We start from the raw sequence: 144,179 nt of genomic DNA on the forward strand, positions 1-144,179 counted from the left end.
TATTTAAAAGGCAAATCCACGAACACAATTAAAGAAAAGTACCTAAAAAAGGAGGGGAAAAAGAAAAAAAAAGAAATCAAGCTGCCATTAAAATGAAATCCCAGAGAGTGATTTGTAAATAACATTCAAGGAGCTGAAGAAAGGACTAAAGTGAGCCGTTGGGAATGTAGCGTGGCAAAATAAATCCAATTAAACACCATTATCATATGTATTGCAAATGAAACGTGTGCTCGGATATGAAATTAAAGTTGCTGAGGCTGTTAGGGATGTAAGGATTTGAGGAGTTTTCCAATTTTGTGTCTTCTTTTTTAAGCAGAACTTTCGATTACAAATATTTTTGTCTGATGGAAAACCCTGGGCTCTTTCTTTTTATGCTTATTTTTATTATATGTCCTTAAATTCCACAGACAGGCACTGTTAATTCTTTTCATAGCCAGCCCTGTTTACTGCTGGGTTTGAATTAGTGGTCCATTAAGGTAAATGATAAAGCAAAAACTGCAAGTGATTTCCAACCAGATTTCCATACCAAATGCCCCTCCTAATCAAGCTGCCAACACCACCCTGCAGAGCTTTAGTCTGTCCTTTAACATACTTCCCCCTCTACCATTGAAGTTGTCATTTCATCCTCTCGCTGCTCCCTGTTCCCTGAGACCATCTTGAAGGACACCCCAGTGTGACATCACTTCTGTGAGGAGTCTTCAGGAGTTTGTGATGGCAAATGCTGCAATATCTCCAGTGACCCTGGACACACTAAGAGGATTTTGCACAGGAAGAAAGTAGAATTTAAATACTCATTTGGTTTCTGAAAGCTCGTACCAGCTTCTGTAATGTGAGCATTCAGCACAGATACTGGTACTTATCTCAACATTTGCTTTTACTTTGCTTTTCACCTTCAAAGAAACCTTAGGTGTAAAATTGCCTTTTTAGACCTTTTTCTCACGGTGAGTTTGTGTTCTGAGATGCTGTCCTCAGCTCTCAAACAAGCCTTCTCTTGGTGACCAAAATCACAGCCTCCTCCCTCTTCTCCCTTAATTTCCATTTCTCTTAAGCCTCAGTAACACTTCCCTGCCCTGCAGGGCTTTGAGTATTAATTTAAAAGGAAGGTGTTTGCAGATGAAGAGCACTGTACTCATTGTAAGCGTTGCTATCATTAGCTAGCTGCTGTGGAAACGTCTTGCTTTCAGGCTGGCTAGAGATGGAGAAGAAGCCCATTCAGCTAAACACTTTGAACTTGAATTTGATCAGGCATTATCTGGGAAAGCTGGGAAATCAGCCCAGCTGATTCAGCTCTCAACTCACTTGTCCCTGGAAAATAATCCAGCTTTCCTGGTTTTGCAGCAGGGCACTCAGAATGCCCTGAAAAGTCTGGTAGGGCGTGTTATCTAATCATATTCTCCTGTCCTCACTGTATCTTCACTTTGTGATGGGACCTTAGTGCATCCTCAAGTTGTTTTCAAAAGGGATTTTCTTTGGAAAAGGGAGAATTTTCTCATTCCTCGTCATACTTGACAAGGACAGGGCAAGTGGGACTGCTGAACCTCAGAAGAGTCTATCACTGTTACGATGTTAGCTCAGTCTCCATCCTCCATTGTCCCTTGCCCTCAGCCCTTTGTACATTGACTCACTCCCCTGTGATTAGCACTGAGACTCATCCTCACCATGGCTTATTCAGACTGGCAGGCTTCAAAACCTATGATTCTTCCTATTAGGAGATTCATGATGAAGACTGACCACAGAATAACCAGGAACTTTCTCAGCAGGATTAGCTTGAACCATGGGAGATCTGTGGGGCGATACTGTACTACCCAGAGACAAGCATCCCATCTTGGGCCCTGATCTGACACGAGTCCAGTCATGATCATCAAGAGAACAACAAAACATTTACAGCAACAGTGTTAGCAATTGGTGGAGGGGGGAGAAAAACAGAGAATGAGCAGTCCTGTGTTTCTGCCAAAATGTGCGCTGATTGGAGAATGACCCCTTATGACTGTAGCTTGTAGCTAGTCTCCATTTAGCTGTAGCCTGTGTAGCTTGTGCTGTCACTAATGCCTTCATTGGGTGGGTGGAAGATGGGAGAATGGAGAAAAGAGATGTTCATTTGGGTCTGATGACCAGAGTGAGAAACAGAGAGCATCTATATAAAAATTTCTCAGTCCTCTTCTTCCCCCATAGAAAAGCTGTGGAGAAGAGAGTTCATCTGTTGCAGTGGTCTCCTCCACCCATTGCTGCTTCCATTTTGCTTCCTCCAGTGCCTGGCCCTGCCAGTCCTGCTAAGCAGGCAGCTCTCACATGAGCTGTGTCTTTCTTTGGTCAAAAGGATAAACATCTGAATATTTTAAAGCTAAGGAGTGAAGCGTGGGGGAATATATCAGAGATTACAGACTGTAAAGAGTTAACACGTTATTTAGAGGGGGGTTTGCTAACTAGGCAGTGATATGAGAAGAGTCCAGAGAAACCAGTCCTCCCAGTACAGTGTGGCTGGTTAAGGAACCCATCTGTCTCGAGTCTTATTCATTGAAGTGAGAACTTGCTCTCTCGTTTCCAAGAAATGGTCATTGAAAACCCAAGCCTTGACAGTCTCTGAACCATATTAGTCTGTAGAGCTGGGAAAAACACAGTATAAACAAAGACCATAATAGCCAATCTTGTGCTATCATCATCATCCTGACACAGAAATTACCAGCAAGTAAAACTAATAGTTGTAGAGCCCAAACATAGGAAAGAATTGGCACCTGATAATGCCCACAACCTTGGATAGCCAGCACAACTCAGGGCTCACCTTGCTTTCTGCTGGTGGTACCCAGCCAGATTTTCCCAAAAGCCCATTCTCCATTGCAGAAGGGGGCAGCTCTGCAGGATGGATCATGCAAGCCAAGCTTCTCTCGTTGCTAAAGGTCAACATCCGTGCTTGCCAGGTCTGCAAGTACTGTAGTGGATGCCAAGCCTGCTGGGGCTTCATGCCAAGGGAACAGGAAAAACAAGACAGGGCAAAAGCTGAAGGCCATCACATTGGGTTTTTTGCTATTTCATAGGTATCATCCAAGCAGTGGCAGTGTGTCTTATTTGGACCATATGGTTAAAATAATATCAAAGTCAAAGGTGGTTACGGTGTCTTCCAAAAGTGCTCGTAGGAATGTAGGTGGAAGAAAAACAAACCCAAACATCTTAGAGAAAAGAGAAATACTGAGAACTATTTCTGTTACCACCGATACTAATGTTGCTTGGTGGGTATTTCTGGAGAGCAACAGGCAGTTTCTGATTGCTGAGATTGTTTAAAAAACCAACAGCAGTCTTCTGCCCAAAAAGTGCAAAGAAAAAAAGCCAGCTCTTGTAAAGAAGAAAGAGACATGGGGGGGAGAAAGAAAAATAGCTTTATTGCTTGATCTGTTTCTGCACTTTTTGTTCATTAATTTTAATTTAGATTGATTTATTCCACAGTGAGCCCAGGATTGCATATATTTGCATAACCCTCCCTGGTAGTAATGCTGTGGAGAATCCAGCATGTGAGGAAAAGTGAAAGCAGAGGGTAGGAACAGAGACTGCAAGTCCCAGAACGATATTCCTCAGGGCAGGGCCCTACACTGGGACAGCGAAGACATTTCAAGGTCTGCTTAGCCACAGGTATGGCTTTGCATGCATGCAGAACAGCCCTGCAAAGCGGAGGTCAGAGCTCAAAATGCAAGAGGGAGAGTGGAGGCTGGGTGAAATCAGTGGGGGAAGAAATCACACAACTGCACTGGAGAGATTAGAAACAAACCCACAGAAAAAAAAAAAGAAAAGAAAAGAAAAAAAAAGTGCCGTGGAATATCAGTTGTCCAGCAGGGACATTGATAGCATCAGAGCCATAGCATGGACAGATTACCCTGCAGAACAGAGCAAAGGCAGGCCATAACCCTCCTGAGGCAGATGTCCCCTGCCTGGAGGACACTCATAACCTGATACCATCTGTGTGTTAGATGAGTTTCTGAAGGTACCAGCTGGACGTTCCTCTGCAGGGATGATGAGACCGACTTCTACCCACTGCACAGATAGTGTACCTAAATCCCTGCTCTGTCTCCCTCTTGGTGAGATGCCGACCAAGCAGACTGGCACCAAAGCATGGAGGGCAGCAAGAAGGAGGAAGAACAGCCATTGTTGTCTTGATTTAATCCTCCAGCACACACAAAAATTCCTCCCACCCCCATTAGAATATGGCCAAAGAGTAACTCCCACCCTCATCATCCTCCTCTCTCCCTCACTTCCATTTCCTCTATAACCACTCAAGAATTTGCCTAACAAATTGGCCTCCCCTCTGGTTGTTGTCCCAAGTGAACAGTCTCTCCATTCACTAACCCATGACGGTAAGTCGGTTTGGGAAGCAGCAGGTTTATCTTCTCAGCTCAGGCACTGCACCGGGCCCGCTTGCGATCCAGTTGCCATTCAGTGTCTGCTCTGCTGTTGATAAAGTACATTACACATGGCTGGGCTTGCATGATTAATACAGCTGTCTAAGCGCTCTCTCTAAAAACAAAAACAACCGGGAGAAGGGAGGTGTGGGATTTGGGGGGAGGGGGTGCGCAGGGTAGAAAAGAAAATATTCCAAAGAAATCAGGCTTGCAGAAAAAGCAGAGTTCTCCTGGTAGGCCTGCCCTGCCATGGGCGAGCAGGTCTGTCAGCAGAGCATCCCAGAAGAAGGGAGAAGCCTAGCAGCAGGGCAAGCAAAAGAGGAATGCATTGGCCCTTCCCCAGCATCACCTGCATGTCCCTCTGCAATGTGGATGCATGGGCAGGAGCAAAGGGTCAGGCCATGGAGAAGGATGGGCTGTGACCAGCACAGCTGCAGTGAAACCCAGCCAGGCTGCCTCCACGGTAGGTGTGTTACAGAAGCGCATGCTTGCTGGTGGGCCAGTGTATTCCTGAACTCGCTCAAATGACAAGTGTCTCATGCTTGGTGGTGCATCCCACTTTCTTCTCCAGCATTACCCATGCTTTAAAGCCCTGCTTGCACTGTGAGGATGTTGAGGTGACCAGGAGTCACACGCCGTGATTGTACACAGACACTCATCCTTACTTTGATGCAAACTACAAACAGCATGAAGAAATATTTACTTAGATGTCTCCCATGCTTAGAGGTGTACCCCAGCCTATGGGCCTGCCTTAACTTTCATGACTCTGAGAGTTCTCATGTTCACTGAACACTGAAAAAGGCCTTCAGAAGATCTCAAGGGCAGGTCAGGGGCACCACGCTGCAGGCACTGGAGGAGAGGGTTAAGAGGGGCAGAGACAGTGGCACAGCTGAGATAGTGTTACAGCTGGATATCTCACACGCTGGTCACTCTCCAGCCCAACCCGGTCCTCTTTCTGCTCCAGTCTCTCATCCCTGTACCCCTCAGCATGTCCCCTCCCTTTTCATTTCTGTTCACAACCACTCCAATCTTTCCCACGCCAAGTGCCCAGCTAAGCTTGCTGCAAACGGTAGCAAGGATGAAGTGAGTAAACAGACACACAGAAATCTGATGAAAATATTAATTTTTCAAGAGGTTCCAGAGCTTCCCATTAGCAAGTCTGTGTGTGCTCTTGTTGAGGGTAGCTATGCTCTTTGTTCCCTAATGAGAAGCCAAACCATCATCGCTGCTGGTCTGCTGTGCCTTAACACAAGTGCTTGAGATGTGAGCAGGAAAATCTTTGCTCATATCTCAAGCACTTGGGTTAAGGCACAAAGCCAAACAGGTTTAGATGATCCCCCCAGAAGGCTACACTACACATTTTTAGGCTTTCTGCTTGTAGGATGGAAGTCCTCAGTGAATCAGACCAGTATTACTGTGAGCCAGCTCTAGGATAAGTGGTGTAAGCAGCCATCTCTTGAAAACCACAGCCTGCTCAGAAAGACACTGAGAAATACAACTTCAGACCTCAGAGAAGGATGGGTGAGCTGCATTACCGAATGAATCTTCACTATGACATGAGATATGATAGATGAGTACTTAGTGCACCATGAATGAGCTCCAAAACATGGGAAAGAACTGTTCGGTGCTTAAAAAACCATGAGCAAATTCTGACATACATTAAACAGTATGCTAAGATTGATAGACACCAGAGACATTTCCTTAATCATACTGGAGAGCCGCGGCAGGGCATCCTCTATCGTTTACAGAGTGGTACTTCTGCCCCTAGAAGAGAGAGCCTATTGCCAGTGCAGTTAGAGTCAAATCTTAATTACAGGAACAGAACCCCACAGATATTAACTGGTAGAGAGAAAGGGGTAAAGCAGGTAATGAGCAAAATAGTTTCAACATTAAGAGCAGGGAGTGAATAAGTATGTCTTCTTCTCAAAGTAGAGGGGGACAGACAGAAAACCGGGAAGAAGAAAGCCCCAAATGAAGCCAAGTAAGTAGAAGCTGCTAATCCCTAAAGCCTCAGAGTAGAGTGCAAAGCCTTGGAAGAAAGAAATTAATAACTTTCAAAGTATGACCTTGAAAATGGAATTAACAGTATTCCTCCCTTTTAAGCCTTCATGATAATAAAGATTTCATCTTCTGAAGCCCTGGCAAGAATCAACAGAGTAGAAAAATGAGTTCCTGCAGAGGAGCTGGCAAGTGTAAAACCTACGTCCCCTCCTGGTGCCACTATGGTGCCCATCCACTTTCCCTTCACCTTCTCCCTTAGTGCATTTTTCATTCCTCCCTCATTTTTGGTCCTCTTATTTGCTCACGAAGCCACTCTCCAGCCTTTGCTATAAATAGAGTTAACTTTTCAGCAGCAACAGAGCCTCTCAGGATGGAGAACAGCTTGAAAAACAGCTCATAGCTCTACTTGCTTTACCATCATTCCTTCTTTCCCATCACAGAGAAGTCCTTCTAGACTGTCCCATGCCTTCTTTTGGCCTCACCTTCAGTCAGAAACTCACGGGGTCTGCTTGGCATCTTGCACAGCATTTTAACTCATGTTCTTTGAGAAGATCCCAGGGGCAACCAAAGCCAGGAACAATCCTATGGCTCTCCGACACCCTTTGGTACTTGTCTGTGTGCTCTTCCTTATGAGCACTACAAACATACCAAGCCCAGGAGTCTTGCTAATGTAAATAAGATAAAAAGTGGGTACCAGCTGTTTCTTTTCCTGTTTTCATTTTGGTTTTGTTCAGGTGATGGGACCTGGGAGCCAGTGGGGAATTCCAGGTTGGTGAATGTGAGTGTGAAACATGGAGGCAGCTGGGTGATTTTGACCCTCTCTATTTGGACCGAGAACGTGCCTGTTCCCTGCTTGCATCTCAAAAATCCCTTTTTAAAGTCTGTGCTGGGAAATCTGAAAGTCATAGTCTGCATTTCTGGTGGTGGTGATGCTCACAGCCCTTGGAGGAGTGTTTCTGTGCAGCCGAGGAGCTCGTGGCTTTGCTTGCAGGTCTGGGGCAGTCTTTTTCAGCAAGGGTTATGTGGGATGGCACATCCTCCTCCACAGCTGCAGCTGTGTACATCTCCTTATACAGTGCCACCAGAGGTGCTGCCAGTCTTGCAAGAGGCAGCGAAGGTGCAAAAGTAGGCATTACCTACATGAGGTAGGAGTATTAATGCCAACCAGAGCTATTCCATTGCAGGTGGCATATAGCAGGGAAGGATGGTCATCAGCCAGTGGATGGAATGGTGCTGACTTAGGGGCTGGCTGCCAGCTGGGCTGGAAACAAGGGAGCATGGCCTCTGGCTGGCTAACCAGCCTGGCCAGCTCTGCATCCGACACAGGCGGTGGCACCCACTGCAGAGTCCCTGGCATTGCAGCGTCCCTTCTCCAGCACCCATGGGCTGGGCTGAGCTGCCAGCCCATTGCAAAGGGACTTAGCCGGGGCTCGGGTGAGCCCTGCGATGGTGTTTTCTTCGTAGTTACTTTATCGCTTGTTTTCCCTTTGTCTTTTTCTCTTCCTTCGGCTGCCACCTGGTGGGAAGAAACGCACATTGCTCAGGGCGCAGCCTCTGCGCCGGCCCTAGAGCGGCTTTTTCTAAGATGCAAACCAGTCCTTCCCACCTCAAGCACTTTGCTTGGCCTGGCCCTCCTGCATTGTGCTGGGGAGGCCGCAAGAAAGAGGGGTGAAGTTTTAGGTTGCGTGCAGTGTGTGCACCGTGCGGCACGCCAGCCTTTCTCTTAGTGCCAGCACTCTGAAGTCATGGTAAAAGGTGACACCCAGTGTAATGCAGAACCATGATATTGCTCCTGGCAGCCAACTGCCACTGCAGAGCCTAGAAACTGAGGGAGGCTGTGGATGCAGAGGTCTTCAAAGAGCCTAGAAGTGCCCCATCCCTGGAGGCGCTCAAGGCCAGGTTGGATGGGACTTTGGGCAGCCTGAGCTAGTGGGTGGCAGCCCTGCCCATGGCATAGGGTTGGGATTGGGTAGGCTTTGAGGTCCCTTCCAACCCAAGCTGTGCTATGGTGCTATGATAAATGGCTGGGCAAGGTCATGGAAGAAGCAGATTACACAACATGGAAACGTTCAGCTGCCATGTTAGTGCCTATTGGGCAATAAGCAAGTGAGACCCTGCTGTGGAAAGGGTCAGGCAGCCATAATGGCAGTGGGTGCATACAGGGCTGATGAGGCTGCCTCATGCCCTGGCATGGTGCAGATGGCTGAGGCTGGACGTGGTTATCCCATGGCAGCAGTCTGCCCTGCTGCACACATCACTGTCTGCAAGCACAGAAGGGAAATGCAGCGGTTTTACCCTCTGTTCCTTCCAGACCTATTGAATGTGGCTGATCATTCAGGTTATGGGGAGCCTTAGGGTCACACTTATGAAATACTGCCAGATAAGAGTATTATAATTCTCACAAACCCAATTTCCCTGGTTACGATGGAAGGAACCCCCTTGAGTGTTATTGCACGGCCATGCCCACTGCTATCAGCCCAGGAATTAGGCTGCCAGGCAGACTCTCGGAGCTCTGGCTTACCGGGATGTGGCAGGAAAGCACCGTAGCTCCTCTGTAGCCCCTTTGCCCGGTGGGCGCGGTTGCCCCATGCCAGGCGCTGGGCACAGGATGCTCGAACGTGCTGGGAGCACCAGGGGGCGACGGAGACCGCGCTGAGTGTCGGCTTGCAGCAACTCGTACCCGTGCATCCGCCCCCAGGGATCGGGAGGTTTTGTTTGGTGGTTGGGCTGGAGCCGGCCCGCATTTTTCACAGTGCCTGCGGTGGGAAATGCATCGCACCTGGCTGGTGCTGCGGTTAGGTCAGGGATCAGGTGCAGCCGCAGGTGCTGCGGTGGCACAGAGAGCTCAGCAGAGGAACACAAGGACGTGCAGATATGCAGCACGCATCATTGCCAGCCATGCAGATGGGATCTTTGGCTCATCAGGTACCCACAAACTTAGTGAAGCTCAGGGAGCAGAAGCTGCTGAGACTGTCATCACACTATGCCTTGCATGTCTTCCCTTATACCAGCGTACTGTGGAAGAGTATCTGTCTCATACCACACTGTACTATACCCTACTCCACCTTAATCTACCCTACCATGCCATACCAACACACACAGTCTCCAGAACCATGCAGCAATATTCATGCGAGGTCAAACACTGTCACTGCCGTGCCAGGTGCCTCCATAGATACACTCGAGTCCTATGTGCACCTTACAGAACAGTGGTGAGGAGGGGGCTGGTGGCTGCTGATGTGTGTGTTACAAATGGTGTTTCAGATAGAAAAATAGTATTTTAGCCACATAGTGTAAATGCGATGGCGAAAGGCAGTTTGTGGACAGCATGCCTTGCCTGGTGAGTTGTTGGTTATTTGGTGGGTCACATTTTGTGACTTATTCACTGCCAAAATGTGGTTCAAACAGCCCCAGAAAGTCATTCCTCCCAAGTTATTTGACCAAGAAAGATGCAGTCTCTGACACATAGGGTCAGGTAAGTGCAGCAGCTGAGCTTATTCCTGAGTTTAGGGGATAAATAAGATCCTATCATCTAAACAAGGGGGAAAAATAGTGTTGTAGGTTGTGAGAAAAAGCTGCACATGAACAGGGAATACCTGAAAAAAGAAGCCATAGATAGAACACAAATTTTCCACATAATTCAACACATTCCAACCTAGTGATAAAAGAACCAAGCTGGGGCACAGCTGATCTAGAATGTGGAAGGCTACCTTAGAAAGAAAAGCAACAATTGCAAATGCCACAGAATTTATGGGCTCTGGGTAACCCCCCTTGTGGAGGGGCTACCCAGTTGTCATCAGACAGACCTCAGCTGCTACCTGTGCTGCAGCATAGAGGTTTCATCAGACTGAAGATGGAGCTGAGATGGAGCAACTGCATATTTATTTATTTGTGTATTTATTTTGCAGCCCTCCATTAGAAACAGCTCTTCTTGCCAGTAAAGATATCTTCCTCCACATCAGGATCAGTCTTTACATAGACTCAGATCCACCTCTGCACTTCAGAATCTTACTGTGTAAAACACAGTGCATACATGTACACACACATACATGTACACACAAATGATGATGAGCACGCCTTTGTGAAAGCACAGCCGTACACACAGCGCTGCCTCGCTATAAAGAAGAGGCTGCTGAGGGTTGTCATTGCAGGGTGAAATTAAAACAGCATCACTGCCTTTTAAGTCATCCAGAAAAGGAAACCCGTCAAGGAGCGGATAGATGAGGAGATGTCAGGAGCGTTTGCACTTAATATTCCTGGAGCAAGCCTGTGTTATTTGTTGCTGCAGCAGAGCTCTCTTCCCTGCCCCTTCTGGCAAACCCATCTTTGTGCGCACACAAAGATTTGTTCTCTACCCTCGCCAAAAAATTCTGGTTTTACCCCATTGGTGCCATGCCCTCCTCCACCCTGAGTAAGGAATGGTATTGGGAAGTCCTTGGGCTGGGGGATTGACTGACTGGACCAGTATAATGCATCAGCCTGCAGAGGTGGTGTTTTGCTGCCAAAGAATCATAGAAAGATTATAAAAGCATAGAATAATTGAGGTGAAAGGGATCTTAATGTCCATCCCATTCCAGGCCCCTGCTATGGGCTGGGACACCTCCCACTGTATCAGGCTGCCCAGGGTCCCATCCAGTCTGGCTTTGAACACCAGTACTTTACCAGTATGCACAATTACACCCAAGGGCCACTGCAAGGATGGGGACACAACAGGGGATGCCATGGTTCAAGTGGTGCTGGTGGCCTTGGGTTAAAGCCTTCCACTCACCCCAAACCCCGTTCCTGCAAGGCTGGGTGTCACACAGGGAGAGAGTGTTGGGAGTTGTGCCATGCTGGAGCCCCGTGTCCTCAAGCCAGGTGTGACGTTGTGCTCTTTTTCTCTTCTCTCACCCTGCAGGACCCGGCACGGGGAGAGTAGACAATGGCTCCGTGAGCTTGGCCGTCCCACTGTGGCTGTTGGCAGCATCCCTGCTCTGCCTACTCAGCAAGTGTTAATACAAATCAAAATTAAAAATAATAATAATAATAATAATAATTAAAAAAAAAAACAACCAACACGACAACAACGACGACGACAACACACAAAACAAAACGCATTATACAGGAGACAGAGCGAAGAGAGAGGAGAGAGAAAAAAGAGGGGGAGAGAGAAGAAGCGAGAGGACCGTTTCTATCACAACAACTTCTGCCTGTTCAGGAGCAAAGAGGGGAGAGAGGAAAAACCACAGCAGGACCACTCAGCACCACTTACCTGATATCCAACTGCCGGCCGTCACAGCACTGACCTCACAAGGCAAGAGGCAAATGGGGCACCCGCAGGGCCCATGGAGCCAGAGGATGCTGCGCTGCAGCCACACCAACGACACCCGCTGAGCCAATTGAATTGAAGATCCCTTTTCTTTTCTCTCCTCCTTGCTGTTTTACATACTCCTCACCTGCCTTCCTCCCTCCCTCCTCTTTCTTTCTTTCGCGGAAAGAGGTCTTTGCTTCGGTGTCTATAAGCCACTTAACTTTTTGGATGCCCTTGGTCATTTTTGTGAGCCGATGCTCAGGCACTTCATACTTTTGGGAAATAAAAAGAAAAAAAAGGGGAAAAAAAAAAAAAGGAAAAAAAAAAGGAAAAAAAAATAATAATAATGAACAGAGCAAGTTATCAAAGCTCTCTGCGCACTGGTGTCCTATGAAGAACCCCTTCCTCTCTTTGCATCATCCCATGCTCCCGTGCACTTCGCTAAATGCCTTCTGTCCTTCACCCTCCCTCATGCAACATCCCACTTTGTCCTGAAGGAAAGCTGTGTCCCTCCAGCCCAGCTTGCTCTTTTATTTGCGTTTTTGATTCTTTCCCTCTCCCCCTCTGTTTGACCAAGTGTCTTTCTCCAGCGTGTGCCTGCGTGCGTGCGTGCATGCGTGTGTGTGTGCTCTGTCTTCTCTTTCTCTCTTTCTCCTGCTCTCCCTAAGCATGCCGAAGGAACAGTCCACGTGTACATATGCCCATCCCACTGTAGATAATGTCCTGCCTTGTCAGTGTGAGACCACATGCTGAGAGATCTCTCAGGCTGAGAAGAGGGCTGAGGAAAGAGGAGCAGGTGTAGCTCAGGGCCCCATGGTGGCCCCTCTCCAGAGTGCCTGGCCACCTCCAGCAGGAGCCATTTTGCATCCTTTCTTCACCTTCTTTTCCCTCCCACCCACACCCGTCTGGCTTTCATCCTTCACGTACTGGCAGAGCAGCTCATGTGGGTGTGAACCCCACAGTGTGGTCATTCCTAAATAGAGCCAGTACCCCCTTCTATTGTTGTCTTACTGTGTTTTACACCCCTGCCCGGATGAAGCTCACTTTGCAGCTTAAACGTGCAAAACAAACTGGATCAGAAAACGTCTAGGACCTGTGAATGTAAGAATAAAAACTGGTCCAAAATTCTAGGCATAGCTAGAAGGGGTTTCAAGTGGTACAGTGAAAAAGTAGGCTACACTCTGATGCTGATGCTGATGGCTGATGCTGCTCCCAAATCTGGGGCTGGGGAAACTCCATATGGCCAACATGTCTGGCTCCCCCTGGATCTGCTGTCACCAGGCTGCCCCTCGGGTCTGGGTTAAGTCCTTGTTGTTTAGGTTGAGGGTTCTCTTCCATGTCAGCATGTTGGTCGTTGTGAGGTCTGTCCTTTATCTTGTCCTGCACAGGTCAGAGCCCTGTTGGGGTGGTGCTTGTGTGCTATGTCCGCATGGCTTTGGGTGTTTTGAAGAGTTTTGAGGGGCTTCATATATTTTTGAAGAAAGCACAGAGGCTTTTGTTTTAAAGACAGATATGTAACAAAAAGCAGGACACCCAATTCCTGAAGCCATCTGCTTCTTCACTGTAGACAATGGCCACAACCTCAGTGCTGGCTTCTGGTCTTTGCTGCAGGGTGTGCACAGATCCGTGTGCTGGTTGAGTGGCTGTGAGGTAGGCTTACAGCAGATCTACCCCAGATGTGCCCCATGGGTGCTGCAGGCACCCCACTCCCCCTGAGATCTAGCAGGAATTACTCAGAGCATCTGCCAAGACAAGAGCTCAGATGAACACGGGAAACACAAGTTCAGCTGCTCTCCCTTCCTTGCCCTCTGGCCGTATCTCAGGCCCTTTCCTCTGGAGCTCTCTTTTCTCCTCATTCATTTTCCTGCCTCCCCATCCCCTGCAGGTTGCTGCGCTCTTTGCCTCCCACTGCCTCTTGTCTGCATCGGGACTGGAGAGGGGGGGTTTGGAATGGGTCACCAGTTCTTTGAGCTTGTCAGTGTCATTGTGTTTGATCGATGGAGATTTAACATTTAGTGTTATAAAAGGAAGCGAACAAAATGGAAAAAAAAAAAAAAATTAAAAAAAAAAAAAAGAAAGGTATTTCTTCTACCGGTTTGTAAATATTCCAAGAGTTACATGAAATGTCTGGTAATGTCCAAGCAGAGGAACAAAGACTTAGATTTAATATATGGCCCCGTACTTGCTAGCAGATTTCAAACCCTTTTGGATGGCCAAGCGGAGGGTAGAGGCAAGTCTTTCTGGAAGGAGCTGGGCAGTGGGAGTGCTAACCCAGCCCTACGACAGCATTGCTTGGCATGTCTGGTGGGTGGCAGGTGAAGCAGGCAGTATGGGACTCTGCGGCTGTCACCTGAACCATGGCACTTGTGCTCATTTTTGTTCATTTCCAGCCCCACAGCTGGCGGGTATGTTGCTCAGTGATGCACCCCCCCACCTCCCCTCCCTTCTTCTCTTCACCAGTGATGTTGTGTCGCCTCATGCTAGCACTGAGTGCATGTTAACGTGCCATTCATGAAGATTTCATTGGTGACATGCATTGTGTTGAGAGTTGGTCTTTGTCTGCACAACTTTCTTATACCACTGACTGTCGCTGCTTAGGCAGACCTCATGTACTGCTGCCTGCTCCCCTCTCAGTCAAAGAAAGCCTGAATCCCACCAGTGATCCTTAGCTCTGGGTGCATCCTGGCTGTGCCCCCAACTACCTTGCTGAGCAACCTCATTTGCAACACCCAAGCCCCCAGAACAGATCAAATTAGTCATGCCGTCATCTGAATGGGAGCTGCACATCTGGAAGGGTTCTTGGGGAAGCAACAGCAAGTTCTGAGGATTCAAGAGCATTTTGGGAAGAGGATTTGGGAAGCCAGAGGAGCTGCATTTGAGTCCTCCTCAGCCTGCCATTGTTCAGCTCCATCTTGCGCTACATCTTCTTCCTCCCCTAATGATGGAGATCATGGGCAAGGATAGCAACTCTTCTCCTCCCACACCTCTGATCCAAGCACACTGACTGGTCACCCACACCATCCTGGTGCTTGACATTATGTAGCAACAGTGACAGTCCTGTGGAGGAGGTGGTAGCGGGTGAGAAGCTCTCCCCCTCTCTCTACTCCTGCTGCATGATCTCACCACTTCTCTGGCTCCAGAACTGCTTGAGCTAGGAATGCTAGAAGCAAACTGTCCCATGGAAAGGGCAGAATGTCAGGCAAGGAAGCAGAGGTGAAACTGGATGGTAATTTCCAAGGTGTGATAGCAGTGGGAATGGATAAGGATGAGTGCTGCCCATCACCCACGCACAGAGCTCCCAGGCACACCAGTGAGTAGACTGCCTCTCAGCACTGGTCATAGAGTGGCTTCATTTCCAGTGGGATACCCAGAAGATATTTTATTTTAAACTGCATGACTCCTGCTACAAAGGGCTGTGTCCCACCATTAAAGCCTCTTTTCCTTCTTGCAACTTGCTAGAATGGTGCTCAGGTAGCTCCTGCATCCCCCAGAGTTTCTGCTTGGCTCCCATCAGGCCAGCCTAAGATATTTACCTGTGGGAAAGCAGAAGTCAGCTTGGGGAGGATATGTATGTGAGGCCCTCTGTGTCTCTGCAACGTAGGGAGACGTGGTGGCAATGAGATCAGCCAAAACAGGGCTTGGGAAAAACAAGCATCTCTCCAGGTTAGCCCAGAGGATGGCAAGTGAAGAGTCCTTCCTTTATTGCAGACTCAGGTCACTTCTATGCTGCAGTGCCTCAGCCTGCCTTGGTAAGCCCTACAGAGGCACACAGGCAACGGAGAGGAAGGGGCAATGCATGTCAGGTCACAGGACCGTACCCCAGGTACAGTTCCCAGGTAGGGCAGGACCTTCTTCCTTCCCTTCCCTTCCCTTCCCTTCCCTTCCCTTCCCTTCCCTTCCCTTCCTTCCCTTCCCTTCCCTTCCCCTTCCCTTCCTCCCTTCATTCCTTTCTTCCCTCACTCCCTTCCTTTACTTCTTTTCCCACCCTCCTCCGTCCGTATATACCAGCTGGCCCACTTGCCCCGGACCGATAGTGCGCGAGTACGGAAACGTCCCTCCGTGATCCGGTTGAGTAGGACACACCGTGTCGCCTGTCGACCGACTGCACATTGTTACGTTCCCACTTGAGAGACAATAACCCGACCCTTAGCTGGCGACGCCGGGCGTGCGAAGCAACGGTCACACCGGCGCCACCGCACACCGGACAAAGATATCTCTGTGTAGTCCATGGATGGATGCAGGGATCAGGGCCGCCTGGGAGTCACTAGGTGAGCACAGCACCTCCCAGCCAGGACTGCTCTCCAGTTCATCACGCACAGGCACACACACACACCATGTGTCCTCTGCTGTCCTCCACCACACACAGCCCAACATGTGCATGCTCCTGGTGATGGCTCCGTCTGCCTGGCACATGGTGACCTTCCTGTGCACATGTGGGAGCACACACGTGTCCAGGGACAGGGAGGAGGGGGGAAGAGGGCAAATGCCTGCCTTGCAGGGTCACCGTCACCCACAAACCTTTCAGCTCTCCCAGCTGGAGCCAAGTTTCATCCTCTAGACCTTGTGAACAAAGGCCAGTCCCTTCTTGCTGCACGGCGGGGTGGTTAGAACTCTCCTCATTAACAGTGTTATATACATATAAATATATATATATATCTATATCTTTATATATATTTTTCCCCAGCACTGTAGACATGAGCTGAACTTCTCTTTAACAAAATGAGAAAAGGGCCATTTTATTTTTTGCCATTGGTTTGTTTTTGGAACTAGCTCTGTGAAAGGCAACTCTAAAAGCGCAAGTGTGTGTGTAATGGAACCGATCAGAAATGAAACCACCCAACCAAGGAATGAGCCAAACCCAGTGATGAAAACAAACGAACAACAACAACAAAAAAAAGCTTTTTATTTTTTCTTTTCTCAATGTATTTAACTTCTGTTATCTTGTTTCTGTTTCTTTACATGTATGAATGCTCTGCTCTTCTGTGATCTTAAAAAAAAAAAATACAAAAAAAATTACAAAAAAATACAAAAATGAAATAAACGTGAAAAGGAGGTGATGTTCCTTCGTTTCCCCTCCCTTCCTTGCGTACCCTGTCTTGCCTCTTCTCCATGTCTATCTGGTGGTGGCTTCCCTGCTGGACAGGGTCTTGGCAGAGCTGAGGTCCTGGTCCATGCACACTGAAGCTCAGACTGAAGGTAAGGTAGCAAAACCCTGACACACACAACCTCTGTTTTCATTAACATTTAAAATGGTTATTTTTAATGGTACATTTAACTAACACTAACTTATCCATGGGAAGAGAATTTGGCTGTTAACACTGGCATCTGCTTAACAAACTGAAGCTTTGCATTTGGTGAGGCGTGAGCATAACACCAATAGTATTACTTGCGAAGAGTAGGCTCATTAGCATTAATTGCTGCATTTAGTACCACAAAGAACTGCCAGTATCATTTACAGCAGTTATTATATGTACCCCATTCTCTACTGGAAAAGGTATGTAGGAAATTATTAGCAGTGATGCAGACATACCAGCAAATGAGGATCCAAACACTTGGCACTTAAAAAAACTCAAAAAAAATCCCAAAAAACCAACCATCCATAAAAGTAATAAAGGGGATGAGGTGTTCTTCAGCCTTTCTTGCTGGAGGACTGTGTTCAAACACAGCTGAATTGCAATTGGAAATGGATTCACAGGCAATCAAATCATCAAAGGTGGGATGCACAATGAAAGGTATGTCCCTAAAAATGTCTTGCCAAAAGTAGCAATGTTCAGGTTGGATGTTAGGAAATATTTTTTCTCTGAGAGAACGATCAGGTGCTGGAATGGCTGCGCAGGAAGGTGGTGGCATCACTGAGCATGGAGGTGTTAAAGAAACATTTAGCTGTTGTCCTGAGGGACATGGTTCAGTGGGAAATATTGGTGGTAGGTGGATGGTTGGACTGGATGATCTTAGAGGTTTTTTCCAGCCTTGGTGATTCTATGATTCTATTATTTTGCTGTCCAAAGCACTCATTGCCAGAATGGGCAAAAGGACTGGATACAAGGAGATACTTTGCAGTGGATGAAACACAAAATTTACCACAGCTGTGCACCAGTTGGCACTATTAAGGTTGACAGGACTTGTCTCACGTGCCCATCAGCTGCTGGGGTCCCAAGGCAGTGTATTTGATTCAGAGACACCATATTTTGGTGCTTTGGACATGAAACAGAACTTTTTACATGAAGTTTCTCCAAATGTGACATCCCAGGCTGGGTTACGAGTCAAGCTGCAAATATCTCAGCTTACCAAAAAGTCCATACCCAGGCAGCCCAAAAGCTCATCTCTGAGTTGCAGTGAGTTGGGGTACCCAGGAAAGGAATGCTTTACTTCCAAAGAGCACCTCACACTTCACTATTACTCTGTTGTCTGTGCTGCTAGCACTGCCCAAACATGGCTGGTGGGCTATCTGTCCAATCTTGGAAACATGATGGAGAAAAACAGCTCTACACAGTGCCTTCTGGCTGCTGATTTTCTGGTTTGCACAGAGCAGAGTCAAGATGGTCCCCTTGCCAGTGTTTGTGCGCTGGTTGTCTTTCTTGTCAGAGAAGGTCTGAGCTCACCATGTCTTTCCATGACCACTTCTTGACTCAGCCTGAAGTCTTCCTTCCACCACAGAGCCCTGCACACCTTCAGCACAACATCCATCCATGGAGTAAAGGTATGGACAGCATGGACACCAAAATATCCAGAGGACATCCATCACTGAGGACACTCACCCTCTGCCCTGTGGATACTCCCAACATGGCCTCTCTTAGTGCAGCTGGGGGTCTCCTCCAGCTCTGTAGAGAAGAGGTGGGATGGTTTGTGCTGCTGGGAAGGGTTTGCTCCACAAAGAGGCTGTAGTGCTTGTGGAAATTTTGCAGCTGCTCTAAGGCAGCTCTTCTTTCCCCAGCTGGGGCACCCCAAAGGTGCCACATCTGCCAGGAGGACATCTGAAGGCAGGGGAACAAAGGCAATGCAGGAGCTTTGTGCCTCTAATGATGGCTGTGATGAGGGGGGAAATTAACGCCAGACAGACAAATGGGGACTCATTTAAAGAGGCAGCGAATGAGACAAAATTGTAATTAAAAGCTCAGGAGATTAACTCTGTGGCAATAAAACTTTATCTCCCAAGGAATTCAGTGCTTTCTCATTCTCCCACTCTCGTGGGCTGCACCCTTGGAATGCTTCCTCCCCATCCTCTGGTGCTCTTTCTCTTAGATAATTGCTGGAGCTGAGGAAACATTTATTCAGAGCAGGAGAGTGAATCTGCTTTGGTGCTGTCCTTCTCTCCCTCCTTTTTCAGTTCATATCTGTAACAAACCTTTCCTGTCTGCAAGGAAGGCGAAGGGGAGTAGGAAGTCATCCCATCTCCAGTATTCGAAATTGGATATGCTGCTCTTCATAAAGCCATCTGACAATCTGGCATGTCCTAATAACAGGGCATGGGATGTTTTGTATGGGATGCAAGGACAGAGAATCTGTGTGCTAGTGTTTGACTGCATGCCAGTGGAAATAGGCTTGTCCTTGGCCAGCCAGGCAGTTTGGCTCAATGAATCCTTGTCCATGTCTAAAGCACATGTATTTCTGCTCCCTCTCTATGGCACAGGGGTGATTTTAGCCCCATGTCCTACAGGAGGGATCCTTGTGAAGGATGGGAAAAAGTATGCCTTATGGGGAAGGGACTCATACTCCATCCTGTGGGACCTGTACCTGCAGGGTGGTGACAGAGGATCAAGGCATAGCAGTTAGGCCTAGGTGGTAATTTAGGGATGCCTGGCTGCATAGGATTTGTCTGATGGGTGCTCGACTCCATCATCCTTTACTCTTACTCTTTTGCATTCCCATTAGCTGATGCACCTCTCTGCCTTTGCTGGCAATTGACAGTTAATAGCCACAAGAGCCTTGCTGGCTTAGCGCTTCTCTCTCCCATTTCTGCTTCTAGTGCTTGGTTTTGTTGAGAAAGCATGAGCCATTTGGCCCTCATGGATTATTAATGAAGATGGAAACCTTTTCCCTTAGCAGCTTAGCAGTGGGTGGGTTGGCATGGCAGGGTCTGCAAGGGTGGGAGTGGAAGAAGGGGCACACATCAGGCTGGACACACTGCTGGGATGATGCATCTGTTATGCCAGTGGAAGATCAGGGTATAATGATCCCCTTGGGATTTGACAGTGCAGAGGTGCTAAGGAAATACCAGCAAAGGATGAAGCACTTTTCCAGTAAAAGGGGACACATTTTCACGCAGGAGTGGGCAGAGAAGGTCGCACCCCACACGTGGTGTGCTGGGAGAAGAACTGCATCCTGCTCAGGGAGCAGGGGCAGAGCCAGAGAACAAAGGATGTGCTTAGTTCTATCCAGGCACAAGGGGGGAGAGGCTGCAGCCCTCCAGTGAGACCACATGCTGCGGTTTCTGCAAAACCAGGCATGTCACGCACTTATGATGGGTCACTGGGACCTGCTCAGGTGGAAACGCAAAATGAGTTTCCCTCCCCAGCACTCAGCCTTTCCTAACCAGCCCTCCTTTTGTGTGTTCCTTCTTTTCATTGCATCTCTGCTCAGGCTGCCTGCTGGTAGTCCAGAAAATGGAAGAAGAAACACAGATTAATAAGTGTTCATGAAGAGGGGTGTCCATATGAAATAACTGGTGAGGGGAACTTTTGACAGCAGCGTTCCTCTCCTTCAATTGCATGTGATCATGGTGTGCAGTGATGTTCCCAGGTGGCATGAAAGCAGGACAAGAGCATAGGGTATCTGTAGGGTTTCTGCAGTCAGTCAAGAAAGTACATGCATGCACAATGGGTTTTCAGTCCAGCCTAGAAAAGGATGGATCCCAATGCATCACTTGACATGTGGCTTTCTCCATGACAAGTGGGGCAGCACTGAGAGCTGCCAAGGAGAATGAGATCCCAGTGGCAGGGATGCAGCACCTTTACCACAGCACAGGTGTCAGATCATGCAGGCTGTACAGAAGGGGTAGCTTTTGGGGTCTCTCATGGCTGAGCACATGAGCCAGGAGCAGGTGCTTCCTTTCAACCAGCTGCAGAGCTGAGCTTGCCACGAGGCTTGCCGAACAAAAGGCAAATCTTATTTTCCCCTTCAGCAGTCTCAGCAGCAGAAAAAGGCAGAGCTGGTGTGTCTGCACAGCACAGAGCTCCTTCCATCTGTGCATGGCTGTCTGGCTGCCCTCTCTCCAAACACTGCAGCACCCTGCGGGCTGCTGCCCCAACCCCTTTTTCCCCAGCACGGTGAGGGGAGGAGCCCCCCATTGCCCATTCACATGTTAAATTCAGATAATAATAAAAGGGTAACCAGAGAGGGTGGTGGTTTGCCCATCAACCCCATGTGCAACGGGCATGGAGAGACTATGGATAAGGAGCTGAGTGAGCTGTAAAGGTGTGTGGATGCTCCCCTGGGGCACCACCCTTAGTAAAGTGCTCTCTGCAGAGATGCTCCCCAGGGGCCTTTTCCCCACTGAGTGCTTTATCAGCAGGGGCATTCTCCAGAGATCATCCCAGGAGACACTTTTACCCCCAGAAGGCAGCTTGTCTTTGTGGTGTGTATTTTTAACAAAGCTTAAGGGGATGTTTTATTCCCGTCCTCACCCCCGCAGAATAAATACTCTGGAGCAGAGAAATTATTGATCTGATCTGTACGAGCTCCTGAGGGATGAGCTCACTGCAATTTTCCTGTAAGAACAGAGAGGATAAGTCACATCTTACGTGTCTCGTGGGCAAGACGTGAGGTTGTGTTTCTTGGCTTCCTCCTGGCTTCAGACCACAATGTTATTTTGGTAGTTCAGGGCACATCTAAGACCTGAGTTTGTGTTTTAAATGAAAGGGGACTTTCTGCCCTGTGATGGTGGGGCAAAAGGGGTTCCTGATTCTGGGCTCTGCAGTCCCCAGGCTCCCTGGGAAATCCAACATCCAGAGAAGAATGGTCTTAATCATAGAGTCATAGAATGGCTTCAATTGGAAGGAACATCTAAGATTATCCACTTCCAAACCCCTGCTGTGAGCATGGCTGCCACATGGCTAGGTTCAGGCTACACAGGGCCCTATCCTGACCTTGAATTCTTTCAGAGATGGGGCATCCACAGCCTCTCTGGGCATCCTGTTCCAGCACCTTACCACCCTTTCAGTGAAAAAATCTCCCCTGAAATCTAATCTAATTCTTCCCTCTTTTAGTTTTCTGTGAATAGTCTCAAATTCTTCCAGTCTGTGCAATATTACAATAGGCTTGTCAAGCGAGTTTTGCTAGTGCAGCGCCACCAGGAAGAAAATAAAGATGGCCACTGTTGCATGAAGCATCCAGACCCTGTCAGGCCAACAGAGCAATGAAAGGAAGCCTGAATCCTTCTTCCACCTGTCCTTGGTATCTCAGTGAAATCACCTGAGAAGGTACAGGTGGATTCTGCAACACACAACCGGACTCCCCTCCCTCTTGGGTGCGTGGTTGGGAGCATCGTTTTGCAGTAGGGTAAAAACATGCAGACTCATTCATAGCAATGCTGCTTCGCAGGGCTCTGTGGCAGAGCCTGTGGGCGTGTGATGAATACCTAGTAATTAAGCTGATTCCGGGCACGCTGATTATCACTTCAGGAAGATGTGGAACATCCTGCAAGCACTTACACAAACAGCTGATTCCCGGGGCATATGCACGTGTGTGATGGGGAGGGAGAGAAGGGGAAGCAGCCTGAAGAGAGCTTTGAAAGTGAGGTAAATAGGTGCTGGTGGGACTGCAGCTGTGTTGGTTTTTAACTGCCAGACAGAATTGGGAGCCCAGTGGTTGAGTATCGATTCTGTGATTTTCATTTGGGAAACATCGAACCAGAGAGGGAGAAGACAAGAAAGAGGAAGTGAGAACACCTGCAAAGGATCTAATTGATAACATGGCAGGTTGTGCCATGAAGTCTGACTGCTCTTGCTCTGTGCAAGGGCTGGATGCACAGACCCCACCTGGCCCTGATCTTCTGAGGCATTTCCTCCAACAGAGTGCAGTGACACTGTTTATCACACCCTTTTTTTCCAGCAGGACCTTTGCTGTGTCTGGAACCGAGCATCTGAAATCCAGAACACTTCTGCACTCTCTCCCCGAAGTTCTGGGCTTTCCCTGTATCCCAGCACAGCCTCAGTACTGAGGCAAGGAGGGAGCTAATTGCCTCCAGGCATTTTCCATCAGCCTGTGCAATTCCTGTAGAGCTCCTGGCCTCGCAGATGAGGAAGACAGGCAGGGAGACAGACATGGGCTGTACGTCTGTGACAGGGTCGGGGCAGCAGCTCCGGGGAGTGCTCTGCCTAATTGGTTTCCTTCCTTTCCTGCTGTATTAATCACCTTCCTGCGCATGCTGCCCTGGGCTCATTTTGAGGGCCCAGCAAAAGAGACAGGAGCAGCTTTGGTCAGAGGCTCAAGTCCTTTCCTCTGCCTCCCTGGCTCCATGGCAGCCTACTTTTTACTCAGTCCCTCTTCGATGCTCTCTAATGGAGGAGGAGGTGAGCATGAAATGGACTGCTAAAACCCATGAATATTTCAGAGGGAAAAGTCAAGGGACTCCATTAAATCCTCTTCAGTCTTTGCAAATGGAGCGGGGGAGGGTGCACTGGTTAATGAGAGATTTCAGCGGCATCCAGGCAATGTCAGGAATGCACCCAGTAGTTTCCAGGCTGATGTGATCATATAGTTTTCACCCCGTATCCCACACCTTGCTGTCCACACATCCATCCAGCACTACTGTCATCTCCTCCTTCCCCAGACAGGCCTGAATAATGCCACCATCCATTGTATCTAATGCTGCTGCAGCCTAGTCCAAGGTACCTACCCAATGATCATTACCTGACCATCCTCTGCCCTGCCGCCCTTCCCACTCTCATACTGGTTTGGTCCCAGCTGCCCTTTCACATCCTTTTGGCTGGCTTTGAACCCTGTGTTCTCCTCCAGCAGCCCACTCTCTCTCCCTGTCACCTTGTCACCTTCCCTCAGCCCCATCCCCATTACCACGGGCTTTGGGCAGTTTCTCTTGCAGTCAGCAAACGGTGAGCATGGAGGCAGCTTGCAAAGCAACAGCCAGACGCAGCCTGACAGCCCCATATGTTTCAGCAGAGACAGTTCCCCCCTCCAATGGGCCCAAAGGAGCACAGCTTTCAAAGGATTCAGTGTGGAAGTGACAAGCTGGAAAGCCTTATTAATGGGATCTCAGCTGGAAAAGGGAAGGCGGGTGGGGAGTGTGGATTTGCCCAGCAGTGGCTGGAGATGGTGAGAGAGAGAGCTCCTGTCTCCAGGCCACCACCACCACCCTGCCATGCACAGCATCATGCCACATGCCCCACCATCTTTCCCTACCTGCCTTTGCCTCACTCATCCTCCTCCTCAGGCATAAAACATAGCAGCTGTATCTCTGTGGTCAGTGGGTTTATCCTAGGGCCTAGTGAGCCTACAGGGTCATTTAAGACTACTTTTTACCATCTAGCATTGAGCTGGCACTGGTGACCAGATGGTGGTCCCCAGAGGAACCCCAACCTGACCCATTCTCAGTCCTGTTGCTGCTCCATGGCTTCCAGAAGGAGTAGCTTTCCACAACCCAAACCACTAATGTCTGCCCTGTTAGACCCCAGCACCCTCTCAGGCCATGATTGCACTTATCACTTTTTGGCCTAAGGATGGCCACCAAATCCTTCAGAAGATGACCATCTCAAGAGGAAAAAAAGAAGAGAATCATAAACTCAGTAGAGACTTCAGCAGCAGTTTGTACCTCAGCCCAGACAACCTCCCTCTGCTACCCAAACAGCAATGGCCTGCACCACCCCTCCTCTCTCCCTCAAAAGATAATGACTCTTATCTCTCTCCTGGCTTAGCATCCACCCATGGTTCCCAAAAGCCTAATTACATTTTACTCATAACTTGTTTCATCAATTATCATAATTAAATTAAGCTCGAAGCAGTGCCTTTCTACCTGTACTCAGCTTGTAATTTGGGTTGTAGGCTGGTTCATTTATAGACTAAAGCACTCTGAAACCCGCCTGTTTCTGCAGCTACTGCAGCTTGTCTGGTACAAGCTGCCACCTCTGCAAACCCTGTCACTGCACTGCAGATTCAGTGCTACTCCTTGGAGAGAACCAGGCTTTCACTGCCTTGACTTTCTATTATTCATGCTCACCACTCTGTGCCAAACGGAATTAAAATTATTTCCTCTTTAATGAACAAAAACAGTCCTATGAACAGAAAAAATAATTTCATTTTTGATAAACAAAAGTGATCTGAGGTACAGAAGTGCGCAATTTCCTTTGTCTGGCATTTCCTGCTCTTCTTCAGAGGGCAGCAGCTTCTGTCAGTCTGGATGCCAGCCTTGTATATGACAGTAAAACAGGGCAAAGTGTAACTGATCAGGAGACAGTAAATGTCTGTCATGTGGTGCTTGGTGCTGCCTGCAACACAAAAGAAAGCAGACTTAGAAATGAGAGTGAAAACAACTCATCTTCTGCCCTGAGACGCTTCTGAAGCTCTGGGTGTGCTTTCTCCAAGGAGAGGACATCTCCCAGCAAGGTGTGGGATAAGTGTGGGCAATGCCATGGGAACCAGAAACATATCCATCTGCCCACACCTCACAGCAGTCACGGGGAGACTGCTGATACAGATCATGTGCATAAAAAAACCTCCCAGAGGAGGCTGTGCACCTGGACAGGGAGGCGATGGGGATCCACATCCAAGGTGAGCCTCATTTTGTACAGTTCGGGCAGAATATCAATTCCACCACATAGTGGCAAGAGCGTGACACTGGAAAGGATGCCCAAGGAGCTTTGTGTGCCTGGTTGGAAAGGCTCTGGTGAGGACTGATATGCAGCTGAGAGTCTCTGCGGACACATGTGCCAAGGGCTAACTGTTCAGTCTCCTGCCCCCACACTGCCCTGCAGAGCGCAAGGCAGCCCTGCCACCCCCAGGGAGCCATTCACTTGGAGGGAGGCCTTCACCTGCCCCTGCCAGTGCTTCATCCCACCAAAGCAAATCCAGTCTGCCAGGGCTGAGCCCTGCAATCCAGCTCTGTGGCTAATTGAAACCACTTGATTTTGAATGCTAAATATTTGTTTGCACACAAGCTGGAGTCCACGCCTTTTTTGGAGAAGCCATGGGGCAACTGATGATTACATGCAAGAACACAGACATCTAATTGTGTCATTTTCATTTGCAAATTGGCACATTGTCCAGAGCCCATGTGAGATGCTGAGGTCTGCTCTGTTTCCCAGGCAGCTCCTTGGAGCCCCATCAGGAATTTTCCTGGGCCCTTGCTAAGCCAGCTGCTGTATTTCAGAGAGGAGATGCAAACGGTTTCTTAATTGTGCTTGCAAAGCTTCCTGGGATGAACAGATGAGATAAAAAATGTCTGATTTCAGCTCTGCTCTTGAGCTGCTGACATATACAGCACAGTATTAAAGGCAGCAGCCTTGCACAGCTTCAGGAATCACTGTTCTGTTCATATTTTATTGCACTTGGCACAAAACTGATGCTAAAGGAAAGAACTTGGTGGGATTCCTAAGGTGCTGAAATATGTATTCTTATCTGAAAAGCTCCTGGTATTTCCCAGTGGGTTACCGAAGCTTCAGTTCCTATGGGGGATTTGGTACCTTTAGGTATAGTTGCATAGAAAACACCATCAAATAACAAAATAAAATAAAAACAACCAACAGATTGTTTGATCATTTAAAAAATATGATACTTGCTTTTCCTTAAACATGCTGGGTGCCTTCCTTAATGGTGAGTCACATCACCACTCGAATTCCTCTACCCAGAACATCCCAGGCCCAGCACTTTGCTGCAGACGTGATACAGATCCGCGGTGCTGAAAGCACACGGCCACATCTTGGGGAGCACCCAGTTGGCCACAAATCTTTCCTGGGTCAAGAGAATCTGTGGTTAGATGTGTTTCTTATTATATAAATATCTGGTACTTCTGCATGGGAAGACCACATCTTGCTTTGGTACTATGTCTTCTACCTCAACGGATATTTATCAACAGTAAAACCATAGCAGGCCTTTTACTTCTCACTTTCATTTTAACATAATTGTTTTGGCCAGAGAGAATAAGTAGAAAGTATTTCTTTCCACTGTAACAGGACTTAACTGGGAAGGGCGAGGGAAAATGGAATGAGATTTGTCAGACGAGCACTGAGAATCTACAAGAGGGAGAAACTGCTATTCCAGGAGCAAATAACTGCACACCAGAGCACGTATCTATAAGTGAGAGACTTTATTGGAACCAATTTTTCAAATACAGACATCTGTATTATTCTCACTTCTCGGGAATGTTTTCTGCTCAGTTTTGAAGCTTGCAACCTTAGGACAATATTCAGGACATATGTGTACATTAGATCTCTGCAGATGGACACATTCATAATGCACAAGTACAATGAGTGAGAGACTCTTTCCAGATCCTCACACAAGAGCATCGGAAATGGGCCGCTCTATTCGTCAAGTTCTGCTCTTATTAGCTTCCAGACACGTCACAGTTCTTTACACTCTCTAGGCTGTAGCCTTCTTCTTCGGGCCCTGATTTACCACTGTGTTACTTCAGCTGTATGCCAGTGTAACTCCTCAAAATAGGGCTTAGGTGATGCATAGGGATGTGTTTTGTTCATTGGGAACAGGCATGAGCAGAAAAACCAAGCTATTGGATGAACGGCTATCCTAGGATTTTCCTTTATGAGAGCAGTCAGGATCTCGGGCTGGGATTTTTTGAAGTGACCAGTGGTTATGGGTGTGTAATACATCAATCTTGATGCTCAGAATACATTGAGGACCTATAGTTTGTGCCCCAGTTGTAAACCACTCGGTCACTATCCAGTTCTGCAAATCTCAGCCTTCACCTTTTCTTCCGAGTATTGCTCAACAGAGGAATGTGGTAATAAAGCATCGTAGGTAAGAATGCAGGCTCGCACATGACCTGAGATCAACACCCTGAACAATGGATAGAGGGTAGTGTTTTCAGGGTCACCTAAATGACTTGGGGATCTTTAGCTCCTTTTTTTCCAAAACGACTCTAGAATTTTAGCCCTGACATGTGCTGTAGATAGAAGCTTGGACGTCCTTCAGAATCTGGGCCTTAGGAGCATTAAGTTTATTTGAAAGCCAGTGAAACATACACTCTCAAACACCCATGTCACTTGGGTTATTCTGAAAATGATACCCTATATACATATGGGTAGGTAAGGGGCAGACTTTCACAGGCACAAGTGGCAGTTAGACATGTAACTCCCATTGATATTTGTTTTTCCCCCTCGGGGACCTGGAAAACTCCCCCCGAGGAGTTGAATCCTCCTCTTGCATTATTTTCACACCAGATTAACACCACTGCTTCCAGTGGAGCGACTCCTGAGTTACCCCAGTGTGAGCGAGAGGAGAACCAGTCCTGAGGTGCTCTAAATATCCAGTGAAAGTGCTAATGTGGCAATGCGGAAAAGTGGGGAATCTAGCACAGGCCTGGAAGAGGACCCTGCCACCGCCACCCCAAGTCATTGAGCTCAGGTGGTCACCAAATGGACTCTTGGCCAAGACGGTTCACAAGAGCCTTCCCTCCACCTCTGCAAACCACAGCCTCAGTGCTTCCTCCAAAGACTCCTATGACAAACACCAGACCTTTGGTACGAAAAGCCTCATGCGCTACAATGTGCCATTCGGAGAGCACCGAAAAAAAACACCAAACTACCTCATTTTATGCTTTTCTTCCTTCCTTTCTTCCTAAATTATGGTCATTTCTTTCATCTACAGCAACACGCTCCCCTAGAGACAGTGCTCATGTAGTCATTGTAGACGATTTCCTTCCAGCTAAGGCCTCTCCTGGGGCTGTGTTAGGGTTTGGTGCTGGAAAACACAGGGTCTGGAGGGGTCCCAGCAGGATGCACTTCCCTCCCTTTGGAGAGTGGCTCACAGAGGATCTTCTTGGCTGATGCAATGCTTCCAGGTGTTGTGGATTTTTTACATTCTATCAGTGCATCAAGTCCGTGGATGCCACAAGCATTGAAAAGCAGACCAAATTCAAGCAAATGGTTCATTGCACTGAAGGGGGGCAGGGGGGCTGTTAGCTTTGGATTTTTTATGGTTTTCCAAGGCTTAATCTAGATGAGGTGAAATGTCAAGAGCCGGCCTACAGCTGTTAGGAACATTCAGTACAGGTATGGATCACTATTACATCTCACTACAGAGTCACAAGAAGTCCCTCCTGGACTCATCTCTGTGCATGAGGCCAGGCACCATCTTCCCTGTAGGAGTCACCTTGTCATCCCCTTCCCTTTCCATATACAAAGCAACAACCACAGGCACCTTCAAGCAGGATATGTACTCTTCAGGGAAAGAGGAACAGATACACATCTGTTGCTGCAGTAGAAGCAGTAGAAAAGCTCCAGCTACTCTGCTGGATACTCCCCGCTCCCCTCTTCATTTCTGTGACCTCCTGCCTTTTGTGCTGCTCTCAGCTCACTTGATACCCTGCTAGAAAACTCATTCCCCAAATACCCCTGTTTTCCTTCCAGTTTCCATCCTGTGCTACATCCTTTGAACTGCTTCCTTTCAGCTGTTAAAATCTGGCTGAAGAGGCAACGCAAGGAAATCCAAATGCTTTTCTCTGCTCTCTCTTCCTGTACCCTGCAGACAGCCCAACTTCCTATACAAATCTTGTGTACTGCACATGAAACCACCTCGTGCTCAAGGCAGGGTTTGTCTGTTGCGCTCTCTCTCACGCTCCCTTTGCCCTGACTCTCTGGCAGGATCAGGACACGGTACAATAAGAAGGATTGGGGGGTGCTTGGTTACAGCCAGTAAATTTTAAACTGGAACCAAGGGAGAGGAATTAGTATTCAATTTTTTTTTTAGGTTTGCAGTTGGTAACCACATACCCCATTCTCTTCATGGGGGGGAAAAGAAAACACAAAACCCAACCCTTTGTTCTCTAAGCAACATGGCAAAGTATGTTCTTACAAACGGTGGCAAAACACACGCAATGCCCCAGCCATCAGCCAAAGGGGAAGCAACATGCAAAATGCAAAGTTAAAACATCCCCGAGGGAGAGAAAATGTTTCTGTTTATCAAGGAGGGAGGAAGGTCTATGTCCAGGAAGACATAAGAGGTTGTTTTCTTTTCCTGATAAAGTGAAAAATAGTAATAATAAAATGGAGGGAAGATGGAAGGTTTGGGGTCTGAAGTCAGAAGAGCAGGGATACCAAGAGGTCTTTGCAGACACGCAACCCTTAAGTAAACCCTTCCGAATGGTCATGACAGGAGATGAGGTCAAATAAAAGCCATGCTTTCTCCTTCCTGCCTCCTCCTGAACATCTCTCCCGCACTCCTGAGAGCTGAACCTCGCTCCTCTCCATGCGGTGCTAGAGTCACAGAGCGTCCGCAGCATCCTGGCCGGGCACACAGCGTGCTATGAACAGCAAACATACTCTGCCCCTCTCCTGGTGTGCCCCGTGCCCATCAGAGCGCTCTCCCTCCCATACCCCATCCGCAGGCTTGTGAGACCTGGCATACGGTCCAAGCAGTGCTTGATGTCCGCGCTACATTTGCTGAGTTGAGGTCAGGCTGGAAGGTGTCTCAGGGTTTACTACCCATCATGACATGGGAATATTAGCATATATATCGTTTATGAAGTATGACACAATACCTATCTGTCAGTCAGCCCATCTTTCTACCTATTGAGTCTGTCTAATCTACTTCAGCTAGCTACATTTCACTATCGCTATCAATCACCTATTGCTCCATGTTACCTAATTTCTTCCTGTCTCTCTCTCACCTTTTTCACTCTAACCTTTCTTACTCTAGCTATACTCCCCTCTCTCTCCCTATCATCCATCTATCCACTCTAAAGTCTTTTTTTTTCCCTTCCTCTCTCTAATCCCTGTTTTAAAAAATCTCTGTCCAATCTCTCTCCCACTCTCTCTTTCCCTCTCTTTTTTCAGTCCTCCCGCTCTCTCTCTCTCTTATTTCCACACAAGGCCAGGAAGCGTATGGAAATGAATCCCTACACATTTTGATGGCGCATCCAGTCAGCAGTTCAAAGGGATTCACTCTGAGGAGACACAGTTCATCTTTTCTCCCTGTTTCCAACAAAGAGATGGAGCAGAACAAAGGAAGCAGGAATTAGCCAGACTTTGGGGCTGTCAGCAGACCCATTTTTTGGTGCTACTGCTTCTAGGCCACTTTAATCCTTGTCCTGCCAACAGCATTTTTTGGCAATCCCAGCAGCCATTTGGCCTTAGGCTGCCCATCCTTCACCATGAAAGGCCAGGTCTGGTGGGCACTGGGCTGGGGACAATCCCGCCTCCTGTAGGCAGCGGGCAGGAGGTACATGCAACGGTGCTCAGCTGAAAAGCCCAGCATCAGCTGTGCTTAGAGCAGGCTGCAGAAGGTGGCCAAGTCAGCTGAAGCCCAGGCTGGGTGATTAAACCTAGGTTTTGCCAGGCAGCAAGGGACAAAAATTCCTCCAAGTGCTGTTGGCTGGCTCTGACCACCAGACCTCACCCTGACCACGTGCCTATGCACTTATTGCACTGTCCCGATACATTTTGCCAAACAGAATATCTTTGGAGAACAATGCCACATCAGTCAACAACAACTTAATTTCCATCCCAGTGAGGAAAGCACCGGGGGGGCACCTGGCCCTTCCTGGCCCTCAGTGCATTCCTTGGCAGGGCTCAGAGCTTCAGTGTGGACCAAAGCTGGTCCCTCAGATGGCACCCATGTGGCTGCCTGGGATCACTCCTCTGAGGTCACCGTGCTCCCCTAAAACAGGACTCAGAGGACTCCTGGAGGCACACTTCTTTTGATCTTTCCCAAGATCAATTTTCCTTCTTTTCTTAAGCTAATGCCTCACTCATTGCTAATGGCATCTCAAAATCAAAGCCTGCTCCCCTCGAAAATCCCCTGAGTGATGCCAAGGAGAGTGCTCAGCCTCTGACCAATGGTAGAGCAGTGGCTGAAGAGCAGAGTGGGGCCACGAAGCAAGCAGGCCACCAAAGAGTGGTCTGCATGCAGAGGCCAGCAGGACATACAGCAGCATAGAAATGCGACACGGCGATGTTAATGATCATTATTCTCATTTATTATAATTATTGTTCAGTTTGAAAAAGGAGCCTGGAGCCAAGCATTATGCTAATTGGCACATTTTTTGTTGTTGTTGTTGTTCTAGTTCTGAAAAGAAAACGGGATTTAGTACTATTGTTTGTTCATTTGTTTTGTTAAGCTTGCTTTTTTTTCTTTCGTTCATTCCATCACATTGAAAAAGGAAGAAAAGGATTACTATTCTTTTTCTCTTTTCCTGCTTTGCTTTTGTTTTAACTCACTCGGTAAGTCTGGACTCCTCGGATGAACGGAACATTGCACACACACACACTTGGAGAAGAGAGAGAGGAGAGAGAGAGAGAGAGCGCTCGCGGTGGGCAGACAGACACACGCACGCGCCAGGTCAAAGAACTCTGATACAGTGCAAGAATTTTCCCAAAATGATTGGATCATCATTACCAAAAAACTCGCCATAACAACACCAAGAAACAAAGAAATGTTTAAGCCACACTGTTTGACTGGGATTTTTCCTGCTTTTTTTTTTTTCTTTTTTTCTTTTTTTTTTTTTTTTTTAAATGTTTGCCACACAGAGAGAAAAAGGGTTTAAGTGGGAATGGGAGGGGAACGGACAGGCTCACAGACGTGAGCAGGAAGGGGGGGAGATCAAGATTGGGGCGGGAAGGAAGGATAGAGGATAGGGGGAGGGAGGGAGGGGTAACGGGGAGTCATTTCTTAATGTTCAGGCATTTTCTTGGTCCGCCTTGCTCTCTTCTTCTTTCACCTCTTCCTGCTGGGCACTTTCAGTAGGTTTGGTTTCTTCTACAGCATCTAGTGGGGAAAGAGATGGTTCAGTGTTAGTCAGCCACAATCTAGAGCATCCTGCGCACGCACACAGCCATCACACAACAAAACTGCATGGCTTTGGGCTTCTCTCTCCCAAAGGAGACTCAGGCCTCAAGGTTTCTGGCATTTCTGTGGCATGGGAAGAAGATGCCCAGGTTCAGCCTAGCAGATGAGTGCATGGCTCTCACATGGAATCTCCATCCCTACCAGAAACCAGGTGCAACTGGGAGGAGATGCCTAGAGCTCTAAGTCCAGCCTCCTGCTGATGTGTCAGCCAGCTCTCATTCATTTCGCCACATGCACTGATGAAGCTCTTGGCTTGTAGGGTGAAACCAGCTCGATCCAGTGTCTGAATTACCCTTTTATCACACCTGCTGGCTGTACCAATCACCATTGAATTTCTCAGCTCTAATTACTGCTACTGAACTTCTCAGAAGCTTGAAAGAGGGAAAAAAAGTTGTAACCTGTAATTCATACACCAAACAGAAACAATGAATGGGAGCCTTTGGACAGGAGGCTGTCCTCTCCAGTTTTCTGGGCTCTTCTGTCAAAGGCAGAGTGCCTGGCAGAAAGAAGTGAATGCAAATGGAGGTTGGGTCTGCAATACCACAATAACAACAGGGAAATAGCATTGAGGGGAAGACAGAGGCAGTAAGGAGGAACAAGGCAGTGGTTCAGCAGAGGGCTGCAGGATAATGCAAAGGGTCTTAGTGCACTGCAGTTGTTGGTCTGTTCTACCTCCAGTTCTTTCCATTCTATGCTAACTATTCCTCAATCCACCCAAATATATGTACTAACACTGTGGAAAGATAAAGCAAGGAGTATCACTCCAGGTTTAGGATAAACAGTGGAGAAAATAAGTGCCAAATGGTTGGGTGGTGCAGGATGAGGCACAGAAGTGATATGTCACATACTGCAGTGCTGGTGCTTGATATACCTCTACATCATCAATGTACTTTTGTTGGACTCAGGGATCCCCTTGAACAAACCACTTCCTGGCTTCTGTGATGGAGTATCGTGTTGTGTTACATTAACAAATAAAATGGACCAGGGTTTGCTCTTTTGCCCTGGAGCTACCTGGCACCGCTCAACTCATGTCCATATGGCTAAATCCTTGCTCTCCAGAACAAGAAAGGATGTGTCTGAGAGCTGTCTGGAGCAAAGCTAATTGGAATATTCAAAAACCACACTACTACCCACACTGTCAGCCTAACGTTACAGATGTTCACTTGACATGGTTTAGTTTGTGAAGGTAAGCATCCTCACATCCATGTTTATCACTAGTCAGAATACTATATGGGATGTGAACCACTCCTGACTGAGACTGATTATGCATTTTTGCCTGGTCCATTCGATGCCATCAGATGGCAGACTTGTATTTGCTTCCAGCACTGGCAGCAGGTGCAGCAGCTCTCATACCCCTCTCTCCCTCAGCTCCTTAGCCTCTCTTTTATATGCCTTTCTATGCACCACTTCCACGTGCATCACTTTTAAGGTGTAACATCCCACTCTGAATCAACTTCATCAACCTCTCTGCTTTTGGAACTTAAAACACCTTTTGTCTTAATGAACTTCAGACATTGATTTTCTAGTAAGAAAAATTCTTTGAGAACATCCCCATCACTCAGTACCATGGCCTGAGATTCTGACTTCCAGCAAAAGCTTCTAAGCACTTGCTTTTCCCTGATACCGAGCAGCAAAACAGAGTGCTTCTTAAAGACCTTTCTATATATGGTACAGCTACAAGCATGAACTGAAGACAAAATAGACTACTGATAAAAATGGGATGTAAAAACAGACAGGATTGCAAAGCAGACTGTCTTGCCTTAGTTTGGTTAATATTTCTGAATGATTCAATCACACTCCCCATAGAGGGCAGGGAATCCCTTTAATCCTACTTTTCTCCAAGGCATTCATAGCAGGGCACATGTTGAATTATGGAGCTGAGAGCATTCATGGCCATCTAAAACTCAGTGTGGGCCAAAAGAATATCATTAGCCAGCAGCTTTGCTAGTCTAGATCCCAGTAAGACAAAAGCTCTGCTTTCCCATACATAAATGCAAGATAAATGGAAGATCAGCAAAGGATGGACAACACAGCTTAAGGAACACAAGTCCCAGCCACAACATTTCATGTTTTAAATATGTTTGCACTTTCTTACTGAAAATGATGGAATGATGTGGGATAGCTCATGATACTGTCCCTGCTGGCTCACTACATAAGCAAATCTGATTTTCAGGGAGTATCTGTGGCACCTAGAGGACCTTGGCTGGCAGATGTATTTCTTGGCTGCACAGGAGCCCTGCTGACCCCCGTGTTCTTCTCTGGGGGCAGTTGGCAGTAGGCAGACATAGCATTTATTTATGTCATGCTGAAATAGCCTGGACTGACTCTGAGGTCAGGGAGCAGCAGAAAGGCTATGAAGTCACTTCACTACATATTCAAGTCTTGAACAGAAAGGAATCAGAAAAAAAAAAAATCTAAACATATGCTGAGCACAACCTTGAGTCACTTTTAAACTTTCATTAATGGCCCAAATATAAATAAGAGCCAAATATTGAGCCAAATTCATCTAGCCATTCTCCTTTTAATTTTATATGGTTTTGAATCAATGAGGGGAAATACCATACTCACACGTGCACCCTGCTGCCGCTAAGCTATGCCTCACTTCCTAGCAGCTTTAGCACAATTCCATTGATCTTCAAGACAAGGGAAAAGAAGCAACCTGGTGTTATTATTCAGTAATGAGCTTCAGCAAGAGGTAACATCACAAAGGATAAACAACTCAGCATAAAAAATGAAGTTCAAGCTGTGGCACTGCTAAATCACAGCAGTGAAAAGAAGAGGGTTCTCCCGAAGCAATGGGAGCATTGCAGCACAGACCTACTGACATCAGGGCCAGTTAATAGCAGTTTATGATTCACAAGGAGAGACGAGACAGTTTTGCCTGACTCATCCTTCACCAGTTTGTTTGATGCAGGCTATTTCTGTAGTATGTTCTCGGGGGTTTTCTCCAACCTAGTTTTCAGCGTCCCAGTAAAGTCTGCTAGGTGTCCCTGGGGAGATTATTAGAGACTTATCCTGGGGGATCTCATAGATCAGAGAGAAGCTCTCTTCCACTGCTTCTTACCAGATACCAGGCTTGATTTCCCACTGCCTTGAACTCTGGGCTGCTGCACATGTTGGCTTGTAGTGGACAGGTACAATTATGCAGCCAGACCTGTACAACCTTGACATTTCACATTCACTTTGCACTTTGTTGAACTAGGTGGAAAAGGTAACAAAGGTGAGAATTCAGGGCATTGAGGTAAAATGTTCTGCACCTTGCTTGAGGTACAACAGCATGTCATCTCAAGTGGTCAAATTTCCATCTGTCTAAAGCTGCCCCTTCTGGACATACAAGCTTTGTGAGGTCTCAACCTGCAAGATCAGAGTGCCCATGCCCACCCTCAATGGAGAGAACAAGCAAGAGGCACAGACTTATCCCTTAAGATGGACCTAGAACAGGGCAAAACAAGGATGCACTGGGAGACATCACAGAATAGGAATGTAGAAGTAAGAGAGGATAGAGAGGATAAGGACCCTATTCATCGCTATTCATCGATATGCACAGACATCATCATCTGGTCTTCTCACCCTGCTCCCCCTTTCCAGTCAGTGGAGATAAACAAGCTGTTTTTAAGGCTATTAACCAAACCTATGGGGGCTGTTTCAAAAGTAATGGCTCACATTTTATTATGTTGGCCCATGACATCAGAGGCAGATGTTGGTTGTTTGACATGAGCCTGCACGCCACACTCATCAAGATCTGCACCAACAGAGGTGCTCCAATGCTGATTTTGCCACTGCTGAAACACACCATCCACTGCCTCACTGTGCTCACATCCATTGTTCGGACTTCAGAAATGTTCAGGCAGTGTCAGCGAATGTCAGTGTGTGCAGAAATCTTTTGGATAGTCTTGGATAAACCTCAGGCTATGACCATGCAAGTGCTTAAGGGACAGGGCTACTCGGTGGGAAGGGGTTGAAGTGTGCTTGCTTTCCAGCTTAAGGGCTCTGTCTTCACAGTTGCCTCTTACCTAGAGCTCAAACTGGTACCTGACAGGGAATTTTAAGTGCTTTGTCCGTGGGAGAGAAATGATACAGAAATAAACTACAGGTCCTTGCTTTAATAAGGTCTTAGGGAGCTTCTGCCCCTCAGCACTCTATTTATTTCCTGGAGAATCATATCCATGGACTCTGTTGGTGAGCAAACGTCTTGAACATATGCAGCTCTGGCTGCTGTGGAGCCGCAGCAGGCATGCAGGCAACAGCATGGCTGGATGGTGGCACCTCCAGCTGCCTTTGCCTGTGCTGCACTCTAATGGCTGAGCATGCAGGCTCCTCTCCAAGTCTCCCCACTGCCCTACATTAGTGAAATTAGGTTGAGTAGATTTCCGGGTAAAATACTGTCTCTTGGGACCTGCCCAGCTCCCATCTGAGTTGCCAAGATTAATTAAATCAGAGCAGACATCAGTTTATGACCAGAGAAGCAGTAACCTCTCTGCTGATCATTTCTTTTGTGCCTGGTGGCTTGGGTTTTGTTTCCCTTTTCCTTTCTGCTCCATTGTAGATCTTCAAATTACTGCAGCTGATGCCAAAATGAAAGAAATTGCATAAACACTGTGGGACTCTACTACAGATGCAGGAATTTTGCTTCTGCTGCTTTCCCACTGTTTGCATAATTATTGCTGATATTGATTGTGTGGCTTGAACATGTCTGCGTGGTAATGCATTGCCCATCCCTCCTCAACAGCTGTTCTTTCTCAAGCATTGGCCACAGTGTGGGTCCATTTGCCATACTCACTCCTTTTTCTCTCTGCCCTCTGCCAGACACAGCTTGGCCAGAAATGGGAGTGAAAGCCTGCACCTTGTCTGGTCTCCTCTTCGCTTCCAAATATTAATCTGGGTTTTGCTGCCCCGTGATAAGCAGCCCTCGTTTACCCCTGAGAGAGGCATTTTTTGGAAGGTAAGGAATACCTTGAAATCTGTGACCTACGCATCTCCTAGTTTTAATGACATTTGGGTCCAGATTTGGATCCAGGCTTCACAGCTTGATTCATCTGTCCCAATCCATCTGTCCTTCTTGCCAGCCAGAAGCTGCTTCCAGGCAGACTATGGTAGGTCTGAAATTACTGAAATAAGATGCAGCTTGGGTTCAGAGCTGTTGCTTATACAGCTCCCTTCCTGATCCAAGTTAGCCCATTGCAGTCAGCCCTGCTATGCACCATACACAGTGCTAAAATCCTACGCCCTGCCCGCTCACTGCTTCTGTAGATTGACAGATTTATGCTGGGAAGCAAAGAGAAGGGGAACTCGGAGGAGTGACTGTTCCTGCTCCAGGGAGATGGGTTGAGAGATTTTTCCCAGAACCTTAGGGAATCCCTTGTTCACTTATAGGCAGACCCAAGGAGCAGGCGAAGCAGTAGGCAAAGCAGCAGGGAAATGGGAGTGGTTAAGTGTTGTGTTCATAGATCCTGCTGGTAAAGGAGGCATATGGCATGCTGGTGAGGGGGTGACTGTTAGAACAAAAAGGTGACTATGGCCACAACACATGGCATTTTTGGCCTCCCACTCCTGTACCACATTACCTCTGTTTCAGCCCCATGTATGCCAACCCCAGTTGTACCAGCAAAAAGAGGAAAACCCACTTCTGCCAGTGCCACAGCTGATGACTGTGGGTCCAGCCTGGGCAGCCTTCTGCTCCAGCTCAATCCTCAAAGAACAGCCAGCCCCAGATCTGTCATCCCAGCCGCCTTTGCACTTTGTCAGGCTGCCCAGCTCCTGGCTTAGGGATTTCCCCTCCCTCCATTTTTTCCCCAGCAGCACCAAAATCCCACCCTGCATCGGCATCTGTGTGTGCAGGAGGTGGGAAGGGAGGAGTGGGCGATGGGCTCAGGGAGGGGCTGCAAAAGGCCTGCAGCTCCATGGCCCAGCATCTCTCTCAGTGTCTAGACACCAGCTGCCGGGTTGCCATGGAAATGCTCAACTTGGGCGGATGGGCAGAAGCTGCAGGGTCTCCAGAGAGATGGGAGTGGTGCAGCATGAGGGTGGGGAGAGAAAAAGGGAGATGCTCTCTGTGAATGGGAGGTGTTAACCCTGTTATAGCTACGTTTGCAAATACTTCTGCTTCCTGGAGAATTGGGAAAGGAGCGGCCGTCCTTTCTTCTGCTGCTGTTTCCTTCCCACACACGGAGGCAGCCAAAGCTGAAGGCTGAGACAAATGATATGCCAGCTGCTGGCAGGTGTGTGGTTGCTGCCACACACAGCATTTTTGGTCCAGTTTTCCCACCTATGACTGGGCCGTTGCAGTCAGCTACAATGGAAAGGAGCCTACAGCCTACCAAAGTGGTTTGGTTTTTCAATCATAGTTCCTCTCAGCTGCTATCACAGCTACAGCAAATGCAGCCCAGGAGCAGCACAGTAGTTGAAGGGGAGGAGATGTGTCTAAAGGACCCTTTCCTATTACTTTTCACATCTTGCCACGTTTGATTCCATTTGCACATCAGCCTTCCTGATCCCATCTCTGCATGTCTGAATGGCATCCCTGTATTCTTTCCAGGCCACCCATCCCTGCTTCCACTGCCTGTACATTTCTGTCTTTTCCCTCAGTTTGGTCAGAAGGTCCTTGCTCAGTCATGCCAGTTTTCTGCCTCCTTTGCTTGATTTCTTATGCTGGGGGATGGAGAGCTCTTGTGCTCTCAGAAAGGTGTCCTTAAAGAGCTGCCAGCTCTGTTCCATTCCTTTGTCCCTAAGGACAGTTTCCCAGGAGTTCTCATCCAGTGACTCCTGAAACAGCCAGAATTTCACTCCTGACTCTGCTCTTTGCCAGGCCCACAGCACTCAAGATCACACACTTAACCACGCCGTGGTCACTACAGCCCAGACTGCTTCCAATCTTAACATCTTTAATGATATCTACTGCACTGGTGAGCACCAAGTCCAGTTATGTTTTACTTCTGGCTGGTCTGTCCAATACCTGGACCGGAACATTATCCTTAACAGAACCCAGGAGTATCCTGGATTGCTTGCAGCTTGCTATGTTGGCAGAAGAACAGCATTTACCTCTCTGAAATAGGAATACCTGAGAAGAAATAACACAGCAGTTGTTCTTTGCTTTTCACATTTGCTACTCCAGTGGATTTCACAAAGGTCCTGCACACCATACAGGCAACTCTTTTAAATCAATTAAATACCTTGTGATTTAAACAGCTTGAATACAGAGGTTTTTACTGGCTTCCAGCTGTGGAATGTAACACTTGGCAGCTGCTCTCAGCATATGCATTGAAAAGCAAGATGTCCCCATCTAATCATACATGAGTACTCTTTTGTGTCACCCATCTTTTCCTCCTAAGTTGGATAAAATGCTGGAGAATGGTTCGGAAACAGGGAGTGGGAAGGGAAAGAGTACCAAGGTCTTCACAAGATGCATCCATTTATTCTTTAGCCTCTCTACTGTTGTTGCCCTGTGAGATCATAGAGGAGAAATCAGACGAAAGATAAGAGGGAATGGAAATACTCAGAGCTGATCATGGGCAAGTGAGCCCTAAGTAGCCTGACTGAAGTGATTGCTAGTGATTCCTGTACAACCAGGACAATCCCAGAAAAAATAATTAATTCAGGGAATGAAGCTTACAGCACTTTGGAGATGGAGGTGCACATTTGGAGAGTCCTGGCAGATGCACAGAGAGTGACAGCTCTGCTGATCAGCCTGGCAATTGTGGTAGGATCAGTGGGGGGAAAAAAAGAACCCAAAACACTGGCAGCCTGCTGGCATTCATGCACTGCTGATCCTGAAATAAAGAGGGTTTGGGAGAGGAAGAAAACATGCAGTGCTGGAGCCTTTGGGTCTCAGTCTTCAGCTCCCACCCACCTTGTCACATGGGACAGGCTTTGAGGTTGCTCTCCTCCCCTGCTCTGGTAATATTGGCAAGGGAAAAGAGGCCAGAAGAGGAAATGTTCTGTAATTGCAGCAAAAAGGTCTAGAAATTCCTTTGGTGCATCCAGAATTAATGTGCTGCTCCTCCCCTTGTTCTCCTCCCCTTTCAGCTGTCACTGACAGGAAAACAAATTGCTGCAGCCTTTTACTACAAGCCACGCTCCCGCCTCCCTTCCCCCAGCCCAAAAGACATGTGCCATTCATAAGCTGTCTGACTGCTAGTCTCCATTATTAAATCCTGGAAGGCTGATAAATTGGGGATTCATGGAGCCTGCAAGCCTCCAACAACTCAGATTGCCATGGAAACCAGAGGCAGCCTCCATCTCCAGCAGAAATGATATCGATCTAGCTGAAGGCAGGGAATTACAATCTAGGAGAGGAAATAAAATGTCTCTTTTTCTTCCCTTTGCCATCCTCCAATTTTCTGCTGAAGCAAAAGGGAAATTTCATTTTGAGATCATTACTTTGTTTCAAGGCTCTGCAGATTTGATGCTAAAATGAATTAAATACTTGTTGTCAGGCCTTCCACGGCCATTTTGTTGATAACTGCCCCCAGCACTTGCAACGTCACCAACATGAGCTCTTTGCATCAAAAATGTTAATATTTCCCATATGCTGACCTGTAGGATCCCAATCAATCTAACCCTGCAAAGGCCTGATCCTCCCATAGTTGGGGACCTCTTCCCTTGGGTGCCTATGACAATGTCTTAGGGTTGTGATGTGAAAGAAACCAGCTTATCTTACAGCAGAAGGAAAGGCAGCATATTTGCCTCTTCTGCCCTAAGAAATCTCTTGCTGTGAAAGGGGCAGCAGCTAGCATCACTAATTCCAGTTTTAGTCTAAATATGGCAGCTTTAAAGAAAAAAACAAATGCAAAAACAACAACAACAAAAAACACAGCAAAGCAATCTTTTCCCACAAAGGAGAGGGAGAGCCCCTCTCACAGGAAGGACTTTCTGTCCTCCAATGTGAGCCCTGCACCAAGTGCATCAAAGTGGCTGCCCCATGATAGCCATTTCAGTTTAATTGGCTTTTCACAGTAACAGTTCAATTAGGAAAGTAATGAATTTTGGTCTCTTTGAGCAGTGTGGCTGCAAATGCTACATATGACACCTTGCATGGGCACAGCCAGGTTACATCACCCAGAATGGTGGAGCAGCAGGTTCACCTTGGTTGTTACTGGCAAAGTTGAAGCTTGTTTGTATGGTTCATGTACTCTTATCTGAGGCATAAACTTGACCAGGCCTCAGCCACTCAGAAATTGCACTGAAGCAGAGAAAATGGCACCCCACTGCTTTGTGCTCATGTTGTCTCCCTTGGTCCTTTGGCTGATGCTTTTCCCTGCAAAGGTTCTTGGCTCAGGTCCTGCATGCTGGTCACAGAGTGGTGTTGTGGGATATCCATGTGGATGAACATGTCTCTCTCACTCTTCCTCTCCTACCGGAGCTGTTCCACTTCCATAAATCATTAAATATTCATTAGGCCAGAGAAGAAGATTGATTCTGTAGTCTGGTAGTGAGGACATTCATCTGGAAGGGGGGAGATCAAGCTCCACATCTTGGTCCCAATAAATAATAAATAATTCATATGAAATGGAACAACCACAGCAAGAGGCATCAAGGGAAACATCCAGCACAGCCAACAGCCCAATGTCTTCCTTGCTAAGCTTACTGCATTTCATTTTCCTAATGTGAGCACAGACACACAATGTCTTCTGTCACTTCAGGGAGTACCTGATCTTCACTCGGTTATTATAAAGGCAGACAAAGGTTTCTCTTACTACTTTTATCCAGAAATCCCACAGTTCCTGATTCCGGTATGTTATGTTTCATTTTGACAAATTCATAGAATCATAGGTTAGCCTGGGTTAAAAAGGACCACAATGATCATCCAGTTCCAACCCCCTGCTATGTGCAGGGTCACCAAACACCAGACCAGGCTGCCCAGAGCCACATCCAGCCTGGCCTTGAATGCCTCCAGGGATGGGGCATCCACAGCCTCCTTGGGCAACCTGTTCCAGTGCATCATCACCTTCTGAGTGAAAAACGTCCTCCTCATATCTAACCTAAACCTCCCATCTCAGTTTAAAACCATTCCTCCTTGTCCTATCACTATCCATCCTTATAAACAGCAGTCCCTCCTCCTGTTTATACACTCCCTCCAAATTTTGGAAGACCGCAGTGAGGTTTCCCTGGAGCTTTCTCTTCTCCAGGCTGAACAAGTCCAGCTCCCTCAACCTTTCTTCACAGCAGAGGTGCCCACTTCTCCAGCCTGTTGAGGTCCCTACTGTGTTGACTGCACTGCCCAGCTTGGTGTCATCTGCAAACCTGCTGAAGGTGCACTTGATGCCATCATCTATGTTATTGAAGAAGATGTTGAAATTAAAGGGATCTTTAATGAAAACAAGTTTCACAGATAAAATTAGAGCCTGGCAGGACTCAAAAGCTCTGTGTGCAGACAGTCTGAACTGCAGTAAGGCTCAAGTCCTCTGTTTGTCAGAAACATGTGTACTTGTTTTGCAAGAAATGAGGACTAGAACTATGCTACATCATTCAGGAATGACTGGAATTTTCTCCTTGTTCCCTCAGGTAGAAATCAGTGACTTCATCCATCTTTCTCAGTCATTTGGTTTCAGTCGTGAAGGTTTCTAGCCTGAGGCAGAAAGAAACATTTTATTTCTCATTCTGTGTGTCTTTATTGAGTGTAGTGAACAGTACTGGGTTAGTATCTCTTGAGACCAAATCTAGCCATTCACTCACAGCACTGGCGCTGTAAAGTGCAAGTGCTGTATGTTTCTCCCCAGTGTCTTGCTGCTGGGCTGTAGGTGTGTTAGGAGAGGCTGTGTTACGGACAGGAGGTGAAGTTTAGTCCCTTTATTTGGCCATGCTGTTAGGTCTCCAAACAAAGAACTGGCAGGTTCGAGGTTTATATTTCAGCCCTTTAGCTGCAGCTGCCATTGGTGAGCGTTGCTTCCAAACAGGCTGTAAAGGATGGAGGCAAGGAGGGAGGAAGAACAGGAGCTTGAAGAGAAATTTTGGGATAGGCAACATGGATTGTCAGGGCTAGAATATGTTTTATGCCCAAAGCCAGACTGAATATGGGGATAAAGTATTAAAATTCTAAATACTAAGCAGTTATGGACTTCATCCACACAAGCCTGCATTCAAACTTTCCTCCTCCTTCTTAGAGGTTTGCAATATTTCCAAATCAACAGGTGCTCAAATCCCTTCAGAACCACAAAGGCCATTCTAAAAGTACTTTGCACCACCTCAGTTCTAATGACTTTTATCCTGTTTTCCATCTCTTCCATCAGTTATCTAATAAGGTCTTTTAAACATTTTTTCACAGCTGCTCAGACAGTTCTGCCAAAGTCAGCAGCACTGGGGAATGCTACTGCACACTGGCCACTGCTCTCACTCCTGCCCTCCCATCCCTTTCTCTGTACATGAAATGCATTGTCAGTTATGGTTCTGCAGCACTGCACAACTTTAACACAGGGATTGGGATGCTCTTCCAAACGCTAGAGAAATATTCTTCTTCATTAAGCCCTGTAGGTTACAGGTAACGTCCAGTCATTATTAATAGCATTCCCAATAACTGTGTCTTGCCGGAAGAAAATGAAGAGATTGAATAGTGTCTGTTTTCTTTCGTAATGAAAAGAAGACTCATTTGCTATTGCCTGAAGGTACAGCTGGAAAGTGTGTGGTCATTTGAACACTGGCTAATTGGGACCTTATGACCCCTATCTAAGGCTTATTTACATGAAGCCTTGAGTCTCACTGTTCCTATCATTAGGATAATAACATTTTCCTTTGCATCCCTTGTCCTTGTCCAGGTCTTTAGTTCTTTCCCTGAATACTCTGCAGCCCAGCAAAGGGCCAGTGACCTGCATGGGCACCAGGCTGTCAGGACATCAGCCAAGATTTTAAGCCCTTGGCCAGTGTTGCATGCTGACAGTTACATTACAAAGGCCACAGAAAGGAGGAAGCAGCATTTCCACATATTCATGGCTGGAGATGACAAAGCCAGGGTTCTTTATACAGGTTATGCAAAGAGATCCTCTAGTTGGGAAGAAAACCACAGTTCTACTAGCCTGCAAAATCAAATTCCCCTTCAGAAAAAAAAAAAACTAGCAGCACTCTCTATTACTTAATTTTTTCCAATACATTATCATTAACCATCTCCTCTATTTTCTGCCTGAAAAACGTTCAGTGCCGACAGAGAGGAAAGCTGAGGGAATGAGGAAGTAAGTTCTCCTTTATGTCTGCCTGCAGCATTGATGTAGCCTTGAGAAATACACTCTGCTTAGAGATGTGCTCAAACTGAACTTGCATGAACTGGGGTTTCTGATGGTCTACTGGAAGTTCAGAACAGAAGGTGGAACCTACCCGCAAAGCCAACTCTAGTAGCTGTCTTCATGTCAACCACTGACTCGCAGGCCTCTATTTCCATTTCTTTGGTTCTCTCTGCCACTGCCCAGACTCACAGATAACTATGTGGCTGGATATATTTGTGCTGTGCTTTTACAAAAAGGACATCTTTCAAGTGTAAAATGGACCTGCGTGTCATTGTTGTCACCCATGATCACTGAGTGGCTGTATTCAAAAAACAAAGATGTTAGTGTGTAGAAGAGCTGGAATGAAGAGTAACACAGTAAAAATACTGCCTTTCCGGAAATACATAACAAGTACAGCCTTTTCTGGACTAATGATATAGTGTTTGTCACCCTGTTTCACAAAGAATATTTGTATATTTAAGAAGAGATCACAGAAAACAACAAAGCCTGGGAATTCTTTCATACAAAAAACAATTGAAAACATGGTTTGTGTTTTTGTCAGGAAAGAGTGAAATAGCATGGTCTGTAGTACTGTGCCATCTGTGCATATGCATATAGAATACACTGTATACCATAAACAACAGAATAATGTAGGGCTATCAGAAGCTTTTGTTCTCTCTGTGATGAACACAAGTAAAGAAAGATATTTCAGGCAATGATGTCCAATTCGTTGGTAATCTTTCCAGACATGGTACAGTTGTTTGGAGTTGGGAAAGCTGTTGATACTTAGTTAATCAGATATTGTGTATTTATATATAAATGCCACATAAAGCCCTAGTTACAATTAGTATTGAAAGAGATTATACATCATGCTTTAGCTGTTAAATCAAATTCTAAGTGGCAGAGGACAGGAATGGATCCTATCTGTACACAGGCAGTTTATGCCACATCTGCCTACAGCAGCATTTGGTGCTGGCCACAGCTAGAGAAGTACAGAAAATGAATGTTAGGTCCAACTTGTCTAGGCAGCCCTTATGTCCCTCTGCAGTTATCCTACAGCTTCACCCTGCTAGACTCCATGGGGCTGCTGCAGAGATGGGAAGCGATCACTGAACTGCCACTTGGTAATCCAGTATTAATGCACCTATTATGCAGCACTCAAGGAATGTTTAACTAATCTGATCCCTCTGACCGGCTGAACCTTCCCAGTCCCATTTCTTTCTGCAGTCATCTATACCACTGAGTCAGTACAGCTACATCTAGAGTGACGCTCCTCGGAGCTGTAAATCCCAGCTGATACTCTGCAAACTTATATCTGTCTGCAAACTTCAGCCTACTTGATCCCAGTGTAAAGAGATGACACTGGTGGTGCTGCAGAGCACAGCTGGGAGCTACAGCAAACAGCTGCCATTTAAATTTCATTGTCTGTCTGCTCTGTCCAAGAGTCTGCTATTTGAAACTTCCTAAGCTAAAAAATAAGTTATAATTTATGGCAGAGAGGCTTCCTCCCATGTGGGGATTTTGGAGCATTTTCTGAGGATGGTTTGTAGCAGGTCACTGCAGAAGACAATCTAACAAGGAGACTGTGATTGAAAGCATGACCTAGGCAAAGTTTAACCATGGGCTCTGGCTGTAGAGACCCGTGTTAGTGTGAGAGACCACCACACAATACAAGCACATACAACTACAACAATATGTGTTGCCTTCAACTCCATCTGCATGTACTGCTTGCAAGAACACTTTCCTATAGAGGTCTGTAAGAGTATAATGCTCTCAGCAAACCTCACAGTGAGACTGTTGTTTACAACCTCCCCATGGAGAGGAAATCCATCCAGCATGCCACAATCAGTAAGGAGTAGCTCATCTGATCCTGCAACACCTGTGGTTCTCAGCATTAAAAGGTGTTGTCTTTCCTCTAATTTCCACCCTTCACAAAATTAACCAGTTAACCACTCGTTCTAACTGAGGCCTCCTTGGACTAAACCTAAATTAATCTGCTTTCCTTGGGAGGCAATTTCCACAGTCATTCCTCATGGTGTTATCAGTAAATAAGCTCAGTGCCACCTAGAATTTCATTAAAAGCAGTCAGGTCTTGCTTTACCATCAGCACTGCCTACACGTATACTGGGCAAGCAGCGTCCCATTTAAAAATGGCAAATGTGACACATACATGGGACCAGAGGCAATATTTCACTCTGCAACAGAAGGGGAAATCTGCATCTATTACAGGTATAAGTTTTCTATTGTCTGGAAAACTCTGCTCCTCACAGAACTGTTATGCAATCCACATATCCATCTAGACACAATGCAAAGATAAAAATTTTCAGAGCAGCTGAGGACTAGGCACATACTTTGTCACCCTGGAGCATGTTGCAGGTAACCTAAATAGCATTTACATTCTTACTTTTTTGCTTGAGTGATACTACAGACAGGAAAATGCTGGTACGCTTGCTTCGAGTAGTTCCCTCTGGGGCACTCACTGGAGGACTACTGTATTTGCATTGCTTTCCTCAGCTGCCAGGTGTAGCAGCAGAGATAAGCTCCAGTGAAACAGGAATGTCAGTGAGGTTGTTCTGTCTCCTGCCAGCTACCCACAAGCCGGGACTAAAATTCCAGTAATACAACTGCAATCTTCTTCCATAGCGCAGGCTGTACTCTCTAGCTCCTATGTGACAATGGACAGTCTTCCCTTCCAAACCTTTATATAGCCAGTGCTCTCTAGATGCAGCAAGTATTGTCCTTCAATCAATACACTGATTGAGCTAAAAACAAAGAACTTATTCAGCTATAAACTGTGAAAAAGGATCCATAGGGACTTGCTGCCTCTAAAGAAGTGAAGATGGTGCCTCCCTGTGTTCCTTGTTCCAGGACCCCAGGGGAAACTGTGGGCTTGCATGCATGCAAGACAATTGACATCTGGCCGATTTTTCATTTCAGCTGTGAAACTCCTCCATTGTAAAGTTATTTCATCAAACAGGAGAAAGCATTCTTCATTTCTCAACAAAAGAAGACCAATTTGTTTCCTCAGGCACAATTTACTCTTTCACATTTCTGGGCTTTGTTGTATCCTTACCTGACAACTTGAGAGTGCTTTTGAAGTGAGGGCTAGCCAAGTTTGGAGACAAGCCTTGAAAACCTGGTGAATTACAAAGAGAATCTAACATTGTGTGACATTCACCTCTTCTCATAAGGTTCGCAGTATCCCTTCTTCTATAATTTGCTGTTGCTGGATGCTGATCTCGCTTCAAAGCTGTGTTAATGTGGATTCTTTCCAATGAGTCTGATGAACACTCTCCACATCTAAGTTAGTGCAACTTAGATTTAATGTCTCACCTCTCCATCCGTATGTAAGGTATAAATTCCTTCCAGTCACTTTTGAATTTTGACCCGTTGAGTAGATTGTCATTTAAAGCAATCTCTCTAAGCATAATTCCAACACCAAAGGGGCAAAAGTTGGATCATAACAAGAAAGTCAACATAAACAAGCCTTGGCAAAGAAGCTCAAATAAGAGAACAGCTTCTGACATGCAAGTCATCCACCAGTCATAAAGAGAACAGAAAGATGTCTTTCTTACATCAGCCTCCATAGCCACTGAACAAAGCCCACTGACTCATTTCATGGTTTCCTCAGACTGGAATCTATCTACTTTTCTCAGAGATGATTCACTGAGGATTGCTTAGAAACTGCCTGCGATATGAAAACAACTAATACTAGATGGAGGACAGTTGGTTGAAGTAATTTCCTAAGCCACTATCAATAGATACAGGTCGAGTATGAGGAACTGAATAACAAAGAGGGTTGAGGTCTGTCAGGGGAATTAGAGGATTGTATGAAGAATCACCCAGCCTCCCTCCCACTCCAGAAACATTAAATATTAAGCATTTAAAAATCATGCCGTTCTCTTCATCCATTAATTAACCTTTTCCTCTCTTTGTTCTGCCTTCTAATGAAGACAAAAAAAATCTCCTTGACTGTTTCTTGTGTTTGCCCATGGAACATACCCACAGATGACACAATATAGCCTGTATCTACAGCCTGTAGTAAAATTCAAGGCAGATGAACATGACTGCACAAAAGTAGCGTGGTCGGCACGCCTCACGGTAGTAGCAGCCAAACATGCTATGGCAACCAGCCAACCAATGACACTGGCGAGGAGCCAATTTGATTTATTTTTGGCAGCCTGACACTGCATTCTACTACTGTGCCAGTCTTCGATCACAGAGATGACCTTTGAAAGCCAAGGGGACAACTTCTGGGAGAAGGGAACTGATGAAGCTGAAACAGGGTCTGTCCCCAGGCTGGCGGAGTATCGGAGTGGCAGATGTTTGGTAGCCCTCCCTCTTTCAAAAACAATCAACTAGTTCAGCCATGCCAGCAACAACCAGTGAATGATTTGTTTACTGGGTGAAGACTGGGAGAAAGATCAAGACACAGTACGCGTGGTGAAGACTATGAAAGGTGTAAGTACCAAGAGAGGGAAACGGAGAGGTTTAAAGAGATGAGAGGGAATAATAGAATGAATATAAACAAAAGAGAATTTAGACATCCTAACAGGAAATATTTTCTGTCTGTGGGATCTTTGATACTGTTCTGATGCTCTTCTGTGGAAGATGCTTTGAAGAGAGAGCTGCTTCTCACTATTCTGAACATTGTGCTATAGAGCATATTGCAGAACACAACCCAGCACCCTCAAAGAGACAGACAAGAAGGCCTATTTAATCTGGTGGGTTTTTTTCATTCCCTTCTTGCATTGCTCTGGGGGCATATACACAGCTGTTTGACTTTGTGACTAGAAGGCTGATACCATCCTTTAATAGGAATTTAGAAAAGAAAAAAAAAATCTATATTCATTAACATTTTAAAGAGAATATCAGTTTAACCATGGCCACACACCTTCCATGTTTGCTTTCAGCAAACATTTATAAGCTTGAGTATTACTGCATGCATATTAAGTGAGTCTAGATAGATGCACATACTGGCCTTGAACAATCAAATAATCACCAAAAGCTCATTTTTAAATACATATTTGATTGTAGATTTCATAACTTACTCTGTTGGCTAGTTATTTACATAAGCAGCAGTATCATGTGCAAATGTGTATTAAATTGTAATGTTTCCATTCCAAATGATGTTAAGAGCAACAAGACCATGGGGAAGATGTCTGCAAATGACTCAGAATACTGACTAGAAAAAAAAAACATTATTTGATTACTGATCATTGAAAACAGGTAAAATTAAGCAAGTGAAATATCTTAATGCTATTAATTGCCTATCTCTATCCATTACAGAATATTATACTGAACAAAAATAGGATGTTAATTCAAAGCAGAATAAATTCTTGTTTAAGAATAAGGCACTCCAAATCTTAACCAAGAGTTAATTTGCACTCATTATTCTGTGTACACAGGACTCCAAAACACTGATTTACTCTATTCTGTTTTTACCAGTGATGTTTATACCTTTGCTCATGTGTAAATACAATGCAAGTGCAGCATGCAACATACCAAATTAGATTTCTCAAATCATATACCATTTATTTTGCCACTCATATTGTCATCATATAAAGCAAAAGACAGAAGGGACAGAGACCACAAAGAGACAACATGGTGAATGCAAATTCAAGGTTTATCTCTAGAAATGCTTAAATAAAAGGAGGTAAAACAAGCATCCCTTTGCTGTTGTGTACTTTCAGCTTAGAGTCACACTCCTCAAAGCAGTTCCGCACATTAATTCAGAATTATTTTTGCACAAGCTCTTCTCTGAGTACTTATCTGTTCTTTTGGATAAGTACTTCCTTATCTTTCCACTGTGCTGAGTGGGTGCAGTCACCCGAGGCCCTGAGTTAACTATGAAGCTTGGAAGCCTAAATGTAGAATTGGAATTCTCATTTTGGAAGAGAAGTCATTCACACAAATGAAATGAGGAAAAAACATCAATGAGTGCAAGTCTGGATGGAGAAGCTCTCTATCTATTTACATAAGGCTGTTTACGAAAATCAAGGTGATACACTACATTTTTTCCTCAACAAGCTATTGATCCCAGAGTGCATTTTACAACTGAGTATCTCATGAATGTGGAGGCCAGTTATGCTTTGCACCACCTTTTGATCAAGTTTCATGTGGTGCCTGCCTCTGTTGTACTGTTTCTTTTATTTGTTTTTCTTCAATAATTTTTAGAAGGTAAAGAAGAGGTATTTGATGTGTTTTCTACCTATCTCAGTATCGTAATTCAGTAACAGCTCTTCGTTATGGTTTGCAAACAATATGCTACTGTAAAAAATGCTCACTTTTGCCTCTCCAAACTTTTTACTTCTTCCCAGGGGAACCAGTTAAACAGACCTGCAGCTTGGTTAGGAAAAAGAACTGGAAAACACCTCCTGGACCGACTGTTTGCATTTAGCTCTCTCTAGTCCTCATTCACTGAGCTGCCAGGGCCTTTAATCTTCCCTTTCCTACCTAATCCTATTATCATGTGGGTATAACCTAGCTGAGATATGTCTGAAAGCTTCATGCAATTGATATGCATGGCTGTAGCAGGCTACTCCAAGCAAAGAGACTAGAAGTACTACTTGTGTGAATTAAAACTATTAATGATGCTGATAATAGGATGAGGTTGTACCAATATCTCAGCCATTCTTAGGCAGATGGAAAAAAGATTCTGCTCCTTCTTCACCATCCCACCAGCAAGGCTAGGTCAGGGGTCTCAGAGGCATTTGCAGGAGAACATGGCAGATACCCATTTCTGGAGAGGCCCACTCCCTACCGAGGCGCTCACTCACCTGTCTTCTCTTCGGTTTGGCTGCTCTCCACTGTCTCCATTTGGGGTTGCGCTGTTGCCTTGGCAGTAGCATCCTCTGCGGCAGGGGTGGTGGTGGCAGTGGTGTCAGCAGCAGGCACGTCGGCTTGTTTAGGCTCCTCTTTGTCTTGGGCTTCGTCAGCCTTCAAGGATGGCGAGTTATCAGTGGAAGCTTTAGTGGCACTTTCCGTCTCGGCAGCGGCAGCGGGTTTTTCCTCTGAGGAGGCGGCAGGAGTGGCAGCCTGTGGGGCTGGCTGCTCTGAGCCTGTGTCAGCGGCTCCATCCCCTTTTTTCTCCTCTGCTGGAGCGCTGCTGTCTTTGCTGCCCTCATCCACCTGGGCACTGTCGGCGGCGCTGGCCTCTGTGGCAGCGGAAGCCTCACTCTCTTTGTTCTCAGCAGCTCCACCAGCAGGGCCTTCGTCCTTCTTGTCGGCGGCCTCAGACTCGGATGCGGGGGCATCTGCCTTCTTCTCTCCCTTGAGCTTTTTCCTTGTTATGTGTCCACGGAAGCTGGCCTGGATTTTGGTGGCTGCCTTATGAGCTTTATCTTCTGGTTTGATGCCATCTTGCTCAATCTTTTGGTCCCCGTCCTCATTTTTTTCAACCTTAGAAGAAGAAGGAAGGAGGACAGAGAAGAAAACAGGGTTGTATGGTTAAGTTGCAGTTGGACCTGATGATCTTTAAGGTCTTTTCCAATCTATTGCAATTCTATGATTCTATGATTAGGTAAGTTAAGACTACTCCAGGTGCAGCCCAGGCTCTTATTCAATTGGGAAAGTCCCACCTTCCCCTCCTGCTAACAGGTGATGAGCTTGGAAGCAGCCATTCCATTTGGTATGGTTTTGAGGCCAGTGGCTCTGATTTCATCCTACAGCTGGGCAGACACGGGTGATTGGTAAAAGGAATTTAAATCACCCCATCATCTCTGCTAGCCATATGCAGAGCAACTTGCCTGTGTGGAAAGGCTTGCACTAGCTGGGCTGTCACTATTGCCATGATTAATTTTCCCATCCATTTTGAAACTTTCCAGTTTTTTAGCCCCAGTCATTTTCAAAATACTCTCCCAAAGGGGTGTTCCACAGTCTTTCCAGATCCTCTTTTGCCTTCAAATCCTTATTCCTTTTTAATGAAATCACACACACATATGTGATTCTAACCACAGCAAGTGTTTCGTGCTTTATAGCTTTTTGGCTCAGATTTGCCTGCAGAGACCATTATCACCACTCGCCCTGCCATAGATGCATGCTGTCACACAAACACACACATCCTTCTCACAAATGGCCTGCCTGCAAGCACTCCGAGCCCTCTTTCTCTGCTCTCCACTCTTGGTTTCATTGTAGAAATAATGGGCAGATAGATATCAGCCTTTCCAATTTCAGCAGATTATGATTATTTCTCTGACCGTTGTGTAGAATACAGCTTTACAACAAAGAACAAGCATTTCTCCTGTTTTTTAGACTTAAGCCATGCATTAAAGACTTAAATGGGACCAAAACAGAGCCCATACTTCATGCTGGTCTGCTGCAGACAGATAATGCTTGGTTTGTAAAATCCCTCTGAATTTACAGGTCATACCATGCTTCACCCCAATAACTTTAGCAGCTCTTGGGCAAGTAACAGTTCAGCTGCATACTGATGAAAGGACACCGTTCTATTAATATTCCCATTGGGAAGCATTCAAAAGAGCTACTCAGAAGCACTTTTACTGTCTGCACCCAGTTTCCAACACTGGCTCAGGTCACAAGAGAAAGAAAATGAGCTGGCTGAGAAAGATAGCAAGTGTTTGTTTCTGCAAGGGAAGAAGAAACCACTCCACAGACCACTGCAACTGAGAGATGCTACCTGGGGAAAGAACCAGAAGTCCATAAATACACCCAAAAAGACCGGAGGAGACGCTGCTGTATCAACACATGGTGCTGGAAACATGGTGCGAATGCAGAGGGTGACAGTGGACTGGTCACAGGCAGCAGTCACTGAGAAACAGACTGTAAAGGATTGCTCCCATGCAGAATGAAAACACTGATGTGAGACAGATGGGCATGAACACGTGAACAAAGCAGTGCCAGCAAGCCCAACACTTGGCCACCAGCAGGCAAGAAATGCTACCCATCACATCCTTCTGGAGTCACCAAAGAGGACAAGGCCCCCTGCCCTGATGTCCAAAGCAGGATTGTTTCCCAGGTAAACAGGGGTGAACTTCAGTGGCTATGGTGGCTAAGGAGCCAGCAGTCCCAAATCATCGTGGAAAAGAGCTGCTCCACACAGCTATGCAGGGTTGAGGATGGGTCTGAATGCACCAGCACAGCTAATGTTTCACTGTGACCCAGACGAGTTGAGCAGAGTTCTGCACAGGTTCACCTACCCTGTTCTTTAGGCAAGCTTTGCAGTTTGCGCTAAGCCCTGTGTTGCTGTAGCAACATTACTACTAATGTGTAGACAAGTTGGTTTAAGGAGAACTTGAATATATCTGTGTTATACTGAAGCCAGAGCAGTACATAGACACAGGTACGTGGACATAGGCATTCCTTTCTAGAACCAAGTAACACATGCCGTAGGTTTGCCCCTCACAAAGGTCTCTGATCAGTTTCAAACAGCAGCATGATTGGGAAACTGGAAAAATGACTACAAGATCCTAAAGATCCATTATAATATGTCTGATTCCTGTCAGACCCCTAATGAACATGACAAAATTTCAGTCCTTGGACAAAAGATGAGAACTATCGCTTGAACTGAAGAGAGAGATCTCTTGTCACTAGGACAGCTGAGATGAAATGTGGCCTTGCTGCATACCTTGATCACTGGCCAGTCACTCCTTACCTGGCCAGGAGCAGGAGAGTGCTTTTCCTCTTCTGGGATATCAGACTGAAACCTTGCGCCTTTGACTACCATATTACAGAGCTAAAAGCCTCATTGCTATTCCAATGACTTCACTGTCCCCTTATCCCAGTTGGGATGACATCAGTTTGAGTCCCTGGCAGACTGCAAGGTTCACAATTGCAGAATGTATTTCCAACAGGGCACTTGCAACAACAATTCAGATATAAAAGACAAGGAACATGAGGCTGGGTCAGAGATGGGCTTTAAGGTCATGAATTAAAACAGTGTTCTAATAGTTGGACTGTGTGAATTCAGATGGCTCTTAGTGGCCCTCATGAATTCCACTTGTATTCAGTTTCTCCCCACTGCAGCATCCTAAGCATTTGAAATGACTTATTTTGAGGTTACTGGCCTGAAGCTACTTCTGGGGTAGGACACAGTATCCATCTAGTATGTATGTCATGTTGTGTAACAAGGGGTTGGGTGAGAAGCAGATTGTTTGGAGGTAAACTTCTGTTCCCACACACAAAAAAGATGAGGGCTCTTCTTCTGTAGATTACGCACACAACAGATAAGGTTTAATTAAGGAAGCTGCTCAGAAATAACCTGTACACAATGAAGCTCCTGGAAAGCAATTTGTCTTCCTTCGAAAGGTAAAAGGGTGAGTCAGCCTTGCCAGGATGTATTCAAAAGCACTGCAGTCGAAAACAAGAAATCTGTCTGTCTTATCTATCCACCATGCATGTATGACATCTTGGTCGTAATATTGTGGCTTCTGGTATAAAAGTGACAATTATTATTAGTGTTTGTACAGGATCAAGAGCCCCTAGACAAAAAAAAAAAACAAACAAAAACAGGTCTGGTAAGGAGAGTTTTCATATATTATTATTCAGTCACGCACCCCCTTCACCTATAAATTTATGTATAAACTCAAACTAAATATTGAAATATTTGTGATATTGTAAGCATGCATGGAACTTGAAAATACTAAGGCTGGTTCACATATGAGCATCATAAGGAACATACAGAGACAAACACATCCTTCATTTAGACCATCCCCACATACCCTCTGAAGCCAATGTGCAAAGCTTTGCCTTCATGAAATGTACTGGTAGGATTTATGTCTCTATCTGTACAGCCCACATCATCTTTCCAATCCTGGAAGGATGATCCTCTCACCATCTCAATCTGCTTGTCTGCCACACCTCCAGCTTTCTAGGACATTCCTTCCCAGGCAGACAGTTCTTGCAAGTGAGACTTTCCTCACTGTCAAATAGCTCAGAGTAGTAGATGAGAAATGAATGCTCAGGACATAGATAGGGCTGAGGTTAGTTTGTAGGTAGTAAGAATGTGAAAATTTCACTGACCCAAGACCCCAAGATTTCTTATCTCTGACTACCTTTCTACCTTCCATCTCCAATGCTTACAGAGGCATCAAAACATATCAAATAATGAAGAAGGCTCTGTTTTAAGCTCCAGCACCATCTGAATGGAAAGGGGAAACATGTTACTCTCACCTTAAAAAAACAAGCAAACTAAAAGAAAAAAAAACCTTGTACTCAGTGAAAAGATATATGGACCTTAAGTAATTCCATTTTCATTACATCTGCATTAAGGTATGTGTGGAAATCTTTCCTTCTGTTGACTGAGTGAAATAGTGCTGAATCAGCTAATCATCAATGGTGTTTGTGGGGTGAATTACAGAATGGTTTGGGTTGGAAGGGACCTCAAAGCCCATCCAGCTCCAAGCCCCTCCTGTGGGCAGGAGTTCCACCCACCAGCTCAGGCTGCCCAAGCCCCCATTCAACCTGGCATTGAACACCTGCAGGGATCAGAAATCCACAACCTTTTCCACGCAGCCTTTTTCAGCACCTCGCCATCCTCTGAGTGAAAAAAAATGCTCCCTGACATCTGAAGTAATCTGCCCTCTTTTAGTTTAAAACCACTCATCCTTGCCTTAGCACTATTTGCCTGTGTAAAAGTCAATCTCCCTTTTGTTTAAGTTCTCTTTAAATACTGGAAGGCTGCAATGATGTCTCTCCAGTCTTCTCCAAGCTGAATCTGTCCAGCTCCCACAGCCTTTCTTCACCAGTCCTCTGAGGAAGATACACATCAAACCATGACGTTCCAGTCTTAACTACTATACAACATATATTCAACTGACATCATTCAAAGCTAGTTGGACATAAACTCACAAAGAGATTTAGGCACCTGACTCTCACTGATTTCACAGCATTGAGTCACCTCAAAGCTTTTGTGGGCCTGGCTTTGCATGACCTGATTTATCTCAGATACAGCATTTAAGGAGCAGAGTGCATTAAAAAAAAAAATAAAAGGACCAGATGTCTCCCCAGAAGGAGTGAAACGTGGACATGTAAAAGAGAGACTTTCACATCTTGTGAAGTGAGGAAGCAATTTAGCACTGCAAACAGCTTTTTTTTTTCTTCTTAACCCAGTTAAATAGTGTGAAGACACCTGGATAGAGGATGGCACGTCTTAGCACAACCTGTCTGCAAGGCAAGGAAACAAAGAGAGTTTCTTTTATTCCCAGGCTGGCAATGTTGATGGTGACAAAACACCCCTGGAAGAGAAAAGGTTAGTTTGTGTCTCCAGAGGCTATGCAAGATGGTTCCCCAGTGTTTAACCAGCAGGGCATCAGCTCTCTAGCTTTAATACTTCAGCAATTATTTGGTTTCCATTATTTTCCCTACGAGATCCTCTCACACATGTGAAATTTCCCTTCTATTTTATGATACCTGAAATGGAGCAGGCTTATGACGGTAGGCAGTAGATGGATGTTATACACTTGGGTATTGTGACTGAGAGGTAGAAAATAGCCTAAACTAGACCCATGTAAGTATTTTCAGTGTGCCTTTCTCAATTAATACACTTTCCTTTGGTCTGCTGCTGTGGCCACAGAGCACAGGATGCATTCACTCATCTTTCATCTCTAAATGCCCAAATGCAAGAGGACTGGGTTACAGTCCACCACTAAAATAATGCTTTTACAGTGTAATATCAAGGATGAATGTTTACCCTGAGGACTTGAGCATGCAAGCCACCTGAGAACCCAAGGTCTGTGTGGACCGTGTAGAAGGTTTTGAGTGCTTGCCATTATCAGCATCTATGCTCTTGCTCTAGGTTCCTGGCATATGCTGTGCTACCAGCTGTGCCTAGTCTTCTTTTTGGAAGGAAATAGCTGCGTTGTTTCAGAAGGAGCCAGCCAACAGGTGTTCAAGTCAAGGAACCAAAACCTTTTAAAGTAAAACCTTCACACGAAGCAATAGCTTGTGTCCTGCAGCTCTTACTCATCACCTCTAGGAGAACATGTCTGCACCCAGCTCTGATGAAATGAAGTGTCCCTGCTTCTCCCCAACACAAGCAAAATGTCAGTACAGATACCTCAAGTCCTTCCACTGCTGGTCTCTGGGGTTCACTTGACTTTTACTAGATTGCACCAAGGAATTACAAGGCACTTTGTGCTGGCACCCTCAGAGCATGAACAACTAGGATGAGGCCCTGTCACCAGCTTCACACACATTGGTGCTCCCTGCTGGTTTGCCCAGGGTTTTTGTAACCATCAGAATGACAGTGAAAGGCTCAAGCCCCAAGACCATCAAATCCCTAACATTCCTTTTAGCCTGCTTGTTAGCCTTAGACTTCTTCTGGTACCTATAACAATAACTCTTAAAACTAATTACTCAACCTTGCGAAGAGAGAGAGTGGAGCATCAAGTAGCTCCCTCCCTGTTTGATGATAAGCTCGGGGCTGTATTTATTATTTTTACTATTATTATTTTAATTTGCATTATTGAAAATGGGGGTAATTACCTTCTGAGAAAGCACCCATGGATTTGTTAAAGTCAAACAAACATCTCAAGCAATTAGGGAAAGCAAAGAGCATATTAATTCCCAGTGACTTGGGAATCTGAAGAGGGAGGGCTCCACCAACACAGCAGTGAGCTCCTCTCCCAGAACAGCCCCAGGTCTTGCAACTGTCTGGTTGAACAGGGAAGTTGTGGAGATGGGACCCACAGTGAAAAAATGGGGCTCTTCAAAGGGCTGACCTGGTAAGAGAGAGGGCTAGAGCAGTGAGATGTCAGAGCCTGAGGGAGAGAAAAAAGGAAATGAGAATGGAGGACTGTGACGAACAAAAGAATTAAACTGGGAGGAGAAAAGGAAAGGAGGAGGAGAAGTAAAAACTTGCCAGAAACAAGCCACTTTATTCAGAGCAGACCACCCCATCAGCCATGCTCACCTCATGATCATGCTCACATCAACCAAGGCTTCAGTGAGGAAAACTCTTTGGCTATGTAGTAACCTCCCTTGCCTTCCCCCACACTGCTCTACATTAAACTGCTCTACAAAATGATGCTTCTATAAGACACTACAACCCCCACTGCTTTATAGCAAGGCTCTGCCCAAAGAAAAAAAGGTCTCTCTCCTCCTCAGCTTCAGCTACTGATAGGGTGATAGTCTACACCTGCTTCCTGTGCCCACAGCCATGATGTGTGGCACAGGGGTGCTGCATCCCACTGAAATTACTGGCAGACCCAAAGAAGTCACAGCCAAGATTCTTGATCAGGATCTAGCAAGGACAGTCAATATTGCCCTGCTTAACTTTCATTATCCTCCCAGTCATACCTTTGTCTTTTGTTTTTCTAAACTCCCAAAAGTGAGCCTAAGCCATGGGACCACCTTCAGCCAACAACTTCCTGCTCCCCAGGGAGCAGAGAACAGCCTCTTTAATCATCAGAGCCACTTTCAGCAAAGCCCAAGACTTGCAGGTCTCCTACTTAACCTGAAAAATGTTCTAAAACAGATAATTCCAAAGTATCTCATAATTTTTTCAGCTTCTGTTCCAGACAGACCAATGCTACTGCCTCCCTGCACAGCTGAACAGTGTGTGTGTTGTGACCTTGTATCCCCAAAGAGGAGGAATTCATACAAAGGCTGCAATCTACTGATACAGACTCCATCTCCTTCCAGAGGCAGCATGTTTTCTCAGCTTCAAGTTCTGAAGGGTTCAATAGCTCTTGGTGGCCCTGACTCTCCTAACCAGCCAGGATTAGCTCTGCTGGTTCAGCTTACTGCTCTACAGTGTTCCCTGACCCTGCTAACACCAGCCCTAGCTCCACTAAGAACACAGTCAGCATTGCAGCTGGATGGCAGTGTTGAGTGCTGGCTCTGATTTTCATGGCACCTCCATTTATTGATTTGTGTTGTAGCTCTTCGTGGTCATTTAGGATTTCCTTCATGCATACAGATAATTTTTTGTTGTTGTTTCTGGCTTGCCCTGGCCTTTCTCTCCACCCTCCTTTACTTCAGTATTCCCACTGGTGCTCACAGTTGCTCCACATACTTTCTGAGAGGAAGCAAATAGGGCTCTTGCTACAGTACATACATGGACTCACTACCAGTAATGGATAAGACATGGCCACCTCTTATGGATCTGCATTTTTCCAACCAACAGCACATCTTGGATACCAGAGACCTTAAAGGAAGCCTGTGAAATTATTCTTGGCCTACTTTTTTATTTTTCCTTTTCATTTCTTTCATGTGTTTAAAGTACAAACAGAGAAAGGAGGGAGATCTGTATCTCCTTCCTATTTATCCTCATCTTAGTTGAAGTGGAGATGGAAAGAAGAAAACTTACTCTTGAAATATCATAGAGGAGAATGGGTCCTTAGGCCCACTAGAAGCTCTTAGATATTGCGGACGCAGAAAAGTGAGAAGACCTGGACCTTATCTCTCCATTCCTCCCAGCCCAAAGTTTATACAGCTCATTAACAGTTGCACTGAGATCTTACTGTAATTTCAAAGCCAAATGCAATGTTGGGTGGCTAAAGTGGGGTTTGATTCCATTGCCTTCAATGTACTTTTCATCTGAGATAATATTTACAAGACCTTTGTGGTCTGCTACTCCAAACTGCTTGGGAAAGATGACACTGCTATGTTCCAAAAGGACTCTGATCCTAATTGAGTTAGCATTTGTAGTGCTGTTAGAGTCTCAAATGCATGGTGCTGTAGCATTGTGAAATATTTAAGCTTTGCTCTTATCTATTCCCTTCTGTCAGCATAGGATAAGAACATCCTGAAAGGAGGGATGAGAGTCTGTCAGAACCTGAAAAGGCCTCCAGAGGGGACCTGTATGACACAGCTTCTTTCACTTGAGTACTTGGGCTTGACTGACTGAGACCATGCACCGTTTGTGTTACTTTAATGCTTTGTAGGGTGCATAAAGCTGAAGAATCAAACCCACGATTGCAGTTGTCACTCCTGGTGGCAGAGTGCCCACGGCTTAATGCTGTCCTTACCCCTCTCCTGTCCTTCAGGCAGGGTTGTTACCAGAGCACAGAGAGGGCTTTGATGGGAACTTTCCTTTGGGGCCAGAGGCAGAAAACGTGACATTGAGCAGCCTCAGGGCTTAATCACTTATTCTAGAGACTGGCACTGAGCTATGGGAAATGCACATGTGGCTTCAAGCCATTTTGTTTCCTACTTTGCTCCTCTACTGTACACAACTCTATTGAAAAAGGAGAAGGGGGAGGCAAGCCTGCAGTGCATGCTGAGATAGACTCTTTGTGGACACTGTTGAGTTAATGTTGTAAAGACCTCCAGCCAAAAGGAACATGTTGAATAGACGTTGGGAAAAAAAGCCTAAGTGTTTGGATCATAAGGGTATGCCACAGACACATGTAAAAAGTCTCTCAGAGCTTCCCCTAAGCTTCCTTCTGTAGATGAGCTCTTCTGTCTTCAAATGGCTTTAAATATCTTGGTCCTAATGTCTTCTGTTTGCTTTTTTTCCCCCCATTCTTCACTCAGGAAGCATGGCAGTAGTCTCAACGCAAATGTGTGTTGCAATGTGTTGTCTCCAGGTGTGCAGTCACTCTGTATCTGGTGATGCAGCCCAATGCACAGGCATATTGTCATCCAGACACCACTGGAGCCCTCCCTCTGAAGGGTTTTACTCGACAGCCTGCCTGGAAGACTGCTAATGGACAAGAAGGTCCTTGGAAAGAATGAGGTGATGGCTGGACAGGCAGAGTGCACAAAGCTTCTCCTGCATCTTTGTGTTCTGCTGTGGATGTGATACGAGAAGTGAGTCTTCATCATGAGCAGAACTTGTGAGGCTTCTTCTTTCGCGGGCCAGTGCAAAGACAGACTGAAAGCACTGGCATGCCCACGCAGACTGTCTAACATCAGGAAAGTGAGCTATATTCCATCTTCCAGGAAGAGCCGGCACATACAGAGTGCCCAGCTTTGTCACAGAATGAAGAACAAATTGTTAGAAAGCCCTGAAGGCCAGTTAGATGCTCTCCAGGGTCCTCTCAGCCCTCTCTGTGCACTGCAGCAGGACCGATTTTATTTATATTTAACCAGCTCTTTAAGAGCAGCACTTCTTACCAGTATCCATTCACTTTCCAAAAGATGATTTTCTGGGTTTCTCTGACAGCTTTTTTTCCTTTGGTAAAGAGTTCCTTCCCAAAGTTTCAGTCAGCCCCTTGCTTCTTGTTCACATTGAGAACAGCTTGTTTCTGCTCTCTTAGTAACATTCCTTTGTAAATCAATAGCTCTCACCTCTCATACCACTCTTTCTTACCAGACCATTCTTCCTAACAGTCTTAACCCTGACTCAGAGATCCTGCTTTACTTACTTACTGAATTCACACTAGTTCTGCTGAGAAATGACTGAAACATCACCCCAGCTTTAATGAATAATGAAACACTACGCTCACGAAAATAATAATTAGCCAAGTAGCTAAAAATACATCAGTGTGTGGATCAGACTCCCAAAGGCAGTAAGAAAAGCTGCAGCCACTAACATAGATGGTGATGAAAATAGCTCAGCACTTCAGGGGAAAAAAAAGAAAAAAAAAAAAGAATTGAGGGGAACTTAGGAATGGCTGAGTATCCTATAGATAGACAGCAATCCATGCAGACTGTTCAACGCAGTCCTAAGTCTGACTGCTCCGTTTCCTGTCAGCCTCTCCCAAATGCCATTCAGCACATTTAGGAGTTTTCTGAGGATGTCAAGAGGTTGGATAGCTGAAGCTGGCTAGGACAAATAAGACGGAGTGGAAGGAAGCCAGCCACGTTTCAGAGTTTCTCAGAGTTTTCATCTGGGCTCCTATTATACTAACAGTGAGCTCCAGATGAAGGGAGAGGTGCCTGCTGTGAGAAGAGCCAAATGCAGGAGGATTTATGACGATGACGATGGTTATTATTTCTACATCCTTGGGATATATCTCCCTTGTGGTGCTGGGAAAGGAAGCAAAGAAGCAACAGAAGTCAAGACAATGGGATTGTGCTGAATACAAGAAAGTGGATAGGCAGCACAATGGTTTGAGGAGGAAAGAGAATTGAGATACTGTAGGGACCAGCTTGATTTCTTACTGCGCCATCTAAAATACAGAGCCACTTTTTTTTTTGCAGACCTAATTTCTGCTCCTTTGGGAAATCACAGGACAAAGCTAATTCTTGCCAGTCCAGTTTGTTGATTCATCAACAGTAACAACTTATAGTCCTTCACAAGACATGCAACTGGAGTTAGGCAAATTGTAGGTCTGCTCAAATGAAGCAAAGATTATGGTATGCAATGATTAAGGTCTATGTTAAGTGGAGGTTACATCAGCAATTATTTTCCACTTTTCAGATGAACTGTTGGCTTAGCCATGAAAATAGTCACAAATCCCACATATTCTATTACAGTAAATGATCACAGTGTCTGTATTTTAGCCTTGGAATCTGCGTTTTTTTGTTATTTGTGGGTTGCTGTTTGGTTTTTGTTCATTTGAACCTTTTATTTTCCTCCTCTTCAGTCAGAAAGAGGAAACTATCACAGGAGTACCGCAAACTGTGTGTCACAAACACATACATATATATAAATAGAGGAGTACATCAATGATATGGGAGCAATCTACTATCTGAAGTCAGTTTGCATAACCTATTCACTAAATCCTGCTGAAATAAAACAAGAAATGAAGCACAGACACAAAATATTTCCAAACAGATCAAATTCCACAAGGGTTTTTTGAGCCCTTCAAGAAACCATGAGTTCCAAAGGCATGAATGCTTTCTGTACTCTTCCAAACTAGTCTCTAACTCAGGGTTTCACTATCTGACTGATCACTAGTAATACCTAACAGCATTCAATGTAGATGTGAAGAACCTACTGGGGCTTTCAGATACTTTTCATTTTGATTTCAGCGTAATGCAAAGGACAACAGTTTCCACCTGTTTCTTGCTTTGGTTGCAGACACTTTTACTTCAAAGCCTCAAGAAAATACAATACATCCTCCTCTCTCCTCATCAAGAGGCTCATTTTCCAGATTGCACTTTACAGACATTAATAAATTGCTGACATTTATTGTGCATTTATATGCTCTAGATCTAGTGGGTCAGTATAAACTTGATTCAGTGAAGAATTAAAGGGTCAGGTCTTAAGGAACCAGTGACGGGCTATTCACAAATGCCTCCTTGCCTTAATCCTGCTAAAACCAGTGAGAATTAAGCCCCAAGGCTATCTGAAAAACCTCCTAGGCTCCTGCCTATATAAATCTAATTTGTCAGGACAGTTCTGTAAATTACCCAATACCACCTTGCTACTGTTGGAAAGCAGCACAGTAAATATCTGCTGAAAGACTGCAAAGTAAAACAAAGGAGCTTAAAGAAGACTTAGCGCTTGTGAGGGAATTCTGGATATTTGAAGCTCAGGAAACTCAGGGGTATAAAGGGATTACAGGAAAGTCTTGGTCCTGTTTTTCGCAGTAAGAAGGTGGAAAGTGGAAATGCAGGAGGCACAGGCTTGCTAAAGAAGAACAGATTAGGACAGCCGGCAAACTCCTACAGGACTGCTCTACCTTTGCAGAAGCCATCGGTTGGCCTGGCTCAGGATTTTCACAGGGCAACTCCTAGTTGCATGTCCCTCACCTCTAATTAGCTGGCTTTAGATGCTTTGAGTCTGATTCAGAGCAGTGCTGAGCACTCAGAGCTGCAGCTGAGATCAAAAGGGAATGTTTTCAGATATGTGCAACAGTAAATAAAAGCCAGTAGTAAAAGTCACATCTTTTCTCAGAACTGGCACCTGAAATTAGGGAATCCTGTTGACCAAACTCTCTCTTTGTGCCTCAGTTGTCCATCTGCAAAAACAGAATAAAATATTCAGTTATACCACATAAGTGTTGCAAAGGTTAACTAAGTAATGTCAGGGAAGTTCTCAGAATCACAAGGCAGTCAAAGAGAAAATTAGTATTTCTGAATCCAGAGCAGAATCTGAAGAGAATTTATTGAATACAGCTGTGGGGTCGCACGCTGACTTACAGCGAACAAAATATTGAATAACTGCTCATTAAGTGAGTGCTGTCCATTCTGTTACCTGAATGTGGCAGGAATCCCTGTATAGAGAAATAAGATGTACTACTGCTATTAGATGCGTATTACAGTATGTACACAAGAGGAGACCGTACTGAGTTTGCACAGTCAACGGCACTTCCAGTACTGGCTAACTTTTGAGTACTTAACTTAGCTGCCTTACTAACAGTCTTTTAATACAGTTTCTCTGTGGTCTTTTTCATATGTACACTAGCTCACATTGCATCTAAAATCTAAATATATTTCCACTCCTAATAATGCTGGAAAATTCCATTTCTACCCTGATTTCACCTTCTAAAATGCAGTGTACTGCATCATGGAAGTTCAAACCTCCTGGCCTACAAAAACACCTGCTGACGTTTTCCAAAGTTCTAGGCTCTATCAGTTCAGAGGATTGAAGGTACTAGTGAAACATGACTTCAGCCTTCCAGTATTTGAGGTAAGCTTATAAGCAAGAGCGGGAACAATTTTCTACATGACCTGATAGTGATAGGACAAGGGTGAATGGCTTTACACTAAAAGATGAGAGATTCAGATTAGATATTGGAAGAAATTCTTTACCAGTGGGTGGTGAGGCCCTGGTACAGGTCACCTGGAGAAGGTGTGGGTGCCCCATCCTTGTCAATACTCAAGGCCAGGATGGATGGGGCCTTGGGCAGCCTGAGCTGGTGGGTTGCAGCCCTGCCCACAGCAGGAGCTCAATGATCTTCTATGTCACTTCCAATTCAAGGTGTTCTATAATTCTGTTATTCAATTATTCTATGTTCAAGAGGTGCTAAAACCATAGCAGGTACCATGAATGGGGTGAGGGATTTTCAACAAGTAGCTTAGGAGGAAGTTTTTGACTCAGAGGTTGGTGACGCACTGGAACAGGTTGCCCAAGGAGGCTGCCTCCCCATCCCTGGAGGCATTCAAGGCCAGGCTGGATGTGGCTCTGGGCAGCCTGGTCTGGTGGCTGGCAAACCTGCACATAGCAGGGGGGTTGAAACTATATGATCATTGTGGTTCTTTTCAGCCCAGGCCATTCTGTGATTCTATAAGACCTCCTATATGGGAATGCCTATTGAAAAGTAGCCCTAAGACTGGCAAAGTGTGCTGTCAGTAATCTTACTTATCTCCATTGCAGGAGTCACACATCAGTTCCTCAGTATCTGTCTGTGGCTTAGAAGCCAGAGGTTGGACATCGTTGGATTAGGAAAGGCAGAATTATCAGTGGAAAACAAAACATTTTTCTAAGCAAAATAAAAATTAATGGAAAGTAAGTCTTATCTGACAATTTAATGAATGCACAATTACTGCATCAGGGAAAAGCCCCCTGAAGATTTCATCATTTAATATGTACAAAAAGCTACTGAACACAGAATTACTTTGTTCAAAGGATCAGTTACATCCTTGCCTACTTTCCAGCAACTCAGTGGCTATCCTGCAGTATCAGAACTGGAACAGCAAAGGTGCTGCAGGGCAAGAGCACAGGATGCTGATAAAAGCGGAACAATGGAATGGCAGAAATCCTGCTCAGCATTTTCCTCTGCTCTGTATAACTGAGTGCTATTTCACTGCCACTGGCAGCAAACTGACCTCCTGTTCACACCACAGCACTTGAAAATTGTGTTTTTTAGAAACGGTGCCCATCTCCAATTGTGATTCATTTCTCCGGGCATTTCTGCACTGCTCAGAGTTCTCACAAATAGATTCCCAAACAGCAGAGTCGCTCTGTACTCCAAAGAGGTACTCAGCATACTCTGTTGTTTGCTGCACCTGACAGCAGGAAAAGCTTAGAGGCAAGTACCCAAAAGAGAAGTTGAAATATTACAGGTTGAACATATCAGCACTGATGCTACCATACTGTGTGAAGCTGAGGTGCAATGAATCGTATGTGAAAGGTGAAGTTGGAGGGGGCTGGATATGAGGAGGCAGAGCAATGAGAAACATATTTTCCCTTCTGCAGGACCAGGTCAGAACCACAAAAGAAAAAGAGAAAAAGCCTGACCTGTCATTGGGACCAATTACAGTACTTGGCAAGGCAGGAAGGCTAACCTCAGTGTGGGAAGGCTCATTCAGTTGTAGAGCATTTCTGTGCTGTGGCAGTGGATATGCTTTGGTGACCAAAAAAGGAGCCAGGGTTGCTCCAGGATGAAATCCCATCTGATCTGAGAGTACAAAATGCCCACTGCCTCATAAGTGCTAACACAAGACCTGCATTTTCATTACCTCTGGCAAGCACACATCTAGTTTTTCCAAATTCACTTTGCAGCAAGGCCTTTTTCTTCTCTACACTGATAGCCTCTCATCTTCTACTCCTAGCTGGCTGAGGAGGTGGATCCTGCCTCCAGACTTCACATCAAAAACTTCTCTTATAGCCATATCCATGAAGTGTCTCGCTAGATCACTCAGCCTTGGCCAACGAGTCTGCAAAAATCCTGACATTCAGAGGACTAATTAGAGGAGCACTCTCTTAAGATGCCATGATGGGCAATCTCACCAGAAGGTACTCAAAGCAGGAGACAGGGTGCCCTCATAAGGCACAGGCTTCATAACTAGTAGTTAGATCTGTCAAGTTTACAGTGTTGTGCCATGTTGACACATCTTAAGAGAACAAACGGAGGCACAAGTCTTCTTCCATGCATGAAGTGCAGGAGAATTGCTTTCATTCAAAGACTTGCATTTCTGTGTTGGGATTTCTCTATTTCCATTTCAGCCCCTGTTAAGACAAAACTGTTCCCTGAGCTTGTTAGGTTGTTTTGTGCCCTGGTAGAACAAGGATCTAAACTTCATGAGAGAAGCATCAAGGCTGGGACATAGGACATGGAATGCCATAGACCTAGTGAGATGATTTCTCACTTGTCAAACCTAGCTCTTCCTCAGGATATCCTCCCAGAGTCCTACATACAGATGCATGCCCCATTCCCACAGGCACACACATAAAATGACCAGCAAACAAAGCAAACAAATGATTTACATTACTTAAGCCACATCTTCCAGGTTCAAGGGAAGGGAAGAGGAGAAGGAAAGTATGTTTCCCATTATTTCTATATTAGTTCATGGAAGGAATGTAAATACTAGTTTAAATGCTATTGATGGCATACAGAGGAGAAAACAGGCAGAATGACTTTGGCTGATGACTCCACTTTCTTCTGTGCCTCTGTTTTCTCACTCACAAAGGGAATAATAACAAGATGGTCCAGGCTTGAGCTCTTAGGGATCTAGGACGATACCACAGAAAACAGTAGTACTAATTTTAATGACAAGATATTTGGCCCATTTTTGTCCAATAATTTTACAACCCCTTGTTCACAGGCCCAAGTACAAAGTAGTGTGACTCATGTATTACATAAAAAGCCTGTCCTACAATCATCTCTATGGGCACATGGTAAAAGCTGATGTAGAAAATGTAAAATGGAGACTTACTCTGGAACTTGGCTTTTACTTCCTTTTGCGTATGCCCTGTGATAATTTTTATCATGTCATTTATTTTTTTTCTGCAAGTCCTTCCCACCCCCAGCTACTATAAAGGATAGGCAAAGCTCACTGAGTGGGTAGCTATTCAGTATTTCCCTTTATCCTAATTTCAGGCATGGCAAAGTGCCTTATTTGCCACACATCGTTCAAAGCCAGGACTGAATACAGAATTACTAATTACCTCACAGCCTTTTCTAGGTTACTGTTTTGCCACAGTATCTCAGTGCTCCATGAGCCTTAACTGATGTTCTCATCAGGGAGGTGGGTGGGGCTGTTATCTCTACTTTACAGACACTGAAATCAGACACAAAGAGGGTAAGGTGAAAAAGTCTGCAGCATCCACTGATTTTTGGATCCCTAATTTGAGACACCTCGGATTAGCATTTCCCCAGCTCTGTGTGCACACTGGGAGCAGGACTCCACACAATACCAGCTCTGCAGTTCTGCCACTCAAAGCCCAGGTGTCTCAGATGAAGAAACCAGAAACGAGAACACACCAATTAGTGGCCACCCCTGGAAATCTCATTTACAGGCATTTTCAGTATGACACAGAAACCTGTAGCAGGAGGCAGGAAAGATTCAGGAGCAGTATTCAATTGCCATAACATGAGACCATTCTTCTGCTTTCAGACAGCCCTCTGCCCAATTCAATACACAACCTTCACCACTGGCAATAAATGAAAGAGGAGACTACAGAAAACACCTTTGTTCATAGCAAAACTCATTCAGTCCCTAAGTATGTCTCATTTTGTGCACTGAATGAGACTAGGATTCTATTTAAAAAATTAAGAAAGCAAGCAAAAACAAAAAAATTCAACACACTATTTGACCATGTAATTAAGGACCAAACCATTTTGCCTGTATATGAGAGGGCAAATTAGAGAAGGAAGGAATGGCAACTCTTTAATTATTTACATTCAAAGTGTCTGGCTTTGAAAACTCAACATTTGCTTTAAGAAGTGTTTAATTTCCTATTTTAAAAATGCAAATGATAAAGAAAGGAAATAGGAAGATCCATCATTTGAAGCTATAACGGCTTTGGAAGAACCTAAGAAAAGGATATCTTGTGGAGGGTTGTATGGTCTCAGCACATGATAGTAGAAGATACAACAGGTTCGCTTTATTTATTCTACAGTCCCATGCAGTAGTATTTCTTCTGCCATAGAAGAATATATCCAAATTAAGTGAAATCCCTTCAATACCATGTCTCAGCATGTTTTATTTAGTACTCCCAGAAACTTCTTGGATACTTCATAATGGGAGCAGAGGGGACTAAGCACAAAAGGTGAGTGCTAGTAAGGGTGCAGCACTCCAGCTGGGAATTCCTGAGTGGCTGCCATATAAATGCTCTGAGATAATTCATGTCAGACAGGTAGAAGAAGTCACTAGCTGATAAATCCCTACTAATCCTCTCCTGAGGCTGATGAAAAGGAAATATCAGTCTGGAGTTGCAGCAGATGACCAAGTTCAGAAGACAGATGTTGGAGTTCAGTCTAGGAAGAAGATGAGATGACTTGCAGAAATCATAGCTTTAAGTCCACCAGAAAATACATGCAGAACTAGACACCTCATTATCACAATACAACAAATGAACGTTTTCTACATGCTCATGCTAAAAGCAGAAGACAGAGTGACATATGAACTGTCTGGATTTAGGCATCTCTCTCCAGTTATCAGTGAAGCATCATCTGTTTTGGACTCCAATCCCTGAATCTCTGCTCAAAAAGGGACATAACTATAGTCCTCTCTGACAGCTTGCAATTTATAGGCTTTTATGTAGTTATCTCAGTGCTCAAATTACAGTACCTAAATTATGGAAGATATCCCCCAGTTCTCTACCTCAAAGGGTCTCAAGTCTTATTCTTTCTAGAAGACTGTTTATAGAAAGGTACTTTTAGCTTTTCCTGTTTAATATATTAGGCTTTTTTTTTTTTTCATGGAAAAATTAAATTAGCTTGAGTCCAGAGACAGCAGAGGAGTAAATCTAGCTTTACAGTCCACTGGCTGAGCACTCTTCTGCAAAGGGGCAGATTTGGTCCATTTCTTGCTTCAGTGAGTATTTGATACTAATCACAGAAAATCCCCCTGGGAGACCAATTGAGACCATTTAGTCCATCTCATGGTTCAGCTGTACCTCAAGAGCCCTACAATGACGGGAGCTGCCATAGCTTTCTCAGACAATTTACCCCACTGCATCAGTATCTTATTGGTGAGAAAACTCTTCCTAAAACCTGGTCTGAATCACTCTCATAGCCCATTAAAGACCTCTATTCCCAGTTTTATCCACTCTGGATGTGAAGAAGAGATTATTCTCATTTTATTGCACTTGTTTCCTAGGCATTTGAAGGCATCAGAAGTCTTCTCCATCTTACTCCTTTTAAGTTAAAAACAAACTAATTATTTCAATCTTTCCTCACAGATTACATTTTCTTTGACTTCCAGTAATTCTCACTGTCCCAGTTTGCACTCTCTCTCACTGGACGAGACTTTCTTAGAGCGCAGTGAAGAATGGCATTTCAGCTGAGTCTTACAAGTCCTTATCAGAGATGTTGGCTTATTGGATGCATCTGACAGCCTCTACTCTATTTGCACAACCTGGTAAGATGAACTTCTAGATGTGGTCATCTAGAGATGCCGTCTCCCTTCCTGAAGGATAGCTGGTTGTTGTGTTGGCCCCCATAGATGGCTGGATGCAATTTTTTAATCCTGCTCATGCAGAGCACCTTGGATTCATTCTGATGCTTCCCAAGCCAGGTCCTTGGTTTGGCAAGATTGCCTTGAATTCCAGTAAATTTCACCAACATATACCTGGTTCACACTATCTGTATTTTAAAAACAAAATCTTATTTTAGCCAGTCATCCAGGTTGAAATTAAAATATAAAGTACAATGTACTTAATGAAAACATTAAGCACTAACAGACCACAGCTCAAGCTGTGGCAATCTGTTACAGTACAGTCTTCTATTTCAATAGGGAATCAGCAGAAGTTACTCATTGAGTAGGATTATCTACATCACTTATGCATCTCTGTTGTAATGTTTTCCTTTGGACCATGCTCCTTTGCTTCACTTATGATAAAAGCTTGTGAGCTAATGTCAAAATCCTTAAAAATGACAAGACATGACAACTACTTCCTCTGTATCCACAAGGCTTGTTTTAGAAGAAAGCTAAATTAGTTTGACATGATCTATTCTTGACAGATCTATGCTGGTTCCTAATCACCTTCTTTATTTGATTATTTCCACAGTTTTTTCCAGGAATGAAGTTAGACTGAGTAGTCTGTAATTTCTTATCTCCTCCTTGTTCTTTTACAGCTCAGACACTTCACCCAGCCCTCATGAGTTTTCAAAGCACTCAGTGCTTCACAGATTGCTTCCACCAGCTTCATAAACAGTTCAGGATGGTTTGAATCAACCATATTACATCAGTACAATCTGATTTATTCTTACCCTTTCCTACATCTTGACTTTCTTCCTTCAGCTGCACGTCATTTTAGCCATCTACTAGCAGCTGACCATGCTACTGAAGACATGCAAAATAAGCTCTAAATACTTTGACAAACACAATGTAAAGTTTTAACTGAAGCTCTTTCCACCCCTCCATGAATATCATAAACACCAAGGTAGAGAGTTATGATGTCATTCTTACACTTCTTTCCTCTGGCCCAAATATTTGATTCTTCCATGCAACAAATGATCATTGCATCCAAAAAACACTGGGATAAATGGGTCCCTGCATAATGTATGGTCGAATAGCACATTCTCCTTGGAAATGGGTTTTCAGAGCTACTCTGGGAGTAATGATATATCCATCACTTTTCTGGGTGACCACTTCAACCAAGGTGTTGCTGGATTACATTAATGTAGTACATTCTCTTCCTCCTGGATGCACACTGCAAACGCTTGATCTGGCAAACTTACCATTTTGGCTGTGCAGGGAAAGCAACAGGAAGAATACTTGGTTTGTTGATCCCAAGGTAGCTTAGCTGTTAAGTAGGTACTGAGCTGATTAACATTTATAAAAACTAAGATTATTTAGGGATTCCAGTAAGAAATCTTTCAATGTTTAGGGAGATCTACAGGCATATGTATAATTACCTTGAGTTACCTCCACAGTTGGAAAGGAAGGAAGATCTAAAGTTCTACAATGTCAGATAGACACTTCTAAGAAGGTAGCTGTACTTAGAACAGTATAAATCACTGATCTGTGACTTTGGAATAGTGGTAAATTACAGAATCATAGGGGCTGGAAGGGATCTCATCTCCAGAGATCATCGAGTTCAACCCCCCTGCCAAAGCAGTGATACATTTTGGACTCCTTTGGACAAAGATCATACAACAGAAATAAATGAACTTTAGAGGAAGATCTGCTAATCCTATGAGCCCTTTGGGCTCATTTTTTACTAATTTGTCAATTCTTTTAGCTTCCAGAGCCATATACACTGGCATGATCATGGAAGGTTCTTTTTGCTGCATGTCTAGTTTTACCCCATAAGAGGATATTGATTCATATCAACTTTTCTAACTTTGCTCTGCAAATGAACTAAATTCTATTTACTTCATGGGAGTTTTGGTTAGCTTCAATTCTGTTACTTTGAGGGGGTATCTTTCTTCCTTACTCCATTCTTCCTTCCCTCCAGATGAAATCTCTTCTAGCCTGTATTTCTGGCAGGGCTTTAGAAACATAGGAAAGGCCCTTTAGCAGATCCTGAGCTTCAGGTGGGATTGGTTGCATTCTTGTCATGCTTTTTACTGCATTTTTAAAGGTCCTGCCAACATTAGACGTCAATTTGCTGTTGTGGATGTCTGTCCTCAAAACTCTTCATAGGGCTTCCCCTGGGTCTTCCACTGGAAATGCAAAGAGCAGGAAGGGTTAAAAATACTGTACTTCATCCTTGATCAGGCAGAGTCTCCTTCTGACAGGTTCTGACTCAGCCTGAGCTGTCCAGACCTTTGCAAGCTGCCAATCTGACTACTACAATGAAACAAGTTAAGAAGGAAATTGTAACACTAAGATGTTTCTGGTTCTTAGGAACATAAAATGCAATTTCAGTGTAGCCCTCTAGTCTACAAAAGTGTCCCTGCTGAGCGCAAACCTTTGGGCCAGCTTGTTAAGCCCCTTTACATCAGTTCTCTTTTGTTCCATTTCCACAGAGTTCTAGTACAGCCCTGCTCAAGTGGAGCAGGTGATGCTCTCCAGGCATCTGGAGCAGCGGACCCCATTTTTATATGAAACTAAATACCTGCAAGTTTTACTTCAGCAAACTGGCAAGTCACACTTGTTTCCTTAGTTCTGCCTTTCAAAACACAGATAATTTAAATTAAATACTTGTTAAGTCCACCACTTAAGAACTTATTCCTAAAGCTGTGGATAAACAAAAGAGAAATGCATGGTACCATACTGCCCCAATATCCCCACACTTGAGTACTTAACATTGCACATTTATAAGGTCATTGGATACTACTGATAAAATAAATAGATTCTATTTGATATTGTGATGAACTGGACACCAATTGACAGGTCTTAATTATAAGAGTCATTGAAACTAAATCATTCTAATCATCATCAATTATCAGAAACTATCCCAAAGGATGAAAAACAGGAGTACCTGGGACTACAGTTTCACTCCTAGGAAATCATGAGATGAGAGGAATAAAACCAACTTTGGAGTCCGGTCCAGATCCAAACACACTCCTCCCACTGCTTAAATTTTAGGGGCATTCAAACCAAGTGAGTAAGATTCCTTCAGAGTCTATTAGCTTTACTAATTACCAGCCTTCAGAGATACATGTCTCCTACATAGAAAACGTTTAAATATTATGAGATGTCCCGGTTTTCTATAAATATATACCATGATTATAGCTGGAATTAATTCAAGAAACTTCAGAAGTAAGATGAGTAATGAATGAGACTGACATTTATTGGTTATAATTTGAAAGAAGATAAGTACATCCTGGCTTCTTTTTCGAGGAATCAAAGCCAATCAGCCCTGGTGGGAGGAAGGCAATCTCTGGACACCCTCTCTTGATTAACAAGACAGCTAGAACACACCTTGACACCTAAGAGTGTCATTAGAAGCAGAGGAACAGACCCAGTGGAAGCATGAACCGTCAGGAAAGCAAGAACTGTCATACTAGCTTGTACTGTATGCACTGCTCCTATGGCAGCCATACTTCTCCCCATCTTCTTGCTGGGGTTGGGCAGTTTTTCACCTATGCTGATGACAATGAAATAGGTGAGAATGAACCACTCTGCTGTCTCTGCCTATAGGCATTCATCTTCTTCAGCTGCAACACCTATCAAGGTGGAGGAGACCTGGGGATGCTACAAATGCCAATTGGAAACACAAAAGAAGAACCCTTGTATTTTCTCTCAGCAGTTTCCCATACTAGAGCCAGGAGAGTGAAAAGGCCCCTGATGGCAGTAGAGAATGCTGCTGCCAGCAGGAGTCCCCAAGAAGCACAGACTAAGCACAGACTGGGTAGGTACCCAGCTGGAGAAGAGAAGTAGCAGCAGGAGGTCTGCATGGTCAAGGGAGCAGGAAGGAGGCAAGGAGAAGAACAGAAGAGACAAAACAAATAACAGGAGGACTCAGCAGGATCGACGTGACTCCAAAAGCACAAATTCCTTTTTTTAAATGGAAAACAAATCAATATTTACATCAGTATTTCCACATACATTCAGTAAGCTGCACTGGGTGGTGCATTGTGATGGTAGGAGAGTAGCATACTGGTGAAAGGTAAGGGGAAGGTTAAGTTGTAGCCCTACTCTCAAGCTCTGGTTCTTCATGGTTAGAAATGAGTCTGGGGAGAAATTCAATGCTTTGTGTTAGAGGAACACAAGTGGCTAATAAAAATCCCAGCATGGGCTGAGATGTTTTACCTGTTTAAATCACCTTTCACCTGAAGGCATCTGAATCTGCTTTTTTTTTCCCTACACGCTAATTATTTAGATTGCATTTTAAAGCAGCATCTTGCAGAGAAAGCCGTGATAGCCAGAAAAACTATGCCACCATCAAGTCAGAAAACAGGTTAATAGTGCTGTTAGGAACAGAAATCAGCTCTCCCCAAACACATTCCTGTATACTAAATACTGGCCTGTGGTGCTTGCGACCATGAAAAGCCATGGAGTTTTACACACACACTCAGCAAGTGATAGAGAGAGCCCTAAGGATATATAAACACCTTCTCCACATGAGGCCATCAGAACTCTGAGGTTACATGTTGCCTCCCAGCATGCTCAGGAGGATCTTCGAATTAAAGATGAAATGTCTGTGAATGGACTTTAGACTCTGACTTCGGACTTAAGTACCTGCTCCCAGGATACCTGCCCTGCTATTCTGGTATTTCCACTAGCCAGACCCATTCATTTTTCACTCGGCACCCTTCTAGATGGCCAACCTCCTCTCACCAGCCCAGTATTACCCTGGATGGAGCTAATGGGCTGTGGTTGTTGCCTTACAGTTGGAAATTGGTTCTTCATAACTCAGATGCAGCCAGATGTGGACTGCTGCCTAATAACCTCCCTGAGACTTGCCAGCCTGAAGGCAAATGGGAAATGAAATGCACAGTGACTTCCAAAGGGGAAGGAGGGCTGCCATCAAATGGTTTCCCATCCTCAGGTGGCTCTAGCTTGGGCCTGTCACCAAAGCTTTCATTCATTCTCAGATCCAGATAAAGTCCTCCCTGTGTAGGGAGGAAGCCTGAGACAGTGGAACAGCAAGGGACAAGAGGGGAGTTATACAAAGGAAAAGATACAAGGGCCAGCAACACATGGACTGAGCAAATGGCAGTTAGTAATGTACCACCAGCACTAATGCACCTCTGGGAGTACGAGAGAACTCAGCTTATACATACTTGGTGTAAAAGCAAGCTTTTGCTTCATACTACCTCACCCAAAAGCCAAGGTAGTCCTTGGGTTATGGCTGCTGGTAACAACTCAGCATGTATGTTCTTGCTTTGTACAGACCAGGCCGATCCCACATGTGCCCCACATTCTCTGCACATGAAGCCAACAAGTTGCCCATGTGCCTAGGTGATAGGATAGTGAATACAAGCAGATGTACACATCCCTGATTTACATCATGCAAGTCTATCAGCCTTGGTGTGCGCAAAGGACCAAGTTCACCTTCCCAGTAGCACAAGAAGGCTTTGCAGTATGGCAGGTGTCACAGTGGGGCATTCTCCCTCCATGCTGTCTCTGGGAAACAGGGAGTGAGAAATGCAATGCCTCTGTAGGGCAGCTCCTAGATCACAGAGTCCATGACAGCTGGCCTGAAATGAGAGCAGACTTCAGGAGGAATCTCTGTGCACTTTCATCTTCACATCAGCGAGAGCCATACAACAGCAGGAGAGCTCCCTCTCATACTGAGCCTTATGCTGGAGAAGACTCAAGTGTGCCAGGTCACAGCCTGTAGGCACCAGTGGTGCTGCCTGGCTGCATGAAGCTGGGGATTCCAACTCAGGAGCAAGTAGCAAAAAGCAATCTCAATCAACAGACTGGCATCTCTCCTATTAAGTGTTATGGCTGTCCTTCTCTCCCTGGCAACTCTGCATGCAATTATTTGCTGAGGAAGGGAGGGGCTTGTCTGTACCATTAAGAACTTTTACGTTACATGATCGAGGAGAAATCAATGTCTCTAATTGTCAGCAATGGCAGAGGAGGAGGACAGGGTGATGGGAAGGGTGTTTCTCTGGAGACACACTTCTCAGGAGAAATCCCAGTGGTATTGTCCCAGGGAAAGAAACAGTAAGGACCTGAAGTAATTAAACTTCCAGGCAGCAATTGTTTACTGGAAGCAATACAGAAACGGCTCTGAGCCTCATAGAAAGGCGGGGCAGCGGCTTGACTCTCCCAGGGTGCAGATACCCCTGCTCTGAAGTCAATGGCTGGAGGTGATTTACACCATGCTGGTGAGTGGAGAGAGGAGGGGTGTGGATGGCCCCTTTTCTTTCCTTTTCCTGTCCCTTCCTCTTCCTCCCTCCATCTCGGTGTTTAAAGGCATGACCATGCCTCGCAAATTCGGAAGCATCCGCATCGTGCGACATAATCAAGTTATTCTAAATGAGATCTGAGACATTTTAATATCCTGAGGCCACACACCCTTAACTCCTCGTGCATCTTCCTCTCTCTCTTTTTCTCCATTTCCTCCTTCCCGCACACACCTCTGCAGTTCCTGGAATAACAAGACACCTCGCTGGCTGGCTGTAATTGCTAAAGCACTCCCTAATGCTTTCTCCGATTGCATTAAGCGGCTTCTTCAGAGATACAACCCTGTTTATTCATGCTGCTCGTGTGGAAGGGGAAAGAAATGCAGACTGCCTCTCCCCCTCCCTCCTTTGATTCGATGGGTGTGGCAGGTTTAAACCTTTGCAGCCGCTGCTCGCCAGCACTGGGTGCGGAGCGGAGGACGGAGAGGGAGGGAAGCCGTCGGATATGGCTGGTGATGAATGAGACTCATCTCACCCACAAGTGGGAAACCTGCTTGCGGGTTATTGTTTAATCACTCATGCAATCCAATACTGAGCACATACCCCCATCACGCCCATCTGTTCCAGTATGTGGTGCATACAACACTCGCATTTCTAGACACCTATCTCACTACCCAGCCCTGCAAATTACTGACCGCATCTCTTGCCAGAAGGAAAGGTTACATTCAATTTTTCAGACACAGCCCTTACGTTATGCCTCTTTTTAGCTGAATACTTTGCGGGTGTGGATTCAGAGGTGCAATTGGCTGTGGGCAGAAATGACAGCACTGAGCTATCTACATCCCTCATGGGCGTGCAGTCAGATACCTCACTCCTCACGTTGGCATTGCACCCACAAGAAAGAATCATCTGCAAACTGCAAGTGTGTGAACGCATTTGTCTTTGATGGGTGGGAGAACAGACGCATACAGGCGCACCTAGATGTAAATGTGAAGAGATTCCTTCCACACACAAGCCTGTAATTTCAACGTTTTGCTCTTCTGCTGCCAGAAAGGCGGGACACCAGGGGCTTCCCCCCAAAAATAATATGAGGTGAGCTGTCCTTATTTTGGGATGGAAGCTCTGATCTGTCCTGATCAAATCATTCCTTTTTTGTCCTTCCGTGAAAGATCTGGGTGGGGACAGAGGAAGAGCACAAGCTGAAAAGTGTGATCTTTTTCTTCTCCAAATTAAATATGTCTCTAATGTATCACCAGCATCACTGACCGCATTGCTATATTGCCAGTTCGGCAATTTCGGTGTGTATTCAGGTATAGGGATAGGAGCCGGGCTCCAAGCCCAGAAACATCCATGGAATATGCACAGGCAGGCACATTCAAGATATATGGCTGCATAACGATGAGAAAGCATGTGCAAATGAGAGTGTGTGCTGGTGCATATATGTGTAGTATGGTTGCGAGCGATCAGAGAGCATGGATGTGTGCTGCACATGCACGCGCAAAGGGGTGTGTACCATGCGGTGGATTAATGTACAGAGCAGGGGGAGAGGACCGCGTGTGATCCAGATACCTGCATACCATGCATTTCTTAATATGTTAGAACACAAAGTGATAGGAGTGGATGCACACAGATGTAAAGAACAGGCACGTTGCAGTTTGAATCAGGAGTGTCAAATGCTCAACCTGTGAAAGTGTAGGCAAAATTATTCTCCAACATCTTTTCTTTTCTGACTCCAGAGGACCCCAGTTCTACTTACTTTATCTTACAATTTGCCATACACTTCCGCACTCTGCCTCTCTGTCTGCCTGCCTTTTCCTCCTCTGCTCTTTTCACCCCATATCTGCCAGCTGAATGTGCTCTGCTGGCTGGCTGCAGCGTGTTCCCCTCTCCCCCCCAGCCATCGCCACCTCCCTCCAGATTTTAGCAAATGTATCATTAATTGCAGAGCATTTGAAACCTGCATGGGGAAAAACACAAGATGACGCAGGATCCCTTTCCACCCTGCTCGCCTGCCCCTCCCCACTATTCTACAAAATCACTCCTTCATCTGATAACACGCGTATATCCATTCAGAAATACACCTTTCCCTGCATTATTATTTTTTTTAAGCACTGCACTATTCTGTAGCATAGGAGCTTCTTGCATCAATGTGCTAAGCTATGGCTCGAGAGCGCTGCAGTGCTATACTGTAAGGGATATGTCAATGTATGCATATATAAAGTAACCACTGTGGTTCCACACCCAGGGCTGAGTTGAGCTCTGCTCTCAGAACAAGGATCCAAGCTCTTTGTCACTACCTCTGAACCTGTAATTAGGGGAAGCTCCCCAGATGCCTCATAAAGGTATCTGGGGGCAGCTCTCGCCTCCAAGTTTTACATGAATAAATCCAAGATACTCCCAAGAAAGTCCAAGCAGCTCCATGAAAATAGGCTCTTTTAACAAGGTGCAGGTTTGGGTTTTCATACAAATTAAGAAGGGGGAAGGTGGGAATGAATTATATATCTTTGCTGTTGTTGTTCATTCAAAAATATCATTTTAGATTAAAAAATTTCATCGCTGACAACCAGCCGCTACCTGAATTTCCTTATCAACCCAATTTCCTGATAGGAAAAGCCAGGTGGAACCAGTGAAGAGAATGAACTGGTTTCCAACAGGTTCACACCATGAGCCTCTCTCATGCCACCCGAGTTCGGAGCCGGCAGAGGCGTGGTCCTCTGTCTCCTCACCAGCTGGTGCACAGTTGTCTAACTGGTTGTACTATGAAGGATACGGCAAAGAGGGTGCCTCTCCCCACTCCTGGCCAATGCTTTTGTTATTAATTAATTACACTTTTCATTATACCAAAGGTTGGAGGGGGGAAAAAAAAAAAAAAAAAAAAGCTTCAAGTTAATTCCTGCTCGGATTGTTGTAAGACAAAAAAATTAATAAATGAATGCACCTGTCCTCCGAGCCACCTCACAGCACATGCCCGTAAAGCATCTCCCATTCATCAGAGCCAGGAGCAATAGAAAGCACTCTGACCAGGGATCAAGGCTCACCGGGCATCCTTTCTTTTCTTGGCATATGATGAAGAATCGCTTCCTTTATCTCCAAGGTAGAGCCAGATCTCATCACGCTTCCTGCCAGCCTCCCCCCCACCCCACCCCCCCACCCCACATCCACACCCTCAGAACCACCGAGATAAAATCGCAGGCAATGCATCAGATCACAATTAAAGCAAAAAATAATAATACTAATAGTAGCGGGGAGACGCTGGTAGCTCCCCAAATGTGGACACAGGCCACCCCCCTCCCCACATCAGCAGCCCCGGAAAAGCAAAGCAGTCACGCTGAAGGGTGTGAAAAGAGCCTTCAGTCGCAAGATGCTAAAATGTCCTCCCCCTTGCCCCAGCCCCTACCCAAGCCCCTCACACATGCGGGCAGACACACACCCCACGGGCGACCAAGAGCCTGGGAGATTTCTTAGCAGAAAAGAAATATAAAAATCTGCAGTTCTACCTGTTTTGTTCTTCTCATACAGCACAGCATGATCGTATTGTCCCCTTCCTTCCTTCTTCTTCCTTCCTTCTCCTCTCTCCTTTTCCTCTTCTCTCTCTTATCTCTCCCCCCACCCTCTCCGCTCCCTCCCTCCCTCCCTCCCTCTCTCTCCTCTCTCGCACACGCACACACGCACACACGCACACACACCAGGGCAGCGAGCAGTGACTGGAAGGTCCACAGCCACCGCTCGTCGCACATGCACCAGCCGCCTCTCCCTATACCCTGCCCAGAATTGTTCCCCGGCTCTCCCCGACTCGTCCCCTCCCCGGCCCACCCCACGCCCAGCCCCACACCCCCCCCCCCCCAGGTCCCTTGGCCAGCCTCATGAATAATTAACATCTCCAATCTGGACCCAATTACCCGACGCCTTTTCCACTGTACAGAGACTACTGGGGAGAGGGGACGCGGCGGGAGCCCCCAGCCCCGCTCCCACCCGAGCCCCCGGCCGCGGTCGGGAGTGGGATTTATACGTGGAGGAGCACTGGGTGGGCACGGAGGGGAGACGAGGGAGCGGGGTTCTTGCTGCCACATGCAGTGTGCTTCATGCACAGGTGACGTGCCGTAGGTGGGAGCTGTCAGCTAAACGGGAGTCGGAAAATATGTTAAAATGGCTGTTAGAAGCCCCCCTCCCCCTCCCCTGCACACCCGCAAACATACATGCACACGCTGCCATCTCCATACGTGTAGGCATAACCCCCCGTGGCAATGTCCTGCTGCACACAACGGGACAGCTTTCTCTCTTGTCCCTTATGACCATCCTATAGACTTTGCGTAGGCACGGAAAATGATACCCCTGCAACAGATTTATTATTATTTTTTGTTTAAATAGCACTACAGAAGACATCCGTCTCCCTTCTCTTATAGTTCTATGTTAATTTCCCCGCCTAAGTGATTTCTATATCCATTGATCGCAGCCAGCAAATTTCTGTAAACTGTGGTAAGGGAGATGATGTGCACGTTCACACACAACCATCCCTATGCACGTGTGGGGGCAAAAATGTATGGGTCTGCATGCATGGGAGATGATGGCAATGAGCGAGCTGGAGTGAGCATTAATGCACACACACACCTCTAAGCACACGTCTTGAAAGTTTTAGCATGGTGTTTTCTAGGGATATATATGAGCAGGGTGGCTATATCTGTCATTGTGAAAAAATATTCCAGACAATGTTTAAAGCAAAGCGGGAGAATGTTGAGCATGTGAAAAAAACATAAAAAGACTGCTGGATTTTCAGGATTTCATCTACCAAAATTCAAATTTATCTTATTTTATTTACTGTGTCTTGGAGGCGCAGTGCAATGCTGTTCTCTTTCATAGTACTAATGTCACTACATCAACTTCTCAGCTACGCCATCGAGTTACTCCTAATTTACTGCAACGTGAAACTGCTCACAAAAGAGAAGAAAGAAAGGCCTGGGTTATTAGTAAGTGTAAATATAACTAAATAGATTATGAATGCAAGCATTCACACACACACAAATAAATACAGACATAGATACAGTTTCTGGAATACCCCTCAGCGCAGACTCCTGCATAATCATATTCAGTTGCTATGACATCATTGCAATTCCCAGCACCCCATATTTTTTTAAGCAAAGTAAACAGCATTACAAAGAGAATCTATCTAGCTACATCTGTGTGTAGTTTAAGGGAAGTGCCTTTTAGAGTTAAACAGGTATAAATATTACTCCTGGATTTATGGTCTAGAATAGGGAAAAAATGGCACAGTAATGAGATGCAGAGAAGATACTAAACTGGGAAGAGTTGTGAGCACCAGCTGACAGCAAAGTAGACCAAAGGATTAAATAGCAAAAATTAGATTCATCTTCAGAAGACGTGTGCAGAGGGAAAGAAGGCAAACCATGAAATCATTAAAGAAGACAAGTGAAAAGTGGATCTGCAGAAAACAACTGGCATCAGATCAGAGGAAAGGATGTTGGTGGCATAAACCATTGCTGGCAAATCATGGCAATGAGAAACTAGGCAAAGAGAAGCAAGGCTATGGCATTTTGGAATATGCCTATGGGGCCTGTGAGCCCCTGCCCCAGCTTCAGGTGTTGCTGGGGCTCATCTTCACAACAAAATTAACGTGTCGTGAGATCAGATCTGTTTGCTACCCCACACAACACGTGCCCTTGGGATATAGAGCTCATCCTGTTCAAGCATGCATGTCTCTGAGTATATAACCCTGGACTCACTTTGGAGACAATGAAGAGGAATGGGAACTTGTAGGATGTGTTTCAGATCATCCTATAGCAGGAGCCTAAACTAGGTCAGATGAATCACACTTCAGAAGTGTTTTAGAAGCTCATGTTCTTCCCACTGAAAAGGCCTTTTTAGGGAACCTCCCTGCTGTAGGGAGCCCTGGTGAGGAAAGCCTGCCTGGCCCCCACTTTTCCCAGACACCCACTCAGACATGGAGCAGGCTGGCAGCTGAATGACTGCGTGAGTACAGCCAGTGAAAGTGAATCCAATGTCCTGCATTCATCTGGGGTTGCTGCTCACCCCCTGAAGCCAGAGCCAAAGACAGATCTTTGCTTCACATCCAGCCCCATGGGCACTCACCACTCACCCACTGCAAACCACTTCTGTCACAAAGTCCAAAGTTTTTAATGGCTTTGCTATGCATGTGGAGTTAGTGGTGGTCAGCCAGCCCACTGTAGAGTCCCATTTGAGTTCCCTCTAATTTAATCTTCTCATGTAGAAGAGCCAGATACTGAAACCTGAGTTACCAGCTATTTTAGTTCAGGACACCTTTAAAAATCAGGACCCCTAAAGTACTTTTAAAAGTGGTGCCTTACATTCTTTACCCAGTTGCGTGATTTTGACAATGATACGTTTGATGATTATGTGTTTGATAATTGTATGTGAGGAGGCTAAGGGGAAGTATCATGGTGACGGAGGGGCAGTGCTGAGCTCTGCTCTCTGTGTTAGCAACAGCCATTTTGGCTATGTCATCACTTCAACTTGTAGGGTAAGTTATCTGATTGCCACATAGAAGGAAAAAGAAGGGTGAGTCTATAGAACTTAAAGAGAAGCTGAAGAGAATGAGGAATCTGAGTATGAAGATAAATACACACACTTTAGCCAAGGTATTATTAAATATCAGAATCAAAACTCAAGAAAAGAAGGAGAGGTGAATCTCCATTTCTCAGTGTCACTAAGTCAAGATAGGATGCTTTCATGCAAATGACGCTTTTGTCTCTCCACTGTGCTGCCTGTCTCGTTCCCCACTACTTCAGAGTTTCTGGATAACACTGCACTATGCAGTGCATACATGCCCTGGAAAGCTCTTTTGACCTTGGCTTTTGAGCCTACACAAGTAAAAAGAAGAGCAGTTCCAGAGAACAACATGAACAGGGAACTGGGAAAGAGGGATGGCTGGAAGGTGTGAACAATGGGTATAGAATTTAAATGCTTCATCTGTGAGATTCAACTAAGTGACACCTGAGGAGGTGGAGAAGCATGGTATTTTCAAAAGCTGTAAGCCTCAAGAAGGGAAAGGAATCATTGGGAGTGATATATAGCCTACTGTTTGGTGCGTGCTGCATGTCCCTCCTCTGTGAAGGAAGGCTTGGTAAATGTAAAATAATTATTAATTCTTTAATTCAAAGCCATGTTTTCAGTTTAAAAGACTCCAGATAATTTCAAAGTAATGGCACATATTGGTGGTTGTTGCAACATAGGGTGAAGGGAACTGAGAAATACAAACCAGTGCTGTTTCCCTGTTGACTTTTCTTGCAAGGTTGATCAGTGCCTGAAGTTACCCCAATAGCGGATGGTCCATACTGGCTCAAAGAACGATCTTCAGCTGCAAATGTAGGTGCTATAGTAACAGATCATCTTCCGTTTTGATTCAAAGAATCACCTGGTTTGAACCAGTTTCTGCGACTATCATCAGGCTGATCCCCTGGCCAGACGAAGTTAAATAAAAGCAAGTTAAAGAAAGACAATTTGCCCATAGGAGCCAGCCTAGTGGTAAGCAAGCTAAGCTGAAGAGGCGTCTTTTCAAGAGAAGCACTGTGAAAGTCCTGTTACCAAGGATATTTAAAGCTTCAGTATAAACAGAACTGAAGTGAACGACTTGCTTTCATTGCGAGATAGATTGGATTTTCTCTTTATTCATATGTTCCACATATAGTGGTAGCCTTGCCTTTTGTTAGCCAAATTTCATGCTGAAGGGAAAAAAGCCAATTTTACAAAGATTTTTTAGGATCCTCATTTGAATAGGCATTCCTGAAAATCCCTCTGTTGGCCCATTTACATTTTTAGTGTCCTCAGGAGCTATCCGACTCTGGTCTCTATTGGCCTCACTTTCAGTCATCTGAAGTCTATTGACACAAAATAGTATAGCGTAACACTACCAGCAAACTCCTTTTTTAGCCTGATTTAGATACATTCAGGAATCTCCCTGGGGGAGTGTGGTTTCCAGTATAAGGATTACTTATGCTACCTTAGGTTCCAGTTAATCCTGAGTTTAAAAGTTAAAAAAGGAGAGCCTATTTTATTTTGACAAGACTGTCCATGTTCATCAAGTTGAAATAAATGGCTTTAAAACCCTGATCTGGAATGCTTCCAAAAATGCCAGTCCAGGAATGCTCTGTTTCATTCATTGTCTTTAACAACTGCTTGGTAGCTCATCCTCTGCAACTGTGAATGTAGGTGACATTAGTAACTGCTGCCAACTCACAGGTGTTCTGCATTTATTCCCAGTGAATTCCACTTTTCTTCCCATACCTGCACAGCTGGTTCACAGTACTGAAAACACTTTACAATTGGAAACATAATATGAAATAGCCTCGAAAATGTCCTTTTTTTTTATTATTAGGGAAAAAAAATGTGTTTTCTGTAACTTGTGTGGCTTATTCAATATCTGGATGGAACCAAGAGTAGAAAGATTTTAACGTGCACAAAGAATGGTCCTCACAACTGCCAGGTCATTATTAATTATTGCTGAGCTTGAGAATCATAAAAAAACCTAATAATAAATGCAAACACAAAAGTTAAATACCAGAGCAGCTTAATGTTGAATATCATAACTCTTCAATAAAATGAAATCTCATCTGTTTATCTGTCAACAAGTAAAATGTCGTCATGGAGAGCAGTCAGCCTATCCTCTATTATTCTCTCTGTAGTTACAGTCTGCCATTGGAGAACATGATACTTTACAAGCCAAACCAAATATGTGGCAGAATGACACAGGAGGCCATTTCTTTCTTCTCCAGGGACCTTTCAGTCTTCCTGTTGGGTCCACACAGCAGTCCCTTCTGCTGTACCACAGACTCAGCAAATGAATCTAAATCTTCCCTCCTTTAGTTTAAAACCATTCTCCCTTGCCCTATCACTATCTACCTGCGTAAAAATTTGATTTCCCTCGTGGTTATAAACTCTCTTGAAATAGTGGAAGGCTGCAATGAGGTCTCCTCACAGCCTTCACTTTTTCATGATGAAGAAGCCCAGTTCCTTCAGCCTATCTTCGTAAAGGAAGTGCTCCAGCCCTTGGATTGCTTTCATGGTCCTGCTCTGGACCCTCTCCAAAAGCTCCGCATCTTTCCTCTGTTCAGAGCCCCAGACTTGGATGCAGTATTCCAGCTGGGAGCTCATGAGGGCAGAGTAGAGGGAGAATAACCACCTCCCTCACCCTGCTGGCCACCTCTCTTCTGATTGAACCCAGGATGACACTGGCATTCTGGGCTGCAAGTACATAATGCTGATCTATGTTACATTTTTCATCAACAATAGCCTCTATGTCCTTCTCAGCAGGGCTACTCTCAACAAATTCTTCTCCAAGTTTGTATACATATTTGGGATCACCTCAACCCAAGTGCAAAACCTTGCACTTTGCTTTGCTGAACCTCAATAGGTTTACAAGAGCCCATCTTTTGTGTGTTTATTAACGTCCCTCTGGATGGCATCCCTTCCTTCTGCTATATCAACCACACCACTTAGCTTGCTGTCATCAGCAAACTTAAAAATGAGCTCAATCCCATCGTCTGTGTCATTTATTAAGATGTTAAAGAGTACCAGCCCCAAGATAGACCCCTGGAGGATACCGCTCATAACCAGTCTCCACCTGAACATAGAGCAACATAGATCGCAACCCTCTGGCTGCAACCTTCCAACCAATTCCTTACTCACTGAATCATCCATCCTTCAAATTCATCTCTCTCTAATATAGATAAAAGGATGTGGTGGGGGACCATGTCAAAGGCCTTGCAGAAATCCAGGTAGATGGCATCAGTTGCCTTCCCTTTGTCCAGTGATGCTGTCACTCCATCATAGAAGGCTACCAGACTGTACCAGACTCTAAGTCATGACCTTCCTTTGATGAAGCCATGCTGGGTGTCTCATATCCCCTGTTCATCTCTCATGTGCATTATAGTGTGAGGGAGTTTGCTCCCCCAGTTCCCACCTAGAGATTCAGGTTCAGGGATGTGAGGTTCAGGGATGTGAGAATCCTGGCTGCCAGTGAAGACTGAGGCAAAGAACTCGTTGAGTACCTCAGCCTTCTCTGTATCTGTTATAGCCCAGTCCTGTAATGTCATGGCTAAGTTGCTGACAGCATCCAGGCTGGTCACCTTACAGTGTCATGCAAGGGATATCTGTGATGCTCCCTGCTTCTGGGTGTGATGGGACTGAGACAGAGGCATGCACTGAGATGTGAGTCCTGCTCTAACTTCATAGTGCAAGCAAAGTAGAGGATTATATCCCAGTGTTGTTTCACTCCCTTCTTGACTTCTTCATTGATACACTGCCATTCCCTTAACGCTGCAGTGCTGCATGTGGGAGCTGCATCCAATAGATCAGATTTTACTTAACTTTCAGACCTTTAGGATTAAGAATATTTTAGTGAATAACTGTGGCCATGCTTCAGTCACAGACATGTGATGACCAGGCCATGTATTGACCAGGATCATAGCAGCAGGCTCCACAAACCACAGAGAGGGTTTTAAAAAAAGTGTTTGTAGTGTGAGGTACTGGACTGAACTGATATTTTCACCTATCCAGAGCTATACAAGGAGATAGTAAAACAGCAGAAATCTATCAGGAATTAAATAGCCAGGAAGACTGTAAACATCCACATGGGTAGAATCACTGCAAGCTCTTTTGGAAATAAAGGCTGAAGCATTTTTAACATCCACCTTAAGACCCTAAAAAGCAGCTCTCTTCGTCTTGACTTCATTCAGGTTGAACACAAGATATAGAAAGAGGAAAGTCCATATCCCTCAATTTGTCCAGCAGGCATGGCACATGCAGAGGGTTTGTTCCCTTGCAGTGAGCTCCACAGCACAAACCTCACTGCATTCAATTAATTTAGAAGAGTCCCTTATCCAAAACGCTGAGTGCAGGGCTTGGTCAGCCAACTGGTGTGTAGTTGGGCCTTATCATATCCTGATGTGTTAAGAGTTCCCAAAAAGTAGAGTCCTGCTTGAAGCCAGAGATGGACCACCAAGTGATTTTTATGAAATCCAGCATCAGACCTATATGAATTGCACGTAGGAACTGTGACACTGTGCTCAGTGGATTGTGACACTCTTATAGGATAAAAGTGCTCAGTTTGGTCTATAAAATCATCAGTATTAGGGAACGGAAATTCCCAGTTAAGAATCCCACAGCTCAGCTTCCTCATCACCTCACTCCAATGGCATCAGAGCTCTGCCTTGGCATGTGTGTGCATTAAAAAAGATTTATCTTACACTGACAGAGGTACACCATGCACAGCCCTCACAGTAGTGTCCTGGTATAGCAATTATTGTTTGCTTTCCAGAATCCCACTGTTAGCCAAAGGAATTCACCCCGGAGGGCAGGAAACACAGATGGAATTTTATTAAGAGTCCAGGACTGTGCAGGCAGGAATCCAAACCTGCTGCCCTGTGGATGGAAACTGTGTTGCAGGGAAAGGCCCTGTTTTAGCTCAGCTCCACCGGACACAGAGCCATGTTTCTGGAGCCTGTCTTACTGAAGATTTAGAAGCAGCTCCAAGCATAACAGTGAATTTTCTTACTGTGTAAATCCGGGGGATTAGCTCCTTCCACAAGTGATTCTGGTGGCAAGGAGAAAGAGAAGCATTCTAGGGTGAGGCAGCTTAATCTCCCAGGCTGCCATACAGTCCTCCTCACTACTTGACAGAACTGTGTTATACAACATTAGTGGCATAGCATGTGCCTAGTGCTGTGACACACTAGAGGACTTAGTCCTGCTTCATTCCTGCTTCATCCTATTATTTTCCCTACAGTGCGCATTCACAGTTCACCCAGGCTTTCCCAATCTCCTGGAGTAGTTGCCATCCACAGCTGCCAGTCCTCTCTATCCAGTAGGTGAGACACAATGAGACATGGGCTGAGGCCAGAGGGTGGAAAATACTAGCCTGAAAAAGGCAATGAGAAGGAGCAAGTGAGATGACAAGGACCTGCATCCAAGTGAACAGGGATTTTTATGGAACAAAATAGCACAGAAAATGCAGTACTCAATGGAGGTGGAAAGGTCTCCTTCAGCTTGAGGGAGAAAGGAGGAGAAAAGAATTCATCTACCACCTACATCAGAGAAGACAGGTGTGCTGATCCTGATGATCTTCTCATGTGTGTTCATCTCAGCAGGGAAAAGTTAAATTTTATTTTATTACTGTGTGCTGTAAAGTATGAGAGGTAATTCTACCCTAATTTATTCAGCAGAGAGGAGGAAAAGGTTCATTCTCTGTTTGTTATGAAAGCTAAGCCCAGGTATGAACAATGTTCTGTAGTAAATGACAGAGAGTTTGAAAATCTTATCTGTATCATATGATCATATATTGAAAGGTTCTATTGTTAAGGAAAGATACAAGGGAATACAATGTCAGCTGCTTCAGGAACTGTAATTCTGAGCTTCCTCAATTTTAGAGTTCTCTACAAGTCAGGAATCTGTGTTTTCTCAGCATAGCTTTTTGCATGCTGCTTCCTTGGTACTTTCTAAACTGGAAATAAGTGTAACATTGAAAAAGCCAACTTTATATGTCCTGCTTTCTCAAAGTTAGTGACAGCATAAAGTTAAGACTTGAATGGCCTTCCATTCAAAAACAATCCTGAGTTCAGTCAGAAACTTTAATTGTTACTAACCCCTTCTTAAAGATAAAGGCTAAAAAAAGAAATGATCAGAGAAAATGAAACACCACAGGCAACACCAAGAAAAAAAGGAAAATATGCTACATTGTCAGGTAATCTCCATTAAACAACACACTCCAGTTTAACTGTTAGCCACTAACACTGAACAGAGTGCAGCATGGTCATTTTCAGTCTTGTATTAAACTCCAGCAGTTACTGAGACACGGTTTGAGGCACTGTGATGCCCTCTAGGTCTTCCAACCTTCCTTCAGCGACAGGGAATTAATAAACCAAGGCTGAACCCAATAGAGAAAGGGAAGTTGCTGAAAGACATTGCTCATTTAGCACTGTTGCCTGAAAGCCAGCAAAGGTTATTAATTCTTAGACCTTTGGCAAGTACTGCCACCTTCTATGTTTATTCATCCAAGAAATCAAATGGTCTCCCAAGGGTTGTTTAGCTACTGTCTCATTTAATCTTCATCATACTTTGACTACTAAAAATATTAGGACTGTGCTGAATCTACCTTTTTACCATCTCATCAAACTCCTGCAGTCTCCTATTAGGTCTTCCTCACACACAGTTCAACCTCACTGACCTGAAATTTGTCTTGCTATTTCCCAGGAAATCTAAGGGAAATCTACACCGATTCATGTAAGCACACTGGTCTCACTTCCCCCCAAAAAACTAGAGGATGATTTTGTACTTTGAAAACGTAAGACATACTCAGCACTGGACTACAACTCTATTCCTCAACATGTAAAAAATTTAGGAAGCATTTGTTTTATCTGTGTTGATCTTACAACTGATTTCAAATCCTATCTTTCCTGTCACTTCCTTTAACTCATGCAACAGATTGTATGAGACTTCCTGCCTGTCTCACAACATTAAAGTCATCTACATATCAAAGAAATTAGTGCGGGACATGTAATTTCACCTAATTCTGAGAATTTCACAGCAGTTTTTGCAAATATATTATTAAAAACCATAAGAGATGGTAAACCTTTCTGCCCTCTCCTGCAGTGTCACTAAGTGGAACAGATTCTACTCTGTAGTCACCACTTTTTGAACCACAAAATCCAAAATTGTTCTACCTTAATAACTTTATTGAGGTTTTTAAACTATTTATTTACATCCAGTGCAATCATGTATTTTTGTAAAATCTATGCGATTGTGCTAGTCATTATCTCATGTCTTTTCAATTTCTTTTGATTTGCTGGATCTGCTGTGAATTACTTCTCAAATACTTATTCCTTCTTCCAAGGGATTAAATCCATAGAAGGATCAAAGGTAGGATTCTGCAGACTGACAAAAAAACTTTGATAAACATTAGTTTGCCTGCCTTTTCCAAATGTGGATGCAGAACCACTCACTCTCATTTTTTATAAAATTTCTTTGCAACATCCCATTGAATACAACCTATCGATCTCATCCTTGACTTTGAGAACACATCTTTCTGTTCTCCATCACCCAGTCTGGAGCCTAACAGAATCTGTTGCTTTATTCTGACCCCGGTGCTCAACTGCCCTTTGCATTTCTTCCAGTTTTGGTTCTTTCACCAATGCTTCAGTTCTTTGAAAGGTAATGAGCTAACAAACTTAAGCAAAGCTCCAGGTAAAGCAAAACCACCTCCTTTCATTCTGACAATGTAGAATGCCAGCATTTTGGGTACGTGTCTTTGCTAATGTAGTGCAATTCTGATATAATTTGCTCCACTGGTAGGTTTCCAAATCACTACAGCATTTCAGACTCATCAGAAGCCATTTCTACATCAGCTGGCTGAAAACATATTTCTTCTGCAATTTCTGGACTTCTCAACTGTTACTGGGCAGCAATATTAAAGCAAATGTTGTGTTGTACGGTTCATTTAACCAATGGCGTTTGTGATGCCCGTGGTGCAAAGGACCGTTTTGAGCTGCAGCAATATTAGGAATAACAACGATTTTCTAGGCTCTCCCATTCAGCAGGAAGAAGTTGCACAGCCATGCAAGTAAATTATAGGCTTATCATTCCTCATCAAGCATCAGCACTGACATTCAGCAGAATCCACGTGTCCTTGTATCAAGACCATAGAAAAGTAGTAGTTTGAACTGTACTGTGTGTTTGTGCTTCCCTTACTTATTGCCCCTGCTCTGTAACTTTGCTGCATGGTTATTCAACAGTTGCCCTTTGAATAAGAAGCAAGTGGCACAGCGATGATTAGAAGTCGAGGCTGTAGAAAAGAGCAACACAGGAAGCAGTTGTGTAGGGCTTATTATAAAGGGCAACTAACTGATTCATCCATGCCCTCCCAAGCAAACCGTGCCATATAAATGCTATGTTGAAATTAGCATTGTGGTATAAGAAGGATTAGTTGCCAATGATATGCTTGCTTGAAGTGTGAATATGTAATGTCTTCTCTCCCTAAAGAAAGACAATTTTTTCCCCCTCTGACTGCATGGTTTCAACTCAATTTACGATGTGTGCCCCAAGGCCATTTTTGCAGCCAATTCTAATTTAAGAGAATTAGCAGGATTTTCATTCTCTAGCATTGGACTAGCATTCTGGCTCTGACTCGTGCTGAATATTGGAAAAAGAAGGCAAAAGAAATGTTATAACCCAGCATAACAAGATACTGCCATAGGAAATGATAGGAACCAGAGTTGCTGCCTTTTGGAGGTCTTGCAAGGAAAAACAGCAGATTTGCCAGGCTACAGATTGCTGTGTTAGCATGCAGTGAGGTTGAAAGAGCATATGGCAGAAATGGCTGCCTGGCTGTGGTTCACCTATTGCCAGCCCCGTCACTCAGGGCTGTGAAGACAAGATAAAGGTTTATTTTAGTGCCCTAACAGCTGACAGGAACTTGTTGTATTGCAGAAGCTGCTGAATCTCAGTCAGGAAGAAGGACAGGCAGGGAAGTGAAGTCAAAAGCAATCATGTACTTTGTGTGTGCCAGTCTAATCTCCTGGGGGCAAAAGATAGGGTGAGAACTCTTGTGTATTCTGTGTGTATGGCACATTCCACAAAAGGGTGCTAACAAATGCAAAAGGCAGTCAGCAAAGGAAGGAGCTAGAAGAATCTGAACTTTAGTTTATGTTGTACTCACTTTTCAAGTATCATGGAGAAAACTATTGCTCTTGTGCATGAGGAAAACTGATCTGTCTGTACAAAATGGGGAGGAACTTCAGCCAGCAAGATGTTCCTTGCAATGCAATACTCCTGGTAAGTTACCACAGTTCCACAGTTCTGGACGTCATCTGAGATGAGAAGGAACAGCAGAAAGAAGCGGTTGTGTTTTTTTTAGGGAGAATTTTGAGTCTTCCTACAAAATCAGTAATGATTTGTAGACTAAGGAAAAAAAACCACATACACACGCAAAAAACATGGCACTGTTTAGATTAAAACTTTCTGCAGAGATTAAATACTTTGTTAAAAGGATGTAACTGAAAAAAAAATAATAATCCCACAGTTATGCCGTAGTTGTTGAGGATGATCCCCCTGTCTCACCCCACATCTTCCTCTGTTTAGTTTAGACACATGATTTTAGATACATTCCCTCTAATGTCACTGAATCATAGAATTGCATGGATTGGAAGGGACCTCAAGAAAACATCAAGTCCAACTCTCCCTAGTTCCCTAGGTTCCTTAGTTGCTCCTGTCTTTACTGTTAATACCAACTTTTATGTTCATTACATAATGTTTTTTAAGCTAGGATACTGCTATGCTACTACTTCCAGTGAGCATACAGCTTTTTTCCCAACCAAAGTTCTTGAATGATGTTCTGCATCCTATCATACCTATAGGGTCCTAGTTCCTTGCAGCAAGAGGCATCCTTTAGACAGCGTCAGGTACAACACCAAACAAACTGCAGCAGTTAGGTAGATGTGTCAGCTTTTTTCATGTTTTAATACAAATCCGAATAAAAAGAAAAGTTGGACCTGTATTTCAGTAATAGTCAGGAATAAACTCTGGGTTCAGATTCAATAAGTAAGGCATTTGAGTCAGATTTATGTGCTTGCTTTGGAACATAACGTCCCTAAAACAGAGCCTGAATTTACTCCTGTTCATTGACATAATGTGTCAATGACACATCTTAACATGCCTCTGGTGTCTGATTGTTCCTTGAGTTTCCTCTCGCTTCACATAATAAAACACCTTTTAAACAAGCACCTTACCATTTTGGAGCTGAATAATCTCAGTCTGTGCCTCAACTGCTGAAGGAGTGTCATAAAGAAGGCAAAAGAAATCTGCCAGCATGGCTGCGAGAGAAGCTTATCTTGCCTTGGCTGGGTTCACTTTGGTTTCCCTCTTCAGCTTCTTTCCGTCAATCGCCGTACTAATGTATCCCCAAAGGTGCTGATCCCAGAACAATATGCTACAAAGATGATTACAGTCTAAAAAAGAAAAGAAAACCCTGTCACCATGGATGTTGTAGGTTTCAGCTTTTCACATTTAATCCTTTAATTGGTCTTTCTGGCAAGAAGAATTTGATACTTGGCTTTACTGCTGCATGGATGAGCTCTATTGCAAATCCCATTGGGATGAAGTTACAGTCATTTGGCAGTAAGAAGATCCTTAGCAACTTCTCAAAAGCCTACCCAGAGGGTTCCTTGTTGACATCAGAGTTTCTGTGTGATGTCATAAAGCCTCCTAGGAAACAAAAAAATAGCTGTAGAACCTTTGAATATCTGATGAGACTGTGGCCAGCCCTTATTCTGCTACTGTGTGTATCAAGAGCTACCCTAAAGGAGAGATTGGGTCTTGGCTTATAGCCAAGACACTGGTGAATGCAGAATACAGAGCAACAGCTGAACAGGCTGTATGCACAGTGAAAACAAATACTGTAAAGATACTGAGTGTGTAGGAGAAAAAAAAGAGAGGTGTTTGGAGGGGTCTAATCTATATATCTTTACAGTTTGCTATTGTTTTCTGAACAGTTCTATAGGCTACCTGCCTACTGTTAGGCAGATCCAAACAAAGGCTGAGTAATCTGAATAACAGACTCTTTGGAAGAGAACGTTACATCTTATGGGAGCACACAGATAAGGTGCCTTGGAATCTCTCATGCCCCAGGTCAAGGGCAAATAGCAGCTTCTTCGAATTCCAAATGAGCAGCTCTTGAGGTAATAAAGAGAGAAACTACTCAGTTTAGAATACAATGAAACTTAGGAACCCTGATCCACATCCTGTTCATTAACAACTGGTAACTCTTTCTTCTCAAAGTGAAGGGGAAAGACTTAAATCATTGTAAACAAGTGCCTCTTCAACACAGGAGTATGGTTTACTATAAGTTTCAGAGTTGCTGAATTAAAACCTGAAGATTTGAACCTAAAAGCCCCTCAAGTCAGACAATTTTTTGCTGATGTAACTAATGAGGTATCTGGATCTTACGACCCATTGTCGTGGCATACATGCAATGAAAAAAAGAGCAGATTAACAGCTATCAAGCTAAAAATAAAAGCATCACCTCAGATGTTGGGCCTACTGTGCTTATTACAAAGGGTGGGGTAGGACTGGTAGAGCTGTGAGTCCATCGTGGATGTCACCATGGCACACCCACGCCAACATCTCCACGGAGACACAGCACATTTCTAGCTCCTGCATCACCAACTTGTTGCCAAGGAAACAAGAGGATGCAAAAAAAAAAAAAAAAAAAAAAAGGAAAAAAAAAAATCTCAATGACATTCAGTTTTGAGACAGTGAAGAAACCTCTGAAAGGGATTTTTAAAGTGCCTGAGAAGGAAATGGAAATTGGGCTTCTAATTACAGATTCTCAACCAACTCCTTTTAATTCTCTGGTTATTCTGTCTGCGCACGTCACTGTCTTCCTGCCATTCTCTGTCTACAGAGGTACGAATGCCAGACATCAGTGAAAAGAGAATCAAAAAGAGCTTTCCTGGAGTGAAGGAGGAGATGAGGGAGGGAGAGCGGGGGAGAAGGTTACTCAGTACAAGCAACAGTGGAGATTCCAGAACTCAGGGAAAGGTGGTGGACAGAAGCTGCAGGAAGGGAAATGTGGAAGAAAGGCAGAATGGGAGCAAAGGTTTATGTGAGAAGAGGATGTATGCAGTTGGCAGGAGAGGGTGTACACATGCATCTCTATTACCCAAATGCATCTGTATTTGTATGTATGCAGCTGAAAAGGCATGTCTAAATCCAGACTTAACAGTCAAGAACCTCAGTTTTGTACTCCTCCAAAAATCAGTAAGTTAACTGAGAAATCAAGCAATTAAACATGGAAAAGTTTTTCTTCCTTTCTTTCTCTCTTTCTCTCTTTCTCTCTTTCTTTCTTCCTTCCTTCCTTCCTTCCTTCCTTCCTTCCTTCCTTCCTTCCTTCCTTCCTTCCTTCCTCCTTCCTTCCTTCCTTCCTTCCTTCCTTCTTCCTTCCTTTCCTTCTCCTTCCTTCCTTCCTTCCTTCCTTCCTTCCTTCCTTCCTTCCTTCCTTCCTTCCTCTCGCTTCCCCTTCCTTCCTTCTCTTCTTCTCCTTCCTTCCTTCCTTCTCCTTCCTTCTTCCTCTCTCCCTCCCTCCTCCCTCCCTTCCTCCCCAGTCTTTCTTCCTCACCTTGCCTTCCTTCCTTCCTTCCTTCCTTCCTTTCTCTTTCCTTCTTCCCTTCTTTCTATTTCTCTTTTTTAATACGCTCTAACACTACATTTAAAGGCTTTCTCAAGAACCACAACCCAATTGGCATCCTTTTTTAAATGACAACCAGCGCTTTCACTCACCTGCCTGACTATAGGAGCTCAGGCTGTACAGAAGAGTAACAAATAAGGTGAGAAAGACAAAAAGGTGCTGAAAGCTAATAGTACTCTTGAACACAGGAGCACACAAGAGGAGCAGCAGCTACGTTTACTGCAAAGCACATAAGTGTGTACAAAGAGGAAGACTTGTTGGGTGTTACTGCAGAAAGACACGGCCATCAAGACAACATGTAGATGTGCTGCCAAAGAGTAACGGAGCCAGATTTCAGTAGCACTGAAACTTACATGGTCCACAATTAGCTGTCTTGGGGGATGAGCGTGGGGAAGATTAACTGAGTAAATGTGTGCCTATCATCTTACTTCAGCGTGGGACATAGAAAAGGTTTCATCATACGGTAGCACAAAGTGGCACAGATGTTTAATGGTTATCCTCCATGGCTAGCAGTATTGCTTGCATTTGTGTTAATGCTGAAATAGATGAAAAGAGCTCTGTATTCAAGTTCTTCAATACCTCACCGCTTGCAGTCTCACCCTTCTTCACGCCTCAAAACTGTCATCAAATTTGCTGCCTGAAGTGAGATGGCTGGAGGCCAAAAAGGCAAACTTACAGACAGAAGTTAATTATTGCATTGAAATACCTACAGAATGGCAACTGGGAGATCCCCATTAAAACTAAAGGAGTTTTTCAAAGCTGGATATCCAAGGAATTCGTTATTTATGGCAGCTAATACTAATAGAGTCCCATCTGTAAGATTTGGACTCAATGCCATGTAGAGAAGCAGCAGTCTGGCCATATCAAAATACCCCTTCATGCCACCCACAGACTTCTACCTGCCCCTTGCATATACTTTTGAAGGACTGATAAGCCCTCTACTAAGGCAGATTGCCTTCCTAGAAGGCAGGCATGAAGAGGGATGTCAAGCACCCCTCTCCAAACCTGTGTAGTGATTGATAGACTTGGAGTCCAGCAGCTTCTCCCAAGGTTGCCATGACATGGAAGAGATGGGCCAATGAATCACTGTTGTGGAGAACACCAGCCTACATGCAGATGCTATGTTCAGATTAGCAGAAGTAAGTCCTCCACTGCTCACTGCATTAAGTATTTTAATGTATACAGTAACATCAGCAGCTGAGACAATTTGGATTGTTCAGCCTGGAGAAGATGGACGGGAGGTCTCATGGTGGCCTACAGCTCCTCAAAGGGGAGTGGAAGGGCAACACTGAGCTCTGCTCTGTGTGAATGTGAGAGAGCCCAGCTCAATGGCATAGAGCTGCATCAGGGGAGGGGCAGCTGGGGGTGAGGGACAGGACCTGCACCAAAGGGCGGTAGGCATGGAATGGGCTGCCCAGGGCAGTGGGCATGGCCCCAAGTGCCAGTGTTCAAGGAGCATTTGAACATCACTCTTAGAAACAGGTTTTGAATTTTGGGTGTTCCTGTGTGAAGGTGGGAATTGGACGTGGTGATCCTTGAGTGTCCCTTCCAATTAAGAATGTTCTATGATCCTACTCTACGATTCTTTGAAATGATGAAGCCAAGATCAGATTACAACACTTTAAGCAGTTGTCAGTGGCCACTTCAACCTTTTTCTTGCATAAGGTGATGAGAGGTAGAATAACTAAAGTTAAGGGCATAGAATGTTGTCTCCACTTTTTCTGCCCCAGTGTTGGGCTGCCCTGTAGACTCAGCCCTTATCCACAAAGACAAAACACAATGTGGGTAGATCCAAAGCGGCCCTCTCATCCCACTAAAGCTGGAATGACAAGGAGTTTCTGGTGCTTAGAGCTAAATACGTGCAAGAAATAGGGAAGCAGGGGCATTGCTGTCAAGATGCAGGGGAGGTCTGAGTCAGGGAGAAGACAGTAGAAGTCTTTTTTTCTCTCTTCACAGATGAAAAGGATTTCTTATTTCTCCATCACATGTCTCAGTCATACTTTAACATAGCCAAAACATTAATTTTTCCCAACGAAGATAAAAACACCATTCAGGTGATTATTTTCTGAATTAAAAACAAACAAATAAATAAGGAGCTTGTAGCGGGTAATTAAGATGAACAAACTACTTGTGAAAAAACAAAACGAGAACGGATGAAATGCATTCTTTAAAAAAACAAATGTGTACTTATTTCCCAACTTCTAGCTCCTGAATCACTGCTGACATGTTCATGTCTCCTGGAGGGGAGAGTGTTTTTCTGGTAACTTGCTGTTTAGAATGGATTTGTCATAAAATATCCAACAAAGTGTCATTAAAATCTGCTTAGGACAAAATACAAGGTGTGATAATTTGTGATTTTTCTGTTCTCTCCAAGTGTTGTTTATCAATGAACCTCACACTTACTCCAACTGGCTCTTCTAAGAAGGGAATTTTATAAGTTGCATTTCTCTAGGTATCATTTTGAATCTTCAGCAAGCATTTTAATAGCAACTATTAAAAGCCTTTGGGTGGAAAAAGTGAGGAAAAAAAGGCCAGAGCATGGAATGTTTCTAAACCACTACAGAGGTTTCTATCATTAAAAAAAAAGAAATTGAAATAGAATTTTAAAATTATCTAAAATGCATAAGAACTTGTATGCATACATACAAGCTGCATTATTTTATGCTTACACATTTTCATACTGTGTAATAGACACATGCCGTTTTTCTTCTAGGACACACATCCTTTCCTGTCTTTAACAAATGCATTGCAATTTGTTGCATTGCAACAAATGCATCTTTTGTATGCACATGCAGACGTGTGCATGCTATAATATACTGCATTCACAAAATGCATGTATCCAGAGTAATCTCACCTCCTAAATACAAATAAATAAATCTTTTTTAGCAAAGGCACAGGTACATACATGTGCACAATGAAGTCTTTGAAACACAGAGGCTCTGAAAACAAGATTTTATCTCATCTCTCTCTAGTAGGTACTGTTGTTCCTTTCCCTAACACAATGTAATCTCTCTCACGCTCACTTTCCTTCATACACACAGACACACAAACATACACAGATAGTGAAATCACTCTCAGATTCAACTACAGTATCTACATTATTTCCAGAATCACATAAACACTTTCCACCAGATATTTTCATTTGTAGACTCCATCACTTACAACTACTCAAATGCTTGCAGAGGTGGGAGGATGTGGATGGAAGGAAGGGAGTCCTTGAACATACAACTGCCTATGTGCTCACACAGAGAAGCCTTTTCTGGCAAGACTTTCTTTTACAAAGGAGAAGATGTTTTAAGAAACACTTTCACTTTGGATGCACTATTGGTTCTGCAGTGTTTCTTGTGATGATATTACTCCACCAACAAATGAAACTCAAACAACTTGATTTAAAAAAAAATAATAATAAAAAAATAAAATTCTGCCAGATCATAAAAACATATTATTTCCATGTTCCTACCACTGTCACATACTTCAATGATACACTGAATGACACTTGCTGCAAGCAAATTACAGTGTGCAGTTACATCAAAATTCCCTGTGACATATCAAACATATCACACACTGTAGGCCCTAGATATCAAAAGGAAAAAAAAAAAAAAAAAAAAAAAGGAAGATGTATAGAGGAGGTTCCACCTCCACTTAAGCTATTATTTCTACAACAAAAGTCTACGCTTAAATCACTTATATTAGCAGGGTTGTTCTAATGGGAATATTAGATGAATGTCTGCCTTTGTGAGCTTCTTTACACAGTGGAGACAGTGTAACGGTAAGAATTAGGGGATGCAACACCAAGCAGTTCTCCTGTATGTCAGTGATTCGAAGACAGGGAGTCTGATAGTAGGTTTGGGGGAACTCAGAAAAAGTGAGTTTCATATCCTCATTCTGACTTCCAGTCACTAAATTACGCTATGACAAAAACAAATACCAAAACGAAAACACTGCGAAGGATCTGGAGTTCAGCAGTGATGCTAAAGACTAGCAAAAGAGGAAGATTTGCAGGGCGATACTGGGCTGACAGTAATTCTATTACCTCCATCAGGAAAGTCATAAAGGAAAACCGAAGAGGAAAAGATAATATAAAAAAAAAAAAAATAATCAGGAAACCAGCTTCAAAGCTCTTGGTCATTAACATGCAGTAACTTGATAAAACCCCTGGGAAAATGCTACTTATAGGCCACATGGGGGATTTTGGCCAAAAATTTGGACCAAAAGGATCAGCTGCTTAAAAAACACCTCCTTGGAGATAAAGGAAAGGGAATACCTTTGTGGAGCTGAAACACATAGAAGACAGGCTCCACTGAGTGCTTGGATGAGCAAGAACATTTGTCACATTACCAGTAGAGACTAGAGGAGAGGTTTTCCTTCCATAGTTTGTGATACTGTTCAAACTAACAATATCTCACTTTGAGAACCTGTTATCAGTGCAGAACCACACGGCTCCCAACAGGAAGACTGCTGAGCCAGAACCAACTGCGATCACAGGCAACTGGAGTGGATGGGTGTAGGCAAATAACAGGAGACACTGGATCCTATTTTAAAGGTGTGAAAGCCCAGAGCTTGAAGAACTGTACTCAGGTGAGATGGGAATGTGGTATCTCCAGCCCCTGGCAGTGAGACCTGTGAATAGTACATGTATGTTGTTAGCAGCACTAAACAGTGCATGTGAAACACCCATGCCGGGCAGTTGTCTGGCCTTTGTTAGCCTGTAGTCCTATGGAAAGTCTAAAGTAGTGGTTTTCTAACAGCATCAGCCCAGCATTCAGCTAACCCACAAATATCTAAACCCAAGCATATGACAAAACTGGACTATGTCTAACCACTTTTGACAAGACAGAAATCGACTCTAATCTACTGCAGGAAGCACACATCACCGCAGAGCTTGCAAAATCCATGCAGTGAGCGTTAATGTCAGCCTCTTTCTGTCCACAGAATTGACAGAGCAGGAGCAGATGCGCTGCAAACTTCCCACACACACCACACAGTCATGCCCTCTGAAATAGATGCCAAGTGTCCACGATCCTGTCTTATAGCACTGGCATGCTGCAGTGCATGAGAAGATAAGAGTGCACTTCATAAGCAAGACCCAAGCTTGCTCAGCACCTGAAGGGCAGCATCACTAAGCCCCTTACTACAGCGAGAAACCTAGCTGTTGCACAGAGCAAATAGAAGTGTAACATGGCATGTGAACTGTGTCCTCTGCTGCCCTGTACCCTTTCTTGAGATACCTGATAGCCACCTGGAAATCTGCTGCATAGAAAATATTCCCCACGAAACAGACCAAGAGACTAGCTCTGCTGCTCTCAGCAGCTCCAGACTTTCCTCCTTCTCCCTGACAACATCAAATATCCTGACACTGGGGATCCTTGTTATTTTGAGTGTTATTTAGACGTGGTTTCTGCTGCTCTGCCACTGACCTTAAAACTCCACACGCTGATCGTGAGAGAGATTTATTTCTCAGAATCACCTTCACAGTGGTAAGTCTCTGAGGACCTGCAGGGGAAAGTCACTTATAGGCTAGTCAGCTCACCTGGAAAGCTGTCTGCTTAGCATCTCCTTTGGTGTCTTGGCCACTGGTTTATCACTAGGAACAAACCATTTTCGTGCATAGATGATCAGAGTTTGCCACACGTCACTCAGTCAGAGGAGCTGCTGTCACTGCCACATTCCTCTCAGTTGCGTCCTGACCTTGCTGTTCCTCCGAGTCTGAGCAGAGAGGCCTCACTGTCAAACTTTCTAGGTAGATCTCAATGCAGATTCCTGCAGTTCTTTCACTTTTATCTCTAATGAGATTGACCCACAGAGGCCATTGCACTGGTATTCACGAAAAAGCCACTAATCAAGCTGACAGAAAGCCATGTGACAAAGCTTCTCCCTCTCTGTCTCTCTGTGCTCCATACTTTCTCTCTTCTTCTCTGACCAATCAACCTGGTTATCTATCTTTCTGTCACAATGGTAGTTCAGCAGCACTTCAGTATTTCTGAAATAGAAGCAACCAACATCCTCCTTTCCTTTTTCTCTTCCAAGGCTGTAGGAGGAATTGTTCAATTAGTTTTTAGGTGCCATGATTTGTTTGCTTGTTTACAAGCACACATGTGAGTGGGTGTTTTATAGATGTGTGTGAAGAGCTCAATGGATGGAGCTAGGCTGAAGAGCCAAGCTGGGTTTTTATTAAGGAGAGTGGCGAGATGCATGACCTTCCATGGCTGATGTAGTAAATAGCTCTACAGCACAGCCCGTGTCAGCAATCCAATCTGTCTCCTGCATTTAAATCAGTCCCACCAACAAATCTGGGCAGTTGCCATGGAAGGAAGAGACTTAATGGGGGAAGGAAGAAGAAAGAACAGTAATTATTTCTGACTTGGTTACTTTAAGATTTCTGGCCATGGATAAACAAGATAGCCCCCATTGCCAACTGAACATCAGAACTGGAGGCAAATAATGTAGAGAGTGTCAGTATCATTTATGAGGCCAAAATCTATGGATGGGGAGGAAAAGAGCTTTGAGACACACAGGGTTCTCCTGGGTTTGGAGCAGCAGTGGAGCGAAACACTGCGTAGATCTTTGCAGAAACTTTGACACTGCCAGTGCTCTGAGATACAACAGAAGCAATTTCTTGGACAGTTTGCTCTTTCAAAGAATAATTTCTACAAAACTTCTCTAAAAAAAACATTTATGCCATCAAGTACAAATATCCTAAAATATTTTGCTCCCATCAATGACATACTCCAATGGCTCCTAACAACCACATCTAGTGGAACAGCTTTCATCCTTTTAACAGCTCTTCCTTTCTCCATGTACCATATGTTGTGCGCAGATTCCATAAATAGAGAGAGCCGAAGGCAATATTGAGGGTCTCCTGCCATTTTTTGAAGCTAACTACTACTCAAGGGATAAAATAGTATCAAACATGATGTCGGGACTTTTGCAGTAACAGGACATGGCAAAAGAATGCGTTTAAGTTGGGAGAAGATATTTCCAGCATCGACTCACTGGAAGAGTGTTACCCCTATCCAGATTGCACGGCCATTTGGGGACTTCATATAATGCTGGGATGACTGTTTTCAGATTTTACAGTAAGTGCTATGAGAAGAAAAAAAGTCTCTTTGTTCACCCTAAGGCAATCTGTGTCTAAGTTTGTCCAACTGCCTACCAGTCTTTTGGCGATGACTTCTGACAGATTTTGTCTCTTCTGTTGCTACTAGAAGAGTAGTGGAGTCATTACTAAAACCCTTGCTTAAAGGTATGTGTACATGGGAGCTGGGACAGAAGGGAGAGGCAAAGGAACAACTGGCTATGGAACAACCCTACATTCCTACAGTGCTCATGTAGCAAGAATATGAAATGAAAAGAAAGACAAGGGAATTGTTGACCTAGCTGGATGCACATTCTAGATGTATATCCACAAGACAAATCAGCAATAGCTGATTTAAGAAGTGCTTAACTTCAGAAAGCAGAAGGGAAGAAAACCTGTGCTCCAGCTGTGGCACAGCTGCAATGAACCATCCTGAAGTCATTACAGTGCCTGAGCATCAGGACATCAGTGGAAAGTCACTGCATCTCCTTTTGAGATTGGCTTCAAAATCAAGCAATGCAAAACACATATATGTAAATATATATGTATGCATGTATGTATGCATATATATAACCTGCATTCTTTTAATGTCCTTACTGGGTTTTGAGTCCTCGCGTGGCTCATTCTTTTAGTGTTGCTTGTAACTGTGAAAACCAGAAGCTCATATTTACAAAAATGAAATCCTTTATTATGTAATTCCATGATTCTAGTGGCTGGGGATTTTGAGAAACAGCTGAAGTATCATGTAATGCACAGTGGTTGACACTGTTGTTCTGGGTATAGGTCTGTTACAGTCTTTCTGTTAATGCACCAGCACACTTTCCATATGTCATAGCCTTTCCTTAAAGCTGTGGATTCCTGGAACTGCTGAGCTACTGCTCTGTAATGTGAGTGTAACATTAGATCTGAAGCCATGTCAAAGTTACTTCCCTACAAGGTAGAATAGAAGTGATGGAAAAGCAGCAGGAGTTTCATCCAGTGTTTGTCTCAGAGATAGACCTTTATGCCAGCACTGGAGGAAATACTTCCTAAATGACACATGCCATAGGGTCTCTACTGTCCCTTCCCAAGGAAAACAATGCTCCCTTGAGGAGAAGGCTCTTACTCGCTCTCTCTTTCTTCTCCTGTTTTGCTTCAATAAAAGAAATGGCTGCGTTTGTCACCTTGGCAGTCAACAGACAGGTCTCTCTGTTTGCTAGCCCTTATGTGACCAACTCAAAGAAAACAAACAAGCGATAAGGCAGATGCTAAAGATGGTAAGACACTACAGTGTAAACAAAGGCTCTTATGGGATGATGACAGCTCTACCACTTGACAACTGCAGACCAAAGGCAGAAGTGAGAATAGAATGGCTCTTTCCCTATCCCACTTGGATTCCCTGGTAAGACAGTTCATAGAATCATAGAATTGCTCAGGTTGAAAAGACCTTAAAGATCATCAAGTCCAGCCACAACCTGACCATACTACCCTAACTTTAACAACCCTGCACTAAATCACATCCCTGAGCACCACATCTGAACAGTTTTTAAACACATCCAGGGATGATGACTCAACCACCTCCCTGGGGAGCCTATTCCAGTGCTTAACAACCCTTTCTGTAAAGAAGTTATTCATAAAATCCAGCCTAAACCTCTTCTGGCACAGCTTGAGGCCATTTCCCTTCTTCCCGTCATCAGTGAGAAAAGACCACCCCACTCTTGCTGCAGTCACCTTTCAGGCACTGGAAGAGAGCAGTAAGGTCTCCCCGTAGCTTCCTCTTCCCCAGACTGAACAGCCCCATTTCCTTCAGTTGCTCCTTGTAGGGCAGATTCTCCAAGCCCTTCACAAGCCTTGTTGCCCTTCTTTAGACCTGCTCCAGCACCTCAATGTCCTTTCTGTACTGAGGTGCCCAAAACTGAACACAGTACTTGAGGTGAGGCTGCACCAGGGCTGAGTACATGTGTACACGAGATCCATAAAGCACAGCAATACCTCTCCTCTGAGTATCCAATACTGTCACAGAGACCAAACAGCTGTGAGTCTAGACAGCATCACTAGTATTCACCTGGATGTTTGATCTTCACTATTTGCAGCAAAAGCAAACGATGTGAGACCATGAGGCAATGGACCTCTTGAAAAGCATGTGTGTTCAGCTCCCTGTAACCTCAGGGTAGGGAGAAAGTAAAAAAGCAGGCAAATGATAGCTGAATAGAGCACTACCTACATCTCCACCCCCCTTCCCTTCCCAAGCGGCAACCAAAGGAGGGCAAGTGCTCAGAGGAAGGCAGACTGGCTCCCTGATGTGAGAGCCCTGCTCATAAAACTCAATTAAGTGGATTACAGATGAGCTCATTCCCAACGGTGGGTCACATTCCATTAGAGGCAGGCTCGATGCCAGGCGGACTCAGCTCGGCTCGGATGGCAGGGCAGTCTGCCCCACCGTTTACCGACTCTGCCTCTGATCTCACCATAGCTCGCAGGATTTCCTGCACCATGTCCTACCACTGAATGGCTGGCTCATTGCTCACCCCTGCTCACTGCTCCTGTGAGATAATCAGGGCTAGCATTAGGTCATGAGGAAGGATGGGGATGGGTAAACTCTCTGAACCCATGTGGTCTTGGAGAGTAGTGTGGGAAGGGAAAAGCAGAGGGAGAAAGAGTGGAGAGGAAGATGAGGAGAAATGGGAGGTGTCCATGAAGAATGATAGCAGGGGAAGACAGAAAGCATCAGCCCATAAACTGGATCAGTGGTATTTTACGTAAAAGTGAGAGTAATCAGAGCTCTCAGCTCACTAATCCCAAAGGATTTTTCACAGCATAGGTGTAAGATTACAGCATAGTCTGCTGTATGAATGTATATATTCCACCCACAGACACTGCACTCAGGCATTCATTAATGGGTGTGTGTTTGTATACAGGGAACAAAGAGTGTCAGAGGTAGATGTAGGTGTGGGAATAACTGGAAGCAAAAGCAGGGAAGGGAGAAGAGAAGGTGAATGAACCTGTGAAGGGTGAGCGTGTGTGGGCGTGAGGGCAAGAGAAAGATGGATGAATGAGTGTGTGGGTGTGTAATACATGGGATGCAGGAAGTCAAATGTTATAAGCACCTGCAGGCATTTCGCCAGATTTGAGACCTATTTTGACTTGCCTTGTGCATCCCACTTTTCTATTCACTGTTTGCAAACGTTCCTGGCAGTGCAGCTTAATTTGTACAAATAGCAACCGACCAACAGAGAGCCAAATCTGTTGTGAAATAGGCTGAGGAAGAAGCAGTTTTCTGTGCAGATCCAAGCAGCAGGGGCTTGGTACCATCTGGAACCTACGTACCAAGTCCCAGGAAAAGACCTAAAAGGGAGAACGATCTAGTTATCTCCCCACCATTTGCCATCCCACGTGAGGAACAAATACTTCAGATCAGTTGCAGAGTGAGACATGCTGTCTGGACAGTGATTCTCCTAGGACATGGGACCCACACAGCGCAGGCATCTGCTATCCTGGCACAGGAGACCTCAGCATCCTCAGAGAGAGAGCTTTTTGCTTTACCTCAGAAAGGCTGAGAGGAAGACAGCAGCCTTATGTTTCATTACCTTGTGTGTGACAAGTGAATTCCATTTGGCAGTGGGAGGCATCAGGTTTCCTATCTGTTTTACCACCAGTTTACTGGGCAGTCTTGGACAACTCCACTCACTTTCTGCACATCTGTTTCCTAAGCTAAAAAAAAACACCCCACAACCAACAACAAAACCAACCAAAATCTAGCAGTAATGACATGGACATGAGATGAAAAGCACTATGCGGTATTGTTCTCCTGCACTAGCAGGGAGTGATTTCTAAATCTCTTGTGTGCTCTTTGGCAGCAGTATCCAACTCTGAACTCCAGAAGCTCAAACTCTAGCCTCTCTAATTCTGCTGCTTCTTTCAGCAGATCATGACATGGGTCCTGGCGTTCTCAGTGTAACAGGTAGAGCCCATAAGAGATAGCAAGAGATCGCTCAGTCCCTTTTGCATGTCCCACATTGTGCTGGCTACTCTCCCTTGGCAATATCACCACTGGTTGCATGTTGAGTGTATTAGAGCCCAGAATAGCTGGGACACCACGATACTGTGACCACACCCTTTCTCTCCCAACCATTGCTCCAGGAGAATAAAGAACGATGTAGAGCAGCCAAGAAGTCAGACCCCCTGTCTTTTAATTCTGCTTTTCCCTTACTTCCTGATGGGCTCTTTTTTACCAGCATCACTCTATCAGTTAACCTTGACACAGAGGTTTGCTCCAAAGTGCTGTGTAAACTGCTCAGAGCTGCCTCGCTCCAGTAGGTCTTGCTGCAGGTTCCTGTAATGGCTGACAGAGCAGTGCTATATACTCCTGCCTGTGTGCATGAATTAGCCAGTCTTTTCTTTACACCTGCAACAGAAACAGTGACCTGTCTATGCAAATAGCCCCCTCTCCCTTTAAGCAGAGGGAAGACAATACGCTGCCTCTCGAGGGAGAAAGAGAAAATCAGAGATGCTATCTGGGTGCCAAAGCACTATGTATTAAAAGCCTTTTTCACCCTAATAGTATATCAGATCCTGTTCCAAAAGCTACTTTTGAACCACAGCCAGAAATGGTGTGGTTCTATCCAGCGTGTTTTTTCTTTTGCCTCCACCCCCAGCCCACCCCATCACTTTTTGCTCCACGAATGTATTTCATTCAATGAAACGGCTTAAGGCGCTGCTTGCAGAGGATCTTTTATGAAATACCACAGGTCTGCCATCTAAACCATTCAGCTGAATGAGAATAACTGCTGTGGTTGCCACAGCACAAGCTACACAAATATGATGCTTCTGTTTAATTACACTGAGTGGCTGAGCCCACCGCCTTACTTTGCTCTGGGATATGTTCTTCTGAAAAGCAGCCAGGTAATTCAGCTGCTGCTGCCATTCCCGTAGTGCCTTGGGAAGGGAACAGGGTTGACAGGAAGCAGAATATCTGCAGGGTTAACTATGGCAAGCAAACCTGAGCTGAGGGTCTCAAAAGATGTGACTACATCAGACTGCATAAAGGTGGAGTGCCAGCTGTGGTTGGTGAATTCTAAAGAGTGTACGTAAAGTTCAGTTGTGAAGTAAGGATTTGAGGGACTAGTCCTGTGCAAGAAGAGGAAACAAAGAAAATGGACTTGGAAGGGAAAGAAGGTTATGAGATGCCAGTAGCCTCAGCCCTCATAAATGCTGTTTTACGCATCTTGGCCCTTCTCTGTGTGATGCTGCCAGCCTGGCTTTCCATTACTCTGACAAAGTAGACACTAATGTCAGAGGTATTTCATTACCTCATGCAGCTACTGCCTGATTTGTATGTGCCTAGAGTTGGACATGGATAGTTCTGCCCTGTATAACTCTAGAACTGGCATAAATACAACCACCTGTGCACAGATTGGAACCCCAGTGAATTCTACTCAGGAACAAGGTTGATTAACTCCAATGCCGTGCTATGTTAATATGGCTAATTTATTTCCACGGCTCATGTCTCTCTGTGGGTAAATACAGATATACCAGCTCATCTGGTGCACGACAAAGTACCTATGGTACAGCAGTGATCTGCCTATATGAACATGCCTTGTGTAGCCCATTCATGAGTGATGTTTTCATCTCCTTCATGGGCAATATCTTTTGTAGTGCAAGCAGTTCTCGGATTCAAAACCCCTCACATCTTCAACAAATTCCCCTCAGAATGCTTCAGGAATCTTCCGCTACTTCATTGAAAATCAGCCAAGCTTCACATGACTCTAGGGAAACCTGGATAAAACAGAATCCAGAGAGTTGGGTGTTTTTTGCTTGGTTTGATTTTCTTTCCTCCCAGTTCAGCACCCTTGCACAAGAACTGGTCAATAGTGAGTCTACACTACAGCTAGAGCTCCCTGCTGCTGCCTTAAATTTTACAAGACTCTTTTTGGAAGACACTGCCTGCAGAGAACACCAGTGTGCACTTGTGGTGTCCATCTTGTTTATGTATAGCTAATGGGTAGCCACTTGTCTGCTTTCAACTCGTTCATTTCATGGACATACATAGATTTCTCACACAAATTGTGATCCTTGGCTTCAAAAGGTAAAGACAGCTGCATTTAACCCACTGGCCACACACTGCAGATCCCAGGGCCTGGCGCTTTCATTTCTCAGGAAGATGCTGCATTGCTCGGTCACCATGGTGATAAACGCTTTTCTATACGGTAACAACTGTTCTGAACTCTGGAACTAACTCTGGTCTGAAGATGAAGCTGGCGTACTGACACAGGCAGCCCATTTTGCCTGTGAATCCCAACTGCAGCTCCACAGCATCTCAGCATCTCATGTTTGCCAAGCACCTTCCTGCACCCCACATATCTGAGATGACCTGGTGCACCCTGCAGCACAGTGGGGCTGCCACCATAGGAAGCAGCTGGGCTGACCTCCTAAATATTTGATAAGGAGAATGGCTGGTGATTTTACCAAGCCTGCCGCATGACAGCTCCTTGGAGGATGCAGTTGCCGAGCCATATTTAACAAGCCACCAGGCCAGAGCTCTGTGACAGCGAGCACAGTGGCATTCCCACTCCATCCTCCTCCACAGGATGCTGTGCTGGAATAAGGATGCCGGCCAGCTCCTCTGTACCCCACCCCGAGACCTGCGATTGTGAGGGAGGATGGGCGAGAGCAGCCACATCAGTCTGAGCCCCACACTGAGTCACAATGACAAAGGAGAGCGAGACCGTGTGGCCGCAGAGTGCTCAAAGCCGACACAGACCCCTCGGGCCGGCACCTGCCCCGCGGGCCCTCCTCCTCCTCCTCTCAGCCGCCTCCACCCCTGCGCCGCCATCCCTCCGCCATCACTCCCCGCCCCCATTCTCCCTCGGTTCTCCGCAGACGACTCCCCTTCCCCCGCCGCAATCGCCATGGAAACAGGCCCCGATCAGCTGCCGGCTGAGGCCCGGCCGCCGCGGCGCCGACAGAGAAAGTGGTGGAAAGAAGCGATGGCCGCAGCGGCTGCGACCTGCCCGCAGGGCGGCCATTTTCTGCCCGGTATAGTCCCACTGCCTGAGCAGGTGGCCTTGGTGGCACTGGATGTGGCATCACACTGCAGCCCATCCTGTGCCCAGTGCTTCAGTGCCCTTATTGTAAAGAATGTTTTCCTCAGATCCAGGCTAAATCTGCCCTCTTTTAGTTTGAAACCATTTCCCCTTGGTCTATCATCATGGGCCCTGCTAACGAGTCTATCTCCTTTTTTTCTTATCGCTCTTCTTTACAGAATCACAGAATTATCAAGGTTGGAAAAGACCTAGAAGATCATCTAGTCCAACCATTACCAATACTTCCCAGCTAAATCATATTCATCAACACAACAATAGATTTAGATACTTTAGATACTGAAAGGCTACCCTTGTCTCCCTGGAGCCTTCTTCAAGCTGAACAGCCCCAACTCTCTCAGCCTGCTCTCAATGGAGAGGTGTTCCATCCCTTGGATCATTTTTGTGGCCTTCTTCAAGGCAGGATCTTGTAGCACACCTTCTTCATTGCAAAAGTTGTCAGCAGCCCGCTCCCAACCTTAGTTCCCTTCATAGAGTTCCCATGTGCTTCCACACAGACAAATCTGATCAAAGCTTCCAAAGCAAGAGTTGTGCCATGCAGCAGAAATGGGAAGTGGCTCTGGAAGTCCTCACAAAATGCACAGCAGATCCTGTAGCAAATTGGCAGGTCCTCCAGTAGATTCCTACAGAATTAGCCTAGTGGTGCAAATGTATCTCAAATTATGTCCTGGTGGGTTGAAATAAAATAGGAAATTCAGCTTTGCTGTCTGAGTGCACCTCTTTCCCACCTTCCTCCCAGATACACCTTCCTGGCTAGCAAAACATCTCCAGTTCTGAGAGATTCACAGCAACTGGAAGGTCAGAGTATGTTCCTAATTTTGGATTTATCCATAATCCTATTTTGATCTAGCCCTAAACACATATTCTTCCCTAAGAAGCTCTACTGGATCTCACACTGCTCTCAGTCATGTCCCTAATTACGTGGCTGCTGAAATCTTTCTGCCCAATTTCACTGCAATATTTCACAGTGTGCCCAGTTAGCAATTATATGCCAGAGATCAAAAGGAGCGTTTCCTCTTACCTGTACACTCTGGCTGAGACTACGATTTTGCCTGTGTATGCGAGGCAGCCCTATTGTCTCAGTTCTTCTAAATCAAACCGGTGGTGGCTGCCTGTCCTCCAGCTTTCCCTCCCTGTGCGTTTCCTATGATGATCTCTGCCTTTTACCTTTCTCCAGCATTGACAGCAGCTCAGAATCTCCTTTTTTTGCTGTTGTCCTCTCATGCCTCAACATAGAGAGTTCACTCCTCAATATGACACATTGCAGACACTGCAGGTGATGCTTGGCTTCACCCAAGGAATATCTCCTTGACACTGCTCTTTGTAAATTATGAGATCTGATGTGATCTAATATGCCTGAGTGTTAGATGCAAACCACCTCAGCTGTAAAATGCTAGGTGTAGTTGCTAGCAGCTATTTTCTGCTCCTCCCATATTTTCATATTACACTAAATAAATATGACCCTTCTTCCCTACTACAGCAACCCATTTATCCGATGCTTAAATATATAAGTAATGAAGGTGATAGAAGTGCACACTAATGGAGTATTATGGCTTTAATTTAAATACACACAGAGCCTAGGCTATTCACTCCTTGTTATGTGATGTTAGGCCAGTTCTCTAGCATCATGATCCAGAGGAAAGATACAGATCACAGGGAGGTGAGTGCTGGGAGTTTCACTGAAGTCTTCAAGTCTGTTGGTCATAAAAATTGCTACTGAGGTTTAGATTCGCATCTAAACCTCAGTCTATTTTGTCTAATCACAACTGTTGTATCTCTTCCTTTAGAATGAGCTCTTCAGCAAGGCATCTGTGTTTTATGACTCTCCCAGCTGACCACAACAGTGAAACTGCTTTAGCCAGAAGAAGCTCTGGTTGACTCAAGTGCAACAGCCATCTGGAAGCCACCCAGCTATGTAGCAGCTATGTTACTAGCTAAGCAGCACATTGCTTCCAGACAACAGGCCTCATATACCAGTACTGCTAGAATCCACCATGAAGTTCATTCTGCAGCCGATCAACAAATAGAGGAACAAAGTACAGCATGAAAAAATAGAAGAGGAAGTAGATTTGGGGGAGAATAAAATCAGATTCTGCTTGGCCCTCAGAAGCCATTAGGATGAGGAGGGGACATGCAGAGAAAAAAATCAGCCAATTAAATGGGTAAATGAAAGTAAACCTGTTCTCCATTTCAGCATGCAGTTTTTCTAAGTACACCCTAGTGTTTATGCTAGATTATCTCAGTCCCTTGAAAGACTTGGTATGTAACATATACCATAACTAAACTTGTGCTTCCCAGGGCCTCTAACTGCCTCTCCATTAATTCCAGAATCTGAGAAAACAGGGTTCAAAGGGGTACCAGTACACCTTGTTGTCTGCCTTCCCTACCACTATCCAGGATCGGCTACCAAGAAATGCCCACATTTGTAACCGGCATTGTTTTCTTCATTATAAATGTAGTGAAATGATGAGATATTAATCAAACCATCTGACAGTCTGTGTGGTGGGATTTATCCCAAGTGTTTGTACTTAAAAGAATGAAATATCTCCTTCAGGGACTTGGAACCTTGCCTGTTTTCAGGCTTAGTTTGCCTTCAGCCTACCGCAGGGAAGGGAAGTTTAGGATGAAGTTTCACCTCTTCAAATAGCCGTGTTAGTCCGTCACTTATGACTTAGGAATCCTCCATACTTTGTACCCAAAGATTAAAATTAGCACAAAACAAAGCTCTGATTTTGCTTTGTACAGACTAAATCTGAAGAAGTAAAATCAATAAGTACAATGCCTAAATTAAGCCACATATATCAGTGTTTACCTGGCCTGTATGTACCTTAAATACTGGGAAAGTATGAGAGCCTCCTGCTGCTAAACTGTGTGGGGTTAGCAAGGAGATGGAAATTGGGTTAAGAGGCAGAGAAGGCCGCAGGTTGCTTAACAAGGGTCTTCTCACAGGAAGGAGGTCAGCCAGAAGGATGAAGGTCACATTGGCTTCAGGGCTTTGGGACAGCTCTCTGGGCAGAAGCAAAATATGGGCAGAAGGTGGATGGGTCCCACCACCTTTACACTAGCAGCTCCTTCTCAACATTCAAAATCAGCAGGAAGAAAAGTTAACATACGCCCATTTTTAATTAAAATTGTATTGGATTATCTCTTTTTTACTCCATCTCAGTCACAAAACTGGTTTTTCACTTCAAAAGTAACACAGTGACACCCAGAACAGAATACACTACAGAGACCAATTTTTGCTTTCATTGGTGATTCACGGGGGCAAATGAGGACAAAATTAATATATGTAAGGGAGAAAAACTGACATTGCTGTGGAAACCATTTCATTTCATGACATTTTAAGTTTAAACTGTAAATTCCTGACAATGAATCAATGTACTTCTGTGTTATTCTACTGTTGCAGCCAACCCAGAGTGGGCCTTGATGACAAATACCTTCCGTGCTATCTCCAAGCAGCAGAAATCCCTACTGTTTAAGCCAAAATGCCTGTAGTGGCAGTATATGCTTTTTGTGGTTCAGCTAGGACTGGGAAACTTGATCTCATAAACTTTGACAGCATGAATTATAATTTTATTATATTAAATTGTTTCTTGGCGTTTGCCCATACACCACATGACAGCCTGAGCAAACATGTAGTACAAGAGCCTCTGCCAGAACGTGCAAGCACTGGAGCAAAGTTATGGTTGTTGTGAGACCTCCTATCTCTGAGCTTGTCCAATTTGGTCATGATTGACATCTCAGCTGTCACGTTTCATCACTGTAAGTCCCCCCTTCCCCGCCTCGTTCCTCAGCCTTCAGAAGGTTGGTGCTCAGTCCTATGTCTGCTCAGAGGAAGCGCCATGACCTACACATCTGCCCCTGACCTTTAGCCTGATCAATAAAACTACAAATTGGTCTTTTCTTATTCTGGGCACTTTAGTCATAAAATCCCTATTGAGATGGAATGAAACACTGAACTTTATGTCTCGGCATCATGAACATATTTCGAGGCGGGGGAGAGAGACTGGCAGTATTTCAGCCATTAAATATACAACCCTCTTTCGTTCACTCACTCTCAGTGCAGCAATCTTGCATTTTATATTTGAAACTTGGAGAACACCCCTGTCAGTTCAACGTTTATATATTTTCCTAAACATTTGGGAATGGAGAAAACCCTACATCCTTTACCAGCTCTTCTTTCCACCATGTTCTTTCCCCCTTTGTTGACTGTCCCCACCTTGTGTTGCTGTAAATAGAGATGACTGGCTTAGGGTCCCTGTAAAGCATCCTATAGGTCATGGGATGCATCTCCATTGCATGGAGCAGGGTTTTCATGGGGCAAAGAGGGATAATTTACCTCTATGAGGAATAGAGAAGGTTTGAAAGGAGGGCAAAGAAAATAATAGTAAAAAAAAAAACAACACACCAACACCACAAAACCCAACACACCAAACAGAAGTGTTTAACCCCAATTTTGATGCCTCATTGTTGCTGTTATTTCTACTATCAGATATTTTGCCACGGTCACTGCCTGCGCTGAATCAGGCAGCACACATGAATGTTGGAGAGCCCAACCCAGTGTGTTCATCTCATTAGGCACTGCAGCAGTGTCAGCAGACCTGAGCTTGCACTTGCACTTCTGCAATAAGCAGTACTGAGCCTCAGTGTGTTGAGCCTGGAGAAACATGCAAGGAGTCATTTTTAAATACCAAGAGCCTTTATCAGAAATCACAGGAGTCCTAACATGGTGATAGAGGTGTTTAGTGTCACTTTACACTCACGGCAGAGCAGTACAGTGGAGAGAAGGAGGCTGTACTGTGCAGTTTTTGCACACAGCTTGCATGATCTATTCCATTCTCTTTACAGTGAAAAGGCTGATGGAGCCACATGACTTCTTCATGCTGGTGAGACAGTCATGTGTTTAGCATGCACAGCTGACAGTGAGACTGGAAACCATACTTTCTACTCAGCTGCATTGCCATGGATTGGCCCTGAATAACCTCCTGTGTCACTTCAGGGCTTTAGCTTACAAAATGAAACATGACTGTGAATCATAGGAAGGAAGAAAATCACAGCAGGCTCTCTTTGGATGCTTTTCTTTTAGTCAGAACACTCCTTATGCCAGGAATACTTGGTATCGTGTCCATCCATCCTGAAAAGCAGAAAGCCAGATGCAATCAAAGGATGAACTGGAAGACCAGAAGCCTTTCAGTCACTGAAAACTCAGGAGAAGTGGTATGAAAATAGCACCACCTCCAACACACATCATCCACACTAATGTGTGCTAAATAATACCGCCGAGTCTGCAAAAAAAATGGTTTCCTGCACCTAAGCTTGGAGAAGAGGCCAGAAAAGCTGTGTTGGAATCACAGCACAGCTCATGTTCAAGGCAGGTGGGTGGCATGTTCAAGATGGAGAGAAGAAACAGCTCCTTTACATAATGCACATTTAAGCTCTGGAGTACCTTTCCTCAGAATCTTATGGATGCTGGAAGTTCTTATGAGTTTCCGAAGTAATCAGATACCATCCTGGAAGAAACAGACATCTGAAGCTGACCGATGTAGCTCTTCTGATGGATTATACAAAGCCAAAACTTTCTGGATGCTAAGAGAGGGAATATACAACAGAAGGGATGTTACATGCAGGTCCTGCGTAGTACACTTACTGGGGCATCCTGTTGGCCACTACTGGGGGCAGTTTTCCAGGCTATCCTGAATGGTTTCTTCTGCTATAGTGGTTATGATATATTCTTACATAGCACAGGCTGAGACTAGAGTCTTTTGTGTTTACACACTTGGCAGGGAAATCCCAGCTCTGGAAAACAGGCTTTTTCCAAGTCTTCAAGTGACATCAGCTTTTAGTGATATCAGATCTCTATATATCATTGCAGAGATGACACGTCGATCTTCATCCCTGTTTACGCTTTATTTTGCCTGCTGTGAGATCTTAGTGCCATAAGGGAGACTGGGTGTTTAATGTACACCATGATACCTTGTAACAGGAGAGGTATGTTTCAAATATGCCAATGTCCACCCACTGGTTTCCTCTTGTAGTCCATTCTTTTCAGACGATGCCAGGACTGATATAGCTGAAGCCTTTCAGGTAACTACTGAAACAGTGGCATGACTACACCATGATTTTAGTAGAACCAGGATTTCATTCTCCATCTTCTCAGTATGTTTGAGTATGTAACTTGAAGTACTCCATATGACATACGATACGCTGCATACCAACACATTTGTGTTGGAACTGATCTAGTTGTTTTGAGATCCTTATTCATGTGGTTGAGCTGTGCAAGGAATAAATGTTTCTAGTACCAAATTCAAAAAGAAAATATCTTATTGTAGACTAGAAGGTCTTCTTTGGTGGCACTGCTGGGGATTTATAGCAGTTTACCAAATGCACAAACTGTGCGTGTGTTTTAGTCTCTTATCTCTGTACTAAAATGCTTCCGTAAATCTTAGGCCTAATGCTGCTTTTCAGTTATACCAACACAAAACCAATAGCTTCTATAGTATTTTGAAACAGATAAATTACAGAAGAATCTGTTCCCTTCTAGTCTCAGTATTTCTGAATGTTCATCGTATTTATGGGTAGAACATGCATGCACTCCAGATTAGTACTTGACCAAGTTTGGCCTTGCTGAAATGCAACTAATAGCCACTGACTATAGCCTGGAAGGGCAAATTCCAAAGATCCATTATTTGAGATGAATTGAGATGATTTATGTGACAGTTATTGTGATGGGGTTGGGGTGTTTGCTTATCTTGTTTTTACAGTATATTGCTGGTCAACTCATAATATGTGCTATAGTCAGAGCTGTGGATAAAATAGCAAGTTTACAGAGGAAAAAAATAAGAAAAGAATACACATTTCATTCATTTTTTGTTTCTGCTGCTTTTACATACTCAGATGCCAAAATACATTTATCGTATCCTAATCTACATCAAATTGTCCTACAGGAATATTCATTATTCTTTTATTGTCAGCAAAACACATTGAAACAGGCATATTAAACATCTGGCCAACATACGTTTATGTGGCCCAAATGGCATATTTAAGTTCTGCAGTATGTAAGAATTCCTTTGGAAAAAAACAAAGTCTTTGCTTTGGGAGAGAATCCATTGAATACAAGCTGATATAACTAAGGCAACGGGCTCTGCATGAGACAATGGATAGCTTAAAACAATGCCTGAGAAGTGCAAACTCCTCTACTCAGCCATTAATCTCAGATTAAGTCTAATGAGGGCCCTTAGACAGTCAGAATTAACTAGCTTGCTGCCAAGCCCAAGTAACTGATGAAGTGACACGCTTGGGTGAAAACTGAATATTGCCAAAAGTAGGAAATGCAAAAGAAATGAAAGGAGAAGGGAGTAGAAGAGAAAATGCAGAGAATTGGGAGTGATAAAAAAAGAAAAGAAAAAAAGAAAAGGAATTGAGCATGTTTTCATCCCCATAGAGATCTCTCAGCAGAAGATGCAGTTGGTGGAGTGGTATTTGCAGCTCACAGAGGTGTGAGAGCAGGCACAGCTCTTGTGAGGTTGGTGTGAGGCTGCCTGGGAGGTAAATTCCGGGGCATCAGGTCGCAGCCCTGTCAGCCTGGGTTTTCATCCTCTGACCATTCTCCTGCTGTCAGTATGTTTTAGGGTGAGAATGGTAAGGTCTGCAACAGTGCAGAAGGAAGGAGATCCCAAAAGCTGAAAAGAGGGGGAGCAGGGGAAGGATCGTTAGCACTGTGGGTAGCATCAGCACGATGGAAAGGACAATAGATTTCAGGAGGAGTGTGAGCAAGAGAGGGTGGCAGTGGGATTTTGAAATCTATGAGAGACCACAAGCAGGCAATGGGGTTTTGTCTCATCTCCTCCTCCAGTTCACTCACTACCTCTCCTCCTGGTGCCCTTTACTCCCTGGAGCACATGGGCTCCATTTCCAATTTGTTCCATTTCCCATCCAAACATCCCACAAACACCTCTCTCTACCTGAGCATCCTTCTACTTGCGCATAGTTTCTCCATCCTATTTATCATTCGTCCCATCCTACTGAGCACAGTAGTTCCTGTAACAGAGACTGCTGCCATGGGGATCTAAGCACAGGGCCAATGGTGGTGGAAGGTGAATGAGATGCAAGTGCAAATGGTGATTGCTGTCTATGGAGAGCACTGTAAAGGCAGCATACAGATAAGGGAGCCCAGGCACCTAGCTATCCTTCAAATGGTAGTATTAAGTCTTCAACTTAATAGTACCGTTTAACTTTGAGGGGTCTTCAATCAGTTTAATATGTCAAGTGACGTGGCAATTGACAGGGAAAGGTCTGTTCCCACAGCAAACATGGGGGCATATGTGAGTGTGAGATGCCCTTGGCAGCCAGATTCCCCATAGCAGCTGCCACTTCTCCTGTGGGAGAGCCTACAGTGGGACCTGAGCCCTGGGCACAGCTGGCTTGCAGACAGGCAGGGTGCAGAGGGGAGAGTGCTGGGAGTGCTGAGCAGGCAAGGAGGGAGATGCAGCGGCTGTGCCAGGTGGCAGGAGGTGGGGTGAAGCAGTGGGGAACTGATGTGTTGCACGCAGAAGGTGCACCAGCTGGCAGGGCTGACAAGCCCTGGTCCATGCCGGGATGAGCAAAGCACTGACAAACCAGCACAGTGAAAAGGGACAAGACTGAGATTGAGGTCATATTCACAGCACAGACATGTAATTTCCACCCTATGTGACAATTCTGCACCTTTATTCAATGTGGGAGTTAAAAGACTTGGAAATGAACAGCAAGGATAAACCTTGGATCATAAAAATCAGGGAGCATCCAATAAGAAAAGCACTGTTCACTTGTTTTATTTGATAGTAGAGGAAACCTTGTCTTTATTTTAAACTGGGATGACAATTCTGCAGGTCTTGTCACATGCTTTAATCTCTTGTCTTTGTGAATTTCTACGGGTGTGTGCCCACTTTACAAATGTAACTGGCACACTAGTCTTTTCTGGACTAACTCAATATTGCAGTGTTGAGTTTGTGTCTAATTTTCAAAAGCCCCACCAAATGGCTTAAAAGGATGCATCGTATTTTTAACTTCAGCACTTTGAGATAAAATTATGTTAAAAGTTGATTTCAATTGGGCTTCCAAATCACCCTCTGTACTTTAGGAAGGTTTGTTTTGTATTTCAGAAGCACTATAGTCTAAGTTAAGAATGGGGAGGTCTTGGAGTTGGGAAGTCTTGGATGGGAGAAGTCAATGGGCAGTGAGAGAATGACTGCTATAGAAAGGAGCAAAGGACATATTAGGTTTGGTTTCTTTGGGACAAATTAAAAGGGGAATATAATGAAGGTAACAACAGCACCGATAACAGTGTGAGGGTGAGCATGCTGTCCATTGAGCTCTGGTAACTTGAAGCACAGTGGTGCTGCTGCCCTCAGCTGCTCACCCTCTCCTCTGCCAAAGCAAAGCTGATGGAAGGGAAGCATGCCTGGATCTGCAGCTGTCTCTGCACAGCCCACAATGGGCTGCAGCTCACACGTGCTATGATGAAGTGCTGCTGTTGAGCTGCAAGTATGCATTTGCCTGTTGTGCTCCTGCTGGCAGATGGGTTGGGATGGGAGGGCACCAATATCCCATGGAACCCATAAAAATCAGAGCTCTTATTTTGACCCACATGACTGAGGAGCCCCTTGTCGTGTCTGACTACGTGACTCTCCCATAGGATCTTCACTTTGATGGCATCTGAGATGCTCTTGGTTGGGCAAAGCCCAGCACAAGTAGACGTTTTCAATGAAGCAGAACAAGCAACATTGTGTTAACCCAGAAGAATAGGGCAAGCGTGTTAAGTGCTATGCTGTCTCAGGTCATAACCCCGGGCTGATGCAGTGATGATGTGTCGCACCCTGTCCTGGGGACAGACATCACCCTGTCCTGGGGACACTTCCCCAGCAGCCAAGGCCAAGCCCTGCCCATTGCCGTGCCTGCAACATGTCCACTGCTCTTCCTCTCCGCTGAAGCAGCTGTTGCTAGGGAACTGCTTAAAGTCCAAAAGACAGTGTGGGATGAGAGGCGAGCAGCGGCTGAAGGATGGCAGGCCAGAGTCTGGCGGATGGAAGGGGGAGGGGAGCAGGGAGTTCTGGAGAGAAGTAGAGGGTGGGGTGGGAATTCCTTCTCACCCTGCCACAAAGCAACAAATCCCTGCCCCTTGCAGCTGCCCTGAGTTTTAATATACCTGATAAGGGGCAGGTAGTGTTTCTTCCTTTTGATTTAGTGTGCTTTCACGTTATATGTTGTACTTAATTTAATTATCACCCCTTCTTCCTTCACTTTCCTCTTTAATTAAAATAGAAAGTGTTATTTTCACCTTTCCTTTACTCTTACAGATCATTATTCTTTTCCACCGAGGCACTTACACTGTGGGAGCACTTCATTTTATAAATTCTGATAAAAACAAAACATCAGCTTCTTTTTTCTCTCTTTGTGCTCCAAATTTTCCCTTCTTGTTGGAGATTTCTTCTTCCTGGGAGCCGACAGATGATCTGACTGTGAAGCATCAGGTCTATACAACTATTCACCATCCAGAGCTACCTAAGCTCGAGTCAAGATCTGCTTTGTTCATCTAAAAGGAGCTTTTCAAAGCCAGCTGAACCCGGCGGCAGGTCATCTTCACATGAAGCTCGCTCTGCTTTAAGCTTCTTACTGCTAAAGCACTACAAATCACTGCTGGCCTGCAGCTCACCTGTAAGAGATGTGGCTCACGTTTGCATCCTGTGACATCTGACTGTCCAGCAAAGTGACCAAACACTGTTAGTGTTGGTATGGATCTCTGCATGGGTCCAAAACATGATTCAAGCACCAGCATTAAGTACTCACAAAGACACTTCAAGGTCCTTGTGACCACAACTGCCTATTGTGTGGGTTGGAGTGTGGTAAGTGATGGCGTTTGAATTAGAGAGAGTTCTAGCTGTGGGTAGTACTGTCTGTATAGTGAACAACTGCATCTAAATAAAGAACAACATTATGTAGTTCATTGCCAAACAGAAATAGAAGGAAACAAAGTATTCTCAGCAATTAAAAAATAATAATAATAATAACATCATGTGAATAAAAGGGTTGGTAACAAGATATATATTTATAAAGTCATTGAAGAAAATAAAGTAAGCTATGTGCAAAGTTTCCAAACTCAACTGTGGTTGTGATAACTTCCAAAGAAAGCCATAGCTTATAATAAAAAGCTCTGCTTTATTGGCTTCAAATACTACAGTGTATAACTGACTTACGGCAGGGGCTGCTCATCCAATAGGTAGTATTTCACTTCAAGTATCTGGTCCAAAATCAGCCTCGGTTAGCAGTGATTGAATATTGTTAGTGTTTTGTTGGTGTTTGGCGGAACCAGTGAAATGAGTTGGAGGTTTCAGAGCACTTCCTACTGGACAGGTGCCCACACCACCAATACCACAGCTCTTTGGGAGCTGGCTGCATTCACTTTCATTGGCAGCCTCAGTGAAGAGGCTCACTGCTGAATAGAGCATGGAGCTCCATAAGCAGTTAGTGCCTGATCTCTTGTTCCCAACTTGTCAGGAAAGGAAATTCTGTTTGCTTTAATCTTTAGCAAGCTCCTCTGCATCACCAAAGGAGTCCTGGCCTTGGCTGGGCTCCTCTGTAGTGTCTGCAGTTCTTCATGGACAGAGATGTGGTTACTAGGAAGCCCATGAGTCACCACTAAGGATTCACAGAATAAAATGGCTGGATAGGAACCGTGTCATTTTCTGAACTTGGAAAGTGCATTTTGTTCTCACTGCTCAGTGACAGGCAGGGGGACTGACCACTGGAAATGAAGGCACTTTGGCACATCGGGTTTGGTCTTTAGAGGCTATTCACAGTGCTCCATAGCTCATGTTTCTGACTGACATTTAAATTTAACATACTGCTTTCACTTCATCTCCCTCCTCCTGTCACTTCTTGGCAGGCTAATAAATCCACCTGGCTTTTGATGGCTGCCTGTCAGGCTGCTTCACCCAACCATCTCCAGGCCCTGTTCATTTCCCTCGGCAAGCATGTACATCTTCTACTTTGCTCCTATATTTATTTGCCACTTGGCCTTGCAGTATCTGCCAGACTGTTGTTATCCTCAGCAGACTGTATTAGGTGACTTTTTCATTAACCTCTTTGCTGATGTAGGAGAAATGCACTGTGGAAAGGCCTTACAAAAGGCAGGGTGAGAACAAGTCAGCAGGGTTGGGAGAGAAGGACCACCCAGCAACTGCCGTACTCAGGAATTCCTTGTTGCCATGAAAATCCTGAATAACTCATGCACCACATGCTGGACTGCAACCAAAAGACACCAATGTGCTAATGCTCAGGGGGATCTTTTAGTCAGAGAAACATCTGCACGTAAAGCTAGCTGCAGGCCAGACCTGTGGCTGCAGACCAGCTTTCTAGTTGCTTTCTCCAGCCTCCTCCTACATCCCAAGCAATAACGTATGCTTTGAATCTTCCCTCTGAAGAAGCCCCCCTGCTTCATTAACGATACAAGACACACTGGGTAGACAAGCTTCCTACCCTAGACTTTCATCTAATGCTGAGAGTTCTCTCTGACAGACAGAAGGAGAATCATTCATAGCCACCTGTGTTTCCCCGCTGATTATAGGGGGAGTCTGAATTCATGCTTATACCAGATACCTGTTTTTTAGATGCTTAAACTCAGCTGCAGCAAACCTCATGCTTCATAGTCTCAAGATAACAAGCAATAAATGATGGAAGTGAAGTCATCTGGAGTTCGAGTTGTCTTCATTATTTCCTGAAAGTAACAAACAAACACCAATATTCTACAGCTAGTCAAATTTATTACATAGCATAAAAGACAAGTGAAACCAGAAGAGGATGTTTCATGTCCAGAAGTGGTTCCTTGGGACCACAGAGTTTGAGTGAAGGAACTGAGTTGTTATTAATTGACTAATTGCCTTTGGCCTGAGCAGATAGAAAAGTGCAGCTGTAGTTGCTATGGATAGGAAACAACAGCACAGTCATTGGAGTATAAAGCAGTGAATGATTAAAGGTTTATTCATGCTACCTGTGAGCCTAACTAACAGAACAGTGGTGGTTTGATCAGATGTAGTTGAGAGGAGAGTTCATGTATCAAGAACAGCATTGCCCTAGCCAGAGTAGTGGGGGCTGGAAAAGGAAGAGAACAGGCCCCAGAGAACAGCAGTGCTGACAGGGTGATATTTCACAAGAGGGAAAATCAGCAAGGCATAGCTTCAGCACTGAACCCCAAACATCTAAGCATGATTCACTGAGAGCAAAGTTGTCTCTGCTGCCTTTCTCGTGCAGACAGACTGATACCAGAGGATTTATGAAGAAGTTGTAGGAAGGGCCTTACAAGATCCAAATATAACTGGCACTTCTTGACACATGGGGAGAAAAAAATCTGTATCTGCAGAATCCTCTTTCCAGCCCAACCAGTTTTCTCTGTGTGTTCTTAATAGAGAACACAGACAAGAAAATGCACTTAAGATGCAGTGGTGTCAAAAGTGGTTGCGTGGTTTGCCACACTGCAAATATTTCAACATAGTAGGAATGGAGCTCTAAAGCAAAACAGCCAGTATTGAGGATTTCATGTCTACACTGCACACATTTTGGAGGGTTTATGTTGGTTGCGATGGATTCTGATTCCATGGGTTGAATGCTCATTAGTAAATACATTTCTGAAACACGATTTTCCATTTAAAATGGAAAATAAAATAAATGGGAGACAACCAGCAGATTCACTTCAGAAGTGCACCTTTGGAACAAAATAAAGTTATTTAGACGCACGGTATGTAACCCTAAGTATGCCTCCCCTTCTATAGAATAGAATGAATTATGTTCATCTGCCCCAAGAAGGAGGATGTTATTATCCATAGTCCATTTATCTGTTGGAAGTGTAGTGCATTAGCAGCTGAGGATGAATGCTGCGTATTTAGAAACATTAACACTTGGAAAGTGTATAGGAATACCCTAAAAAGCAACATACCCTATGTTAGCTACACTCTCTGTGCTTTAATGAACCACCCACATCCCGAATGTTGCCTCCCTCTTTTTCAATCCTTCTTTGGCCTCGTGCCACATTTATTTGCACAAAGTAGTTTTTCCTTTGCATTGCGTGTTGCTGAGAGCCCCTTGTGAAATGCTGAGAACCCTCAATGCCTGCTGACTCTGGTGAAAACTGATGGCACTCAACACTCTGTAAAAGAGCACACAGTCTCCTGCCTGTTAGCAAAGGATGTAGAGGGCAAATGGCTGTGTGGGTGTGAGCACGTCCACAGGGAAAAGAGGAAGCAGCTGTGTGTGAGAAAAAAAAAGAATGACCAAGAAGAAGAGTTGTGTGTATGTGATAGGGGGAGACTAATACAGTTAAAATTGAAGTGATAAATCATACCTGAGATTCCTCCTGAGACCTATAAATAGGAAACCGAAAAGCATTTCCTTCTATTTATTTTATAAGTGCTATAAACTTTATCAGCTTTTAGTATTGGAGACTCGTGCAGTATTTATGGGCTGTTTACTTTAGAAGTTATTCAGAGGTTAGCGTCAGGAGGCTAATGAAAAAGAAAATTGGGATGGGTAAAGGAAAAGAGTGCTTTTCCTACAGCCCCATAGTAATAAATGCATTGCATCTGAGTTGCTTGGCCCTCTTCCCAATGTCCTTTGCTCCAGGGATGCCTGTATTTCTCTAGCAGGTACTTACCCTGAGCTTCACAGCTCCACAGGGGATCACAAAGAGCATCATTTAATGGTAAAAATGAAGAAAAACGCATGCAGGAATTCCTCTGGGAAGACTCAGAATTGCACAGCGGAACTTGCAAAGAGGGCATGCCTCAGAAGGCGTTTCCGATGCTTGCATAGATGATGGTATGTAAAGGTCCTCTAAATGGGCCAGAATTCAAGGTCTGCCTCAGGTAGTCTCAATCACAATATAGAGGAAGGCCAATGCAGGAATGTCCTTTTCCAGTGAATAAGATGAGGGCAGTATTTTTGGATGGATTAATAAGTCTGAACAAAATAAGGACCTTCTTATCCCTCACAGAATTTCACAGCAAACAAAGCCCAAATGCCTAATTTGTTTCTTAGTCTTTGGAAACTTAAGTTTAACTTTATGTGCTTATGGTTTCTCAGAGATTGCTTATCTATGCTTCTTCATTTCAAACAGAGACAACAACTGTTTTCAGGGTTTTTGACAGGAGAAAGATAAAATCTCTTCAAATTTATAGCTGGAAAAAAACAAACATTCCTGAACCTTCTGTTATATAGAACCTTCTCTTGGTAAAAGCTGCAGATTATTCACATAAGAAAATACAAACACACAGTGGCAACTGGGCCTGGTTATGAAAAGGAATTCCCTTCAAAGAAAAGGCTGTAAATACAAGCCAAAACAACTCTGAAGAGCACATCTTACATGTAGGATGGGTGAATGAGTCCCACATGGGGAAGAGATGGACACCAGACATGGCATCAGCAAAGCACAAAGCTTTTGTGCAGCGTGGTTCTTTCTGTACATGCCCGTAGTGTAAACAGCAAGCTAAGAAGAGAATGTAAAAAGAAGCAGCTTGCTCATCTCAAAGGCGGGGAGAGTAGTATATAAAAAACTTAATTTGTTCTCCATATCAAAGAAAACCAAGGGTTGTCCAGTTTACCATTTATAAATACCTTAGGAAAAGTTCCTAGTGTGTGTAATAGGTCTTTAGTATGGGAGAGAAAATTCAGACATGAATTGAATGAACACACAGTGGGAAGCTAGACACAGACATTCACAGAAGAAGAGAGATCTGTTTTGGTTGTTTGTTTGCTTGTTTGAACAGTGGAAGTCTCCAAATAAAAGACCAAAGTTCTAAAATGATGTAAGGAATTTGGCAAATTCTTGAGTCCTCAAATCAAGATCAGATGCTTTACATTTTAACTAACTCCAAAAGTTACTGGACTCATTACTGAAACAGGTGGATAAAAGTCTCTGCCATGTGTCAGATTAGATAGCGTATTAATCCCTTCTGTCCCTAAAAATGTAACATTTGTGAAAGAATTATTTATTCCTGCAGATGTAAAACACTGTCTTTACTGTTTGACTGTAGAGACCCTATCCAAAAAGAAAGCTTTGTATGGAGAGATTCTAGGGAGGAAGGTTTGTTTGCTTACAGCAGCCTGAACATTCTGGATAAGTTTTTGCTAATCAAAATTCAGTAGAAATTATGCCTTCAATAGAGAAGAGGTTTAAACTGTTGTCTCTGGCAGCAGTTGCCTCTTACCTTCTGAGAAGCTTCAAACAATTCTTTAAACCCAGCGATGCCTTTCTTGCTTGTCACCCAGCGCCAGGTGGATTAGCAGAATGCTTTCTGCTTCAAAGAGCCCTGGAACAGACCGTCAAGGATAGTTGTATGGTAACCTGTTTTGCATATATTGTCTTCAAAATTTCTGCTGCTGTTGACCCTGCTGAAAAAGAAAACAACCTGACTGCATTATTTTGAAACCACTATTTACAGATTTTGTTTTTACTTACTTACTTGTATTTATTGAAAGAGTTGGAAGAAAAAGTTTTCTGGGGGTAAATGAACCACAATACGTGTCTCCTAAGACTTCATGTCTAGACCAGAAAGTTAGTTATGGAATAACAAGAGGGAGAAAGAAGAGAAAAAGAAGGTGTGGTCAAAGGGTACACAGCCAGTATTGTACCTAGCAAAGACTGAAAGAAAAATAATGATGACCCATGGTTCAGCTGTTACCACACAAAAGTTCAGAGAGGGGAAAAGGCCTGAATTACTGGAAAGAAAATGATTAAATGATTCTGCTCCTTACTAGCCTAAGGAAGATGTAAGTGAATACGTTCCTGTTGAAACCAGACACAAGACAGAGATGAGGAACAGTCCTTTCTGGCAGACAGTTTTAGCCACAACATAAATGCTGATCTGCCAGAAGATTAAATCAATAAAAGGCTGCGTTTTCGTAAGTGTAGTATGTGTACATTATTAACTGAAACAATATGATGCAGCTGTCATTCTTGCATATCATGCATTTGAATTCATAAGAAACTTGTCACTTTTGCTTCAAGGAGTGATATGGAGGAGTAAAGATTTATTTTTATTTCCGATCCTAGGCAAAGAAAGGAGACCTGTGCAACCCCAGACCTAGGAGGTGTCTTTGAATTGTATAATCATAGAATGTCTTGGTTTGGAAGGGATCTTAAAGATCATCCAGTTCCAAGCCCCTTGCCATGGGCAGGGTTGCCACTCACATCAGGCTACCCAGAATCCCATCCAGCCTAGTCTTAAATGCTTCCAGCCTGTGCCAATGGCTTACCACTCTCTGAGTAAAGAACTTCTACCTAACATCTAATGCAAATTTCCTCACTTTTAGTTTGAAGTCATTCCTCTTTGTCCTGTAACTATAAGAGAGTGTAAAAAGTTGGTCTCCCCCCCGCTTATAAGATCCTGTCAAGCACAGGAAGGCCACAATGAGATCTCCCCAGAGCCTTCTCTTCTCCAGGCTGAACAAACCCAACTTCTTCAACCTTTCTTCATAGGAGGGGTCCTTCCTGTTCATCTTTACACTCTGAAGTAAATCGTCAGAAGAGAATGTGTAGAAGTTAGTCATACTTTGTCCAGATGTAAACATGATACCAGAAAGGTCCAGTTGGCAACCCAAAGACCAGAACCACCTTCCTTTCAGCCTACCATGTCTCTTCTGAGGAAGTGGAGAACAGCTGCCTGGGTAGCACACTTGGACCTAAAAATCAAGCACCTTCCCTCAGAGATGAGAAAAAAAAAAAAGATTGTGTTGCACATGCAAGAAGAGATTGCACCGAGCGTTTTCCTTCATTCAAAGACTCCCTACAGCAACCTGGCATCTCTTCTGAGATCAGACTATGAAAGGATTTCTGTGATTTCATCCTCCCAGTTGTGGAAGTAGGTGACCTGTTACACTGAGGAGGTTAGCAATATTGAAAAAAACCTGAAAGAAAAAGCAAAATCATAAAAATTTCCAAGAAAAAAACCAAATCCAACCCCCAAAAGAAACACAAACAAACTAAAAGGAAATGAAAGACAATAAAGACAGCAGAATGAAGACTAATTACTGATTACTTACGTCTTCAGTGATGGGAGATGTGTGTTGATTTTACCTTTAAGATGCCACGAGTGTATATCTGACCAAGACCCTCCACAAATGAATGCGTCAGTAAATACAGCACCATGTACCTTCAATGTAGAATAGTTATTACCTAGGAATAAAGCAAACGGGTCCAGAAACACTACAACCACTGAAGTACAGTTCGCTTCCCATCTGTGATCTAGCATCCTGTGACTAAGAAGCTTGTTCTGTATCTGGGATGACTTCAAGAGCTCTTTCTAGTGTAGTTTCTGATGCGTAGTAAGGGGTGATATCACATCTTCATCCTTTCCTTGCTAGCTGCTGAGATGGTCGCTCATCTGCCTGCCCAGTGTACAAAGTTTGTTGTCAAGACCTGCAGTCCTCACAAAAACAGCCAGCAGGTTCAAGTGCAAGAGGAAAGAGTGACCAAAATGCAGTGCTAAGAGAGAGCAAAAGTAAGCAAGTAGAGAGCAGGGAGACTTGGGATCCTTTGCAGTAGTCTACAGCACTTAAATGAACGAAATGGCTGCTTTCTGTGAACACAGGCTCCTTTGGAGTCCCTAGAAGAGCGCAGGTACAGTTCTTCAAAAGCCGTGCTGAAATGCTGTACAAGCCCACTTCACTGCTGGCTTGAGCTCTGTTCAGTGATGTTTGCCTGCTCAAAGGGCAAGAAAATCCATCCGGGGAAGGTTTGTTCATTTAAAAAGATTATGACTTTGAAGTGAAAGAATCAGACCCACTGTGATGAGAGAAGTGGCGGTTTTGAGGTGACAATGGCTTTCTCACCAGGTGACAAGACCATAAATGTCAATGGGCATTTCATTAGAGGGAAGGAAGGAATGTATAGGCTAATAAAAGGCATGATGCTGACAGCAGCTTCTCCTCAGCAAACATTTCCGGCCCACTCATCTGTCATACAAGCAATATTTATTGCCTCTACAGAATGCATTAACCCTTAATACATTGGCTAGGGTCCAGGGAACAGCCATTTCTATGCAAGTTATGTCTAGCAATAAAAATACAAGATTTGGCTTCAGGGAAAAGTCTAGTTACATCTCAGTCATGATTCTTCACCTGATCACTAACACAATCCAATTTCTCCTGCCCATACCTATTTTTGTATCCTGCAAGCCTATGGCCAGTTCTTTCATCAGAAAAAGTAGTCCTAGTCTTTACTCCAAAGCTCTCACTGCAATCTCTGATAATGCACTGGCTCCTCCCATGCTCTGTTTTCCACCTTGGTCTCAGTACTGACTCAGGGTGGCCCTGGAGCAATTTTTCAGACAGTGCAGTGTGAATGAAGATGAGTGAGGTAATCAGTACGTAGACTTCATAGCCTAAAGGCAGTCATGCTTTAAGCACACGCTGATCTATGGACTTGGGAACTCTTAATATTTGGAATGAGAAAAATCTTTCCCCACCATCTTTTCTTTCATTAATTGCAACCTCTCCTATTTTTCTTGGTGGACTTCCAGAAGATCTCCCAGTGCAGAGTATCCACAGATGTAACAGGGATACAGGGTAACAGGAATACATCCATTAGAAAATCTATTCCAGTTTGTGCTCTTTGCTCCTTGCTTCAACATTCCCCTCCTCTCCAGGGGCTTCCTGTCTCCCCCACTCCCACTGCCCTGGGGAAATGCTGAAGCCAGCTCCTAATTAAAGTGCTCACAATTCCCCACTGCAGCACTGGCGCCAGGCCCTGAAACCATCCTGCATCCGCATCCCTTAGAGACACTCAGCCATGCTCAGACACCTCGCTGCTCACTCCTGTTACAGAACTCCCCAGATTGGCTCCAGCGGGTATCTTCTGTATTTTCTCATCTGTGCTAGTTTCTCGCCAGTGCAGCATGCAGGGGATGGGGAGGTCACTTGGCAAATGGAGTGGAGATCTCCCCGCCCTGAAAAAATGAAAAGAGCTGTGAGGGGAGGTGAGAAGAGATGGAGCAGTGATACAACTCGCCTTGTGCTGCTTCACAGTGACAGCATTTCCATTTGACTTGCTGTTGTCTTTTGCTGGGGTCTGATGCGCCGCACAATGCATGCCACCCAAATGACACTGAGCGTGTAATCCACTTACTGCCCAGATTAGTGCTTTACAGGCACCGTGTCTACACTCACACAGCCAGCATGCACGCAATGGATGGCCCACTCCACAAAGCAGCACAAACAAGTCCTGTCCCATGCCTCTCTCCATGCATACTCTGCTCACCACAGGCACATTCATGGCCCCCCACCAGCAAAGTATATATTTGTGAGGGCATCTTTTGAGCAGCATGGAAACGCTGCTGCTGAATGCACCATGCAACCAACACGCACGCAGCCAGTGCCCATCACACAGTGGTGCTACGAATAATAATAATAATGCATATTATAATGCTCTGTGTGGAAATACACACCTCACATGTCCTTTGGAACAGAATCTCTATTCATATTCATCCAGGGAAGACTGTAGCTGTCTCAAGCACCAGCATCACTTACGATACACAATAAATTATCACATCATTTATGATGTCCAGCCCAAGAAATGCACCAAACGAGCTGTAGAGTTGTATCAGACAGGGCCCCTCTTCATCTGGCATGTCACGCTTTATTTTTGTAATTAGAGCTGCTCCTCATTGGGCAACACATGAGACAGAGTCATTGCACCTCTGTTCTCTGAACTAAGCAGAACTCTGCTACAGGTAGGCTTTTCCTGATATATCTGGAACTATTTACCATAGTATATTATAGTCCCAATACTATACTAAAGCATCACGTATGTTTTAAACCTTCGATGTAAATCCTCATCAGATGTGAATAAGTAAGCACCATCTTGAACAAAATCATACCTGTATACAAATGCACATGTGAAACATTTATTCTTCCCATCAGCCACACATACAATTTCTCTGGAGGTGCCAGAAACAAGCCACACCTCACAACCAGTCAAACTATACTGTGTCATTATGGGAAATTCAATGGTAGAACTTATGTGTTCTACAGTAATGTTTTCACAGGTATATGTGCGACTTAAGAGCATAAATCTTATTTGTACAAGGAAAGCAGACCTTACATGGCTGAACATCCAGCACGAGCATATGTGAAGTTCAATTTTGCCACCTTGTGATAGGCTGCAAGGATGGGCACTTGCTGCCTGGGGAGGGCAAGCAAAGGGTAGAAGCCATCCTCAGGGCTTGGCTGCATGATGGGCAGGGAGTTCTGCTTCCAGAGAGACATCACACACTCAGGCACAGCCCCTGGCTCTCACCCCTTGGCCTGTGGGCAGGCAGCCTCCTTTCCCTTGGCTCTGAGACAGAAAAGCAGCAGAGAGATGGTGACTGTTTGCTGCCACCAGAAGCCTGCTGCCCTAGGCAACTGCCTGCTTCAGCTGCGCGTAAAGCTGGCACTAATCGCACCCGGCCTTGAATGAGGCTTAGGCTCAGGGGACTTGGCTGTTTTGGAAACTGTTAGCCTGTATTTCTCTTTCAGCTGTGGCAGACGAGGAAACAAAGGGGCAAAGGGAGCGAGAAAAGCCAGTACAGCTGGAGTTGCCCAAAAGTTTTTAGGCAATATATGAGAAATTGCTATGGGAAGGTGGAAGCACCTACTTAGAGATTCAGCCCAGCAATGCTGGAAAATTGCTATCAGGCATTTTGAGAGAAAATCTCTGTGAAAAGAGAAAAACAGAAAATAATTTAATCAAAACGTTCAGTGAAGCGAGTTGAGTTTTCCTTATCGATTACTGCAAATCAAGCTACTTCATCCCAGAATAAAAATGGTCTGGTTGACAGTAACGAAATGTTGAGTTTGCAGCGCCGTCATGGTGACTTGTAAGAATCACGGCATGAAGTGACTTGTGCTCCTATTTCACACTGTGTGCTGGGGTCTTCAGGTGGAGCGTGCCTTCCACAAGACCCACCAAGGTCAATCAGGATTCTATCATCGCTGCAGTTGTGTGCTGCAGTGCATCATGAGCCGTGATGTCTGGCAGGGGTGCTTGGCTCTTAAGGGAAATGAAACAGCCTCCAGCTCTCTCGCAAGAAGGAAAACAAATGGAAAAGACGAGTGCAGAAATACATTGAAAGCAACAGGCATGTGAAGATCCTTTCAATTATAATCTCTAGAGCTGGAGGCTTCCATACTATTTTCTTTGCTGATGAGTGAGTTTGCAGCCAAATACTGACCCCATTAGACTGGAACCGTCAACAAGTCTATGAAAATAACATAGTGTTAACTAAAAGGCTGAACAGTTGCTTATGGTTGAAGTCATTATAGATAAACAAACACGACTATCAACAATCCTACCAATAAGAGGCACTTACTTAAAGAACAATTAGTCATTGTTTCACCCAATAAAGAATCACCAGAATTGTCAGGTTTAGATAGAAGTAGCTCTTTAAAATAGTTCTTGAATAAACATGTATCTTCCTGGTATAAGAAGTTGTACAGACCAGGAACAGAAATGGATTCAGACAGGGAATATGCAGTTTTACCACTAGTGATGATGGAACATTAAAGTCTGTCTGTGATATTTGAATTTCCTTACTTGCTAATGGTTGAGAGCTGGGAAGGTTTGTTTAGAAAAGACTGGTCATTATTTATTTCCTCTCTTCCATGTAGTTTTTCCTCAGCACTTAGAAATGGACACACTGGAAACATACAAATGAGCAAGGTGCTGTTACTGCCCAGCACTGAGATGTCAGTTTTTAGGTTCCTATTACCCAGCAGGGCATCAGCATGCAACGTGTGCTGTGTTACACTGGAGTGAAAATGTCATCCAGCATCAGCTCAGCCACATGCAGCCGTCTGATGGTAAGAAACACTGTGTGTTCCCAATAATTCCTGTCTCTCCTCTCATCAAGGAATAACTATCATCTCTCCCCAAATCAAAACATAATCTGCTCAACAGGAAGCTAATAAAAGAAGTGCCATTCTGAGGGGAAAAATGACAGGGAAATTTTTAGGCACATAAATCATTAATAAAAAAGCCTGTTGTTGTTCAAAAATAGTCCAAGCTGCTAATACATCATTTGGAGTTGCTTTCTGGACAACAACCAAAGCAGGCTGCCTAGGAAGAGGATTGCAAGCCTCATGCTTTCATTAAAGATGTGAGTAAGACTCATGCCAGAGGCTGCAAGTCTCGTTACCTTCTTCTGTGTGCAGCTATACAGAATGAAATTCCACTTAGTGAATAAGAAGTCAAAATGGAGCCAGATTTCTTCTGAAAAGATAGTCTTCTCCCTATGCAGATCATCACTAGTCTCAACAATCCACAACCAGAGAAGAAGGTGGCTTTCATCCAACACGCTAAAATACCTCAAAATAAGCAGTTTGTACTGTTACTGCTCCTGGCTGTCCATTATTGGAGCTACTTCTATTTGGAGATGTCCAAGCAGAGAGGTGTCTAAGAAAAACAGACTGACATTCCCAACCTAATGTGTTTATCTCCAGTTTCCTTCTAATCTCATGCAAAAATCTACAAGAAGCAAAAAGGATTAAATTTCCAGTCCCTGTACCAAAGCATATAGGACCAAGTAATCCCCCAAACTCCTCTCACATCCCCATGCTGCCAGTCATGACCAGCCACTAAAGGCAGAATCAACTCTATCCTAGGGAAAGCACTGCCTTCAGCATTATTTCACCACTGTTTGGTTGTTTTTTATCCAACAATGCTGTCCAGGTCCATCAGCACTGCAGCACCTTTTGAATGCAAAGCCCCAACAAGCTGCAGAATTCACGGCTATTTTACAGCTAAGCTAAAGCACTGGGAAACTTCAGTGGTGATGCTCACAGATTGTAGCAGGCACCAATGCCCCAGATACCTTCAGAGCTTGCTGGGATCTGATTTGGCCCCAGACAGCCCATCTTAAGCTATCACCATGGAAACCACCAAGTTCCTGGGCACAAGGCCACCTTTTCTTGGGACAGTCTGGTTTTCTTGGAGCTCAGCTAGAAGTGGTTATTCCCACAACAAAAGTGGGCAATACTCTAAGTAATGACATACTGACTACAAATTCCCCCTGTACTTCAAGGAAGCCTGTTGAGATTTGCTGGCTGTTGTCAAGAGGAAAAAAGAGTGGGCCTGCTGAGACATGGGCACCTTGTGGGAATGCTGACCTTACCATTTCTCACCAGACCTGGGACCATCTAAATGGTAAAGGTAATACCTTCTAATAGTAGGTACAGGGAGAGGCATAACAAGGAAAAAATATCCCGTACAGCAATATGCTCTGTGGACATTCTGTCGATGAGGCTGAGTTGTATGTGCCTTTCTCACACAGAGATATACCATATGTTTTTTGCAACCAATTATCTTCTCCACAGCTAGAATACATTCCCCTGCTAAGGCAAAACCTTCAACTTCTGCTCCCCATCAGAGTCTCAGAATGAGCAGTGTGATGACAATTTTGTCCCCCAGGGCCAGATATTTAAGCCCAAGAGACTGGAAAACGCCCACACAGCACCAGTGAAATACCAAATCAAACAAACCTAGAAGGAAGGGAGAGCTGCCAACTCTTCAGAAGCACTAACAAGAAAAGCAAAGCAAGGCAGCATATTCCCTCCTTGCAGCTTCCAGTTAGAGTATGCCATGACTGCAGCTACTAAGATGGAAGAGCAGGTTCAGGGCCTGGCTCTGCATTTACCTGGCAGTCCCATGCCATCAGGATGTGGTGGTCCCACTGGTCACCTGGAGATGAAAGCACTCTCTCAAGAAATTGCCAGAAGGCTCCTTTTGGTTCTCCATTTTGGAAACAAAGCTCATTTTTAAGACATTTCTGCAAAATGGAACAGGCATCACACGGGCTGGAGGAGTGGCACAAAAGAACCCAAAATCAGAAGTGTTGTGCTTCACAGAGATAAAGACCTTCCGAACATCAAAAAAAATATTCCTAATTTTGAAACAGGATTGCAGGCTTATTTTCTGCCATTGCTGAAAGAAAAACAAACACACCTCTGCAGAGAAAGGCTGAGAGGCAGTGAAATCCTATCATTACAGGGTCACCATAGGGGTGTCAGGTGTATATTCTGTAAGTATGGCTGCCATCTTCTGAGCTGCTTTTCTGCAGGTGCTCAGGAGGAAGCAGATTGCTCCAAGGGGCAAACAAGGCTGGAGCTAAAAAAAGATAGATCCAAGTGCTAACACAAACCAAGATGATGAAAGGCCAAGGGTTTAGTTTTGATTTGTATGCTCTTCACTGATCTGTGACCAACTCTGACCTCTCCCTCTGACCCCTCACCTCCAGCAGTTAGTGGGAGAATTAGTCACTCTAAGTAAGGACACAGTCCCTGCAACTGAGGTCTGCATGAGTTTCCTTAGGATCAGGGGGCTGTAATTCCCTGCGGCATGTGCTGTAGGTCAAGGTGCTCCTCCTGTTGGTTATCCATCTTCCATGGTTCCTCATCAGGAAGCCTATTTGTTGAAGGGTGCTCATTTCAGAATTGATCTTGTCACTACAATAGGAATGTAGGTTGTCACTTCTGAGCTGGCAGCCCTGTTATTGCCTCATTTTTCCTAATGAGCAGCAGAAATAGTGAGTCAAGTTTTGCAAGCCTGATACTCCATTAATGCTGCTGAAAGGGTGAGACACTGCCCATGAGTCTCCTAGGGTATGCAGAGCTACAGAAATTTTGTTCTGTCTTATGACTGAGCTTTGACTGGACCAAACACAGCTGGGATCAAATAACTGACTTCTTACTAAACAAGAAGTTAATCTCATCAGGGGACTCGATCAACAAAGGTGGACTGCATTTCCTCAGGGTCTGCCCTGGTCTCATGGGAGGGACAACAGGGACAGAGAATTGAAATGGATGGCTTGCTCCCACTGCGGCCTCCCCAGATTTGCAATTCAATTCAATAAAAGGTGGAGCAGGCTGCTGAGCTGCCTTTGAAAGGGTCAGAGGGTTCAGAAGCAGCAGGAGGGAAATGGAGGCAGGATGCAAGCAAGAGAAGGGACAACATTATTCTTCTTCACTCCAGAGTGAACGCTTTGCCCCAGGGGCAGAAGAGAGAGAACCTCTCTGATTGAATTACCAGCAGGACCAGAAGAATAAGCAAGCGCTGGATGGCTGACACCCATAGCATTTGGCAGGCACTGATGTGACTCAAACCAGGGTGAGCAGCATCTTACGGTAAGAAAACCTTTGCTGAGGGTACTGGAAGCAACCTTTCTACTCTTGTGTCCACATCCCTGTTTTACCTCCTTCCAAACATTCATGACTTTCCAAGTTACAGCAAAGGACGGGGACAGTGTGTTACACCAAAGCACATAAGACAGATTAATTTTTTCCTGAGTTGCATGAGGCTACTGAGACCAGCCCAGAAATATGTACTGAAGTGTGCTAGGAGACCACTTTGGCTTAACCCCTTGCCTCTAATCCCTGGAGAGGGTGAGGTATTGTAGTAGGCAGCACTGCCTAAGAGCTGAGCAGCTTGCATGAATTACAGCACAGTGATGAGAGCAATTTAGTACGCAGACAGAAGAGGACCTGAAAAGGTCGTGGAGAAAATCCCTTGGTTTAACCACTAAAATGTACAGAATTATTAGTAAGAAAATTTGTTTCCTTGAAGTCTCAGTTTTTCATTCTTGCTCAAATTCAGACTATGCTATGCACAGGGAGTTAATGTTACCTAAATCAATCAGTACAATGCATTAGCTTGCAGTGCAGTCCTGTCCCAAAGTTTTGAGGACAGAGACAGAGCTGGGGACTGTCAGCACTGAGCAAGTACTTACCTGGTTGATATGGAATTTTAAAATCAAACACTTTTGTTCATCTACACATTCCTGGATCAGGCAGGAGGTTGCTGGACGTGTCTCCTTGTCTGCTGTTGATACAAGTGGGTCTTTCCAGCCTTCAGAACTCAATCTTCCGCAGGTTCTTTTCTTTCTCATTCTTTATTTCTCTCATGTTGTATTTTTATTTGCTTCTGACAGAATTCTCTGCTGTCCAGCACTGGATATCTTTAGGCAGCACTGAATGCATCTCTTTCCCGTAAATCTTTCTCAGGATAAAATGATGGCCACAAGAAGCAGGCATATCAGTGCTGCTATGCCCGAGCTCCATCTTCCAGTACTGGCCTGTTCAAGAAGAGTACAGAAGAACTAAGTGTGCAGCTTAAAACTGAAGTTTAGCATGAGAGAGCAAGCTGCAGAATGCAATTCTGTAGTAAAAACTGCAATTCTGTGGTAAAATCTTCATGCTAGAGCAGGTATAAACTCAAACAGTTTACAGAAAAGGGGAAAAGTAAATTTAAGACCAGTCTTTATCTATCTGCTTGTTTTTATAATACCTCCAAATGGCAGCAGTCTAAGACAGTCCTTTACCTACTCTCCCTAGGAAGGATAACGCATGTTTTCTGCCTTTATCTTCAGAGCTTAGCAAGGCAATTTCTTTATTTCTTCTCCACTCCCTAGGGTGAGGCTGGCAGCTTTATAAACCAGATTACAGACAGCACTGCTTAGCTTCCACTAAAATGGCACCTCCAGACTAAACTAGTCATCTTATGGAGTTTGATCTCTACTAAATCATTTTTCTACTCAACATCCAAGCAAGAAATGCATTTTTCTCATCTTTCTTCTTACCCACTTCTAATGTATTTCACAGCAGTCTGCATCCAAATATTTAGTGAGTAGGGTTCATATGTATTGCAAATCATATCAGAAAGCAAGCCATCTTGGCCTAGGATCAAGGCCAAAGCCAGAACCTCTCCATTCTTCTCCATTCATCGGGATTTAACTTTTATCTTTTCAGAGCATTCTGACTCAGGCTGCCTCAGCAAAGTACAAATTCCAGCTGCTCTGATCTTACAGATTCAAAACTCAGATATTCCCATTTTCATGGGTACATGCTTCCCATACTTTGAACTTGCTTTGAACTTTGGGTTTGAACAAACTTAGGAGCTTCTGGTCATAATCAGTGAGATTTCATCTAGTGTTGAAAAAAAAAGGGGGGGAGGGAGGAATGAAAAAGGATGTTCTGTACGGATCAGACAGAAAATCAGCCTTGGGTTCAGTCAAAAAGGTCAGAAGAATTTCCTAATGAGCCCTGCCTATGATTTAAGCTCGCACTGACAGTTGCAACCAGTCAAATTTCAGTCCATTTCAGGTTTCATTTTGAACGTTTCATGCACTTCTAGACCTCAACATTTTCAAAATATATAACTTGGTTATTACTCCCGATTTAAAGAGTAGATATAAATTATATCACAAAAGAAGATGACCAGACTGTTAAATCTCTTCTCAATTGCTGAAATTTGAGAAGGCCATTTTATTATTCTTTTTTATTTCATAAAAGCTGAAGTTATTTCACATGGAGGTAAAGAAGAAGCCACAGATTTCTATACGGTAAAGCTGTTTTAGCTGGGTCTTGATCTTAAAGTTTCCTGCGTTCCATATGCCCTTGGTTTGGTGAAAGTTGCTGAAGGTGCCCACAGGTGTTGGGATCTACTTGTAATGTGAGACTTCTGGTTTCACTGGCTTCTCTCTGACACTACCAAACATGCTGCTTCTTGGGCAGCAGCATGTCCATCCTGAGAGCCTCTGCTGCCACAGAGTGCTGGATGAGTTTCAGTGCATGATATGAGAGACTGACCATGAATGTGGCCACCTGAAAGCAAAGCAAATCTTTTTTCCCATTATTCCTCCCTTGTCTTTTGCTACTTTCTAGTTGTATGAGTCTGTTATAGTGCAGCTTTCCAGTCTTTCTTTGACAGGTTCAATGAAAGTATTTCTTCTTCTCCTCTTCCTGGAGGCAGTTGCATGTGATCACTTGAGCAGACTGTGTATGTTTCACTGAAAGATACTTATGCAATAAAGAGAGATCAAAATCCGAACTGCTTCTCCAGTTTGCTTCAAGCTGATGGATGGAGAGAGCATAAACGTGACACAGCAATTCAGGTGCCAGCAATTCAACCAGTGCAACTTCAGTCCTGTTCAAACCATGTTTGCAAACTAAGCTGCCTTCTGCCTTTCACAGTAGATCAAAGCAGGCAGACAAAGAGGAGCAGGGTAATATCCATCCATGGAGATATCTGCAACTTACCTGGAGTTGTGAATATCTCCATGGAGTCAGATGGAGTCCTGAGCAGCCTGATCTGACTGGCCCTACTTTGATTAGAAGGCGGGGGTAGAAACCTCTAGAGGTCTATTTCCACCTCCATTCTTTTCTGATTCAATCATCTTACCAGTTGTTTGGCTGATACCTTTTTGGGCAAGGAAAGGATTGGAATGCAAAGTGTTCATTATAAACATACATATATTAGTAAGTAAAAATAGATATATTCTCCTGTATAACAAATCTTAGCCTTTATTTTTGCTCTAGAAGAGAAATATGAATTCTATTTTAGCTGAAGCTAATGCATCTCTCTTCTGCTTGTACAAATTGGGAAAAAATATTCTACTATGTCTCATGTCTATCTATTTTTTCCTAACATTTTTTAGCTATCTCAAAACAACTCAGCTCTACCATAGGTCTGAAGTTCAGCTTCAGCGTGGATATTATTAGTATTATCACCCAAGAGGTCTGAAACAGAAAGGGTGAAGGAATTGGAAAGAAGAAAATTCCAATTAAAAGTAGGAAGTGTAGAGTACAAAGAGAGATTGTGAAATGATGACGAATGAGTACAGGAAAGACAAGCAGAGGCTGTCAAATAAGCAGCAGGAATGCAAGGAGAAAGAGATTTTAATTTAAAAAAACTCAGTAAGTGTAGCGAGTCAGAACCTCTTTTTTTTTCCTCTGGAAACATTTTTACTAAAATATGAATTACTAGGATTTTTTTCTTTCTTTTTTTTTAAACAAAAAAGAAAAAAAACAAGCTTTCATCAAAGACAAACCATTTTCAATACAAATAGGGAAAATATCTTTTCAAGTGTTTTCAATTTCTTTTATTTATTTATTTTTTAATAAAGTATGAGGGAAAGATGAATTATATAATTATCATAAGAATCATAGAACCATAGAATGGCTTGGATTGGAAGAGACCTAAAGAACCAACCAGTTCCAACCCACTTGCTATGGGAAGGGTTACCACCCACCAGATCAGACTGCCCAGGGCTCCGTCCAACATTGTCTTGAATACCTCCAGGGGAGGAGCCTGCCCCAGTGCCTTACCACTTTCTAAGAATTTCTACCTAACATCTAACCCAATGGGGGACCAAAGTTGCTCCCCTCCTGCTTATAAGATCCCCTCAAGTACAGGAAGACCGCAATAAGATCTCCCCAGAGCCTCCTCTTCTCTAGGCTGAACAAGTTTCGCTTCCTCAACCTTTCTTCATAGGAGTGCAGCTTCAGCCCTTTGACCGTCTTCATGGTCTTCCTCTGGACCCACTCCAAGTGCTCCACATCCCTCCTGTACTGGAGGCCCCAGGCCTGGATGCAGTAGTCCAGATGGTGCCTCTCAAGGGCAGAGTAGAGGGGTACAATCACCTCCATCCTTTTATTGTGTCAACTGAATTAATCAGCTACAACTTAGTGTCATGGGTAAACATGCTGAGGGTACACTAGATCTCACTGTCTATGTCATTGATAAAGACGCTGAAGGTCACTGGTCCCTTGATGGACCTCTGGAGGATACCATTCTTGACCAGCCTCTACCTGGACACAGAGCCATTGACAACCCTCTGGCTGTGACCAGATAACCAAGCTTTATCCAATGAATAGCCCAGCCTTCGAATCCATACCTCTCCAACTTAGAGATAAGGATGTGTTGCAGGACCCTGCCAAAGATCATGCACCAGTCCAAGCAGATGACATCAGCTGCCATTGCTTAGTCCACCAAAACCATCATTCCATCATAGAAGGCCACCAGATTGGTCAGAAATGATCTACCCTTGGTTGAGCTGTGATGATAGTCTCAAATCAACTCACATGTGCCTTAACATCTCATTTAGGCTGGTCTGTTCTATGACCTTTCCAGGCACAGAAGTGAAGCTCACCGGCCATAGTTTCCCACACCTTTGTTTCTCCCCTTCTTGAAAATGAGAGTGTTGTTTCCCTTTTCTCAGTTACTGAGGACTTAGTCTCTGTCAATGGTTTCAGGGCTGTCTTGGCCCAGTTCCATGATGGATGGGGCAGAGGGACCCATAGACCCCCGCTCCAAGAGAGTAGGAAGGAGGAGGTAGGGAAATGGTCCTAAGAACAAAACAGCAGCAACGAGATAAGGGAGAAAACTAATTTACTAAATATGATAGCGGAATGCAAGATAACACAATATAATGTAATCTAATTTCAATTGAAGCTAATAAATCAAATAAGATGAGAGAGCGTCCAAAACCAAAGGCCTTACTCTAATGTTGAAGGTGAGATGGCTAGGGAGCACACACCACAGTGACAAGCAGTAAAAGAAGGGGGGGCATCTCATGACTCACAAGCAGTTTTATCTTTCCCTCTAAATGGAAAATGGAAACAGAACAGTGAAAGTCTTCTGGGATATGTAGTTCTTCTTCTCTTCTGAAAACCAGGCAGCTGGAAATACCAACAATACACAGAACTGGAGCATTAACTCCTTAACTCCCAGTGCACTGTGTGATGTTATGATGTGGAATACTGATAACAACAAATCATAAAACCATGACAGTCTGATAGCCACAACTTTTCAAATATGATGGAGTGGCTTGGCAACCACATCAGCCAATTCCTTCAGGACACTAGGGTGCATATTGTCCAGTCCCATAGACTTGTACAGCCTCATGAGGTAGTCTCAACTTGCTCTGCTCTTACAGAGGGAACGATTTAGCTCCCTTGAATCCCACCTAGAATTTCAGGGCCATGAGAGGCATTGGAATTGCCTCATATTCGTCAGCCTGGCAATCTACTCACAATCTACTCACCTGCTCAAAAAGTTCATCAAGCTCAGTGCACTTCTTCCCCTGAATCTTCCACAGAAAAAAAGTTTCAGCCATTTTATGGAGTAATGTCAGCTTAGGGCAGCTTGGCTGTTGTCAAAGCATTATCCAGCATTGCTATTTCACATATGATTGTAAGAATTTTATACATATTTAACATTCCTTAGGAGGAAAAAAAAGAAAAAAGAAAACAAAGCAGAATAAAATAAAAAACAACACAAGCAGATTACAAGGAGAAAATGATTAAACATCTGGAAAGATAACTACATAGATCTACGAAGTTACAAATACCTCAGCCTTCTTCCTATCGTCCCCCCTCCTCTCCCGGCAAAATATTCTCAGCATTCTCTTGTTTTCTGCAGCCATTAACAAAGTCTTTCTTCACACACTACTGTCAGGTGAGCTCTTCTACACAAAGGAGCTGGGGCAAATAATCCATCATCTGGCCCCTCTGCAATTCATGAAATACTCAGCACCAGGCAGCTTTTCAGTGCAAAATGCTGACTTCTTAGTTTTTTTCCTAACATAGGACTGTGGATGTAGAGCATGAGGTTAAAATCATTTATTCAGAATATTTGCTGGAGAGCTGTGCTGGGAGAGGGAAAATCCAGGCTAACCCCGGGTCATGAGACACATCAAAAGCCCCAGTTTGTAAGAGTTACCAATCAAGCTAATTGGTGTTATCTGGAGTAGGAGGGGAATACATGAAATGAAGATCCATCTTGAGCCTGAGTTCCCTCCCTGCGCTCCATATTCTGTACTCTTTTTCTTGCATTAGTTTTCTTTATCATTATGCCATTAAGGCACGGCAGCCTAAGGGAATGCCCGGAGCAAATACACAGATTCTTCTCACATTTTTGCAGGATCATTCACCAAAGACGTGCCTCCCATCTTTGTCTATGGGACTCTTTATTAAAATGCTCTCCAGAATTATTCCTGCATTTTATTTATTTTATTTTATTTTATTTTATTTTATTTTATTTTATTTTATTTTATTTTATTTTATTTTATTTTTTCCTGGGGTTTTGTTCTTCTCATAAGGAGGAAGTCAGCTGGAGAAGCTGGCATCATGCAGTTCTCAAAATATTTCTGTTTCCAGAAGGGAGTGCAGCAGAGACTACAAACAATGACTGTGGGGAGGAGGAGGGAGAGGAATGGATTTGCTCATACACTTCGCTTCCACGTGGCTTAGCCCTGCTCTCCAGTTGCAGTGACACCTTTGTGCCGTGCACACCCCAAGCCTGCACAGTTCTCCTATGCAGACTCACCCTCCCTCATCCACCATTTGCTGCCCTGAGCCACTGTATCTTGCTTCCAGCAGGACTATGCGGAGAACTATTGTTGCTGTATATGACAGATGAACATGAAAAAGGAAAAGACAAAACATTGTAGTAGTTGTGATCTGAGCCAGAATTCAGATGCTTAGGGGAATTTCTTTGCCAAATCAGTGAACAAACAAATAAACAAACTCACTCTCTCTTTTTTATTTTTTATAATGAAAAAAAAATCCATTTTCAGTAAGCTTTGCAGTGAATGACTGCAGGCAGACATTGCTTTATTCAGTAGCACAGTGCTAAGACACACAAAGCACAGAGGGGCAGCATTTGCCATCTCTGGAGACTGGAATACTTGGGCTTTCCCATTTTAGGTCTACGTCCTCTGCCACAGAACTTTCTTATGCAATTTGAGGTCAGTCTTCGCG

The 144,179-nt window shown here is 44.5% G+C and overlaps 2 protein-coding genes and 1 long non-coding RNA gene across 10 annotated transcripts in view; 1 reads left to right on the forward strand and 2 right to left on the reverse strand.

Moving 5' to 3' along the window:
• The window catches only part of LSAMP (limbic system associated membrane protein), a 909,725-nt gene extending 897,714 nt beyond the window's left edge, over nucleotides 1–12,011 (forward strand). For all 5 annotated transcript variants that reach the window (XM_015875995.2, XM_015876028.2, XM_015876019.2 and 2 more), the window contains one exon: nucleotides 11,281–12,011. In XM_015875995.2, coding sequence (XP_015731481.1) covers nucleotides 11,281–11,378 — 98 coding nt within the window. In that variant the 3' untranslated portion in view covers nucleotides 11,379–12,011. The remainder of the gene's footprint in view (nucleotides 1–11,280) is intronic.
• A 14,903-nt stretch (nucleotides 12,012–26,914) lies between these two features.
• GAP43 (growth associated protein 43) lies at nucleotides 26,915–80,988 on the reverse strand. 2 transcript variants are annotated; one of them, XM_015875976.2, is made up of 5 exons: nucleotides 80,704–80,988; nucleotides 64,531–64,585; nucleotides 64,307–64,443; nucleotides 51,611–52,232; nucleotides 26,915–32,562 (listed from the first exon to the last, which is right to left on the reverse strand). In XM_015875976.2, the coding sequence occupies exons 3-5, from the start codon at nucleotides 64,319–64,321 to the stop codon at nucleotides 32,474–32,476; spliced, it is 726 nt and encodes a 241-aa protein (XP_015731462.1). In that variant the 5' UTR covers nucleotides 64,322–64,443; nucleotides 64,531–64,585; nucleotides 80,704–80,988; the 3' UTR covers nucleotides 26,915–32,473. The 2 variants fall into 2 exon arrangements, with proteins under 2 accessions (XP_015731462.1, XP_015731453.2); XM_015875967.2 differs by lacking the exons at nucleotides 64,307–64,443; nucleotides 64,531–64,585 and having other exon boundaries at nucleotides 80,704–80,824.
• A 1,035-nt stretch (nucleotides 80,989–82,023) lies between these two features.
• Nucleotides 82,024–94,392, reverse strand: LOC116654056. Of its 3 annotated transcripts, none has more exons than XR_004308921.1 (4): nucleotides 94,295–94,392; nucleotides 93,976–94,194; nucleotides 92,907–93,057; nucleotides 82,024–82,131 (listed from the first exon to the last, which is right to left on the reverse strand). It is a non-coding gene; the product is annotated as an uncharacterized LOC116654056 (long non-coding RNA). The 3 variants fall into 3 exon arrangements; XR_004308919.1 differs by having other exon boundaries at nucleotides 93,976–94,214; XR_004308920.1 differs by lacking the exon at nucleotides 82,024–82,131 and having other exon boundaries at nucleotides 92,613–93,057; nucleotides 93,976–94,214.
• Nucleotides 94,393–144,179: the final 49,787 nt, after the last annotated feature.

This window comes from Coturnix japonica, chromosome 1 (assembly GCF_001577835.2).
Source record: "Coturnix japonica isolate 7356 chromosome 1, Coturnix japonica 2.1, whole genome shotgun sequence".
NCBI classification, from domain to species: Eukaryota; Metazoa; Chordata; class Aves; order Galliformes; family Phasianidae; genus Coturnix; species Coturnix japonica.

Coding starts and splice junctions, on each gene's coding strand:
- GAP43 (XM_015875967.2), bottom strand. CDS start 80,733: ATGCTGTGCTGTATGAGAAGAACAAAACAG. Junction 52,233..80,703: donor GTATGAGAAGAACAAAACAG/GTAGAACTGCAG, acceptor TCTTCTTCTAAG/GTTGAAAAAAATGAGGACGG. Junction 32,563..51,610: donor CCAAACCGAAGAGAAGACAG/GTGAGTGAGCGC, acceptor TTTCCCCACTAG/ATGCTGTAGAAGAAACCAAA.